General features: G+C 46.7%; 3 protein-coding genes across 7 annotated transcripts; 2 read left to right on the plus strand and 1 right to left on the minus strand.

The window, feature by feature from the left end:
- Nucleotides 1–8,305: 8,305 nt before the first annotated feature.
- On the minus strand, nt 8,306–20,883 carry DYDC1 (DPY30 domain containing 1). Of its 2 annotated transcripts, XM_047072598.1 has the most exons (6): nt 20,737–20,883; nt 19,974–20,075; nt 13,720–13,812; nt 11,533–11,589; nt 10,773–10,877; nt 8,306–8,373 (listed from the first exon to the last, which is right to left on the minus strand). In XM_047072598.1, the coding sequence occupies exons 1-6, from the start codon at nt 20,881–20,883 to the stop codon at nt 8,344–8,346; spliced, it is 534 nt and encodes a 177-aa protein (XP_046928554.1). In that variant the 3' UTR covers nt 8,306–8,343. The 2 variants fall into 2 exon arrangements, with proteins under 2 accessions (XP_046928554.1, XP_046928555.1); XM_047072599.1 differs by lacking the exon at nt 10,773–10,877 and having other exon boundaries at nt 8,344–8,373.
- A 2,950-nt stretch (nt 20,884–23,833) lies between these two features.
- On the plus strand, nt 23,834–32,544 carry DYDC2 (DPY30 domain containing 2). Its single transcript, XM_053722174.1, is given in 6 exon segments — nt 23,834–24,125; nt 24,791–24,913; nt 27,273–27,356; nt 28,066–28,222; nt 28,578–28,700; nt 32,036–32,544. Coding segments are annotated over 3 exon segments (528 nt in total). The 5' UTR covers nt 23,834–24,125; nt 24,791–24,913; nt 27,273–27,356; nt 28,066–28,075; the 3' UTR covers nt 32,294–32,544.
- An 892-nt stretch (nt 32,545–33,436) lies between these two features.
- Nucleotides 33,437–80,604, plus strand: PRXL2A (peroxiredoxin like 2A). 4 transcript variants are annotated; one of them, XM_047073053.1, is made up of 7 exons: nt 33,437–33,567; nt 62,355–62,460; nt 70,243–70,422; nt 72,167–72,258; nt 75,323–75,463; nt 76,110–76,274; nt 79,849–80,604. In XM_047073053.1, exons 3-7 carry the CDS (start codon nt 70,245–70,247, stop codon nt 79,960–79,962), a joined length of 690 nt encoding a protein of 229 aa, XP_046929009.1. In that variant the 5' UTR covers nt 33,437–33,567; nt 62,355–62,460; nt 70,243–70,244; the 3' UTR covers nt 79,963–80,604. The 4 variants fall into 4 exon arrangements, with proteins under 4 accessions (XP_046929009.1, XP_046929013.1, XP_046929010.1 ...); XM_047073057.1 differs by having other exon boundaries at nt 33,438–33,567; nt 70,260–70,422; XM_047073054.1 differs by lacking the exons at nt 33,437–33,567; nt 62,355–62,460 and adding an exon at nt 65,397–65,500.
- The last annotated feature ends 25,347 nt before the right edge of the window (nt 80,605–105,951 follow it).

The raw sequence follows: 105,951 nt of genomic DNA on the forward strand, positions 1-105,951 counted from the left end.
CCTGAGGGTATTCCCATCTTCACTGCTCTGCTCACATGTTCCTCCTGCCCACCCACCATCAATTCTGCACCTTTGTTCTTGTGTGGGTGTCGTTTGCTCTGAGTCTTTCACTTCCATGCAGCTCTAGGTGGTGTCTCTCCATGTAAAAAGTTAGTGGCACTACCTACCAAACTGGCCCTTTGGAGCTTGTGTCCTGATTTATCTGCTTGCTTGTGCCTTTGCCCGCCATCTGGAAGAGTGCATTTCAATGGTACTGACCGCCTCTCACACTGGTTTGTGTTCTCAGAAACTAGCACAGTCCTCAGAGGGAAGCCAGCTCAGAGGGATCTGTGGAAATGAGAAGAATTAGATAAAGGGTGAATGGCCATTGATTGCAATTGGGATAAGCCCTTACAATCTTTAATCTGGAGGTAGCTGGCACAGGACTCTGAACAATGTGTTATACAAGCTGATCTCTTATATTTTGGCTAAGAAACCGATCACCTGTGGCTGTGGAACATGAGAGAAAAAGGAGTCGGTATCAGGCTCCCTGTATTGGGCTCGAAGTATAAGAAGCACGGAGGGTCAAGGATGACTCCCACCTTCTAGATTGGGCACTTGGTTAGTAACAAAGCTACCTATCGTGCTGAAGAAATGAGGAAGGGAAAAAGCTACTAAGAAACTAGAGTCAACTCTATTTTAGACAAGGCTATTTTCTAACGCTCTTAGTATCCCACACACATTCAGTTGTTCTGTCAAACCGCATGGGGCAGCAAGGCCAGCTCCAAGGCTCAGTAGTGAACAACTCTGCGTAGTTACTTTCTGAAACTTCATTCCTCCACACATTCAAACACAAGCTCATACCCACAGTCCCACGAACTCCTGATAGAGCCTCTGGCATTAAGAAGTGCTCCCTGTGGGGCGCCTGGGTGGCGCAGTTGGTTACGCGTCCGACTTCAGCCAGGTCACGATCTCGCGGTCCGTGAGTTCAAGCCCCGCGTCGGGCTCTGGGCTGATGGCTCAGAGCCTGGAGCCTGTTTCCGATTCTGTGTCTCCCTCTCTCTCTGCCCCTCCCCCGTTCATGCTCTGTCTCTCTCTGTCCCAAAAATAAATAAAAAACGTTGAAAAAAAATTAAAAAAAAAAAAAAGAAGTGCTCCCTGTTAGTCCTCTCCCCTCTCCACCAATTTCAAGCCTTCCCACCCAGTCACAAGCCCCCTTCTGTCTTGCCCCAGTCCTTCCAGTTGGGATCAAAGCTGGACAATGGGCATTGACCCTGTTCCTAATTTATGGTCAAGTTCTTTGTAAGGGCCACAGCCTTCCTAAACACTGACTGCTTGGCTGGGCCAAACTCTTGCAGACGCCTCCCATGAGTTATGCCCCTTCTTGTCTCCTCGCCTACCTTGAGCACCGCCGCCCCCCATCACCACCTTTCCCTGGCTGGGAATCTGCTTTGAACAATGCCACTTACCTCCTGGCCTAGAGCCAAGTGCCGACACCCAGCTAACGGTGAACATGGTAGCCACACACTCCACTGCTGCTCGCACTTGACTTCAGATCCCGCCGGTCTTGTGACAGTCTGCCAATCCCCAATTCTAGCGTGCCTCCATTACCCATGGATGCTGTTCTACCCTTGAGTTTGTTATGGGGCACTGGGGAATAGGACTGAAGAGCTCTAATGCAGACTCCACTTACCTAGCACAGTACCTGGCAGGTAAGACAGCAGCAGCAACAACTTCACTACCTGTTGAGTGCTTACTAAGGGCTAGGCACCCCTATGAAAACTTCACATGAATTGAGTCACTTCATCTTCAGAGCAATACTAAGAGGCAGGCACTATTACTTATTATCCAGATGCGGAAACTGAGGCAGAGAGTAAGCATCTATTAAGTGCTTTTTTATTTATTTTTTTTAATGTTTATTTATTTTTGAGAGGGGCGGAGGGGCAGAGAGAGATTGGGAGACACAGAATCCAAAGCAGGCTCCAGGCTCTGAGCTCTCGGCACAGAGGCCGATACAGGGCTTGAACACACGGACCGCGAGATCATGAGTTGAGCCAAAGTCAGACGCTTAGCTGACTGAGCCACCCAGGCGCCCCTATCAAGTGTTTTTTGACTGAATGAACTTCCATTGGGCCCAAAGAGTTGTCCAACATTAATTCTGTGGTCCATTCCCCTGGCAGATGTTTTATTTATTTTTTTTAATTTATTTTTTTTAAGCATTAAACAATAGATACTCATTAAAGGCTAAAATATCAACTGTTCAGTTTATCCAAGGGTCATCAGGCCCTAGGATATATTAGGTCAAGATGCCCAAAAGGCAATGATACCAAAAGGCAATTATACAATTTACAATGAAAAGCACAACTATTAAGTAGGCTGGTCTTTGTATTGGCTGGGTGCCGCGTTATTGCCACAGGGAAGAAGCTTTCTAGGGGAAACAAGTTTAAAATTACAAGGTGTTTGCCCCCCACCCCCCAGCCAAAAGGCTTCTCCCCCATTACCTTTCCTCTTTTTCATTGCTAATTTTTTAAATATAGTCCAGCCTTTATTAAAACTGGGATGCCCTTTAAAATGCACATTTCTGGTTTTTGCTAAAACTAAGAACTTCTAAGACTGAGACCCAGAAATGTTTATATTTTAATAGCTTCACCACTCCATCCAAATGATTTTAACGCGCATTAGAGAATCTTTTTCATAAATCTGTACCCACTTCCTCACTTCATGCTGTTTATTCATTTCTCTTTCTTCCTTTTTACTTAAATTGAAATCCAAGTTAGTTAACATACAGGGTTATAATGATTTCAGGAATACAATGTAGTGATTCATCACTTACATATAACATCCAGTGCTCATCCCCCAAGTGCCCTCCTCAATGCCCATCATCCATTTAGCCCATCTCTCCAACGAACACCCCACCAGCAACCCCCAGTTTAAGTCTCTTATGGTTTGTCTCCCTCTCTGTTTTTATCTTATTTTTGCTTCCCTTCCCCTATGTTCATCTGCTTTGTTTCTTAATTCCCCATATGAATGAAATTATACGATATTTATATTTCTGACTTATTTTGCTTAGCATTAAATACACTCTAGTTCCATCCATGTTGTTGCAAATGGCAAGATGTCGCTCTTTTTGATAGCTGAGTAATATTCCTTTATATATATACACACACACCACATCTTTATCCATTCATCAGTTGATGGACATTTGGGCTCTTTCCACAATTTGGCTATTGTCGATAGTCCCCAGCACAGGTTTGTTGTTTTTTTTTAAATATTTTTAACATTTATTTATTTTTGAGACAGAGAGAGAGCATGAACAGGGGAGGGTCAGAGAAAGAGGGAGACACAGAATCTGAAACAGGCTCCAGGCTCTGAGCTGTCAGCACAGAGCCTGACGCAGGGCTCAAACCCACGGACCGCGAGATCATGACCTGAGCCGAAGTTGGATGCTTAACCGACTGAGCCACCCAGGCGCACCCCCCAGCACATGTTTTATTTATTTATTTATTTTTTTTAAATTTTTTTTTCAACGTTTATTTTTGGGAGAGAGAGAGACAGAGCATGAACGGGAGAGGGGCAGAGAGAGAGGGAGACACAGAATCGGAAACAGGCTCCAGGCTCTGAGCCATCAGCCCAGAGCCTGACGCGGGGCTCGAACTCCCGGACCGCGAGATCGCGACCTGGCTGAAGTCGGACGCTTAACTGACTGCGCCACCCAGGCGCCCCCCAGCACATGTTTTAAATGCATCCTCACTCATGTACCTGACCAGCCTCTGCCCTTCTCTCCTTCTTTACCAAAAGGATCAGAAGTAGAGAATCCTAGACTGTGTGCGCTGCTCCACTACCCTCAAATGTTCATCCCCTTCACTTAAAATGTCTCTGTCTACATTTTCCCCCTCCTGGGGGGAAAACATAATTTCAGAAGTGCTCTCCTCCCTCTTGCCAGTTTTGACCCACACTTAGTACTCCTGGATCCCTGCTCCAACCCTCCTGAGCCACACCTTCAGTCTCTACTTCTGGGCTCACCAACTTTCCTGTTTCCTATTGCCAGAGTACAAGCAAAGCCTCATTTCCAAGGAGAGCATCCCTGCTCAATCCTGCTACATTCTCCAGTCGCTCTCTCTTCGTCACCAAACTTCTCCAGAAGATCACCTCAGTCTTTTTCCTTTCCTTACCAAAATCCGTGCCCTTAGCCACACGATCCGAATTTCACTTCCACATCCTGAAAGGAAACTGTGGAAAGTCCTCAAAGGCCATCCTGGGTCTTCCCACACATCCCTCCCTGCTGTCAAGTGCAGACTTTGGAGGCTGGTGTTCAGACCCTCCCCGGTCAGGTTCCTGCCCATCTGTCTTTGGCCCAGTTTCCTTCTCATTTCCATGAATTTCACCCACTGAAAACTTACCTCTCCTTTAAGGTTCCTTTGGAAATGTTCTCGCTTTCATGAGGCTTGCTCCCATCTCATTCCCCTAAATTCTCAGCTTCTATTTGCACCAGGTACTTAGTTCCTATTATATGTGCACACAAGCTGTACTTGACCCAAAAGTGCTGTAGGGCAAAGGTCATGCCCTATTCTTATTCCCCATAGTAAATGGCAGAGCCAGGAGGAGGGCAAGGCAATCAGAGTTCCCCATAGCAAAATTTTAGAGGCGCTCATTCTCAGGTTCATGTTAACTGCACAGATGGCACTTAGATTTGGTTCTCTAGGGGCCACACTTATGCCACCCTGGTGACTACTTATGACCCTTTGACATAGATTGAAAATAAATGAATCTATAAACCAATGAATCAGTAAGACGACGGTGTAATGATTCCTTATCTTCCTTGTGAATGAAATTGGAGAGAGTAAATGTAGAATGCAATCATAATCAGTGAGACAGAAAGGCAAGTCTGCCGGAGAGTTTCTAGGAATATAAATAAAAACACCAGGAGGACTCTCCCCTCTTCTTCCAATGAGATGCTGTCATGGCTGAATATAGCACCTGGAATTACTGACGGCAGCCACACTGGGAAGAGCCCAAGGATGAGACCGGTGGAGACCAGAAAGGCGGAGCCAAGACAGAGGGTGCCGGAGCCCTGACCCATCGCGTCTGCGGCCGGCCCATTCTCTGGACTTCTCGTGGGAGACAAGAGATCATTTGATCCATTAAGCCACTTGCATCAAGGGTGTCAGCCTGTTTCCAAGTCAGGGTTTTTGGTCACTTACGTCAGGCAAAATAATACTGAGAAGTGTCATTTCCCAGGAGAGAAGCGTGTGGCAGAACAGGGAGCCAGGCAATTTCTGCACCCTCTTCTCTTCCTTCTTTCAGGAGATGGGTGAATGGGTCTGGGTAAAGGCCCCACGCTCAACCTGGCCTCTCGAGCTCTCGCTCCTGAAGGCCTCGGGGATCAGGACCGGCCACAGCCCCGCCGTGCTTCGGTCCTCCACGTGAGAAGCGGATCAGGCGGGCTCTTCAGCTGACACAGAGAGAACTATCATTCTTCAGCGGCTTCTCTTCCAACTAGCCAGGAGGAACAGGATACTCAGCTTTGGCCTGGTGTCCTGCACTCTCTGGTGGCCTTTTAGCATCTGTAAAGTTGATTCCTTGATTCCCGCTTGGCCCTTTCGGCCTGGTTCCAAGCAGGTTAAGAGACACAAGTCATTCGATACTTCCCAAACCCCCTAAATTCTTCTCAGAAAGTAACCACATTAAATTTCGCCAAATTAGGCAAGTTGAAGAAGCAAAGGAACAGGGATTTTCACGAGAAAACGTCTGTGGCATCTGAACTCTGGTTTCAGGCGAAGGTGGACCGACAGAGACAGGCCTTCCTTGCCCTCACCTGTGAAACGACGAAAAACCAGCACCGTTTGGTGCGAAACAACAGCTGTTGGGACAGTAAACCTGAGGCAACAGAGGACAAAGACCTCTGAGGAACGGGGAACAGTGTTCCCTGCAACCACATCAGCGCTCTGCCTTGTGGGTGAAGCCCAGTGGTCTCAGAGCCCGGAGTCCAGGGGTACCTCCAGAGGGTCCCCCTGAGTCTTCAGCTGAGCAATAAATGCATGGGGAGGAAGAAGTGATAAGAAGCCAAGGAAAGAAACTCTCAGATGACTGGAGGGCACACAAGCTCTCTCAAAGAGAGCTGGGAATAAGTTACCTTTCTGTCAACCATACCTCAGTAAAGTGGTCTAAAAATACAATGAAGATAGTGTCTCTTTCCACAGCCAAAGTGACAGTTCTCATAATTCACTCAACATGGGGCAGTGTCCCTAGAGTGTGTGGCCTTAATGGTGGGACAAAACTTGCCCTAGACTCAATTCTTCTCTGGTCCCACCTAACAAAGCTTCTTGAAAGCAAGACCAGAAAGGATCAAATTATTCCCGAGTACCTTAACGGCATCCAGAAACAAAGCTCACAAATATTTACAGGGATAAAAATATCCAACACCCAAGAAGATAGAATTCACATCTCATCCAAAATTACTCGGCGTAGAAGAAAGTTGAGCGAAAAAGCGTCATCTCCTTTTTCACCCCGTTCTACCTCCTCCCTCTTATGCTCAGATCTGGCTGGGGATGCTTCCAAGAGGGCTACCTTGTGTCCCAGAGCCACAGTGATTCACCCCGCGACTAGCCGGCACTCACAGACTCTTGCTGTCAAGCCCCAGCACCAGACTGCCTGGGCTGCGCTGAGGCCAAGGGCCCCCTGAGCCCGCCCTTCCACCCCCAGCCCTCCACGAGGGTGCCCTCACAGGTCCAGGCTGGGGGGCGGGGGGACATGTGCTCTCTCGCTGCCTTAGACACCTGCCTGGCAGACTGAGACAGGTCATCCATGCTGGGGACACAGTGCCTGGTGGCCCAACTGACCCGGAAACCATCTCTCCAGGGTACCTGGGACTTCTTTCTAAAGAATATACAGAACTGATACGACAAGATAACATTTCTTTTTAATGAAACCAGTACTTTCCCCATTATTTTTCCCCCTTTCTCTCTTCCCATTTAAGCAACTAGGCTGTTCTGTTCTCATTGCCTCAGGAAAGATATATGATGACCAAAAGCAGATCTTTTAAATTTTTAATTAATTTATTTTTTATATAATTGTTTTAATGTTTATTTATATTTGAGAGAGAGAGACAGAGTGCAAGGGGGGGGGGGGGCAGGCAGAGAGAGCCTGAAGCAGGCTCCAGGCTCTGAGCTGTCTGCACAGAGTCCGACACTGGGGCTTGAACTCACAAACCATGAGATCATGACCTGAGCTGAAGTCGGATGCTTAACTTACTGAGCCACCAGGGAGCCCCTAAAATTTTATTTAAGAATCCTCTTCCTGGCATTTATGTTTCCATGCCTATACCCTTCCTTAAATAACAGAAAGGATTCAGGATAAAGACTTAGATTTGGAAGAATTTTAAAAAAGAAGCAAAGTTCTCCCTAAAGTTCAAGGTTGGGTGTGAAACTTCCAAGGGGTCAGGAGAACGGTCAGGGCCCATGGACCACCCAGTGCCCACCCAAGGAAGCCCCCTGCATGGCCTGTGTCCAGCGAGAGCGTCTCTCCAACAGTATCACCAGGATGTCTGCCCACACTGGTTGATCCAGAAGAAATGCTGGGTCTTGGTACCCCAGAACTTGGCATCCTTCCCCATCCAGCCCTATCAGTAAGCGTGGATTAATGGTCCTACAAAGTATCACTGCCGAGCAAACTGGAGAAATCCTCACAGTCCACTTCCAGGGGGGAGCTCAGATCTAAGGCATGTCGAACACTCCCAAGTCCTGCACAGTGGCAGCCCCTTTCACTCTTCACAGACCGTAACCTTCACCTCGGGCAATCGTGTTCTCGCGTGCGCGCACGCGCGCACACACACACACACACACACACGCACGCACACAGTCTTTTCAGCTCATCTCCCATTTGCGCCTTCCGGTTGCTTGGGCAAACTCTCTCTCTTGCTCTCTGAGGAATCCTACAAACAACCAGTTGCATCGGAGAATCCAAAACAACCTGTTAAGGCTACCCTTGAAAGCCCATTTATAAAGCTGTCTTTAGAGAAAAAAAAAAAAAAAAGCAGAGTTCAGATTTGGAGGAAAAAAATACAGCTGGGAACCTCATGTTTTGAAACTTGAAACAAGCAGAAAACTGTATTGCTCTTGGGTTGGTTGATCTTACAAATCTTTTTTTTAATTTTTTTTTTCAACGTTTATTTATTTTTGGGACAGAGAGAGACAGAGCATGAACGGGGGAGGGGCAGAGAGAGAGGGAGACACAGAATCGGAAACAGGCTCCAAGCTCTGAGCCATCAGCCCAGAGCCCGACGCGGGGCTCGAACTCACGGACCGTGAGATCGTGACCTGGCTGAAGTCGACGCTTAACCAACTGCGCCACCCAGGCGCCCCGATCTTACAAATCTTGATCAATGTTTAATGCAACCTAAAAGCAGAATAAAAAGTAAATATACTTTAATACAATCAGAATTGTGAAAAGGTACAAGCCAAAGAAATCAGAGTTGGGGTCAATTCTATGTGACTATGTAAATGAACCTTTTCGATAGTTTTCGAATTAGTTCAAGTAAGATCCAAACTCAGCATGTTAACAACGGTGTTCTCAAGCACAGTGTTTATCAACCCATCCTTTCTTCTCCTTCTCTTGCTCCCCTCCCCCTTTCTTACTGTTATCCCTATCATTCTTGTAGGGGTCCTCCTCCTGTGTCCACCCCTTAAATGATGGAATGTGTAATGGATGTGCCTGAGCCCCGTCCTGCACATTCTCCTAGGTACCCAACTCCCTCTCCTAGCTTCACCTAGCTCATATGCCGATGACTGCTACGTTCCTATCTCCTGCCTGGACATCTCTCTTGTCCTCTGAACCTGTACCGCACGTCAACTGGTCTTTGGCCACTTACATCTACATATCTCAGGGTCACCTGAGACTCAGCATGTCCACAATGGAAGCCATCATTTTCACAAAACCTACTTCCTCTTCTTACGTTCCTCACCTCAACAAATGGCTAAGCTCCGAGTCCGGTTGGTTGCCCATGGCAGAAACCTGGGCATCACCTTGACTTTCTTCTGTCCCTTATCCTCCCAGCCAATATCAAATCCACTGGGTTCCTCCCATCTCTGCTGTCTACACCCTGATCCTAGCCCTGGTCATCTTGCATCTGGATAATTATAAAACCTCCTAAGTGGTCTCTCTTTTCCACGCGTGCCCACTCAAATCCTCTCTCTCCCCTCTAAAGCCACAGCTCCAGTCCTCACATAAACCCTTTCAGTGAATCCCACTGCACTTGCCATACAGAGCACAGTGTGATGTGGCCATTAGCCACTTCTCCAGCTTGGAGTTGCAACCCAGCCAGCGTCTGAGCTGGGCCATTCCGTTCTGTGGGAGTGTCTTGCTCTCCCTGTCTGCTGGGCTGAGCTCAGACTAACCCCTTAAGTTTCATCTCCTCAGGAAGACTCATCCAGGCTGGGTCTGTCCTCTTAGGTGCCCTTGGCCCACGCCGCCCCCCCCCCCACCCTGAGGGCAGGAGCCCCATCTGTTCTGTGCATTTGTCTTCGCTACTTCCCTGCGTGGTCCCAAAACACAGCAGACATTTAATGGAACATCTCTACTAACTGATTAGCACCAAGCCCTTCCAGTTCCCCCTTGTGAATAGGCCACCAATGCCATCTCTCTCTCGATTACTGCATTAGCCTCCTAATGGGTGTCCTCACCTCTCTCTCTCCATCCTCCCCTCCATGCTGCTGCCAGAGAGCTTTTCTAAAATGCAGGGCTGATAGCATCAGCCTCCATTGTCTTTAGGATAAAATCTACGGCATCTGGGCACAAATTACCAGGCCTTTCACGGCCTGCTTCCTGTTCCCTCCCCTGCGTGGTCTCTCCTCCTCCCTGCCTCACACCCCCGACTCTCCCCTGTCAGGTCTCTAGCTGTCTTGTACTCTCGCATCCTCCCCCTCGCACCCCCAGCAATCAGTCACCAACTTCCTTCAGGAAGCCTTCCCTGACAGGGCTCCTCCACTGGGCTGGCTGTCCCATTTTGTCAGTGCGCATGGTTAGGTCACTAAATACATCCTCTGCCAGGACAGTCCTGGTCTATACCCGCAGGACTGGCTTAGATTAATAGCTCCCTTGTTCATTGTCAAAGCCTACTGCTCTGGGCAATAAACCACTTGTTCCCTCTAACAATGACTATCAATTGCTTATCCAATCACCTATTTCCCCCCTAGACAAGGTAAAAAAAAGAAAAAAAAAACTGTTTTATTCACAACAACATCAGGCACAATGCCTGGTACCTAGAAAACACCATGTGTTTATTAAACAAGCATGGGTACTTATATACTGTAAAAGCACGCACTTTCGTTAGGATATTTATTTCGTTCTAGTGTTTGCTCCTGAGAAACAATAAGCTGGCCCCCAACATTTAACTTAAAGATTATGTATTTCACCAGATGATTTTAAATATATGTCTTGAAGAGATTTTGAGATTTTCAAAGCCTAACTCCAAAATATATATACATCACCCTCTGCATATGGCACACCATGACCTCAGCTCCAGCTTCCAGCTACTTTCCCATCAGTGCTGACACATTTGCAAGGAGCCAGACCTGCGCCCAGCCTGCCCCTGGTGGCCAGCAGCACAGGTCCACAAAAGGGCAGAAGGCCGATTAGGAATATGGTCAGCACTCGGGGAACTGGTTTCTTTCTATGACAGTAAGGGCCCATTTGCCATCCAACCCAGGACTCATAGGCACTAGGCTTTCCCAGAGTAAAACAAAGCAAACAAACAAACAAATCTGTTTTTCACAAAACACTTTCTTAAGGATACTTACATCAGATAGCATTGGCTCATCAAGCTCTTCCACTCTGCTCAGGTTAGGTGCCCCGTATCGATCGCTAATTTCAGCTAGCGTTTTGCCTGAGTCTGGTGTTATATCCTACAATCATTAAAATTCATTTCTAATATTAGATGAGTTCAAAACGAATACGTTAATTTTCTTTGATTTTGGTAGGAGATTTCTGAATTACAACATCCAAATTCAGTGTCATTAATTAATGGAATGAACCAACACCTGTTAATGGAGAGAGAATTCTAGAGATAAATGCTAAAACTTACTTAAATTTAAGAAATTTAATTTAATACAGAAAACTAACATGTATCATTGGAAGTAAACATATGGTCAATAAATATCTCACGACATTCTGGTTTTTAAAAATGGGTGATGGGCGTTGAGGAGGGCACTTGTTGGGATGAGCACTGGGTGTTGTACGTAAGACATAAATCATGGGAATCTACCCCCAAAACCAAGAGCACACTGCACACACTGTATGTTAGCCAATTTGACAATAAATTAGATTTAAAAAAAAATAAAAAATACAAACGCAAACCAAAAGTCTAATTTTTATCCATTTTGAGATTTTGCTCTAAAGAACACTGTACTTGTGAACTGTTGTTACTAGAACACATACTTGGACTATCAAGTTTGATAATTTCCTTATTAAAAAGTTTAGCTCCTAATGCATCAAAGTTAAGCTTTGCCCCCCAGGACACTCATTCATTTCACGTGACACAGAATAATGTTTCCTTCTCACCTCTGAATGTGAACTATCTTCACTCGTAGGTGTGTTTTCTATATTCATTCCCATCTCCTACAATATATAAAAATGAAGAAAAATATTTGAATATACTTTCCATTTTGATTCCATGTTTAATGTTCAAGAAGGTTTATTTTTACATAGTGCTATGATCAGTTTAACAGCAAACATGTCATCACTTTTAAAAGGGTGACCTGAATACATTTAGTACAAAACTGCAGCTCACAGTCTCATTTAACACTTGACACTAATAGAAAACCATGTTTTATTTATAATTGAACACGACTCTTTAAAAAATGAAATGATCTGAGACATCAAACCAAAAGCCAAATTATTAGGGTGACAAGTGACGAAACAAAAACTTTCCTTCCATTTGACATCACTGAATCCTCACCAGAGAGAAAGGGGATATACGTCCCCATGTATTTAAAAATTTTTTTTAACGTTTATTTATTTTTGAGACAGAGAGAGACAGAGCATGAATGGGGGAGGGGAAACAGGCTCCAGGGCTCTGAGCTGTCAGCACAGAGCCCGATGCGGGGCTTGAACTCACGGACCACGAGATTATGACCTGAGCTGAAGTCGGCCGCTCAACCGACTGAGCCACCCAGGCGCCCCAACGTCCCCATGTATTTATGTGTGTGTGTGCACATGCATGTATATCCACGTGCCCTCCAACATTCAGACTGAGATAACATCAGCATCTGTGTTTTTGTTAACTACGTGTGTTTTCAGACTATGTATAGGGTTTTGAATTTATCTTTTTTGTTTGTGTTTTATCTTAGTATTTTATTTTTTTAAGTAGGCTCCATGCCCAACGCATAGCCCAATGAGGAGCTTGAACTCACAGCCCTGAGAGCTGAGATCAAGTGCCTGACACTTAACTGACTAAGCCACCAGGTGCCCCTTAATTTATCTTTTTAAGAATCTCATTTTTGAGGGGCGCCTGGGTGGCGCAGTCGGTTAAGCGTCCGACTTCAGCCAGGTCACGATGTCGCGGTCCGGGAGTTCAAGCCCCGCGTCAGGCTCTGGGCTGATGGCTCGGAGCCTGGAGCCTGTTTCCGATTCTGTGTCTCCCTCTCTCTCTGCCCCTCCCCCGTTCATGCTCTGTCTCTCTCTGTCCCCCCAAAAATAAATAAACGTTGAAAAAAATATTTAAAAAAAAAAAAAAGAATCTCATTTTTGATTTCAATCCATTCTTCCACCTTTCAAAAAAGTGCTCTAAATAATGATGCTCTCATCTAAGCCATGAATAGACATATTCAATGAAACCTACTTCTATTTTTCATTTTAATTGTGGAATAAATCGAGGCTGGTTATAAACATAGAATATAAAATATCCAGTTGAAAGGTATAACTCAGTCCTTCAGAAGTTTGGTCTATGTGACACACACATTTTGGATCCCAGGGAACATTGGCCAAACTAGAGGTCTGACATTATATAGTCAATGGAAACAGACTTTTTTTTTAATTATTTTTTTAATGTTTTCATTTATTTTTGAGACAGAGACAGAGCGTGAGCAGGGGAGGGGCAGAGAGAGAGGGAGACACAGAATCCCAAGCAGGCTCCAGGCTCCGAGCTGTAAGCACAGAGCCCGACGCGGGGCTGGAACTCATGAACTGTGAGATCATGACCTGAGCTGAAGTCAGACGCCCAACCAACTGAGCCACCTAGGCGCCCCGAAACAGATTTTTTAGCATAAGTCCCTGCGTAATTGAATGAAAGACATGAAACAGCCATATAAAAATATTTTGAAACGTAAAAATATTGTTGATAACACATCTAACACGAGGAAGAAATATGCGACCGTCTCAGAGATCAGAACGCCCTCAACGTTACAAAGAACTTAACCTTCAACATCAGCTACCATAGTCAAGGACAACTGTGCCTTGACTAAAATGTTGCTAACATCCCCAAGAAAGAACTCTACTGCTCACAAAGCAGTTTCACATATACGGTCTTGGCTGATCCTCGTGACAAACCAGTAAGATAGTGCTAGTGATATCTTGTTATTCTTATTTTTCAAAAAGGCAAAAGGAGACTAACAGGTTATAGGACTTGTGTCAGTCACACAGCTAATGTGTAGCACGTCTATGAATCCCACGTTATAACAGCTGGAAGAAACAGTTTGAGGGTTCTAAGAGGTTTTAAATAAAGCAGGCAGGTATAAAACTTCAAATTACCTTCTCTAATTGTTCTTGAGCTCTGTGTAGTTCTTCTACTCTTTGTCTCTCTTTTTCTTGCATTTCCAACTCCAGCTGGAATGCCAGCTGTTGCTGAATATTCAGAAATAAATAAGTCATGTTAAAGTCAGATCAATTGCCAGGAATTAACTCTAATCACTCTGAAATGTCCCAGGATAATTAAGTTTATACCTACGTAAATTTCAGACGCTTACGAGAATAAATGATCACAGCCGCCTAATACTTTAGCTTTTACAAATATTTCCTGAAGTCTAACATAAAAAAGGAAGCTTCCTTAATTGCTAATTTGCAGAAAAGAACAATCTGCACAAAATCATGTTATTTTCTCTGTTCTTCTTAGAGCAACAAATGAGATTGTCGTACTTTTTTTCAGATAAAATCTCTTCATCCATAGATACGTCTTCAAACAGCCAAACCTTGGTTACAGAAGAGTGGATGAGAAAACCTTAAGTATATTATCTGAAACCACAGATAATCAACAGCATATTTGGTTCCAACTCAACAGACACGCCACACTAGAATAGGGGTCAGCAAACTAAATTCTGTGGGCCACATCTGAACCCAGTCCTGTATTGTACAGTCCATGAGCTAAGAAAGGTTTTACAGTTTTAAATGGCTGAAAAATACTGAAAGAATAATATTTCGCAACACATGGAAATTACAGAAAATTCAAGTTTCGGTGCCTATAAACAAAAGTTTTGTTGAAATACTGCCAGGTTCATTTGCTTACTTATGTCTGTGACTGGTTTTGCAGAACGGCGGTTGGGTAGTTGCAACAGGGACCATAGGTGGTACTCTCATCATTTTCTGCTCTGCTCAGCACACTACAAATCACAGTCATGCCATTTTACCTCAACAGTTCTTGGAGTGGCATGGTATCACCACACCATGACATTTTTTAAAACAGTGCACACCCATCATGTCAAAACAAGAAAAGATGTGGATTTGGAATGTTGCTCTCTGAAGATACAGTGGAGAGTGGATTATTTTATTATCAAATTAAATGGCAAAGTATGGTGTTTACGAAGCAATGATACTTTATTAAAAGAATGCAATACTCGGAATGCAAGCTGGTGCAGCCACTCTGGAAAACAGTATGGAGGTTCCTCAAAAAACTAAAAATAGAACTACCCTACGACCCAGCAATTGCACTACTAAGCATTTATCCAAGGGATACAGGTGTGCTGTTTCGAAGGGACATGTGCACCCCCATGTTTATAGCAGCACTATCAACAATAGCCAAAGTACGGAAGGAGCCCAAATGTCCATCAATGAATGAATGGATAAAGAAGATGTGGTATATCTATAGAATGGAGTACTACTCGGCAATCAAAAAGAATGAAATCTTGCCATCTGCAACTATGTGGATGGAACTGGAGGGTATCATGCTAAGTGAAATTAGTCAGAGAAAGACAAATATCGTATGACTTCACTCATATGAGGACTTTAAGAGACAGAACAGATGAACATAAGGGAAGGGAAGCAAAAATAATATAAAAGCAGGGAGGGGACAAAGCATAAGAGACTCATAAATATGGAGAACAAACAGAGGGTTACTGGAAGGTGTGTGGGAGGGGGGATGGGCTAAATGGGTAAGGGGCACTAAGGAATCTACTCCTGAAGTCATTGTTGCACTATATGCTAACTAATTTGGATGTAAATTTTAAAAAGTAAAATAAAAGGGCACATTTTGTAAAAAAAAAAAAAAAAAAAAAGAATGCAATACTACCAGACTAAGCATGTGTCATCACAATATTCTCAGCCCACATGAAAACAAAGGTCAGAAGTATTAGAAAATTTAAGCAGAATTACTTCATCACAGGATTTCTTCACAAAAATTAAAAATAGAAATGAGACTGCAATGGAAGCAAGTTCCCAAGTGGTTCCTTTGTTAGCGAAGCAAAGACGCTCACTTACCAATGATGATTTAATGATGCATTTGATTTCAGTGTCCTGGGGGCAGAGGGTGGGGGGGGGGGACTTACATTAAGATTTTGGTGAAACAGTTGCTCAAAGAGTTGATGGCTTTGGGAGCAACATCAACAGGCAATTAAAACAAGGCGAATTATTTTGAGCGATTTTCCTTGGCTCCTGATGGGTAGACTAATGTTCCCAACACTGCTCAGGGGTTACTGTTTACTGGAATCAAGGCTGAGGGTTTTTGTTTTGTTTTGTTTTTTGGAGAGAGAGACAGGTGAGAGGGAGAGAGAGAATCTTCAGCAGGCTCCATGCTCAGCGCAGAGCCTGACTTGGGCTTGATCCCACGACCCTGGGATCACGACCCGAGCTGGAACCAAGAGTAAGACGCTCAACCAACTGAGCCACCCAGGCGCCCCAGGGCTGAGTCTGAAGTGACTGAAAGATCAGCCTCTATGAACAGTCTTCATGGGACAACTACAGGCAAGAATATTTTCAAAGAAGTCGAGAAACATTAACTCAGTACAACCAGCAACGAAACCTGCTAAGATGTGTTACAACCAATGGTGAACGGAAAGAGGCTTAGTTGGACACGTTTACCAAGCTTGTGAAAACACAGCGTGGAGAGCCTATGAGTCGTGGCCATATTGCCCACCAGCAGGTGCTCTGCAGGAAGCGTCACGTGCTCTTGAGCCAGCGGGACCAGCAGCACCTTTCCTTCACCCTTACGAGCGTGCCCATCATCAGTTCTGTGAATTTGTGTCAGGAACGGAAACCGAATAAATCTAGGCTTGCCCTACCACACAGCAGTTCCACGGCTTCACCGTGAAGCCGAAATTTGAATTTTCTATACTGGCCATGTATCATGAAATGAAAACACGGTAACAGTTTAGTGTGAATTTTGGGGCTCAGGACCAAGATTGAAATTTTTCTGAATGAGAAGAATCATGTTCAGTCACTATTATCAAACCGTAAATGGCTTTGGAAATAAGCTTTTGCTACAGACCTAATAATGTTTTTAAATCAATTCAAACTAAACATACAAGGTGAAACAGCACTAATATGTAAAAATTTAGCCCTGCAGGACAGACATTTCAACAACACCTAATGTTTGAATCACCATGTCAAGCTGCCTCATTCACTTCCCATGCAGGCAAAATCTAAAACAAGAAACTAGACCCCCATCCCCACACAAATCTGCAGCAGGTATATTTCCCAATCTCAAACTATAGATCCAGAGTTTTGTTGGGTTTTTTTTTTGGCCTTGATTTAAGTGCAAATTAAATTTCCATATCCCCAAATCCATTTAACTGTGTGATTGAGAAGCTTTTACCAACCTTCAATTGGAAGTGATTAATCTACAAGGTAATGACATGCCAAAAGGCAAAACAAGATAAAAATCTAACAGAATTCTACAAATGCATTCCAGGAGATAAATATGGTCAAAATTATATGCACATGGACTGATAATCAGTATTTGGCAGGAAGCATCTCTAAGCTATTTTCAAAGATGGAATACTAAAATCTCATTACAGATCAGCATTCACAGATAAATACTTTCAATCAATTTTGATGACAAGGAACATTAACTCTGAACTCCAACTAAGTGAAATATTATCTTTAAAAAATAATTTAAGTCTTCCAAGTAGTAAGCCGGATTCCAAAAAAAAAGTTATATTTTGCAGTCAATTTTATTTTTTTTTAATTTTATTTCATTGACACAACATTTGTGGAAATTTGTTCTCTCTTGCTATGTCTACATAATACTCCATAATACATACATATCCCATTAAGAGCATTTAAAATTTTTTTTAAACATTTATTTATTTTTGAGACAGAGACAGAGCATGAACGGGAGAGGGTCAGAGAGAGAGGGAGACACAGAATCGGAAACAGGTTCCAGGCCCTGAGCTGTCAGTACAGAGCCCGACGCGGGGCTCGAACTCATGGACCGCGAGATCATGACTTGAGCCCAAGTCGGACGCTTAACCGACTGAGCCACCCAGGCGCCCCAAGAGCACTTTAAAGCTATGCTTTTAAAACACATCTTTTAAAAGTAATACATTTTGGCAAATAAAGAGATAATAAACAGGAGTTAATATTTATTTACAAAAGGTCGTTGAAGGGAATTTCTTGGTAATTTTGTATCATGCACACTAGGATAAAAGTGATGGGTAGGTAGCCAAAGTGCAAGAACACATCACTCAATCCACTTGCAGATATTCGCAGAGGAAGTGAGATAACTAATCTCTCAACAACAATGCAAAATGTACTTGGCAAATACCAACCACATTGGTCATCAGAACCAGTGTAACATTTTTGGGAAAATTTCAAAACCTAATTCCCTTCTTCACACATGAGTGAAACCATTAGAAAAGGTATTCAAAAAACAAAACAAACAAACAGACAGACCAGCTTTTATACCTCCTCAGTAAGCTCTTAAGTAGAAAATGGCAGTAAAAATACTTCCCAGTTCACAAGGGCCCGGGGTTTACTGGAGAGTGCTGAAAAATCAGTAGCACTAACTGTGGGAGCAGGGAAGTGACCAGAGTCCTGAAGCCCAAGCTCACTTGATCCAATGGACTCCGAGTGCCTCTATGTTTCTTTGCGTCTCGGTCTCACTCTCTCCCAAGCTCTTCTCTGGTGCTCCCTCCTCCCGACCCAGGTGCCCCTTTTCCTCGTCTCATCTATTTCTGCCCACCAAGCTATTTCTTTAACTGGTCATAAAATCTTCTGGAGACTATTACTGTTATCTTCCATTCCCCATACAATGCTCAGGGTTTAATGCACAGCGGATCACTTCACACTGGTCAACAGGATACCGCGAGAGGAGTGCTTGATTTCTAGTATTGCCAACTTGGATCTAAGTAAGACAAAGTGGATGAGTCAAAGAACGTTAAGTGCCTCTACATTTGTGACGTAACTGCCTTGGGGAAGGAGAACTGCTGAGAGGTTCTCCTTATTCTGATAGAAGGGGGCAGACACTGGTTGTAGAAGCTGAAGAACAAGGGCAGCTTCTCGAAAGTTGGGGCAACTACAGCAGACACTCACCCATTTGGATGATCGTTTGACATCCAACTCAATGCTTTGCCACCTCCTGATAGGAATTAGCCAAATGATTAGATAAAGAGAAGATTCAGAAGCAGTAAAGTTTTCAATAGCCATATCTGTCTAAGGTGCCTAGAATGTTCTACCCAAGTATCAGGTATGAGAGTTTAGGCAGAGAAACTATTTGCCATGTCTATACTCTCCTTCTTATCCACACACCCAAATCACGGGCTTCTTTCCCTTTCGCAAATGTGTAGCTGTGACTCGAGACTCTAGAGTTAAGTACTACGTGGTAGAATGGTAGGGATAACCTAAATTTAGTTCAGAGGCTCTTCATAAATTAAATCGGTCCAGAAGCCACTCTGGAACTTTCCCTCTCTTGTTTACACTCCAGGACTCATCCCTTAAACCGTTCTCTTACCAACATCTTCAGCTCCCTAATCCCATTGCCCCAAACCTACTTCAGTCAAGGGGTCTGCCCCTTCCACATCTTCACTCAAATATCTGGCCTAAGTGGAGAAAACCCATAATCATAAAACCAAACCAACTGGCAACATTATAAACGCCTGGTCTCTAACTCTAACAGGGTACTCCATGCCACCAAGCAATGCTAAGTTTCCTGGTCAACTCTAACATCCTCCAAAGCCACCATTTCAAACCCTCACCGCTCTTCCCACACCTCCCACTTCATCGCCCCATTCTTGGAAGATGATCATGGTCTCTACTTCATAAAGAAGAGTCATTCAGAAACTGCTTTCAACTTTGTGCCACAAAACCTATACACCCACGTGTACCCAGACTATCCTCTCCCCATTTCTTAACGTCAACCACTCCCTTCCCCGCTGCTCCTAAAAAAAAACCCAACCTCCCTCCTTGAAAATCCCCTTGAAAGCATTACCTCTGCTCACTGTCTCCCCCATTATCCTCCCCCCTCCCCAACACACTGCTCCTATCAAGGTCACCAGTGGCCTTGAACGAGCACTTCACAGTCTTGCTCTCGCTCAACCAGCAACTGACTCCTCGGGTCTCACTGAGACGCTCTCTCCCCTTGGCTTCCATGAGAACACACTCCCTGAGTTTCCTCCTACCCCAGCTGCTGCTGCTTCTCTAGCAAAGAAGGCGTAGATACAGAAACACAGAAACATGAAGACAGAAGAAAGCCATTCCTAACTGACTAGCGATGGGGAGTTTTTCGCCATTTGGGTCGCACCACACTGAGGCTGACCCCACTAATTCCAGTCACCCCTGAACCCCCACGCTTGTCTCACCTGCTGGATCAGGAGCTCCTCTGCTTTGAGCCTCTCCATCATTTCCTGCTCTATCAAAGCCAGTTCTCTCTCACGCTCCAGGCTGGCCATTTCTTTCTGTTTCTAGCAGTGTTCAAAAATAATATCAAGTGACTAAGTGGAGATAAAACAATTTGTGAAAACAATCTTGAAAGCATGTTAATCACCAACAATGGGGAAAGGGTAAGCAAATTTTACTTCACCCGTGTGGAAAATGTGTAACAATTTGGGGGAAATGTGTGTTTTATTTGAACAAAGAGCATAAAATTAAAATTATACAGTGGGTATGTTCACGATTATGTAAAAAGAAAAACTACAAATGTATAGAAAACGTATAGAAAAAAGACTAGAAGAAAGAGGTCTTCTCTGGGTATTTTTTTATGTTTTTGATATTGTCCAAGTTGTTCTATAATAAACATGCTATTTTTATAAACAGAAAGAAAGAACACTTGAACTTTTTAAAAAAGCAAATCGGACCAATTATTTGACTCTTCTACTGTTTTTTAATGCTTATTTATTTATTTTGAGAGACTGCACATGCAAGTGCGCATGTGAGCAGGAGCAGGAGAGGGGCAGAGAGAGAGAGGGAGAGAGAGAATCCCAAGCAGGCTCCACGCTGTCAGCTCAGAGCCCACCAGACGCAGGGCTAGATCTCAGGAATCATGAGATCGTGACCTAGTCGGACGCTCAACCAACTGGGGCCTCCCTCACTCTTCTAATTTTCTACAAGAAGGTCCCCACTTACCAGCTGCTCCATGCTCACATTTTCCTTGTATTTGTAAATCCACAATGCTAAATATTCTACTGGATCCACTGGGCGAATTCTCGCCACTTGTGCAAGACCTTGAGTTAGACACGTCCCGAGGCACGTTTGAAGATATGTCGACTCCATTTCTCACCCCTAACCTCTAAAAGGTAAATGTTTTTGCATTAATGCAGGAAATGTTCAGTAAGGCACAATAAAAGTAGAGTCCGGTGAGGCCAACAAAGCATTACATCCTGTCACCAGTCGTGGGCGCCCCCCCCCCCCCCCCCCGCCGGTCAGGGATGACACAAAAAAGCTGGCTCTGGGGAAACTTCTCACAGTTTCCAGAAAGCCTCCACAGATGTCACTACAACTAACACTAAGATGCGCTTTCAAAATCCTGAAGGGCTTTCGAGTCCAGGAGTCGGAGAAGAGCAACACACAAAACCCCCAACCAGCAAAAGGAAGGAAATAATAAAGATTAAAGCAGAAATAAATGATACAGAAACTAAACAACAACAACAACAAAACGACAAAAAAAGAAAAAGGGTTACTGTCGTTGGGAGCTGACCATACGCCAAGCAATGCATGTGTCACTTAATCCTCACAACATGGGTAAAAAATCGGTATTATCTATCCCCACTGTGTGGATGAGGAAGCCCAGACACAAGGAGTGTAAGTCCATATGGTGGAGATGGGATTCATACCCAAATCTTCATTCCAGAGCCATTACCTTCACGACTAAGATGTTCCTCCCAAGCCATGGGGGTCCGTTTTAGAAAACATCACAATACTCCACCTCAAGAGACCACAGAAGTCCATGAATCTCTAAGGACAAAGAATAAAAAGAATTCAACCTCCAAAGGATAGCATAAGAGGCTCCTCATGCTTTGGCCCCAATTTCTTCGCCCACTCACCTCCAGACATCTCCTCTGCCACCAGCACATCCTGGGCTCTGACTATACTGAACATTCTGCCATGCTGCCAGTCACACCTTGCACACTTCAGTCTCCAGGACTGTTGTGCATAATGATTCCTCACCATCTCCCAAGCTGGGAAATGTCTCTCCTCACCAGCAAGATGTAGGTCATCTCTCATTCCCTGAGCCTTCCAAGCACCGTAAAGAAATTCTTCCTTCTCCAAGCAACTCACACAGCACCTGTCATACAACCTGAGAATCATCTGTGTACGTGTATGTCCGTCCTCCCTCTAGAAGACAAACTCCTCCAGCTCCTCTAGGAGTGTGTTTTAATCACAGGGCAGACATGCTGGTTCCCCATGGAGCAAGTGAACGAGTTTCTCCATTCTCCCAATAATGTCCCAGTCTATTCAGTTATGAAGATGGACAGGAATAATCTTAGACCAGATTTAATTTTTTTTGAGAGAGAGACAGAGCATGAGCAGGGGAGGGAGAGAGGGAGACACCGAATTGGAAGCAGGCTCCAGGCTCTGAGCTATAAGTACAGAGCCCGATGCATACAGAACCCACGAACCGTGAGATCATGACCTGAGCCGAAGTCAGATGCATAACCGACTGAGCCACCCAGGTGCCCCAATCTTAGACCAGATTTAAAAGAGAGAAGAGAGAGAGAGAAAGAGAGAAGGAATGAAGGAGGAAGGAAGGAAGGAAGGAAGGAAGGAAGGAAGGAAGGAAGGAAGAAACAAGGGAAGGAAAGAAATGTAGCAACAACTGCATCTCAGGTGCTTTGAAAAAACTAATCACCCTCAAAGTACCCTCATGGCGTCCAGTCTCTTCTGAGAATCTAATGAGATGTAATTGTTGTTCAACAAATATATACTGTGTGCCTATATGTCAGACATGAGCAATTATAGAGCAGAGAATGCCAGCATGTCTGGTCCTGTCCCTGGACAGATGCACCTAACATTCCGCCTAAAATTTCAGAAACAACAACCTCCTGAGGTTCATCCATAAGCCCCACCTCTTCTCTCTCATTTGATGGTGGTGAGCGTACAAAATGGTATAGTCCCCATGGAGAGGAATTTAGCAATATCTAGAGAATTAAACAGATATTTACCCTTTGAACTATCAGTCTCACTTCTGGGGATCCTAGCTTGCAAAAATATGGAGTGATGATACATACACATAGTTATTTTGCACCGTTATTTAGAATAGTCAAACTGCAACTGTATCCAAAACTTCTTCATTAAGGGACTGACGAAATACAGCAACACAATGAATTACTGTGCATATAAAAGACACGAGGAAGGTCTCTAAAATAGGGAGTGACCTCCAGCACACTGGGAGAAAAAAAAAAAAGCAAGGTGCAAAAACTGTATATAGTATGTTTTGCATTAACAACTGCAGTGGAGAAAGGAATGTGTATATGCGTACATAAGTGCAGCCATAAAAACTTAAACTCTAAAAACTGGCACAAATGAGCCTAATTCCCTATCGAGCTGGCATGGGTGTCTTAACCATACAGAGAGAATGACAGTATTACAGACAGTTTGAGACACGGTATCTTCACTGTGCTTCTTCCGTGGGATATACTCTAAGGACAAAAATAACTACATTGACAGGTCAATGTCATCTGAAGTAGAGTAACACAAAACAGGCAACAGATTCCTGAAAATACATGGGAAAGGGACCATGTCCCCAAGGAAGAAACCTCTGGCCTAAGAGCGGCTCCCAATGGAGAGTCAGTCTCGGATCTATGGGCGTGGCTTAGCAGAACCCAGTAACATCTGCTACCTCGCTTGGCATGTTTCCTGTCCATGAAATGACAATACCCATACACAGGTTCTTGCAAGGAACGTTACTTATCATATACACCAACGGGCGCATCGGCGCAATAGAAGAAAGCTCTTTCCCACAGAAACAGCTACCTCAAGCCCGTAGAAGTTGTCACAAGAAGTACAAAGAAGTCCTTTTGCCCATGCTTAGGAGAAAGCCGGCCGGTCTAGTGAGAAAGGAGGGGCCCGGGTAGAGTTTCCAGTCCTCTCCACCGGGCGGCGCAGTGCCTCCAGCGGGGTTGAGGGGGAGGGGAGGGAAAGTAAGAGGCGGAGGAGGAGGCGGTAGCAACGGCGGCCGCTCCCAGGCGCTGCACTAACCTCGCTCTGCTCGGGGAGCCCAGGCGTCGCCTGAGCCCCACGCCACTCACAAGGTCCAACGGCCCGAACCACCGCGCGCGCGGGACCCCAGCCAAGCGCCAGCAACAGGTCTGGGCGGTGCCCGCAACAGGTCTGGGCGGTGCCCGCAACAGGTCTGGGCGGCGCCCGCGCGCTCAAAGTCGCTAGGCATCTCCCGTCGCTAGGCAACGAGTGCGCGCCTCGGGACGCGAGAAGGCGCGCTGCCGCGGGGAAGGGACCCCGGTGCGGGGCGCGGGGCGCGGGGCACGCGCGGCAGTGAGTGGGGGCTCCCGGGATGGGTGAGTCCGGGCGCCAGCGGGCTGGTGAGCGGGGGAGCGAGCTCGCGGCGGAGAGGAGCGTGCGCGAGACTGGGGCGCAGAAGGCGCGCGCGGGGTGTGGCGGGGGCGCCACGCAGAGGGGGGAGCGCCGCCGTAGGTGAGCCTAGACTTTGCAACCTGTAGGCTGGGAGGAGCGGGAGGCCGAGAGGAGGAGTGGAGCGGCGGACGGGCCCGCGCTCCCTGGGAGAGACCTGTCCCCCAAGGGCGGGAAACCCCTACAGCCCCCAGCCAGAGGAGACAATCGCGGTAGTTCGACGGCCCCGATGTTTTCACAGCTTCGCACCTTTGCGAGTGCCGGTGACCTCTGCTTGGTTCCTATCAGAACCAGCTCAGGCGCTCCCACCTCCGGGAAGCCTTCCGACCTACGCCATTGCGGAGCCATTGCAGTCTTCCCAGGCCTAGTGGTTTGGGCACAGCGCTCTGCTAGCGTCTCCCAGGTTCTGTTTTAATTTATGTTGGGCAGTGCTGGGCAGAGGAAGCCTCACCAAACGTTGGTTGAGGCAGTAAGTACCAGACTGGGCACTGACAGATGGACGGGAGCTTGGGCTCTTGCCTGAGCTAGCACGTGCCAGGGCCCTCACTGATTAAGTCAAGAAATATTTCCTGAGCACCTACTGTGTGCTTAGCACTGGGAAGAGTGTCAACAAAGCCCATCTCTATGCCGACTGAGTTGCAAGGCCGTGAGCAAGGAGGAGCAGTGTAAGCAGACCGTCAGAGGAGCTCTGGGGAAAAGAGCCCCCTCCCCCTTGGTAAGTGTGCCCTGAGTTTGTGGACAGAGGCCTGCGAAAGGCGTCCCTTTGGCCTCTCCCTCCCGAGGCCTCACACGGTGGTTCTGTTTTTCTGGCTCTACTGCCTTTGCAGCAAGGCCTTGTAACTGTCAGGTCTCCTATTTCATTGAGACCGTTGTTGAAAAGGTGCAGTGTCCAGCAGATGCTCACTCCAGAAAGGGTTTGCCCCTCCTTTCCTGCGGAGAGACTGGTCCCGGAATGCAGAGTTGGTGATTCTGGCAGCTCTCCAGTGGTGAAAGCCAAGTAGGGCTGTAACAGAACCACCTGGGGATTTTGTTAAAATGCAGACTCTGAATATGCAGGTAGGGGGTGGGACCTGAGAATCTGCGTTTCGACAAGCCTCCAGGTGACGCAGTCCTGCAGATCACGGACCGAACTTTGAGTAAAAGGGGTGTAGAAGACAGCTTATCCAGGTGCATTGGTTCAGGTGGGCCGCACATTAACAGAAGTAGAACGCCTCGTACCCCCACCCCCACCTTCCACTGTTATCCCAAACTTAGTAGCTTTAAACACACATTTATTCTCTTAGAGTTTTTGAAGCCAGAATCCAACATGAGTCTTAAGAGGGCTAAAACCCACACGTCCGCAGGGCTGGCTCCTTCTGCAGCCCCAGGGGAGAATCCGTTTCCTTGCCTTTTCCAGCTTCACAGGCTGCCCACACTCCTTGGCTCCTGAATGACGTCACATTTTTGCCCTCAACTTCTGCCATCACACCTTGTTCCCTGTCTGACCTTAGCGTGTTCCTGTTATAAAGACCCTTGGGATTACAGTGTGCCTATCTGGATAATCCAGTATCGTCTTCCCAAATCAAAATCCTTAACTTCATCACACCCGCAAAGCCCCTTTTGCCACAGAAGGTAACCTCTTCCATAGGTTCTGGTATTAGGACTTAGGCACTTTGGGGAGCCATTATTCAGACCTACTACACTGTGTAGTTCCTAAGAAAAAGCGCATTTTCTTACTCATATCTCAATGGCCAAAACCGGGAAATTTAACCTTGATACACTTCTATTATGCAACGTTCCAATTCCTATCTAGTTTCCCCAACAACATAATTCAAAAGAATTATGAAATTCTTTTTTTTTTTGGTTCAGATTCAATCCAGAATCATGTGTTCGGTGCAGTTGTTAGGTCTGTGTAGGCCTCTTTGCTCTGGAATGGTCCCTCCTCTTTTCTTTGTCTTTCAAGATCTTGACATTTATAAGAGTAAAGGCCAGTTGCAGACTGTCTCTCAACTTGGCTTTGTTTGTTATTTCCTCAGTTAGATTTGAGGTTTGCATTTTGGGCAGGATCCACAGAAATGTATTTTATCCCACTAAGAAGTGCATCACATCAGGAGACACATGATGTCACTTTATCCCTTTACTAGTGATGTTTACTTAGATCGCTTGATTAAAGTTGTATTGGGCAGGTCCCGTCACTGTAAAGTTCTTGTATTTCCTTTTGGAATACAAATTGTGAGGAGAAACTTTGAGACTATATGAATATTCTGTTTATCAAATATTCACTGAGTTTTAGCACTCACTGATGTTTCGGCTTGATGAAGTTATACTGTGATGGGTACAAAATGTTGATTTTTTTTAACGTTTATTCATTTTTGAGAGACAGAGTACAAGTGGAGGAGGGGCAGAGAGAGAGGGAGACACAGAATCCAAAGCAGGCTCCAGGCTCTGAGCTGTCAACACAGAACCCGACTCAGGGTTCTACCCCACAAACCATGAGATCATGACCTGAGGCGAAGTCGGACGCTTAACCGACCGAGTCACCCAGGTGCCCCCAAAATGTTGATTTTTAAATACTCCATTATTCCTTCTATGTTTATTAGTTGACATTCTACTTTTAGAACTTGCCCTATCTCAGGGCACCTGGGTGTCTCAGTTGGTTAAGCATCCAACTGTGGCTCAGGTCATGTCTCGTGGTTCACGAGTTCAAGCCCTATATCGGGCTCTGTGCTGCCAGCTCAGAGCCTGGAGCCTGCTTCAGATTCTGTGTCTCCCTCTCTCTGCCCCTCCCCTGCTCGTACTCTGTCTCTCTCTCTCTCTCTCAAAAATAAATAAAACATTAAAAAAATAAGATAAAAATATTATTCACTTTATTATTTGCTCTTTGGGACATAAGATATGTAAACTTCAGAAATACAGAGTTGGTCCGAAATAGGCCAGGTGTCAGTCTATCTACTTTTGTGTTATAGTCTTCCACTGTAATAGCTACTATTTATTAAACACTTCCTGTGTGCCAAGCTAAGTGCTTTACATGTATTTATTATCTCTTTTAATCCCCACAATTATGAGGCACATACGTTTATTATTCTGTTCTACAGATGAGAAAATTGAGGCTCAGAGAGACCGGGTGAATTGTTGAAGATCACACAGCTAATAAATAGCGGCACCAGGACCGGAACTTGGTCTGTCTGTTCCCGAAGCCTGTGTTCAGACTGCTACACTACACTGCCATCCCTAACTTATGATCTGACTCAGCCTACACGGCCCCCAGCTCTTGAAATCTGACTAATAGCAAATACCGGGGCATTAACTCAAGCTCATGCAGTTTCTTGCTTGAGCACTAGACAGCAGAATATTGTATTAAGTGCTGGCAGGGCCCTGACTATAGGTAGCTGTGGCACCTGCCATTTTCCCTTCCTCTCCTCCCCAGGGCTTCTCAGTGGTCCCTTATGAAATAAATAAGTCTGTCTTATCTGTGTCACAGATGACTGTAACTTCCAAGCTCACAATAGCACAGCTTGCTGGGTCCTTAGAGCCGCTCTTGGGGCCTCCTGCCTGCTCAGTTATTTCCTCCCTACTCAAGGGTAGAGACGTGGGGGTAAATGGAGACCTTAGCCTCCCCTAATCACCAATAAAGCAAGCTCCTCTCGGGCCTGATGACCCCCAGGATCTATTATTATCTGACTTAAGACACCTGGAGAGCTTTTAAAAAAGTCCATTTGAATATAAGAAAGATAGGCAAATATGTATTTATTGGCTCTTTTGGGAGGGGTGGCATCCCAAAGAATCTCAGAGTTATCCTGAAATGAATCCGAATTGATTAGAACGTGTCTATCTTTAAAATCAGATCAAATTCACAAAGTAGCGTGACTCTGCTTTGATGTTTCCCAGGCCCACAAGGATGGAAACAGACTACCTGAAGAGGTGCTTTGGAACCTGCCTGGGCCAGGCACTGGCAGAGGTGGCGAAGGTTCGGCCCAGTGACCCCATAGAGTACCTGGCTCACTGGCTTTATCATTACAGGAATACCTCTAGAGCAAAAGAAGAGGTGTGTGTGTGCACTGAGTCGTCTTGGGGACGGCTTCTCAGCTTCCTCACAGAAATTTGAAATCCAAAGCAGGATTCCAGAGCTAGCCCAAAAGGTTTCTTGGTTTATTCAACCTGGGAGATCGCTTAGGCCCAGATATTCTTGAAGTCTGGGGCATCTGGGGGCTGAAGAAGGAATCCAACTCAGAGGGGTTGTGGAATTGGTAGATTTGGAGGTACCAGCAGGCAAAAGCTAGTTACAGGAGCAAGTTTCAGAGGCCTACAGGACCCGAGTCTGTGGTCTATCCCAGCGAGGGCAGGCCTATTCGTACAGGCTTCCCAGGGACTGACCTGATTCAGCTCTCGTATCACCCCAGGATAGCCGAGAGAAGATCCGGCTGAAGGAAGAATATGATAATAGCCTCAAAGAAACCGAGATGACAGAAATGCTGAAGCAAGAAGAGTGTCAGATTCAACAGAAGTATGATAAGTGTCACCAGGTAGGGAGAAGGAACTCAGCAGTGGGGGTGTATGCATCCCAGTGATGGATATCTGGAAATCTGTAAGTCCTCTAGGCCCCAGTGCAAAGTGCATCACGGCTCCTGTAAGCCTACCTTTCCCTCCTTATTCATATGTTTATATATAAACCCGTCTTATTGGCAATCCTTGTCAACGAAAAAAGAAAATGTTTAAAGGCAATTCCATTTTAGATTTCAGGAAATACCTTAGATGTTACTGGTTTTAAAAAATCAGATTTAAAAACAAATCTGCTCTCACTTAGAACAAATATGTTTCCTTACAAGATCCTTTGAACCCTTTTCAAGTATTATTCAGCATTCCAGAAACCAAATATGGTTATCAGTATATACTTCAAGTACATTATTGTATTCATTATATACTGTTTACTTAAGTATTTTATTTGCTCTGAACTACCTATTTATGTATCAAACCACAGATGCCTTCTCTGTGATGCTTTAATACTGGTCATAAATTGTTACCTTCTTGTAGCTGAAAACAGCTGTATGTTCATTAGTCTGCCAAGCTTATCTTTTATCTCCCGAGATTTTTGCCATAATCTTCTGAAAAACATCTTGTGCCTGTTTTGCGCTTTCTTCAAAGTGCATGATAGCTGGATAGGAAATTGACTTACTGGGCTTGATATCTGACGTCTTTCCACCTCTCACCGTATCCTGTGTGTTAAAATCTTTAGTGCAGTTTTGTACAACCCACTAGCTTTTGCTGGTTTCCAAAGCCACCTTTGATGAAGAGACATGAAACTATTTAGCTTACGTACACTTAGGCTAATATGCTCAGCTCTCCTCATCATTAATAGGTTTATTTTTTTAAGTCTGGATGTTTTAAAGGTAAATCAAATCAAAAGAAAGGTGGGTTCATACTCCTGTTTGTCAATAGTCCAAAGGAACTCTCACTCAGGAACATTTCATTCTTTTTCTTTTTCTTTTTTTACCTTTTTAAAGCTTATTTATTTATTTTGACAGAGAACAGAGCACACGAGTGGGGAAGAGCAGAGAAAGAGAGAGAGAGAGAATCCCCAAGCAGGCTTTGCGTGCAGTCAGCACAGAGCCCCATATGGGGCTCGAACTCACAAACTGCGAGATCATGATCTGAGCCCAAGTCAAGAGCTGACACTTGACTGACTGAGCCACCCAGATGCCCCGGGGAACATTTCATTCTTTGAGCAGTTGCTGGGAGATGGTAGTAGGGAGGTTGTGAAGCCGAAGCTGTCATCCCCTTACCGCCCCCCTCATCCTTTTCTAACATCACGCTTCCCTGTTAATAGAAATATGAATATATAAGGCAGGGAAAGACTTCCAAAACTCCACCCTGGTTTTAGGATGCCTGTATTAAAGAAAACTTTGCTCACATGAATATTTTGAATCATCCCATTGTGTTGCGTGCAGGAGCTATGACACCCTGTAGCAATATTCCTTTGCAAGATTTAGAAGAGTAAAAGGTATGCTGTTCTTTTGCCAAGTGTGAGACAAAGGCGATTGTGAGGGAAGATGGGCGGGGGAGCCAGCATGATGCCAGGACTAAGTGCCAGGTTTTCAGTTTCAAGGAAGAATGCGTGTGTAAATCGTGATCATGGAAAGTGATGCCCTTTGTTAGAAGGAAGTAGAGAGACCCAACGATGATCGGGAAACAACGCTTCCCTTGAAGAGCCCCATCATCCACAAGCAAGTTGCTCTCAGAGTATGAATTGAAGGAGCTGGGTAGAGAGGGCAAAGAAGTGAAGATACCTCAAATAAGATGAAATTCTAAGTTCTTGTTTCTCACCGGCTCAAGGCAAATGGCAGACTATTCCTGGCTACTGGTCATTTTCAGATTTTGAATCACTAGTACTCTGAAATCTGGTCTTAACTAGGCCCAGGAGGAGTGGAATAAGATTTCAGCAGGCCTGCCAATGGGCTTTTGTGCACGTACTCAAAGCTTTGCTAAACTTACCTTACTATCTTACAACCATGATCGCTTGCATATACCTTAGAAAGCCTTTGAGTGCCCCAGATTGAATATTCCCGGTCCAGTCGATGCGTCAAAAAGAGGAGTACAGGGGCGCCTGGGTGGCGCAGTCGGTTAAGCGTCCGACTTCAGCCAGGTCACGATCTCGTGGTCCGTGAGTTCGAGCCCCGCGTCAGGCTCTGGGCTGATGGCTCAGAGCCTGGAGCCTGTTTCCGATTCTGTGTCTCCCTCTCTCTCTGCCCCTCCCCCGTTCATGCTCTGTCTCTCTCTGTCCCAAAAATAAATAAACGTTGAAAAAAAAAAAAAAGAGGAGTACAGACAGCACTGCGTGTGGTAGAGATCTTAGCCAATTATAGCCATCAAAAAGAGGTGGCAAGAGAAGGTAGTATTTGAGTCAGGCCTAAAGGAAAGCTAGCAAAAGTTGCCCTTGTATTTCTCTTTATTAAGCTGGGGTAGTTTTAAGTAACTAAACCATAATTCTGTTTCTATGTTGGAAAACAATCCCTTTGTATATAGAGATGTGGCCATACAAATGTTTTATAATTACATTTTTATGGAATCAATACATCGATTTGCAGGGCGCCTGGGTGGCTCAGTCGGTTGAGCCTGATTCTTGATTTTGGCTCAGGTCATGATCTCAGGGTTTGCGGGATGGAGCCCGGTGTCGGGCTGTGCGCTGCTTGGAATCCTTTTTCCCTCTCTCTCTGCCCCTCCCCTGCTCGTGCCCCTCTCTCTCTCAAAATAAATAAACATTAAAAAAAAAAAAAGATTCTTTCTCTCCCTCCCTCTGCTCCTCTCCCCACCCCATGTTTTCTGTCTTTAAAGACAAAAAAACAAAAAAAACATAGATTTGCTGTGTAGACGCATAGCACTTTGAAGTTGGAAGGGTCTTTTCGATCTCATGGGACTGCAGTCACATAGATGCCAGACTGTTTGATACTGTGTCATAGGTCACTGAGACTGAATTTATTTTTTCAATCTTGACAATATTTGTGATAAGTGTTTTAAGCCCTTTGTCATTTTAAGGGCTTTTTCTATTACATACTTTTTCCCTAGATTATGATATGTATGTCTAGTAATTATTACTTATGTGCTGAACATTGTAGATGATACTTAGTAGGGAGCCTAGATTATGTAGTTTTCCTTTAAATGGTGTTGAGTTTTGTTCTGGCAGGCAGTAAAATTATTGGTGAATCACCCTAATCCTATCTGATTTGTTTTATACTTTGTGAGAGCAGATCTGTTTAATTTTGTTATTAGTCTTGGGCGTGAAAATGGCAGTGTTGTGTTCTTGGCATATTGAGTGTGTTTTAATCTCTGCTAATGAACTCTTTTCCTTTTTTGTTTTGTTTAGCCACTGGTATCTGTAGCTAGCTCCACAATGAAGACTGTATTCATACAAGAGAACACAAAACCCGTTGAGAAGGATGGCTTGAGGCAAGAATCTTTGCCAGGTACTTCCAATATGGTTCCCGGAATGCCTCAATAGATTCCTTCTTGAGAGACATCTGGCCAGGCTGACTGCAGTGTTGAAACTCCACAAGAAATAAATTCCTAGGCTTTTCGGCATAAAATTGCTCCCAGAATGCATCCTGGCTCCAAATCTCCTTAAGTTATCAAAAGGTGGCTGATTCTCATGATGCTTCTCTCAAAGCTACAAGCTCAGAAAGGGGCCAGCTAGGGCTCTGACTGAAGATGGTAACTGTGTGAATTAAACCAAAATTTGAGGGACTGTGGAGGGGGGTGTCTGCAGGGACTCTCCAGCCAAAGTTCTGTTCTGATAGCCATGAAAACCCCCTAATCATGTAAACATTTCAACTACTGATAGGATAACATAAACTCATGAGGATTTCAAATAAGTAACCAAAAGACTTTTTTCTCTTGATTTATCTTTTTTTTTTTTTAGATTAGACAGTAAAAACATCCATTTCATCATGTGTTCGTGTCTTGACTTAAAATTTTTTTAATGTTTATTTTATTTTTGAGAGAAAGAGAGTACGAGCAGGGGAGGGGCAGAGAGAGAGAGAGAGCACAGAATCCAAAGCAGGCTCCAGGCTCTGAGCTGTCAGCACAGAGCCCAATGCGGGGCATGAACAAACGAGCCGTGAGATCATGACCTGAGCCAAAGTTGGACACTTAACCAACTGCGCCATGCAGGAGCCCCGTGTCTTGACTTTAGATGAATTTTGCAGTCAGGTCCCCGAGTGTTTACACATGTCCTAGAGCATACCCATGTCACTGACAACAGGTATTTTAAAACAGCTCCAACGACAGTAGAGCTCGGTGTGCCCACTTCCACGATGAGGCTTTTGGGGAAGAAGAGGACAGGCTTCCCATGCTCGCTTGAAAATGGCTTGAGATAACAAGGGGAGACTGGCTTGGGGTTTATAGTGTAGTTAGGGGTGGACCCATGTAGGAGTTCCGCCCTCAGGGAGAGGCTTGCGTGGCTTGAAACTCCCGCTGTACCAAAGTTGGGAACACCTGAGTTTATCAGTTTGCCCAGATGTGGGGCACAGTGGGGAAGGGGAAGAGTTGAAACCTAAAAGCTGTCGGCAGTCAGACGCCAAAAAGTGGAGTCAGACTTTATCACAGAGGGCAGACCTGGGAAACTTGGGAGTGGCCTTGACCCACTCAGTCTTTGAGTAAAGCAGGTGGTGAGGTCATTACTTCAAATTTGCACCTGGTGGGTAGATATGCAGCCACACTTTCCAGAGTAGCTGGGAAAAAGCCAGAGGATCCAAAAACCCACACACAGAAGCAAAGAGAGCTTTGTAGAGGACGCAGTGGAATCCTCGGTGGATGGGATGGTATCTGCAGCTCCCCAGTGGGAAGGTGAAGTCCTCTGCCTGGGAGTGGTTGTCCCTTGGACATCACAACCCATGTGAGGTGAGTTGTAACTTTTGTCTGCTTTAAGGGATTCCATACTTTTGCCTTTGACCGTTATTTAGCCCCAGTATGTGATCACGTTCCTGGCCCATGAAAGTGTAATCAATCCCTACTAATCTTTTTTTGCACTGTTTCCAAGTTTGGCTTTTTTTGTTGTTGTCATTTTGTTACCAGAAAGTTGTTACAATGAACTTTCCCATACACATATCTTAGAACATCTCTGCTGATAGATTTATAGATTGCTAAACTGAAAGATACTTGGGGGCGCCTGGGTGGCTCTGTCAGTTAAGCGTCCAACTTTGGCTCAGGTCATGATCTCATGGTTAGTGAATTCGAGCCCCTCATCGGGCTTCGTGCTGACAGAGCCTGGAGCCTGCTTCAGATTCTGTCTCCCTCTCTCTCTGCCCCTCCCCCACTTGCGCTCTCTCTCTCTCTCTCTCTCTCTCTCTCTCTCTCTCTCAAAAATAAATAAATAAACTTAAAAAAATCAATGATGCACCACCTCACGTTTGTCAGGATACCTAGAGTTAAAAAATAGTGACAACACTGAATACTAGTGAGGATGAGGAAAACCCAACTCACTCATACTTTGCTCCTGGAAATGTAACGTGGTACAATTACTCTGGAAGACAATGTAGCAATCTCTAATAGAACTCAACATGCAGTTGCTACATAAGCCAGGATTTGTACTCTTGGACACTTGTCCCAGAGGAACAAAAACTTACATTCATAGAGAAACCTGTATGTGAATGTTTATAAAAGCTTTATTCACAGTAGACAAAACCTGGAAATAACCCAGATGTTTTTCAATGGGTCAACAGTTAAACTGTAGTCCATCCGTATCTCAGAATACTACTCAGCAATAAAAAGGAATGAACTGGGGCGCCTGGGTGGCTCAGTCGGTTCAGTGTCCGGCTTCGGCTCAAGTCATGATCTCGAGGTTCGTGGGTTGAAGCCCCGCGTCGGGTTCTGTGCTGACAGCTCAGAGCCTGGAGCCTGCTTCGGATTCTGTGCCTCCCTCTCTCTCTGCCCCAACCCGCTCTCATTCTGTCTCTGTCTCTCTCAAAAATAAACCTTAAAAAAAAAAAATTAAAAAGGAGCGAACGAGTGATACCCGAACAACTTGGACGAATCTGAAGAGAAATCATGCCGAGCACAAAAGCTTGTAGGAAATTATGTCTAATCCCAAAAGGCAGCAGACTCTATGGTTTCATTTATAAATAACCCCACAAAGGTGGAGGCTAGATTAGCAGTTGCCATGGCTTAGGGCAGGGGTTTGGGAGGGATGATGTCGTTATAAAAAACAACAAGAGGGGTTTTTGTGCTGATGGAGCTGTTTTGTATTTTGATTGCGGTAGTAGATCCGCAAACCTGCACATCTGAAAAAAAAAAATTGCTTGGAATTAAACGCACCTACAGGCAAGTACAAGTCAACTGGAGAAATCTTGAATCTGATTGGTTGGTTGTATCAGTGTCAATATCATGGCTCAACAGTTTTGCAAGATGTTACTATTTGGGGAAACTAGGTAAAGAATCCATGGATCTCTATATTATTTCACACAACTGCATGCACATCTGTAAGTATCTCAAAATAAACCGTTTAATTTTTTAATAGTTGATACACTTCTCACCTACGCTCCATTTTCAAACATCCTAAATTATCCCAATAATGTACTTTGGTTTTTATTTATTTTAAAAAGAAAACGTTATCTTTTATGTTGAATTGCAATCAGTTTTGCCTAATTGCCACCTAGAAAGCTAGACTAACATACACTCCCATTTCAAAGTGGCCATTTCTTGGGGCACCTGGGTACTTGGTCTGTTAAGGGGCTGACTTTGTTTGGCTCAGGTCACGCATGATCTCGCAGGTCATGAGTTCAAGGCCCGTGTCGGGCTCTGTGCTGGCAGCTCGGAGCCTGGAGCCTGCTTCAGGTTCTGTGTCCCCCTCTCTCTGCCCCTCCACTACTCATGCTCTGTCTGTCTTTCTTTCCCAAAAATAAATAAACATTAAAAACATTTTTTTTCAAAGTGGCCATTTCTTCATACTCTTGCCACACTGAGCTGGTTATTTTAGTTTCATTTTCTGTCCATCTGATATGTGAAAAACAGTAGAGTTCTGTAGAGATATTCCAGATACTGACCCCTAATCAGATACGTGTTTTGCAAATACACACCATTATTATCCCCATTTTACCAACAAAGAAACGGAAGCACAGAGACAGTTAGCCTGCCTGAGTCCCTGTGGCTAGAAGTGGGAGAGCCAGTGTTCAAACCCCCCACGGTTTGGTTCCAGAGTGAGGGCCTGACCTCACTCATCAACACCGCCCTCAGAAGAGTAGCCTCAGAGCGGCCCCTCAGTGGCTCAGTCGGTTAAGTGTCTAACTCTTGATCTTGGCTCAGGTCATGATCTCATGGTTCACAGGTTTGAGTCCTGTGTCAGGCTCTGTGCTGACAACATGGATCCTCTTTGGGATTCTCTCTCTCTCTCTCTCTCTCTCTGCTGCTTCCTCACTATCTCTCTGTCTCAAAAATAAATAAACATGGCATTAAAAAAAAAAAAAAAAGCAGCCTTGGAAATCAACTGGTTAAGGGAACGGGCTTGCAACCTGACTTATCCCTCTCCCAACAGAGATGGCCCCAGTCCACAGCCCAGGACAAAGTCAAGACGGGTGACCAGAGTCTCACAGGCTTTACCAAAAGCTTGTTTTGCCCAGGGACTGAGTGGCAAAATAAAATGGCCAAGTCCCTTCCGTCTCCCCAGGGCAGTGCCTGGAGGTCACTGCCAATGCTTGTGCTGCCTCTCTCTGGTGGACACATTCTCTAGAGGAAGCTCGATGCCTTCACTGGGTGTATGGTCTTTCTCGCCTCTCTCATTAAGGTGACATTATGCATCCCACCTCTGACCAAGCTGGCTTTGCTTTTAGGGAGCAACTGAAGACTAACCTGAAGAGAGGCAGCCGTGCCTTCCTTGCCTCCTAGTTCTTGTGGTTGGCACCTCTCTTCACCTGTCCTGTCGCCCTCTTAGGGCAGCTATGGCCGGCAGCAGCATTAATTCAGGCAGAGGAGGCGTTCAATGACCACAGTAAGCCCAGTGCACGGAGAGATGGTGGCAGAAATGACAGTAGGTGAAAGACATGGAGATTGGGAGAAGGGCACGTGCAAAGACACAGGGGCAGGAGTGAGTACTCACTAGAGCGTCAGCAGGGTTTGTGTGGAGGAACTGCTGGAGGGGCTCAGGGTGCAGGAAAAGGGCTGGATTTGAGAGATGCTGGGGAGGAGGTATCCACAGTGAGTGGGAAGAAGTCTAGAATGGACCCCAGCTTTTATTTGCTTAGGGAGAAATTAAGAAATTAAGGGGCTGAGTAAATTTGCTCCAAAACAACGCTTGATTAAAAAAATTTTTTTTATGTTTATTTATTTTTGAGATATGGGGGGGGAGGGCACACAAGTGGGGGAAGGGCAGAGAGAGAGAGAGACAGAGGATCCGAAGTGGGCTCTGTGCTGACAACAACGAGCCTGACACGGGGTTCGAACTCTCGAACCGCGAGATCATGACCTGAGCCCAAGTCAGTTGCTTAACTGACTAAACCACCCAAGCACCCCGTAATGTTTGATTTTGAAGTGACTTTGAAATCAGAACCATTCCCAGGGAGCCTGGGTGGCTCAGTTGGTTAAGCATCCGACTTTGGCTCAGGTCATGATCTTAGGGTTTGTGGGTTTGAGCCCCGTGTTGGGCTCTGTGCCTGGACCCTGCTTTGGATTCTGTGTCCCTCTCTCTCTGCTCCTCCCCCACTCACACTCTGTCTCTCTCTTTCAAAAATAAATAAACATTAAAAAAAATTTTTTTAAATCAGAACCATTTTCAAAGAGTAAATGTTTAGGATGGAGTACTTCTTCCCCCAAAGGATACGTATTCAGTCAGACTTTCTATACTTGCTTTTTTTTTTTTTAAAGTTTAAGTTTTTATTTTAATTCTAGTGTGGCTCACATACAGTGTGATAGTGATTCAACAATTCCATACATCACCCTGTGCTCACCATCACAAGTGCCCTCCTTAATCCCCACCTAATTAACCCAAACCTCTGCCCACCTCCCCTCTGGTAACCATCAGTTTGTTCTCTATAGTTAAAGAGTCTGTTTCTTGGTTTCTCTCTCTCTCTCTCTCTCTCTCTCTCTCTCTCTCTCTTTCTCTCCTATATTTTCCCTTTGCTCATCTGTTTTGTTTCTTAAATTCCATATATGAGGAGATGAATGGGTAAAGAAGATGGGGTATAGATATATGCAATGGAATATTATTCAGCTATAAAAAAAAGAATGAGATCTGGCCACTTGCAACATGGATGGAGCCAGAAGAAAATGTTAAGCAAAAATAGAGAAAGACAAATGCCATATGATCTCACTCAGACTTTCTATACTTTCTAAAGGGAATATGCGAATTTCCACTTAACCCTTAAGTTTATTCCTTCACCTGTGTTTAAAGAAAGAAACATACTTTAAAAAGCATTATCTTGGTTCTCAAGAATACTATCTGACTTATGCTGGATATTTAATATGTGCCAGGCCCTATGCTAAGGGCTTGATTACATTATCTCATTCAACGCTCTCAGCAACCCCCTCCCCGAGTTGGGCACTTTAATAATCTCCATGTTATGGCTGAGGAAACAACTAAGGCTCAGAGATTAGTGGTTGACTCAAGGTCAGACAGCCAGGAGGTGGCATTCGGGTCTGTCTATCAGGAACTCACACACTTGACTGCCAGGCTGTGCTGCCTCACACCTACTGATAAAGGAAGTTTAATCCCCTGTCCGTGGACATTTTGCTCCAAGTCAATTACAGTCTTTTTCTTACCTCGTGGATGAAATGAAACCTTCAAAAAGCTTTCAAATGATCATTATCCAGAAGCATTTAAGCTCACTCATGTATATTTTATTGTCTTGATTATCACCCAAAATTAACCAACGCTCTAAGCATTTGCAATCCCAAACAGGATACTTCAAAAATCCAGGTTAGATCCTTTAAAGCCACTTATAACCATGAAAGTGATAAGGTCCATAAGTTAAAGCTTTTCCCAATGATAGAGTAACATCGTCCAGTGAAAACATTCTTTTGAGTAACTCGTACTTAGTGATATTCTTATATTTTTCCATAGATTGTAAATATTTTTCAAAAGGTGGAATAATATCCTATGGGGGAAATAAACACCCCTCTTCTCTCTTTGGAAAGAGAATGAGAAGAATGACTTTTGGAGAACAAACACAAAAGCTATGATGTCGCAACTAGATATGGTTGGAACATGAAAATGAAAATATAAGTATTAATATAAGTTAATATAAGTTTTAACTAACAATGTAGCTAGAAGAAGATGCTTGTCAACAAAGAAACACTGGTGAGTGATTTTCATAATAGGATTAAAATTTATGATTTGTATGAAGACAGTTTAATACTTGAGCCAACAGCTCCTCAGGGATAGCTTACAGCTGAGTCATATGAGTAGAGGGAAAGTCCTTCAGGTCTTTCTGCTTTCATGTTTGAGTTCTGTTTGTCAAGAAGAAACTTCTGAGGCCTTTCAGCAATAGGCAAGTCCGAATGTCACCGAAAGAAGAGAATCTCAGTTAGTGTTCCCAGAAAGTAGACCTTTGGATGCCATGGTCAAAAGTCATGCTGGCACCAGATGGGGTTTCTTGAGTCTTCTCTAGAATCATGGCCAAAAGATACCTCCTTCCAAAGAAATGGTTAGAAAAGAAAACAATTCTTTGGTTGCCATTGTCCAAAAAGGCAACTTTCAGGAATAAAACAGGATCCAAAGATATCATTGTCCGGAAATACCACACTTGCAGATAAGTTTAGGCAAAGTGAATTGGAACAATCAAAGAGAGTACAGTTCAGAGATAAGGGTTGTTGGCACAAAATTTGCTCCATAAGGGGCACCAGAAAAGAAAAATCCACATATAATGCCAAGAAGGGAGAAATTGATGACAAATCATGGCCCCTAATGGTAAAACCCATGGCTATTTTCAGCCAGACCACAATCGTTCCCCACCCCTCTCTGAAAAAGTCACCGCTGGGGACATATTCCAGAACCATAATGGGCCAGAATAAAATATCTTCAGATCATTTGAAACTACATGGATGCAAATAGCTGAGAAGAGACTTTGCAAGAATTATCACCAGGAGAGATGGTGATACACATGAGCCTGACCAAGGGAAAAAACTTCATGAATAATGACCAAAAGAAAGCAACTTTATGAGAAAAGTTAGCCAGGGAAAAATTCCTCAATATTCATCACTGTCACAATCAGTGCATAAAATCAGTGTTTATGAGACTCCTCAAAAATCAGTTGCTGAATAAAGAGATTCCTTGAATAAAATTAGCCACCAAATAAGTAGCCCAGGAGAGACCCTTGGAGGCCTGAGATCCTTGGATAAAGATACTCAAGACAAGCCTCTTCAAAAAGGAGTGTTTAGGTGGGGGGAGGCACCTGGCTGACTCAGTGGGTACAGCATGTGACCCTTGATCTCGGGTAATGAGTTCAAGCCCCATATTGGATGTGGAGCCTACTTAAAATAAAAAAGGAGAGAGAGAGAGAGAGAGAGAGAGGGAGTGTGTGTGTGTGTGTGTGTGTGTGTGTGTAGTTCATATTTTTTTAAAAAAGAGATGATTGAGGGCACCTGGGTGGCTCAGTTGGCTGAGTGTCTGACTTCAGCTCAAGTCACGATCTCATGGTTCGTGGATTCGAGCCCCGCATCGGGCTTGCTGCTGTCAGCACAGAGCCCACTTTGAGTCCTCTCTCGCCCTGTCTCTCTTCCCCTCCCCTACTCGCACTCTGTCTCAAAAATAAATAAAAACATTTTTAAAAATTAAAAAAATTTAAAAAGAGATGATTGGGGCACATCCTTCAAGTGACATCAGTGGGCATCTCATCAGAGGGCAAATGTGATTGAGACCCAGTTCCCCAAGCAGCTTCTTCAGGGAGGCAATCATGTAGAAAAGACCGTGACAAAGACATGATCTCTTACAAGTCTATTCAGGAGCAGCTGAATCCAATTAATAAAAATCCAGAAAGAAATCCACTTCCCTCCCCCAAATTCTGGTCTGGAAGAAGCATTCCCAGTGTCCCATTCAGGACGTAATTACAGAGAAAATGGCATAGGATTGTCCAGAAAAGAAGATATTCAGAAAGTTCATACAGAAAAATAACACCCAACGATCAAGATGTTTAGAACAAAACCTCAAAAGAGGCTTGCTTGAAAGATGGTTTGTTGAATCACTGAGAAATGATAAAACTAAGCAAATCTGGACATCAGGAGGAATTAAACCAATGTATAAGGGCAAAGTGTCTTGGGCTTACTCTTCAGGAGTAACAGGTTTACAGGTTCTGTAGCACAATATCCTGACATGAATTCAGACACGTTACTATTCATCTCTATATCCCTTTGGAACAAAATATCAAAAGAATTACCATCATCATGGGTCAAACTACTAAATAAACAATCCTAAATAAAGAACAAGTTCTTCAGAAATGTCACCACAAATATTAGTAGATAAGTCTGGTCAAATAATGCCATCTGGAGATTAAAAGTTTCAAGTATAAGATTAGTCAGGATAAAAATCTTTCAAGTAATTCTTTAGAAGAGGAACAAGTAATGAATATTTTGAGCCAGGACAATTCTCCCCAGCATATGCTGTCAGAAAATCTATGGAGAGGCTCCAACTCAGCGAAGTTCCCTGGAAAACATTAACCAAAGGAAAAAAATCTTTAGAGAAAGATAGCCAGGATCAAATGTCTTAGGAATAGGGAATAGTTTGAAGTAAGTCTGAGCTGACACTGAGCTCACAATGCTGTCTGCCTGAAACCCTTCAGGAGAAAGTGCTCAGCAAATTGCCTCTCCTACGAAAATTTCATGACGGGTGCTTGGTGGCTCAGTCAGCTCGGCATCCAACTCTTGATTTGGGCTCAGGTCATGATCTTGTAGTTTGTGAGTTTGAGCCCCACATCAGGCTCTTTGCTAACAGTGCAGAGCCTGCTTGGGATACTCTCTCACTCTCTCCTTCTCTCTCTCTGCCCCTCCCTGTCTCTCTCAAAATAAATAAATAAACATAAAAAAAAAGTTCCATGATCTCAATTAATCTTTTTTCAGGAAAATCAGGTAACCAAGGTAAAGGAAGTCCAGACCACATATTCCCACAGATGTCATCTTGAAGTGCAAACTCTGTAGAGTGTTACCCAAGCTAAAGCTGTAGAGGGAACTCTTCCTTCAGTTTTCTATGACCCTTTTCTAGAGAGCCATGAAGGCATGAAGAACTTTCGCCACTTCAAGGTTAATCCGCTTACCTTTAGTACTTCAAAAATAGTCTTTGTGAAAGTTCTCACAAGATCTACAACAGCCAAATTATGGCAACGGTCCAAGGGTCCAGCGACTGGTGAATGGATAAAGAAAATGTGGTGTATACCCACAGTGGAACATTACTCAGCCATAAAGAAAGAATGAAGTCTTGCTGTTTGCTAGGACATGGATGGAGAAAGACAAATACCATATGATTTCACTCATATGTGGAGTTTAAGAAACAACACAAATGGGCAAAGAGGGAAAAAAGAGGCAAACCAAGAAACACCCTCACCTATGGAGAACAAACTGATGGTTACCAGAGGAGAGGTGGGAGGGGGGGGTGGGAGGGTGAAAGAGGTGATGGGGATTAAGGAGCGCGCTGGTCATGATGAGTGCAGGGTGTTGCACGGCCGTGTTGAGTCACTATATTGTACATCCAAAACGAATATTATACTATATGTTAACTAACTGGAATTTAAATAAAAACTTTTAAAAAAAGGTTTTCAGAAGAGACAACTCCAGACTAAGATCAACCAAGACGATACCTCTCAGCCAACAAAAATGAAAGTCAGCGTCAAAGAACAAGGTCAATCAGGAGGCAGTACTGAAAGAATGATTCACAAAGACTTCCCTCTAAAAAGGGATGAAGTTCCCAAAATGTTTCTGCCTTCGGAAACAAGTCGGGAGCTGAGAGGGGATGTTACCAAATTGCCTCTTGGGAGAGGTGGGTGTTGGAGGTAACAGACATCAGCGAGAAGAGATAGAAAAATCCAGCCACACTTCACCAGGAGGTTCCATCACGAGAGCTACGTTCCCTGGAGGCTGTTCATGAAAACTGGACTGCTCGTCATATCCCCCCCACTCTGATTCAAATTCCTTCTCAAAAGCGGTTATTTTATAGGCAACCATCACTTTTCCACTGTGGTTAAGTGATACTCCTTAGACATGAAGAATGATGGTGAAATCATCTAAGAAACTGTTTCTCCCTAGATTATCAACAAAAAATGTAACAAAATATCAAGTCTAAAGGTGCATCAAATACTTCAGAAACTCCAGAAGAAAAAGTAAATGACTGGGCACCTGCCTGGGTAGCTCAGTGGGTTAAGCTTCCAACTTTGGCTCAGGTTATGATCTCATGGTTTGTGGGTTCGAGCCCCGTGTCGGGCCCTGTGCTGACAGCTCAGAGCCTGGAGCCTGCTTCAGATTCCCTGTGTGTGTCTCTCTCTGCCCCTCCCCAGCTCGTGCTCTCTCTCTCTCTCTGTCTCTCAAAATTAAATAAAAGGTAAAAAAAATTTTTTTTAAGGAAAAAGTAATAACTATATGGGTACCTAATAAGGAAATGAGCGGCGTATAGTCCCTTATCTCAATGAAGATTGGAAACAACAACAACAACAACAAATAGAGAATTGGTAATGAGATCGGTCCATTTCTACTTGATTTTCTCCTCAAGGAATTTTTTTTTTAATGGAAAGAAGCATAACATAATGATCAAGGGTCAGAATTTTGGGTTCAGTAAGACTTGGGTATAAATCCAAGCCCTGGCATGCATTTACTAGCTACATGGCCGTGAACAATTTACTTAATCTCTCTGTGCCCCAGATGCCTGACTCCCCTGGAATTAGGATGCTTGTAAGCTTTCCCATGTAAAGTCCTTTTGGGGTTTCCATGAGGCAACATACATAAGTGCTCAATAAACAGTACCTATGGGCCACGTTTCTCCAGCTCAATATGGCCTCTAAAAACTACTAATTAAAAGTGATTACCCATATTTTAATGGTCTCGCTTATTCCACTAATCAGTTCAGACCCTTCCCTAGATTTTGTCATCCCTAGTGATATGTCACGTCAGCATACGTACGCTGCCATGTAGTATCTCTCCTGCTCAGTGAATTTGCTCCCTCTGCTCTCTAAAGAATGGTTTGAAGGAACCTGCCACCAACCATTCCTCCCTTCCACCTCCATGGCCACCTCCAAGGGCTGAAACTTCACCAGAATCCCAAGGCAGAGCTCTGAGCCTTTGGGGAGTTCTGGTAGCAGTAGAGAAAAGAACTTCTTGCCACTTTATGCCTCCGGCAGTCCCTCTGCTCCTACAAAGGAAGTGAGGCATGAGAAAGAGCTTGTTAATGTATCAAGATGTGTAAAGATGTAGATACAAAGTTGTACAGCAAAATGTATTTATAATAATGAAAAACCTGAAGCAATGAGAATGCCCACCAATAGGGGGAATGAGGTAGCATGGTTAAATGCTCATATGGTGTGTGTGTGTGTGTGTGTGTGAGCGTGAGAGAGACAGAGCTGGGGTGGGGGGAGAGAAAGATGTGGGGTTTGAAAAGATGCTATAGGGGCGCCTGGGTGGCGCAGTCGGTTGAGCGTCCGACTTCAGCCAGGTCACGATCTCGCGGTCCGTGAGTTCAAGCCCCGCGTCGGGCTCTGGGCTGATGGCTCGGAGCCTGGAGCCTGTTTCCGATTCTGTGTCTCCCTCTCTCTCTGCCCCTCCCGCGTTCATGCTCTGTCTCTCTCTGTCCCAAAAATAAATAAACGTTGAAAAAAAAAATTAAAAAAAAAAAAAAAGAAAAGATGCTATAAAAGGATCGGGTTCTTCTACCTTATTCCAAAACTCATGAAATAAGGCTCAGAATCTACATAACTACAAATAAAGCTTCTCTCTCTTTTAGTATGTCTTGCTCCTGTCTGATTAGTGTCCTTCTAGTACCCAAGTGAAGGAAAAAAGGAGGAAAAGACAGACTAGACGTTGCCAGGCACAAGTTTGACTGCCCATCTGCACCACCAGGGGGCAGTATCAGATGATGGGGACGGGACAGAGGTGCAGGGGAGGGGCTCCAGGTTTAGGGAACTTTTCCAAGCCCTGCCTGCCCACCTTTCCCCTCTAAGGGTTTTGTTTTAGGTAACTGGCAGAACGCGGTATTGTGTCCCAGGTTCCACTATGCTTAGCATGCAACTTTTTCGTAAAACAAAGATAGGAACATTTCCTGAATAACTTCACAGAACAAAAGAGAACACATAGAAACATAGTCTGACAATTTTAAGAGAGGATCACAAAAAGAGGGCTTTGATTTGGTGTTTAATATCTTGTGTATTTCAAATAGGTAGATAGAAAGAACAAGTCGCATTACCGAATTCATCACGAAAACATTCCGCTATGACTCTAATTCAGCCATTAAAAGCAATCATGTAGAAACATATGTCATGACATAGCAAATGTATTATCTCAGGGCATATGTTTATGTGTCTGTGCAGGGAGAACTATATAGAAAGACGCTCATTTGAGCGATAGGATCGCTGCTGAATTTTTATGTTTTGAGTACTTTCCTGTATCACTTAAACTTCTTTATGAATGCTTTATAAAATTAAAAAGAAATAAAGCAATATTTCCACTGGGAAAATAAAATTTATTTTTTTTAAAAAGTGAAATTTATCCGTATGAATCTAGGCAGTTCAATTTCTTTACTTTTAGAGGTCTGAAATATACATTATTTTTTTTAATGTTTTTATTTTATTTTTGAGAGAGAGTGAGTGTGTGTGAGAGAGAGACGGAGACAGAGAGAGAGTGAGAGAGAGAGCAGGGGGAGAGGCTGGGGGAGGCCAGAGATTTAGAGAATCCCAAACAGGCTCCAAGCTCTGAGCTGTCAGCACAGAACCCGTGTGGGGCTTGAACTCACAAACTGCAAGATCATGACCTGAGCGGAAGTCGGACACTTAACTGACTGAGCCACCCAGGCATCCCTGAAACATGCATTTATAACCTTGGCCTTCTCCGTGACTGTTTGATGGGATGCTCCATTCTCCAGTCTTTGTGTTGCCACAGGATTCTTCTGCACCAACCTCCAGAATGGGACAGTAATTTTTCTGGCCACTTTCTCTACCAGTCCTTTCTCTGGGTGGAGAACTGACCTCTCTGGTTATTGAGATTTTCATGTGCCTGCTCGTTGTGGCGTCACATCTCTCTCCTGGGGAGACTGAATCCATCCAATGTCACACTGTTTGGTGTCCTCCCCCGTGGTCTTGTGAACCTGTCGGTACGTGTCAGAGGCTCAGCAGGCCTTCCTCCTCTCTGTTTCAGCTTCTCAACCTGCAACTTTGGGGAACGTCCATCTCTATGGACGGAGATTACCCCATTCTTCAGTTTAGCTGGTTACCTATTCCTCTGAACGTAATCAGGAGTGAACCATTACTCCACTGAAATACAGGCAGGACCCCCTGAAACTGTTCTCTTGTCATAACGCTGCCCTTCAGATTTGAATTATTATAACGGCCTTTGCAGTGGCCATTATCCATTGCCCATGGCTACTGTTATGGTCACTAATGTAACCACCATTAACTAAAGCTTCTCTTTCCTACGAGTCATAGTCCCTTCAGAGGTCTCATTGTCAAGAAGTCAGTCTCTGGTTATTCGACCTGCGAACATCCACCTCTGGCTTCCACTGGCCCCAGTGACACTGAAACGAGTTAATTCACATATAGCACACAGAGTAGTGTGCCTGGCGCATAAGAACTCCTGCATAATATATCAGCTGCTGTTGCCCTTACTGTTGTTGTTGTTATGCTAAACTCAGGTAATTTTAGACCTGTAGTTGTGGGGCGCCTGGGTGGTTGAGCTTCTGACGTTGGCTCAGGTCATGATCTCAGGGTTCTGTGAGTTCGATCTCCCCCTCCGGCTCACTGCTGTCCGCACAGAGCCCGCTTCAGATGCACTGTCTCTCTCTCTCTCCCTCTCTCTCTCTCTCTCTCTCTCTCTGCCCCTCCCCTGCTGATGTGAGCTTTCTCTAAAAAATTAATAAACATTACAAAAATAAAATCTAAAGACAAATCATAAATAAATAAATAAATAAATAATAAATGCATAAACCCGTAGTGGTGATATTACTGTCACTGCCACGCCCTCACCATTCTCCCCTTTGTGCTGACAAAAGCCCCGGCCTGTGTTTCCTCCCACAGCCGTGTGGTGTCAGAAGCACTTCACAAACTTTCGTCTGAAAGGTCTTTCGGCGGGGATTCTGAGCTGGCCCACGTGGCTGCTTATACAAAGCACCAGGCCTAGATGAACAGATCTTTGATGGACTGCAGACCGGTTTCCTTTTTGTATTTACTTCCATGGAGGTTTCTTTACCACTTAATTTTGTGTAAAATGTCCCTGCTTTAGCCTCTGTATTTCTCATTAAGAAATTATTAAGTAGGTGCCCCTGGATGTCTCAGTCGGTTAAGTGCGTCCGACTTCTGCTCAGGTCACGATCTCATGGATCGTGGGTTCGAGCCCCACGTGGGGCTCTGTGCTGACAGCTCAGAGCCTGGAACCTGCTTCGGATTCTGTGTGTCCCTTTTCCTCTGTGCACCCCCCCCCACTTGTGCCCCCTCTCTCTCTCTCAAAAATAAATAAACGCTAAAAAAAATAAAAAAATAAATTATAAGTAGAGGGGCACCTGGGCGGCTCAGTCAGTTAAGTGTCCGACTTCAGCTCAGGTCATGGTCTCTCAGTTCATGAGTTTGAGCCCCGCATTGGGCTCTGTGCTGACAGCTCAGAGCCTGGAGTCTGCTTCAGTTCTGTGTCTCCCTCTCTCTCTGCTCCTCCCCTGCTCACGCTTTCTCTCTCTCTCTCTCTCTCTTAAGAATAAACAAACATTAACAAAATGTTTTTAAGAAATTAGGAGTAGACCTTACTATAGAAGGGGCAACTTGTAAATAAGAGTGGCTATATATCGAACACCTCCCAGGTGCAGGCACTGTCCTAGGAGGGAAAGCCCTTGCTCTCCTGGAGTTTACAGAGTAAACCGAGGCCAACCATGAAGATGAAGCTGGAGAAGGCACCGAAGCCACTGTGCAGATCGTCTTGTACAGGGCAGTAGCTTATGAAATTAGCAGCCCCAGCCTGGACCTGGACCCATGGCAAACCCCACACAGGCAGACCACGTGAGGATGCTAGGCCAGGTCGTCTGGCAGAGGCCAGTTATCCTCAGGCTGCGTGGCTGGTTTCAGGCATGAGATGGAAATTTTGCAAAAGACATGATGTGTCTGCAAGTGTGTTTAATTTGGCCATCCATGCACCTATCCATGAATTCCAGAGGAGTTATAACCTTATCTCTATGTTTTCCTTGCACTGTGACCTTAACCAGATCACTTAACCTCTCTAAGATGATAGTAATGCTTGGGGCACCTGGGTGGCTCAGTTGGTTAAGATCTGACCTCGGCTCAGGTCACAATCTCACGGTTCACGAGTTCAAGCCCCATGCCGGCTCCGTGCTGACAGCTCAGAGCCTGGAGCCTGCTTCAGATTCTCTGTCTGTCTCTTTCTGCCTCTCCCCTGCTCATGCTCTGTCTCTCTCTCTCTCTCAAAAAATAAATAAACATGTAAAAAAAAAAAACCCTTTTAAAATAAAGAGGATAGTGATGCCTTCTTTTGTTTTTCCTGAAGTTTATTTATTTTGAGAAAGAGAGAGTAAGCATGCAAGCGGGGGGGGGGGGGGGGCGGGGAGGACAGAGGGAGAGAGAATCCCAAGCAGGCTCTGAGCTATCAGCGCAAGCCCCCCACCAGGGGACCGATCTGGAAACCGTTGAGACAAAGACCTGAGCCAAAAATCAAGAGTTGAACTCTTTTTTTTTTTTTTTAATTTTTTTTTTCAACGTTTATTTATTTTTTTGGGACAGAGAGAGACAGAGCATGAACGGGGGAGGGGCAGAGAGAGAGGGAGACACAGAATCGGAAACAGGCTCCAGGCTCTGAGCCATCAGCCCAGAGCCTGACGCAGGGCTCGAACTCACAGACCGCGAGATCGTGACCTGGCTGAAGTCGGACGCTTAACCGATTGCCCCACACAGGCGCCCCAAGAGTTGAACTCTTAACTGACTGAGCCCCCCAGGCACCCCCGTAAAGCTTTCTTGACAGAGCCGAGGTGAGGATTCCTGAGATGGTGTATGTAAAATGCGGCAGCTGGCCAGACAGGTCATGAGCGTACGGCGATTGGTAGTTACTGTCGCCACTGTGGTAACAGATGACACAAAACCATCCAATACCAGGCACAAGTCCGTACCATGCTTGGCTCTGCACACATAGAGAAATTGGTCCAACATAATCCTTGTCTCCAGGGAACTTCTAATCCAGTCACGGAGCAAATCATACGGCAAATAATAATTACTCAAAGCTGATTGGAAACACGTATCAGGAGAGGAACCGCAAGTCTCGAGAGAATCCAAAGCAAGAGAAGTTGCCGAGGAGGTAGGAAAGGGAAATTTACTGAGACTTTTGGATGTAAACACAGGCAGGGGATGGAGGGGCAGAGGTCAGGCCCATGTACCCAAGGTGGTGCAGACGGAAAGCCAAGCCCACCACCCAGGGTGCCATTTATTGGATAAATGAGAACACAGCCTGCAGCCCGCTAGAAAGGTCCATGCAACATCCCCCGGATAAGGCTCTTTCTTCTCTAAGGCTTGCCGTAGCTGACAAACTGAGTCACAAAGGTACCTCCCTGGGAAGAGGGGAACTGTGGCGTTTGCTCAGAGAACTTTCCAAAGTGCCTGGAGAAAGATGAAGCACTTATCTCAGGTCCTGGAGCCTCCTGCATTCCACCACCCCTGGGGACACATTTAGCAAGACCCTGTAACACAGGGCAACCCAGTTTCCTTATGGCTAATTATAGCCCAGAGCTACACAAGCCAACCACCAGTACAGGTACTTTCCTGCTGGGAAGGTCAGGGAAGGATTCAAGAAGGGGGTGACATTGACCTGGGCCTTGGTGGGATCCGGGGAAGAAGTTCTAGAAACGAAGAGCAAAGGAAGACAGAGGCAGAGGTTGGAATGCACGGACCTTGTCTGGATCTGGTAAATGAGCCAATTCTGCCGGAGCAGAGGAACCCTGTGCCACCGACAAGGGCTCCAGTTCCAGGTGCTTCCAGGGCTGCTGACATTGTGCAGGAGTCTGGGCGAAGGTTTGGAACGCCTTATCTCGTCATAATTTTACACACTAGATACTATCATCTCCGTTCTTCGTGAAGACAGTTTCAGGGAGATAAGTGACTACGGTTTCGGAGAGAAAGGCTGTTAAAACTGGAATGCGACCCTGACCCCAATTTCTAGCAAAAGTCATTATGCAATGTTAGCTTTCAGTGAGATATGACTGGAAAAGTACATTAAGGTCAGGTCAGAGATGGCCTCGAATACCTAGCAGAGTATCGTGTTCATTGACGCTAAATCTCTGTGGTGAGACCATTTTGGAGGTCTGGAAGGTTCTGGTGGTCTCCTTAAGCCTGAGTAGGAAGGTGCATGCAGACTCAAGCCAACGAACAACCAGGATGCAAGGCCAGAAAATCTCTGATTTGAGATAGGGTGGTGACTGCTGGGCTTGTGACTCCAGATCCAGGGCACGGGAAAAGGCTTCCCAGGTACTGGGCGTGCTCCCTCTGCCATTCTTTGGCAACACTCTGGGCTGTGTCATCTTCAGGACCCAAAGGGGCACTTGACTGGTTTCCATAGTTATGTATACTTAGGCCCAAGAAAAATGGGCCACTGGGAGGCTGATGATACGAGAAAAGATAGGGTGGTACTGATGAGAATTTAGGGCCTCACAGGCCCTCTCCTCACTACCCTGGGAGCACCCCAGGGCTTTGGGTTCCTCCTTTCCCCAATGGAGGAGGAAGGAAACTCAACAGACCTGCTGGAAAAGCAGGCTGCTAGAGCACGGGAAGTAGCCGGCTGTGAGTCAGGTCACCTTGAACAAATGGATGAAGAGCTTGGGCAAATGTGTGTGCCATCTGTAAAACAGTAGGACAGACCAGGTGATCCTGAAGAGCCTTCAGAGATTGATTTGTTGCTGTTGTCGTTCCATTTTTTATTGTGGTAAAAAAAAAAAATTGCAAAACATGTTACCACCTTAACCATCTTGAAGTTTATAGTTCAGTACATCAAGTATACTCACACCATTGTACAACTGATCTCCAGAACTTTTTCATCTTGCAGAAACGAAACTCCATACCCATTAAACAACTCCCCATGTCTGCCCCTCCCCTGCCCCACTGGTAACCACCATTTTACTTTTGGTTTCTAGGAGTTTGACTGCTTTGCATACCTCATATAAGTGGGATCGTACAATATGACCTTGTGACTGCCTTATTTCACTTAGCACAGGGTCCCCAAGGTTCATCCGTATGTTGTAGCCTGTGACCGGATTCCCTTCCATTTTAAGACCAAGTAACATTCCCGTGTATGTATGTATACCACATTTTGTTTACCCGGTCACTCGTTGGTGGACATTGGGTTGCTCCTTCCTCTAAGCTATTGCGAATAATGCTCCTATAAATGTGGCTGTGCAAATATCTTTTCTGAGACCCTGCTTGACTCACAGGTTTAAGATGCAATGAGTTTGGTTGCGTGTTTTATGACTGCTTTATTTAAAAAACAAAACAAACAAACAAACAAACAAAAACAAACCCAAAGAACAAAAACAAAAAACACGGAGCCTCTTGAAGAGTAAACAAATGGAAATTAACACTTCAGATACGCAGAGCGATGTTTATTTTAGGATATTTGGACACTCAAAACTAATATTTTGACATTCGACAAATTCCTAAAGCTGGGTCACTGGAAGGAACGAGAACAGTGCTAAATGTGGGCCTTGCAGAGAGAGTCCTGGCATTCTGTCGCATAATTATATGAACTTCAGTCACATTATCCAGGAAACCCTTTCAGCAGATCATGGGTATCTATTAATATAAATCACTTGTTGGATGAGCCATGCATTGACTTGTTGGAAAATATGGAAGATTTTATGCCAGAAAAAAACATCCTTCAAATTCAGTCATGTATACTGTACCCCCAGGGAAAAACATTTCGAATCCACACATTTTCCTTTGAAAGAAAAGTTTGCTTCTCTCTCCTGAGCAGCCTGGTTGAAAGGTCTGGCCAAGGATCAGGCTTGCAGGAATGTTCCTAAATATTGGAAGCTGCCCCTCCAGCACCGTGACTCAGTGGGGTGGTGGGTGTTTGTTAGATGATTAATTTTTTAGCAAAGGTGTGCCTGCTGGCAGTGGTGCAGAAGTAACTTCAATCACTAATCACAGAATCCTCTTTAGAGAAAACTGTAATGAAACTCGGCTGATCCACTGAACCTCTCCTTGCGGAGTTCATTTCCATAATCAGCGTATGCTGGTCCAGTGGGGAAGGCAGACAGAGTTGGGGGGGGGGGAGGGGGGGGTGGGGACTGTGCTAACAGAAGAAGGAACCAAGCATGGGAGCCCAGAAGAGCGGAACTAACTCCGGCAGACTGTGAGAAGGATCGTGCAGATAATACTTGAGTGGGCATTGAAGGATGAAGAGAAATATTGCAGCAGAAAACCACGAGGAAGGGCAGTCTAGGCTGGGGGAACAGCATGGGTGCAAAGATCTCCTCAGGTTTGGAAACATGTAAGAATGGAAGTATGGCTGAATAACACATGGCACGTGAGGTTAAGACATGTGAAGTCCTCTTAATGAAGTGTGGGCACTCCGGAACAGGGCCACGGTACCCGCAGGGACCCCTGTCAGGAGCCCTGTGCAGAGCCAGTCCCGTTCCTGGCCCCCCGGGTGCCCAAGCGTCTGACCAGAGAGCAGCCAAGGCTTTCTCTGGGGGCCTGAGTGCCTAGGGCCAAGGACAGAGAATAGGTATTGCCTCAAGGGTGACACAGGCACCACTGTGATGGCAATCTGCAGACAGGAGGCGCTGAATTACCAGTGCGAGGCAAAAGCTTTGAGCTGATGTTTCCATGGGCGAGGCTGAGGTGAGTGTGGCGAATGCCCACTGCCTTGCTCCTTCAGGCAGTAGCCATGGTCATTCCTGCCACTGACTGGAAGCTCACCAACATCCCTGGGATGCGGAAACAGCATCCAAATAGGTCCCTGGGTGTCCTGACAGTGTGCCAGTGAGAGGATGCTCTTGATACTTTGAGAGAGTAGCAAGAGTCCGTACGGCCAGGTAACTGGACGCAGGGAGGAGACTTTCATTTTCTCTCAGAAGGACCGACTGGCTAGTGGCACCATTTTATTGTCCAAAGAGGGTTACCTGTGGTTTGGGACACAATGCCTTTTGTTCGTCCCAAACACAGTTCTTCTGTCTGAGACACATACTATACTGAAGAGGACACAACGAAAAGAGACACAAATCTGGACTGTGTTAGGCAAACCTAGACTCTCTCTGGGATGCTCTTCCCTCTGAACATTTTTATAATGAAACCGAGACTGTCTTGGGAAGCCCCCCAATGAATGGAGCCACCTGTCTCCCTAGATAGGTCGGTCTCTCTGTGCCTGGGATCTCTGAGTGCCTCCCCATCCACACTGAAAATAGAGATGATTTTAAAAATAATAACTAATAATTAGGGGCGCCTGGGTGGCTCAGTCGGTTGAGCGTCTGACTTCAGCTCAGGTCATGATCTCGTGGTCCGGTCCGTGAGTTCGAGCCCCGCGTCGGGCTCTGTGCTGACAGCTCAGAGCCTGGAGCCTGCTTCAGATTCTGTGTCTCCCTCTCTCTCTGACCCTCCCCCGTTCATGCTTTGTCTCTCTCTGTCTCAAAAGTAAATAAGCGTTAAGAAAAAAATTTTTTTTAATAAAATAAAATAAAATAATAACTAATAATTAAATGAGAGGTAGGCCCGGCTGGGCCTTCAATACCCAGCTCAAATATTATCTGCACGATCCTTCTCACAGGGATAGAGACACGGATAGAAACCCTTCTCTGATGTCAGTGATTCCTTCCTGTTCACCCTAGACAGGGAATTTGAGGACGTAGGATCTTGGGAACAGAGAGTGAGGAGTAAAAGTTTTCTGTTTCCAGACAACCGAGGGGACCATACTCACCTACTGGAGTACCACCTTGGGAAGAAGATACAAGCCAGTACGAAAGGCTGGAGAAGCCCGATGCATAGGGATGTTGAAATTTCTAAGACTAACAGAACAGATGGGATTAGAGACACCCAACATGATGGAGGCTCTAAGTTCTCTCAGTCTCTGGATTCCTGCAGGATTTTCATAGAGATTGGACCCTATGCACTAAAGCACTGAGAGTGGCTTTAAGAGTCTAAAGTCAAGTGTACTGTCAGTGGAGGAAACCACAGACAACTGACAATACCAAATATTGGGGAGGGTGTGAAGCAGACGGAACTCTTACATGTTTCTGGCGGGAATGAGAATTGTAGAGCCACTTTGGAACACGGTTTGAGAGTGTCTTATAAAGTCGAGCATACATTTAGCATTTGACCATTCCTACATATCAATCTAAGAGAAATGACAGCATACGTCCAAGCAAAGGTTGTACACAAATGTTCACAACAGCTTTATTCACAACTGCCAAAAACCCTTGAAACAACCCAAATACATCCATCAACTGGTGAAGAGATAAATAAATGTTGGCCTATCTGTGCAACGGAATACTTCTTAGTGACAAAAAAGAACAACGTACTGAGGCACACTGCAACATAGCTGAATCTCAGAAACATTTTTCTAAGTGAAAGAACCCACATGCAAAATACTACATACTGCCTGATTCCATTTATATGAGATTCCACAAAAAGCAAAACTGAAGTGTAGAAAGCAGGTAAGTGGATCTGGGGAAGGGGATTGGCTACCAAGGGACATAAGAGAACTATAGGGGGAGATAGAAATGTTCTTTATGATGACTGAGGTGCTTGCTGATGGTACATGACTGTATATGTTTGTCACAACTCTTCAAATTGAACACTCAAAACTCGGTTTACCTCCACTATAGCTTGATAAAAATTTGTATTTTACTAAAGCTGAAAATGATTTTTGAATTCAAGAAAAAAAAAGTGATAAGAAAACTGATACCAGGATTGAGAAACAGGATGTAACTATACAAGGCAGAGTTTTCAGAAAATTATTAGGGAAAACTTTAAATAAGCATATCTTAAAATTTAGTTGGGGCGCCTGGGTGGCTCAGTCAGTTAAATGTCTGACTTCGACTCAGGTCATGATCTCGTGGTTTGTGGGTTTGAGCCCCGCCCGCATCGGGCTCTGTGCTGACAGCTCGGAGCCTGGAGCCTGTTTCAGATCCTGTGTCTCCCTCTCTCATGCCCTTCCCTCATGCTCTGTCTCTCAAAAATGAATAAACATTTTAAAAATTAAAAAAAAAAAACTTAGTTGATGGGGTGCCTGGGTGACTCAGTCGGTTGAACGTCCGACTCCTGATTTTGGCTCAGGTCATGATCTCACGGGTTTGTGAGTTCGAGCCCCATGTGGGCTCTGTGCTGACGTGGTGGAGCCTGCTTGAGATTCTCCCTCTTTCTCTGCCCCTCCCCTGCTCTCACTCTTTCTCGCTCTCTCTCTCTCTCTTTCAACATAAATAAACTTAAAAAACACTTAGTTGAAATGAGCAATGTTTCAGAAAAATATAATTTAATAAACACAATCAATAGAAAAGTTCTTGACTGCCAGCATAACCCAGATGACCCCAAACCTATCAAGGATGGTGAGTTTGAGAGAGCACAATCCACAAGTGACCTTGACTTCTGACACCAACTGCAAGTTCAGAGCCCCTGAGACCACACTTGGGTTTGGCAATTCACTAGAGGAACTCACAGAACTCATTGGAAGCTTTTACGTTCATGGTTATAGTCTTTAACCGGGAAAGGATACACAGTAAAATTAGCCTAAGAAAGAGATTCAGAGGGCAGAGTTTAAGAAAGTATCAGACTCGGACCTTCCAGATGCCCACTGTGGAGTCATGAACAGTGTTACTGGGTGATGGGTGACAATATACGCAGAGTATTGGCAACGGAAGCAGCTCCCCCCCGGCGTTGGTGTTCAGACTCTTTGTTGGGACTCAATCATGTGAACCTGATTGGCTGCCCATGCGACAAATCTCAGTCTCCCTACCCTAAATCCCCTTGTTACTATCTGGTTCTACCAATTTTTAAATTCCAGCAAAAAAAGGGAGAAGGAAATTCATACCAGGATTGAGAAATTGGCTATAACTATAGATAAAGCAGAGTTTTTAGACAAAACCATATTAATTTGAATTACAGTGACTTTATGGTATATTTTGATATTTGGTAAGGCAAATTTTGCCTCATTGTTCTTTCTATCTTTCATAACTGCTCTCAGACACTTATGTTTCCTTACAAAATTTGAATTCTGTATTAGCAAAGTTGCATTCAGTTACAAATGCACATTGTTTATGCCCCATGAGTTGAATTTAATTGCTGTATAAAAATCTTCTAAAAGATTACATTATGATTTGGCACTGAAATGAAAAAGTTATTGTGAATGCAGAAATTCATATGAACAGCAGTAGAACATAAATTCGATATTAGTAAAGGAAATTTGTCATCAGAGAAACGACTTCATTTCCGATTTTCTTGCAAAGCAACAATGAAGAGGTTTATAAAACTAAGAAAGAAAGCTGTCCCCACCCCCACCCCCCCCACACACAAGTAAAAATCTGTTATGTTTTGCTACCAAGATACGTGCAAAAGGATTGTAATGCAATGGAAAATTTGCCAAATCTTTTGAAATAGATAAATTCCAAAGCAATGAGAGGTGGTGTCATCAATTCATGTGTTTTGAAAGACTATCATTAAGATGTCAAACATCTATTAATCAAAACTTCTTGCCGACTTTGAGCAGGAGACAATAGTGGAGCACTCTTTTAGAAACGTCCCATCACCAGTGTTCCTAACAGCCAAATGATAATATTGTGGGACAAACGCAAACATCAGTGATTCTGAGTCCAAAAATGATAGAGAAGAGTAAGACTTTGTATATGATGCTGTCTTAGGAACACCTTAATACCTTTATTTCACTTCTATTTTCCCTGTTAAGTGTGCCCACAATCATTTACGAGATAGAAACTAACCCAGACTTAGACCAATCAGAGTGCAGGAGTACCCTGGCCGCAGTGATTGGCCAACCAGAGTGAGACTCTGGGCTTTGTTCACTCCTGGGTCTAACTGCCCTCTCTCCATACTGGATCTTGTGGGCATCCTATGACCACAAGAGGAACCAGCCTTAACATGAAGCCAACACATGGATAACAAAGCAGAGAAGCAAAAGAACCTGGATCATTGGTGTCATTATGGAACCCAAGATCACCTCAAGTCAGTTTGAGTTGGATTTTCTTTTTTTTTTTTTTTAATGTTTATTTACTTTTGAGGTGGGGGAGACAGAGAGAGAGAGCCGGGTAGGGGCAGAGAGAGAGGGAGACAGAGAACGTGAAGCAAGCTCCAGGCTCCAAGCTGTCAGCACAGAGCCCAACATGGGGCTCGAACTCATGAACTGTGAGATCATGACCTGAGCCAAAATCAGATGCTTAACCGATTGAGCCACCCAGGCACCCCTGAGTTTTCTGTTTCTTGCAAACTAAAGTTGCCTAGCCAAATGAAGTCTCATTAAATGTCAAAGGATAGACCGAATGATGATGTGTGAGGCAGTCTTACTTCCCCAACCTGGGAATGGAATGATCCCACCATTCAGCCCCTGGTCAGTCACCAATTCACCTGTTAAGCCATTGGTTATGTCTCTTGAGGACTTCATGTAGAAGATCCTAAAGGCTTTGCTGTGCAGCACACTGGGGAAGTAGGGCATCTTTAGATACTTTTTCGAAATGAGGAAGAGTGGAATTCAGGGATATTGGCAAGTAAAAAGATATTTGTAGGTGATACGTGCACATTTACGTGGTTCATACATTTCCAGATCTTGATCAGACTTTCACGTATTCACAGAATGGGAATTTAGGCCTGAGAAAGTCAATGAAGTCAAGCACCCATTTTTGCTTTATTTTCACTTTAATGCTACCTGCTTCGCAAGCTGTTCTCACTGAGCCCAGACACACTGCAGGACCAATCAACTTTAAAAATTGTGTTATACCGCAAGCATGGATCACTGCTGAGAGAACAGATGAAGCTAGCTGAATGTAGAAGTAGTTGTGATGCTGTAAGAATCCCAAGTCTTTATCCACATCTGCCTCCTGCTAGCAATGTTTTCTGCCTGGCCTATGAGATCAGGAAGGAGAAAACACTTTCCTAGCCCCTGTCAAGAGGATAACATACATAAGTTACAGAAGTTATCACAAAGCTCCTAGTCAACCTTAATTTCTACCTCCTTCAATTCAAAATCTAGGTTATTTCATGGTCTTTACAAAGCTAGAGTTACTTTTCTCCTTAAAACTTGGCAGATTCATGTTTTTGTTTTTAATCCTTGAGCTTTATAAGTTTTTCTTTCCTGTCCCTACTTGCCCATAGCTTATTCTTCTGGTCTGATGACTGCTTTTTAATGAGTTCAGCCTGTGCTTTCTTGGACAAATTGGGAGTGTGAGGAGTGTGTTAATTAGCTATCAGATCTAGCCCGACTTTTGAAGTTCAGAGCTTTGGAATGTTACAGAAGTGTAAATACAATCATGGTTTTTTGCATTTGGTAACTATATCTCAGCTGAGACCTCAGGGAGCCTCCCACCTCAGGATTCTGTGACCCCTGACCCCTGAATGGTTCTGTCATTAATGGCCAGTCTCTGGGGACCCATACCCAAAGGAAATGGCTTCCTGTTTTGTTTAAGTGGCCCTTCTTTCTTGCAGCCTTCCTGTTAATCAAACATCCAATTTCAGGATGGAGAAAATGAGCCTCCTTCTCCTCCCCTCCCCATAGGGTAAGGAGGAATGAGGCAGGAGTGAGAAAGTTCCTCTGGGGGTGGGGGTGGGGGGTAAACTGCCTTCTTATGACTCTACCCATATTGTAACAAATTATACCAAGTATTTCTGGGCCTTCAAATCAGATCAAATACCTGCCTACTCCTGCAAGAAGCCTGCATGATCACGCAAACTGATCCTTCTCACCCCCAATCTAGAAACATCCTCTTTTTCAAAATGCTTCCCAGGCATGTCTTGGTGCCGGCCCTGGGCCAGACTCTGGGTCCCATGGTTGAGTAAAAGAACTCACAGTCTGGTTAAGGAGAGGCCTCTTGAATAGACTCTATAGGCCCATAAGTTTACAAAGAACCTGGAGACTGAGTGGGAGGTCAGGGAGGTAAATCAGGAAAGCCTTTGGACTTTGTACCCCGATAGATGGTTCCTAGGTGACCTGGGGTGGTTACTGCAGGCAGATGGCCACCTCTGACAGCTCTGACAGATGGGCGTGGCAGCCCTGCTTTGCGGCTCCATTGCACACTGCCCTGTGACCCATCACCCCTTTGTCCCGGTGATATTTTAAGTGTATTGTGAGTCAGTTCTTCCTGTCTCTAAAAAGGTGTTCTCCCAACCACACTTTCATAAAACAGCGTGGACACAATATATGAGTAAAAGAATGAGTGAATGAATGGATGAGTAAGTGTGGGCCCAACTAGACCATGTGACTCAGACTCCGTGAGGAGCCGGGCAACATCCCAGGAGCCAGTGCGCAGGCCACACACTCCACCCCTCGCTATCCTCTGTCCAATGGCTGGGATTGTGAGGTGAAAGAGAATGTGTGCCCCACGGGGTCAGAGGCTAGCAGTGCTGAATTTGTCCTAAAGCGTGAAGGGACACGCATTGTAAATCGTAGAGATTGCTCAACCCTATACCAAAAGGGAAACAAAAAGTTCATTTAAAAAACTGCTCAAAAACTCGCTGAGCTGAAAGGTGTCCTCGGTCCTCGGCTATAGGGCAGGTGCTTTCAGATCCAACTAAGGCAGTCCAGAGCCTCCTTTTGCTCCAGGCAGTGCCCCTAACGATTCGGGCGTCAAGGGTCACCACTCGCGAAGAATTGAACTAGGCTAGCGCGGTGACAAGGGACCGAGAAGGAGCGGCCTGAAAGCCGCACAGGGTCAAAGGTGAGCTCCGCGCAAGGGGGGGGGGGGGGGGGCCAGCGCCAGAGCCTTAAGAGATGGGACCACAGCATTGCCGGGGCTCCGCCCACAGGGGGCGGGGCTCCGTGGGAGAGGCGGAGCCCGTGCTCCTCCCAGAGGAGCAGGGCTGGTCACGTGGGAGAGGGAGGCGGCGCAGGCGCCGAGGAGCGCAGGCGCGGGGGCCAACGCTCGGACGCCTGGGCTGGGGAGGGTTTGGCCCGCCAGCCTCCAGGCGTCGGGCCTGGGAGCAGGTGGGCGGGGGAATGTGGTGCGAGCTGCACGCGCGCACGTGACATCCGCGGGGGCAGGCCCCGCCACGGCGCAGGTGAGGAAACTGAGGCAGGGCCGGGGAAGCGAGGCTCGGTCGGCGGCGCGCGGGTGGATCAGACACCGGCTGTATTAGGCCTGCCCCTCGGGCGGCCCCAGAGTCCGCGGGAAGCTCCCGCCGAGCCGGCCGAGCGCGGCCTCACCTGCCGGGCCGAGGCAGCCCCCACCCCCTCTCGCTCCCGCGACGGATGCTGTTCCCGCCCGGCCCGGTTTGCAGCGGTCAGCGGAAAAAACCGCGTGTTGGAGGTCCGAAGACCCGGGGCCAGGACTGGCGCTGGTCTGACTGGCAGACTCCCCCACCCCCTTCCCAGCCCCTGGCTTGGCGTAAGGCTGATGACACAGACCTGCCTGAATTGTTGGGACAGAGACCTGAAAAAAAGGACTCTGCCCTGGCGCTCTTGCCCCTCGGGGGGGGCGGACCTGGGGGCTGTCCGGGGGTAGGGGGCGGAACAGCTGAAGGTGAGCGACCCCGGCTCTGCCCTTGCCTTCGGGTGTGTGCTTTCATAGGGTCGTGTGTTTTATGGGGCCACGGTTTTCTTCGGAATCTCAGAGACACCTGCTCTCTCCTTCCCCTAAAGGTTACACACTCCTGACAGAGTTGGAAAGAGTCCAAAGTGTACATTTAAGATCCCTGTGCTGAAGTCTAGGAATGAAAAGACCAACAAGGCACCGATCTGACAGTCTCAAGATTGTTGCAGGGGTGGGGAGGTGAGGGAGATGGAGAAAAGATGGTTAAGGTCCAGCCTGACAAGGGCTCTGGGGAGGGACCACCCCCCGGGAGTCCAGAAGCTGGATTGGGGTTCAGACCCAGCAGACTCTGGGCCTTTTTTCCTTATGAATGATGTTTCTGCAGCTCTTACCTAGACTTCAGTTTTGTTTATTTTAATCTATTTTCCTTTGAGCTTGGCAGATGATTTTAAAAAAAAAAGAAAGAAAAGAATCACTTAGGATTTATTTTGAAAAACATTGTCCAGGAGCCAGCTTGGATGCTAGTTTGCATGCTTCTGCTCCAGCCCAGTCCTGGAGCCCGAGAATGGGGATGTAGAGTGCAAACCCTGACTCCTTGGAACATACCCAGTCATCGGAAGCCCTCCATTTCGTTCATGTACAAACAACATTTTTGGGGCGATGATTGACTAATCTAGAAATGAGTAAGAGTTATACATCATATGTACGTCACTCTTTGTAAGATAGCTTACAAAGCGCCATCCGGACATTTAATCTTTGGATTCTTACAACCCTGTAGAAGGTAATTCGGGAAATCATTCCCGTTTTATTGTTGCGAAAACAATGCCTTGTTCAGGTTCTCCAACCTGTAGGAATTTGATTTAGATTTCAGTTCCTCTTGGTGTGGCTCTTGCCATATCCCCTGCCTGTTTAAGGGTATGCCCTTTCATTGAGATCTTATGCATTGTTCCCTAGGGGTACGGAAGACATTTCTGATGATTGTCTGATCAGCTTGTGTCCCTTAATTGGTTCTCAGAAAATTTGGTTAGGACTAGAATTCTGGATCTTGAAACTGCAAGCTGAGTTCTTGTCTCATTGTGAAATGTTGAGCTGAGACACTCCAGGTCTCGCTCTGCTGAGGCTGGTGTGGCAATAACTGTCCAGAGGCCGAGGGACCCAGCCTCATCTCTGATTTCAGTGGCCTCTGGCACAGGACAGTAACACGTGGACAGTGCCCTTTGCCTTCTCTGGTGCTGTTAGTGCAGACAGGCTGCAGGAGGGGCACAGCACTGTAGAGTGGGCAGTTAGGCCAAAGGGGCCTGAGACACACCAGGTTTCCCTCCAGACCTAGAACTTTTCCCCGGAGGCAGGTCTGTACTGACACAGCTGGGGGAGCACAGCTGGAGAAGTCCTTCAGTGTTTTGTGTTCTTCAAATGATCTGCCCTCAGACCCAAGTGAATCTGAGCCTTGCAAAGAAGAGAAAGATAATACGTTAAATTCTGCGGTACTTTATTGTGTAGATATGTGTGTGTGTGTGTGTGTGTGTGTGTGTGTGTGTGTGTATTCTTCCTGATAACTCTTTAAAAGTTCCCTTGTTTAGGAAAGAGATGCTGAGGGACAAGGTGACCTCTCAAAGAATGAAAACCCAGGATTTTTGTCCAAAAGCCCAGGGTCTTTTGTGGTATCATCCTTGCCCTTCCAGCCACCCCCATATGACTTGATAGAGCTAGTGTCCTGAGCCCAGTTAGGAGGCCGTGCAAGCAAGGGGCAGAATGGCCACACTTTTGGGGGCACCTCTGTAGCTTCAGTCACTGATTAGAGGATTTGTCTTTGTCTCAAAGTTTCCCAGTAACTGATTTTATCCTCTTCTTCTGCTTTCAGCATCTATTCAGAACTTCCTGACTCTGGCATCTGTGAGGACGCCTGGGCCACAGCTGGGCAGACAGTCACCCCGAGGAGCCCAGCGGGAAGTTGGAGACTGAGGCAGGTAGGTGAGAGCTCACTGCAGGTGGCTAGGTCCGTGGTCCTTGATGACAAGGGTGGGTGGGAGCGCATCCCCTACTGCTCATGGGGCCCTGCGGTACCCATGTCACCAGGCTGCTAAACTGGTATTTTCAAGCCTGTGCCTGTGTCATCCAGAATTGACAGGACCTTGTTACTGTGGGGAGGAGAGGTGCACAGTGGCCACTCAGCTGAGAATGAGCTGTGTGACCCTTATAGAAACATTTGGCTTTGGATTATAAGCTGCTTGCAAAGCACTGGGCCTGGGAAGGATAGGTATACTCTCTAGCCACAGATTTCCCGGGCCCTGTTCAGTTGCAATTTGGCTTTCAGCCTTCTTCAGGCCAGCAAGCAGATTCAGGAACCTTACCGCTCCCCTGCCTTCCTGAACCCTGACCCCCCTCCCCACCCTCCACTGTTCCAGCTTTGCAGGGGTGTCCAATGGAGGATAAATAATCATGGATTGGGAGTTAGAAGACCCAGACCCAGCACAGCCACTGACTAGCCCTCCCCCATGTGACCTCCGACTAGCTAGCCCCTTCTCTGGGCCTTAGTTTCCTCATTTGCTCAGTGAAGGAGGGGCTGAACCAGAGCTCTAAGGGAAGGAGAGGGGACGGGAAAGCAAAGAAGGAAGATGAAGCATCCTTTCTAGCCTCGTTCACTGAGAGCTGGAGGCAAGGAGACCCATGTGCACTATTAGTTTCCTTTGTCTTCCTCAGCAGCCCTTTCTTCCTTCTGGCCTATCTCAGACCAGCTCATTCTGGGGAGGAAGGATTCCCTGGGTGGGGCTGGGCTGGGCAGGTGTACCCTCTCCATATAGAATATGTTGTCTCTACTTGTTTCAGGCATGAATTATCCCACCCAATGCTGATACTTTGTTTTATGAAGACTTTATCAGTTCCTGCCCAGAGGCGGCTCCTTGAACAGGCAGGAATTAGGCCTGGGGAAGCAGAGAGTGAGAATGTGCACGCCCAGCAGGAGAGCGGTAGCAGCAGGTGCCTCCATGGCTTTCTGGACATCAGAGCTCTGGAGTTGCAACTGTGCGGTTACTTTAGCGTCTTCGGACTTCCGAACTGGGGCAACCTCATAGATTTGCTAGTTCCTTCCTCTGTCTGTACACAGAGTCTTTATAGCTTACGTCAGATCGCCTTGCCGTTGAGCGGCAGAACTATGACCCAACCTAAGATCACCTAAACCCCAGGCTTGAGTGTTTTATTTAAGGTCAAGCCAGCCCTGTCCAAAATTACTTTCTGGTACGGAGCTGAAATTGGGTGACTCCAAATCAGTTCCAACGTGGAGTTTAAAAAATAGCGTTCAGGGGCGCCTGGGTGGCGCAGTCGGTTAAGCGTCCGACTTCAGCCAGGTCACGATCTCGCGGTCCGTGAGTTTGAGCCCCGCGTCAGGCTCTGGGCTGATGGCTCGGAGCCTGGAGCCTGTTTCCGATTCTGTGTCTCCCTCTCTCTCTGCCCCTCCCCCGTTCATGCTCTGTTTCTCTCTGTCCCAAAAATAAATAAAAACGTTGAAAAAAAAATTAAAAAAAAAAATAGCGTTCAGATAATTTCATTAGACATTGAATACCTACTGATTACCAGGAATTGTGTTAAATGTCGGGGATGTGGGAGTGAATGAGACAACAGCCCTGCCCTCAGATTGCTCCAGCATATTGTGTAAACAGACATGCCAATAGCTAAAATACACTAAGTCCGTTTGCTTGTGCAGTGTGCAAAGGTCTGTATGTGTCTCCACGAGCATGCATGCTATATAGTCAGAGGTGAGGGAACAGTTGATTGTTGGGGCATTCAGGAAGACGCTTTGGGACAGAGTGTTATTTGTGCTAGGCCTTTACATAGTTGGCACAGGGCGGGGGAGGGTCATTCTGGGCAAAGGAAACAACACGAGCCACAGTTTGGAGGCCTAACAAGACATGTTATCGTTCTTGCACAGGGAGTGGTCAGCATGGTGGACCACAGCTAAGCTGTGAAGGGTCCCGTCAGCTGTGCCGAGGAGTTGTGAGAGCCCAGAAGCAAGGCAGGGATGCGAGCAGGTCAAGGTGTTTTATAGTCACTCTGGTTGCAGCATGGAGAGGAAGCGGTAGGGGACCTAGCTCGAGCCAAGCCTGTTCTGTGCTGTGGTTACTGAGGGAGGCCAGCACAGGGTAACAGGGTCCTGAGCACAGAGAGGCTGAGGAGAGGATGAGTGTCAGACACGTTGCACAGGCCAGATTAGATGCGGGTGACAAGAGAGAATGAGTGTGGCTCTCAGCTTCTGGCTTGAGCAGTCGGCTGGGTGCCTGTCATTCACTGAGCTAGGGAACTCCAGAAGAAAAACGGACTGTAGTGGATGTCAGTTTTGGACGTGGTATAACAGAGATGACCTATGGAACCCCCAAGTGCAAACTTTAAGTCGGGAACAGCAATAGGAACCTGGAAGTCAATACCAAGGGGTGGGGGTGAAGCGCTGGGAGTAGGTGAGGTCGCCCGGGAACAGGTGGGGGTTAGAGGAGTCACCTACGCAGAGGAACAAGAAGGGAAGTCTAGGAGGCCTAGAGGACAGATAGCTAGTGAGGGGCCTCAGTGGTGCCGGCTGACCGCCTGGGTGTAGGGTGAAGAACGGGGCGAGTGGAAAAGGGGACGTCTCCCTTGGATTTCAGTTAGTGTGAGGCATGGGCCGCGTTGAGGGCTTCACCTCCTTAGTCTGCACCGGATAGTAGGGAGGGTCTGCTGGCACTTGATAAATGTTACGGTCTGCATGACTGCAAGTGACTCAAAGTTTGTTCAGCTATTTGAAGGGCTGGGGGCCTTGGCAGCTCTCCATGATGTTTTCTGGAGATTGAGTATTAACAGCTGAAGGAGCCCCAGGGTTTCTGGGTGGCCTGGTCCTGCCTGTCGTGTGAGTGAGCGAGCTTGGGGCCATAGGCGGGACTCCAGAGCCCCGCCTCCGGCCCTCCCCTGCAGCCTGATTCCTGCCTGCTCCTGCTGGGTCAGCCTCTTTGTCGGCAGGAGCCTGGAGTGTGCAAGCTGCAGATGGTGAGTGCCCCGCTCCCAGGTTTGCACTACGGAGGCTGGGGAGAAGGGGCCATGGGCAGGGAGTGGCTTGTGGAGTCCTGGGCTGCAGGGAAGAAACACTCTAGAAGCTGAAATGGGGGAGCAGGGGATAGAGTTCTGATACAGACCCAAGATATGTGCAGACTCCAAAGTGAGCTGTTTTTGTAGACCCACATGATGGCACTGGAGTGCTATAAGGAGCCTCAGCACCCACCTTGGCAAACCACCCCCACCTCATTTTGGGATAAGGAAAATGGGGCCAAGGGAGGGATCGCCCCAGTTTGGCCTCGGGAGCCCAGCTGGGTCTTGTCCCCTGACCGCCGTGCTTTTTCCCTCACCAGAGCTGCTGCTCTGGGCTGCCACAGCTGTTGTTTGTCTGTGGGCTTATCACTCTTCACCTTCTTCTTTGGGAGAGGACTGGACGAGATAAGTCCCGCAGTAGGAGAGGAGTACTGAAGCCGGGGCAGGTGGGGGCTGGGGCAGGTTGGGGCTGGCTTCTGTAAACAACCTTGCTATTACCTCTTAGGGAAACTGACTTTTCCCTTAATGGATGGGGGTAGGACGGGGAGGACAGAGAAGGGACATCTGTCATGTGGTAAATTTCCTTTAATGGTTTGGCTGCATTTGAAGACTGAAACAAAAAAGTCCATCTTTTTTAATGCTCTTTAAGACAAAGGGGATCCTGCCCCTTGACCCTCAGAAACGCACAAATGAATGTGTGGGGAGGCAGCGTACGCAGCTCGAGAGACCCAGCGGTCTGGGTCCAGGTCCCAGTACTGCTGCCTGCCGGCTCTGTGACACTGCAGAGTGTCCTGAGCTTCTCTGAATTCAGTGTTGTCAGCCATAAAACAGGGTAATGTCTGCATCATAAGACTGTTGAGTGAGTGGAATTAGGCCATGAGTGTCAAGTGACACTAAATAAAGGCTGGTTTACGGGCTTTCCCATCTCTCGCACTGGCCTTAGAGGCCCATGTGAAAATGCTTTGTTCTGTTTGGAGAGTAAGGTCCCCCGCCCCCTCCCCTCTTTTTGTCGTGGGAATCGCTGTGGTTCAGGATTCCCAGTCAGTCTCGCTCGGCAGAGAGTTGGAGTGCTACCTGCTCCAAGACGTGCCGGGATGGGGATTGCTTTGTAGCTCAGGGGGCTTGGCCGAGGGGCTGGGCCTGCACATTCTCTAGGTGTTTCCGGGAGCCAATTTTCACCCCTTCCTCCAGCACAACCCCACCCCCACCGCCCACCCCCCCTCGCAGAAGAGCCTGCTGCCAGAGGCCCACTGGGGGCGGATGTTCGTGGAGAGGCCCGACTCCCCTCTGGAGTTACTGCTGCTCTCACATCTTAGTGCTGGAAGGCCTGAGAGTGAGGTCCATGCTCCTCAAAGGGACAGTTCTCTGCTCAGACTTCCTGGGTGGGGGCCTGACGTGGAGGTGGGGTGGTAAACCATACTCCTGGGGGTTTTGAATCCCACATCTTGTATTCCAGCTCTTGAACTGGAGGTAGGGGGGTCGGGGGCCTTTGGTTCATGGAAGTTTGCCTTCTTGGTGTGCCTTGAGCACTGAGAGCCACCGCTAGCCTGCCTGGTCTCTCCCAGGCTTATTCAGCCCAGACGGGGCCCAGCCCTTCCATCCTGCCCCCCCCGCCCCGAGTCCTACGCCAGCTCCAAAGCCACTTCCTTCTGGGTGCTTCTCTGGCTTCCCAGATCGGATGGAGCTGGCTTTCATTCCCCATCGCTTCATGTTCACACCTTGCCCAAGCTGCCTCACCTTGCCGCTTGAATTTCTGTTGTCTGCATGCTAGGCCTGTGTGTCCTCGAGGACTGGGTATCTTTTAGTTGTGTGTCCTCCCAAATTGCCATTTATCAAACAGGTCGGTGCTGAATAAATGTTTGGAAATAGATGTTGAGTCTCATTGAGTCCTGTTCCCTTGCAGTCGCAAGCAAACAGGCTGACTGGCTGTGGGTGGGAAGATGGAGCCCGTTGGCCTCTAAGAGCAGCAGGGGTGTGTTGGGGGGAGGTAGAGCTGAACGTAAGGATCCCTGGACTTCCTGCAGCGCACTGAAGTGTTTCAAGAGTTGAAGCGAGTCCCTTGCAGGGGGGATGTAAGCTGGTGGTTGTGAACTGTTCAGAACTGGTATCAGATCTGTGATCAGAAACCATGCCATATGCTCCCGAGTCATCCACATATGTCAGAAATCCAGGGATGTTTGGGATGCACGTAAAGGTGCAGAAATTGTTCCAGGCTCTGGGGAGTCTCCTGTTTACAGCAGGCAGGCGAGAGCTGTGGTTGTTCCGTGAATTCCCCCAATTGTTCTGCGAATTATAATCGAGTAATGTGTAACTTTGCTTCATAAAAGAATTGGAAGCCGGCCTGTGGAAGGTTCTTTCCTGCTTGGCCCAAGAACTTGGGTTTTCCATAAGTCGCTGTCGTCATCATTTGGTTCCGTTGAGTTCATCCGAGCGCACAATTATGGAGAGCCCGCTGTGTACCAAGCAGGCACCGTGCTGGGCATGGCATTTCAGACACAAGCTGAGGGACAGAGTCAAAGGTACATAGGTCCATATCTTGGGTGGAGCACATCGGAAGTGTCACAGAGGCGAGGTGAGGGGGACCGAGCATCTCTTGCGGGTGGCAGCCAGGGTAGGCAGAGCATCCAGGAAGCCTTCTTGAGGAGGCGTCCAAGTCCTGAGGGGCAGAACAGATGAGGGAGGACATTCCAGGCAGAGGCATGGACTTGTGCTCACCGGTGAGCCCCTCTGTCCCCCACAGTGAGCTGAGAGACCAGAGGGCGCAGCTCTCCCAAGCCAGCCTGCCCTTGTCACTGTTCTTTATTCCATGGCTTCCTGCCAACCAAGTGCAAAACCATGAATTCTTTGCTCTGAGACAGTGCTCCTCAGACTTTCGTGTGCATGTGAACACTGCCTGGTCTGATGAAAATGCGCTTGATGACTCCTTAGTTCTGAACTAAGGGGTGAGGTCTGCATTGCAGTGTGACGCCAGTGCTTCCAGCCAGGGGGCCACAGTGAGTGGTGAAGCGGGAAGAAACTCCTCTCTCTGGGCTCCTGTCCCTCGTGAGAGAGGTGCCTCAGCAGCCCCCCTCCCCCAGCACACACACCAGCCTCCCCTTCTTTTTCCCCTTCCAAATTCCTCTTTCGGAAATGCTGTTTTCATTTGGTCATTCCTCCTCGCCACCCTCCACCCCCACCCCCTGCCTGGAAGTTCCCTTTTGTTTTTTAACTCAAATCTGAACTTTTCACATTGGCCTAACACAAGCCTGGCCTACCCTGTCTTCCCAGTCATCACCACCAAATGACTCCCAACCCCACCTCATGGCAGTGGACCCCTCAGAGCCTGCCCCTGGGCGGTGGCATGTGGATTTCTGGGACTCCGCTCAGTCCTTTGGAGAAATCTCCTCCCCAGCCAAGCACTGTAGGGAAGACGCAAGTCTTTGGTTAGGTGGGCCGCACGCACACCACCGGTCTATACCCGGTGATCTCGGCACACATCATGGGGGCACTTTGGGAGGAAGGCCCCAGTATAAGACCCTGGGTTGGCAGGAGGACCATGAGAACACGTGTTTTAAGCAGTTGTCGGGAGAAGGGAGGCCAGCTGGGGTACCTGCTACCCAAGGGGTGGGCTGCTTCCAGGGGCTCCCGTACAGAAGCACAGGGCTCCCCAACCGGAGGAAGCCGTAGGGAGGCACCCGGGACTGAGCTGGGAACAAGGCTGGGTTCTACAGGACCCGAGCGGAACTCCCATTTCAGTCGCAGAGCCCCGTGCCCCACGCAGACATCTTTTGGCAGCCCCTCTGAAGCAGACGCCCGGCGCCATGCCCTTTCTTACACGACGCCCGCTCTCTCGGTCCACTCCCCTTCCTTCAGCAGACATCCGTGTAGCTCTGTTCACAGGGTGGAGAACGTCAGGCTGGACACGGGTGTTCAGCAGTGGCCCTCTCCGTTGAACTGTGTCGTTTCATAGCTGGTAGATATTCAGGGGATATTTACTTTGCTGCCGACTATGGTTTTATGTATTCTTTTTTGATTTCTGTTTTATTTTCACCGTGAGCCTGTTTTATCTGTTTAATGGAGGAAATATAAAGCTGTTTGCCGTTGAGAGAAATGCACTGAGATCGCCTGCCTACCAGGAGTGAGGCCCTGCTGGGCACTGTCTGGCTGGTGGAATAGTATGGTCTCTGTTTCTGAGGGAGTCACAAACCAAAGGGGGAGAAGGATAAGATAACAAAACAGTGTGATTGGTGTACTGAGTATCCTTTGATCAAGGAAGAGAAGGCTGCCCCTCCCCAGGGAGATAGGAGCCCAGATTCCCAGACTGTGAGGGAAAAGCAGGCACCGACACAGAGGGGAATGAGGAAGGAGGCTGCCGCCAGGGGACCCAGCACGGACACACCACACAGTCGGGAGGCTGCAGCCTTGGGCCTGGGAGAAGCAACAGCCAGAGAGGCATCTTAGAGGGCTGTCCTATCTCTGTTCTCGTGCCTGACCCACCAGCCAGCTCCCTGCGGCAGGGACCTCCGTGTGTCCCTTGTATCCCACAAGCTCTTGCGCCAGCAGGTGCCCCGCAGCCCTGGTCTGGTCCCGACTCTGACACGGCTGCACCCCTCTCCCTGCTTCAGGCCTCCTGGTTGGCTGCCCGAGGGAGGCTTGTCCGGAAAGCAGGTTCCAGCTCTCTCTCGACGTGAGAGCAGTAACATCTCCTTCCTCTCAATCTCCAGAAATGTCTTTCCTCCAGGATCCGAGCTTCTTCACCATGGGGATGTGGTCCATTGGCGCCGGGGCCCTGGGGGCGGCTGCCTTGGCACTGTTCCTGGCCAACACGGACGTGTTTCTGCCCAAGTCCCGGAGAGCGACTCTGGAGTATCTGGAGGACATAGACCTGAAAACGCTGGAGAAGGGTGAGCCCTGACCCCACTGGCCTCAGTACTTTTCCAAGGTGCTGGGATGCAGGCTTCCTCATTTTTTTCTCATAAAAGGGCCCTGGCTCTCTCTCACTTTTTTTTTTTTGTTTTGTTTTAATTGAAAAGGCACTATAACAACATTAGGAAAAATCTAAAGCATTCTAAAGCATTTTAAAATTTACCAATAATCCCATTGCCCCCACACAGTAATCGTTTTTACTTTTGCACATCCCTTCCCCTGTGTACACAGTATGCCGTTGTGATCTTGTTGGACATGATATTTTACATTTTAGCTTTTTCTTACCAAGAGTGTTTTTCGCTTTCTCTTGTAGTCTCTTGGAGCTTCACAAAAAAAGGAGTTCCTGGGTCAAACACATTTGAAAAACACTGTGTATGCAGTTCCTTGTTCTGATGCTCAGCACAGGACTTGCTTATTGAAATGCGGCGTCTGGACTGTCACTGATGCGGGCACGGTCAGCCCTCACCTGCGGTGCAGACGTACATGGAGGGGTGGGAAGTACATGGAGGGGTGGGAAGCACAAGGTCGCACCTTTAGAAGGGACCCACCCATCCCCCTCTCCTTGGGAAGCCCACGTGGAGTGCCCGGTGGACAGCTGAGAGCCATGGCTCCTGTGCTGCCTCACCGTGTGCTCGTGGCACTGGATGGGGAGCCCAGCGGGATTTCGGTGATGCCGACCGTGTGGGTGCAGTTGGCCTGAGTTTGGTGAAATTTGGGTCTCACGGAGCGGGTGGTCTCCAGGTTGGCCCTTCAAAGGGAGGCCATCGTCAACCCGCTCAGCAAGTGAGGAAGATAGTCGCGGGGGGGATCGCCTCTGAGGAGGGCTGAGAAGCCCTGCAGAGGGACACCCGTTTGCTGCGTTCAACTCGAGGCTTCCCAGTCTCACTTGACTGCAGACCCACCCCGCTCCTTTTCCTCACATAACATCCCAGAGGCACGTGGTTCCCTCTGAGGTTTCTCGGAGCCCCTGCAACAGGGGCTACTGCTTGCTGAGCCCTCACTAACGCTGTCAGCAGACACGACGGTGGGCACTTTTCTACCCACCTTCTGATGCCCCCTGCAGCCTCCATGTAGCCGCTAAGTGTCCACACTTATGAGGAGACGGGGTTTCGGGAGGAGCTGGTGCGTGCCTGAGGCCACACGGCCAGATGCAGGCCCTGTCTGACCACGGACCAGCCAGAGCCGCAGAACCATGCTGCCCTGGGGCTTTTCCTCGTTGGTCATCTTCTGCCCTGTCCTGTGAATAATACTGCAGTTAACATATTTAGGTCAAACAGTTTTTTCGTTAAAAAAAAAAAAAAAAGTTTTTCTTGTAGAAGTTTCTGTTGACTTAATCCCTTTGAATACTTTTTTTTTTTTTTTTTAAAGAGTTAGGGTTTTTTCGATCAAAGTGCAAGATTTCTTTCAGGTTTTGGTCATGTATCTGTCCTAAAGGATCATGACAGCGTCTACTGATACCAGCAAAGGAATTTGCCGGTATTCCAGAAATGTTCCTGTCTGGAATGTTCAAGTGTGCAAACAGATTTTTACGAGGGAGGGCCCTTTTGGGGGTATAGTAGGACCCTTACACTGTATTAATTTTCCTCTGAAGGGTGAGTATTTCCTCCGTTTCCTGTTTGGTATTTCCAAGTCATCTGCTGGGCTGGTACCATTTATGAGCTGGCCTCCGGTTGGGGCCGGGCTGGGAGGTGATGGTGCTGAAGCGCCTTTTCTTCTCCTCAGAACCAAGGACTTTCAAAGCAAAGGAGCTCTGGGAAAAGAACGGAGCGGTGATTATGGCTGTACGCAGGCCAGGCTGCTTCCTCTGTCGAGAGGTGAGTACGCGGAGGCCCTGTGCGGAGAAAAGCACCCTAGCCAGCGGGACCAGCACATTCCCAGACAGGACCAAGGGCCAGTAGGCCCACTCTGACCTTCGATCAGCACTGTTATTTGCTCTAGGTATTTCTTTTGACTTATTCCCTGTTTGTGTTCATTTGAAAATTCACCATATCTTGGGGTTGGCAAACACACTTGAGTCTCTTTTGTCTCTCTCAAGCCTTTATGGACAATCTGTGTCCGGGACCATCTTCTCATTTAATCAGGGATGGGGACCGGGTCCAGTTGTGTGTTCCCAGTGCTCAGCACAGGACTTGCTTATTGAAATGCGGCATCTGGACTGTCACTGATACGGGCACGGTCAGCCCTCACCTGCAGTGGGAAGCACAAGGTCGCACTTTTAGAAGGGACCCACCCATCCCCCTCTCCTTGGGAAGCCCACGTGGAGTGCCCGGTGGACAGCTGAGAGCCATGGCTCCTGTGCTGCCTCACCGTGTGCTCGTGGCACTGGATGGGGAGCCGAGCGGGATTTCGGTGATGCCGACGGTGTGGGTGCAGTTGGCCTGAGTTTGGTGAAATTTGGGTCTCACGGAGCGGGTGGTCTCCAGGTTGGCCCTTCAAAGGGAGGCCATCGTCAACCCGCTCAGTAAGTGAGGAAGCTTGATGTGGGGAGGTAGGGCCCAGCTTTGTCACTTCACAGGTAGGTAAACCAAGGGCCAGAGTGCTTTGGTGACCTGTCCTGGTCACACAGTGATAGAAGACCCAGGTTCTGAGGCCAGCCCTGCCTGGGGGAGAACTGGGAATGAGACAGCATCGCTTCTCACGTGGTGGCCGTGGCCCTGTCCACGTCGCCATCCTCCATCCAGTTGTTCTCCCCGAGCCTGAGGCTTTCCTTTCAGCCTTGCGATCTCTGTCCTGCTCGTGTGGCTGGGCTGACAGAGAATCTCCTCCCATTCGGGGCACTTCAGTGTGTCCTCCAGGTATCCCTGGAAAATACAGCTTGTTTCCCAGAGGAAGAAAGTAAGGGACAGAGGTTGTGACAAAGTCACGCTGCTGCGTGAGGCGTGTCCATTTCCTGTTGCTGCTGTAACAAATTATCACAGACTTGGTGGCTTTAAACAACACAAATCTATTAGCTCACCGTTCTAGAGGTCAGAATTCTGAAATTGGTCTCCTTGGGCCAAAATGAAGGTGTCAGCAGGGCTGCATTCCTTCTGGAGGCTCTAGGGGAGAAGTCCTTTCCTTTCCTTTTCCAGCTTCTAGTGGCCATCTACATTCCTTGGCTCCCGGCCCCTTCTTCCGTTTTATAGCCAGTGATGACTCAACCAGGCTTTCTCGCATTGCGACACCGTGACACTGACCTCTGCTTTCCTCTAACACGTTTTGAGGACTGGTTGGGGCCACCCAGAAAACACAAGATCGTCTCCTTTAAGATCAGCTGGTTAGCAACCATCTGCTGCCCTAACCCCCTGGCCATGTCACAAAACAGATTTACAGCTTCCTGAGATTAGGATGTGGACATCCTGAGAGGGTATTATTCCTCCTACCATGGGAAGTGAAACCCAAAGTCAGGGCTTTTGGTTCAAAATACCAGCATGGTACCAACATGGAGACCTGTTGTGACTTGATTTCCCAAGGCAAGTTAAACCCAAAAGATGCCAAGAGCCAGTGCCCTCCCTAATTAGCACCTGCTTGCCTGTGCCCCGGTCTCCGCCTGGCAGAGCACTTTGTGGAAAACATGTGGTGGGTGGCAGCCTGGGTTCTTTTGAGTGGCCCAGAGCGGAGGTGTGGAAGGTGTGTGACTGAGTTTCCACATCCTGGCTCCATGCAGTGACACGCCGGAGTAAAGGACCCAGGAAGAAGGAGTAAACCCTTGCGTCTCACACACAGGTGGTCTTTGACCACAGCAGACCTGTAGTCCTCTCTACTGTAGGGCAAGGTTTGCAGAAAATACTCACTGAAGCTCTTGATAAATCATGGTGAATTCTGCTTCATTAGCTATCTTTGTGTGTGTGTGTGTGTGTGTGTGTGTGTGTGTGTGTTCTAGAAAACAAAAGATTAAAGGTAGTTGCCACCATACGGCACCGCATTTGTATTGGAGGCAAGTGGGCTGCTAGTTCTTTAATTCTGACACCAAATGGGAAGGATTTGTTGTTAACAGTGAAGATTTTCCATGATGCACGTGGTTTCCTTTCTTCATCCAGCATGTAATTCGCGAGAATCAGGATGTCTGTGCTTACCAGTTCAGCTGTGTTCTCCCACTATCCGCCTTCCCTGTCGGATCTTTCCACCTGGTTCCTAGTACCTTCCGCGTCTTCAGCCATGTGCTGGGCACGGAGGGCTACAAGAAACGGAAGATGTAGTTTCTAACTATGAGACACAGTGAGGAACTTAAGTGACAGTGCCCAACTTGGCGGTATATACACAGACTCAGTTCTGAAGAAGTCCGCAAGCAGGAGAGATTGGGTACCCACAGAGAGCTGGGGCTCTAGTCCAGGCTCCACTAGCCAGGGAGAACTTTCAGTGCAGGGATGGCTTTCTGGGGGTGGTGATTGGAGCAGGAGAAAAAGGAAGGGTGTTGCAGTCGGGGGAGCCCGTTGAGCGACGGTACGGAGACAGCTGTTCCCCCGGACGGAGGGGAGTTTCTGTCAGGCCCCTGCGCTAGTTTGGTCTAGTGCAGGGGAGGGGCTGGGAGATGAGGTGGGGGAGAAGCATTGTTGCTGCTACAAGCGGAGGACCGTGTCTGGGTGCAATCTCTTAGCTATCGGCTGCTCCCCAGGCCATGGTTAGGACGCCTGTAACAGGAGCCTTGCCTCTCCTTCCCACCGTGGAGAAAACCAGAAGCTTGGGCTGAGGAGGGGACCTAACACCCTACAATGGAGGCCTCGTGCCCAGCTGGGACAGGCTTACGCTGGGCTACACAGGCCGCAATTGTTTTGGGCATTGTTGCTTTTGTTCTTCTGCATTCAGTGCCAGCCACGCTCTGGGCCTGTAGGGAAGTGGGTGTCGGTTGGCTGCAGAGCCACCCGAATTTGTGCCCCTGACGTTCCCTGTCTTCTGCAGGAGGCTGCTGACCTGTCCTCCCTGAAGCCCAAGTTGGACGAGCTGGGAGTCCCCCTGTACGCAGTGGTGAAGGAGCAGATCAGGACTGAAGTGAAGGACTTCCAGCCTTACTTCAAAGGAGAAATCTTCCTGGACGAAAAGGTCCGTGTGCTGTGGGTCTGTGGACACGGACTGGTGGGGCTTGTGCTCAGGTGTGGGGAGTTCATCGGCCCAGGGTATGTCTGGCCTGGAGCTGGAAGCTGGCCTCCCTTCCGGCCGCCCTGAACTCAGAGAGGCTCGCCCAGCCCTCTGGGCAGAGCATGATGGGACACTTGACGGGTGTCCTCTCGGGTGTTACTTGAGCCCTTCCTGAATTGTGGCCTGGGCATGGAAGCCTAGGAGATCGCCGCAGCCCTGCTGGGCTCTCGCACCGTGCAGGTGAGGGCCGGCACGAGCCCCTTAATTCACTGCAGCCATGTTTCCCCCCTCTCTGCTCTCACCCATGCAGGATGTCGGACTGTTCCCACCCTATGGACACAAGAGCCCTCCACATGTCTAGCAAGGGGTCAGAGTCAGAGCGGGCTCGAGTTTGTCGAGTGTGGGTCCACCCCACAGCTGGAAGCTGGCCCTGGCAGGGTTGTCTTTCCCTGGGCAGCCAGGCAGGAGCCGCGTGTGTGTTAGGGTCGGGGAGGGGACGTGAAGCAGCAGACTTTGCGCCTTTGAGAACGTCCTGTCGGGAAGCTTTTCTCCTGGGGGGCGGCAGGCATACGGGCTGCTCACAGGGGCTCTGTCTTTCTCGCTCTTGCAGAAAAAGTTCTACGGTCCCCAAAAGCGGAAGATGGTGTTCATGGGATTTGTCCGTCTGGGTGTCTGGTACAACTTCTTCCGGGCCTGGAACGGAGGCTTCTCTGGAAACCTGGAAGGCGAAGGCTTCATCCTTGGGGGAGTTTTTGTGGTGGGGCCAGGAAAGCAGGTAAATTCCTTGCGTTCACGTGTGGATCTGTGGGTGTCTGTGTCTGTGGGAACCAGACCCTGATGGGGGTGGTGACTTCCTGTACTTGGAATCTTGTGGTTTTCCGTCCAGAAAACCGGGGAGCATGGGAGGGGAGAGGGAGGGGAATTAGCATTTGTCACCCATCTGTTCTTGAGTCACCTCACCCTCGAATCTCCTCACTCATCACAGTGATTTCCTGAGATGGTCCGGAACTTTCGCAGGCAAGTAACTTGGCCTGAGAGGGGCGGGTGAGCACCCGCAGGAGCACAGCTCATCAGCACTGCCAGGGCCTGCACCCGGCTTTTCTGATGTCAAGTTCTATCGTCTGCACTTGAACAGAAGCAGAGTTTTTATTCTGTCAAGAATGTATTAGCTTGCAGTTTTCCCAGGCCATCGGGGATGGACAGTAGAGAAAAGTAAGAGAAGGAATAGAAACCGGCCTAATTAGGGGGAGTAGCAAAATGTGGGAGGCGACAGCACTTTTCCCTGTGGAGCGCCGCCCCGGAGACGTAACAGGCTTCTCTGCAGACAGGCTGCTCTGGGCCCTGGCTCCGAGGATCCAGAGGCAGCACGGGGACCCTGTGCACCCAGGAGGCAGGTGGTTGGGTGCTCCGCAGAGACTACGGGCAGCCTCGAGCTCTGGTGACCCCCTGTGCTGGGAGGCAGTGCCAGCAGGTGCCTGCCAGATGCAGAGCAGGGGTGGGGTGAGGTGAGTGCAGCTTCAGGGCCCTGACTGGTGGCCCGACCTCAAGTCCTGTCTCTGCCAACTTTGGGCATGACATTAACACTTGGCCTTATCTGTAAAAAGATGGCATTGTCTGCATTGGTGAATCTCACTACTAACATTAATAATTGCGTACCCTTCAGGGCACCCGGGTGGCTCAGTTGGTTTAGCCTCCAGCTCTTGGTTTCGGCTCAGGTCATGATCTCACAGTTTGAGAGTTTGAGCCCCGCGTCAGGGTCTCCCCTGATGGTGTGGAGCCTGCTTGAGAGTCTCTCTCTCTCCCTCTTTGTCTCTCTGTGCCTCTCAAATAAATAAATAAACTTAAAGAAAAATAAGAAATAATTTCTGGGCACCTGGGTGGCTCAGTCAGTCGAACTTCCGACTTTGACTCAGGTCATGACCTCACAGTTGGTGAGTTCGAGCCCTGCATCGGGCTCTGAGCCTGGAGCCTGCTTCAGATTCTGTGTCTCCCTCTCTCTGTCCCTCTCCCAGTTGCACGCGCCCCCCCCCCCCCAGATAAACATTAAAAAAATGTTTTTTTAATAATTTCTTATTTTTCTCAATATGGGAGGAATAAAAGCTAGTGGGAATAGAAATCCTTAATTTTTAAGCTTTACTTCTAATCTCTTTCTTTTAAACCTTGGTAACTGCTATTGCTTGTCTGTATTAGAATCTAGCATGGGTTGATGTCTGATTTAACATGAACCTATTTGCTTCCTTTCTGGTAAATATATTAAAGTGTCTTAGTGATCATGGCTGCCAGCAAGTGCCTCCTAGTTCTGGGTCCTCGTGTACATGATCTCATATCTTCCTCACAAGCAGTCTGGGATGTTAGGTATTTTTATTCCCATCTACACGTAAGGAAGTGAAATATGAATGATCTGAAATAACTCAGCCGAGAGCTACACAGCTGCTTAGTGGTACAATGGAAATGGAACTCGGGAACTCAGATACGTCCTGCTCCAGAGACCCCACTGGTCCCCTGCCCATAGCCTCTCTTCAGAGGTGGCTCCAAAGACCCCTTCCAGATGCCCTTGCACTCAGGCCACCTGCTGAGAGGCTCAGTGGCTCAGCTTCTTCCAGCTCTGGCGCTCTGGGATTCTTTCCTCCTCCTTGCCTCTACCTTCCCTCAGCCTGCAGGGCAGGGCTTAGGTCACCTGGAAGCCTTCTCTTGCCTGGCAGTGACTCATCTGGTGCTCACAGGCTCCCCAAGCCTGGCCGGCACATTCCCTGTGTTGCTAGGTGTGTTGTTTGACTTTGTTGGTGCTTCCCGAGGTCCTGCCTTCTTCCTTCCTGGTGGAAGGTGGCCTGGGCGGGCGGAGCTTCAGGACTTGCCTCCGTGTTTCTTTCTTCTTCCTTCTTTTTCTTTTTTGTTCAAGTAGGCTTCACGCCCAGCACGGAGCCCAATGCGGGGCTTGAACTCACGACCCTGAGATCAAGACCTGAGCTGAGATCAAGAGTCAGACACTTAACTGACTGAGCCACCCGGGCGCCCCTACCTCTGTGTTTCTTGAGGGCAGAGTTTTTGCGGTCCCACTGAGCCAGCAGCCACTCAGTGGGGATTTCCTTTGGAATAATAGTCTTTAAAGCACACTTACTTTAAAGAAGTAATGTGTTTTCAACATAGCAAATTTGAAAACCCCACAGAAAGTGAGGAGAGCCATTCTGTCAGCTCAGCCACCATGCACAACCCATTAGAACAGCACAGAGCTGAGCTGAGAGGCCTTTTATTCTGTTTAGTTTAGAAAATGGTGTCTTACTAAACGAGGTACTCTTTTTTTCATTTAATGGTGTATCATGAACATTTTCCACGTCATCACATATTCTTCCTCAGTATTTGTAGTGTCTGCATATACCGCTTTATTAAACATGTAAATAGAGCTTCCCGATCTGTTTCCCTGTGGTCACCACAGTGTGGTGGGACTTTCTGTTTTTTTAAAAAGTTTGTACCAGGGCGCCTGGGTGGCTCAGTCGGTTGAGCATCCGACTTCAGCCCGGGTCACGATCTCACGGTTTGGGAGTTTGAGCCTCACGTCGGGCTCTGTGCTGACAGCTCAGAGCCTGGAGCCTGCTTCAGATTCTGTGTCTCCCTCTCTCTCTGCCCCTCTCCCCCTCATGCTCTGTCCCTTTCTCTCAAAAATAAATAAACGTTAAAAAAAATTTTTTAATAAAATTAAAAAGTCTGTATGAATAATGGTACAGCAAACATATTTGTTTGTTTATTTATTTATTGTTTTGGTTGAGTTCCCTGATGTCATGGGTCAAAGAACTTGTTAACAAGGATTCCTCGATACTGATCTCAAACACGCTGTTTTATGTTTTTTACCACTTTAGGGTACCTTGGTATACTCTGTCTCAGAGCATTTTGCTTCACAGTATCAGGAGCGGCCTCTGGTTTCTTAGGAAAACTGAAAAGAGGGTCTGTCTCCCTTTTCAGATGCTCATTCAACCCCTGCCAAAGCCTGACCTCAGAGCTCCACCTCCACACCTTGAGGCTTTTTGTTTCTCTGGAAGCTCATCCTGTGGAAACTCTCTTTTTCTGGCATGTTCGTTTACTTCACTTCTGTCTGTAGAGCCTTCCCTGGTCACCCCACTCTGTTTAATCACTCCTGACTCCCTCCTTCACTCCTGACTGTGCTGCTTGTACAGTCCAGCCGTTGTGAGGTAGCCTTCCCTGGTCTGTCTTCGCCCCCAAAATGGAACCCTTCAAGAACAGAGCCAGGCCTGATTTGGATCTCTAGTCCCTGCCGCCCAAGCTGCCGCTCATTGTCTGTGTCATGAACGAGTGACTCACAGTGAGGACTGATGTTTCCTCTTGTTTCTTTTCAGGGCCTTCTTCTTGAGCACCGAGAAAAAGAATTTGGAGACAAAGTAAACCTGGCTTCTGTTCTGGAAGCTGCTAGGAAGATCCAACCACAGACTTCGGCCTCAGAGACAAAGTGATTGTATGAAATTGCCCAGCTCAGGGATAACTAGGGGCACTCACCTGTGTCATGGGATGTGTTATGGCTCTACTCACGTCCCTAGAGAGTTAGAAACCCACTCATGCCATGTTCTCAGTAGAGATCATTAATGTATTTTACTATTGTGCTCCGTTTAGGCCCAATAAGGCAAAACAGCCCCCAAACAGGATTGATAAAAATCCAAGAAACCAGTGAGAGTTACTTCAGCTGAAACCTGGAAAATATGAGGCTTACTGTTGACTGCTGCCCCTCCTCACAAATGTACCTGGCATGTGAGTGCTATTTACAGTGGTTTTTATTTTCATGTCTTCAAAATTCTAAGAAAAGTTGATTGACTGAAAGATTCAGGATATAAAGGCTTCAGGCTTGTGTGTTCTCCATTAATGACCTGTTATACGCCATTAAAGTAATACTCATATAAAAGAATTGAAGTGCTCTGGGTGGCTTGATAAAAGTAAATTATAAAGTGAAATCTATGTTTTTCATTGTCTTCCGTTCTAACCTCAGAGGTTTGTTTTTCTAGAAGAAATGATCATCTCTGGCTCTAATAAAATTACCTATCAGAAATTGCCTGTAATACAAGTCTTTCTGATAAACCTAACAATAAAATTATTCACTGTCATGATGGCTGATTTAAATTATTGGTGCCAAGTGGAACATGGAACATGAAAAATCAGCATTCTCCATGTATACGGGGGTAAAGGTGGTGGGGGGGGAGCTCCTCTAGTTCTGGTGCTCTTAAGAGGTTTGCAGACCACCAGAGAAATTCATTCTGTCCTTCGTGTTAGTGATTTTGCTGTCCTTCGGGGAATGACTTTGGTATTTAAAATTGGTAGCTGCTTTCCTACTGATAGTCTTTCAGCCTAATTTGGTGAGTGAAGAGGAGAAGGGCCAGAGAGGATGAAATCTAATTAATTTTATTTTATTTTATTTTTAATGTTTGTATTTATTTTTGAGACGAGAGAGAGCATGAGCAGGGGAGGGGCAGAGAGAGAGGGAGACACAGAATCCGAAACAGGCTCCAGGCTCCGAGCTGTCAGCACAGAGCCCGGTGCGGGGCTCGAACTCACGGAGTGTGAGATCATGACCTGAGCTGAAGTTGGACACTCAACCGACTGAGCCACCCAGGCGCCCCGAAATATAATTTAATTCATTACTTTGTTACGTAAGTATGAGGTCAGCAAGAGCCCGGAGGGGGGCTCTGCCCTGGGTGGCTGCTCAAGGCACCAAGTCTGCCCTGGAGTAGGAAGGTGGGGATGGGAATCCAGAGAAGAAGGGACCAGGGAGCAGACCGGCCAGGAGGGGGGGAGTCAGTGTTTACCCAGGAGAGCAAGAACGGAGACAGGGTCGGAGATGCGGCTGGGAAGTAGGAGGGCATCAGCAGTGAGTGCAGAGTAGGTAGTGGGTTCGAGACTGAGGCCGTGCCTGGGTCTGACTTCACGCAGCAGCGGCAGCACGGTGTGCACACGGCCTGCGAAGGGCTGGGCTCCTGCAGACTTTGAGATAACACCTTCAGTACTTGACCAGGGTCCGCATAGTGACTCAGTCCCCAGAAGCCGTGCTCCTGGGACCCCAGCCACAGACTTGTCACTCAGACGAGAATTCCCCGGTGTCTAGAAAACACAGGATTCTGACACAGTTCTCTTGCAACTGAAGAAGAGTAGAACCCGCAAGGACACGGCGGGGATGGGCGCACGAGGACAAACCTTACTCCTTCACCCAACTGTTCGCTGCCGGGTGTTCCTGTACAGTGTGCTCTTCTCTCGAACCGGCGCGACTTTATGACTGAGTCACAAAGTCGGCTCCCGTTCTGCTAGACCTTGGTGACTGAGCAGAGCTCTGACCTTTGGCCCCCTCACTAGTGCAGTGGGCATCATGTCTCCTGCCTGCCATTAAGGGCTGTTTCTAGAAGTCATTGAGGGGATGATGTGTGCAAAACGATGCTTCTCCAACTCTAATGTACACGGAGATCACCTAAGAGTCTTGTTAGAATGAAGACAAAGAAAAGCCGGATGCTAGTTAAAGGCAGGAAAGACAGGTTTATTCAGTGACCACTGCAGTAGGGGAGAGGCCTCCACGTAGGACTGAGCTCCACTGGGCTCTGTGCAGAGGTAGAGCAGAGACTGGAATTTTATTTTATTTTATTATTAAAAAAAATTTTTTTTAACGTTTATTTTTGAGAGAGAGCACAAGCAAGGGAGGGGCAAAGAGAGGGAGACACGGAATCTGAAGGAGGCTCTGGGCTCTGAGCTGTCAGTGCAGAGCCTGACGTGGGGCTCGAACTCACAATCCACGAGATCGTGACCTGAGCCTCAGTCAGATGCTTAACCAACTGAACCACCCAGGCACCCAAGACTGGAATTTTAAAGGGGGATGTAGTGGGGGGGGGGGCGAGGCAGGAAACAAACAATGGCTTGAGCAGAGTCAGAGAAGTGGAAAGCTACTGAAAGTGGGTGGTGGGGATTGGTCAATGTGATTAGGCTATCTGTGTCTGCTGACTTGCTAGCTTATCGTCAAGTTAGACTTCTGCTCTCCCACAGAGACTGGGAGACGGAGCCTTATCTGTGTTGATGGTTATGTTTCAAAGAGATGAAGCTCGGGTCCTTGAAACAGACACTCCTGGGTTTCAGGAGATGCACAGACATCTCAAAGCGACAGAGAAAGGATTTACAGTTGTAAATTTTTTTAAGTGAAGGTTTTAAGAAAAGGGAGGGCAGAGGGCTATGGTCAGGTGTTTGGCTGAAACAAATGGTATATTCTTTTGTCAGCCTTCAACATTTCTAGGCAGGGACTCAAGGGAGGGCTGGGTTGTCCCAGGGAAACAGTCTTCTGCTGCTAGAAACTACACTAGTGTTTGTTCAAGTCTCCTAGTGGGGGAGGCGGGTGGACAAAATCGTTTGTGCTCTAAGTTTTACAGTTCTCAAGACTGGGCTGAGGCTGGAGTTCCTGTATTTCTTTCTTTTTCTTTTAAAGTTTATTTTGAGAGAGAGGGACAGAGCGAGCGCATGAGCGTACAAGTGGGGGAGGGTCAGTGAGAAGGAGAGACAGAATCCAGAGCAGGCACAGCCACATCAGTGCAGAGCCTGATGGGGGGCTTGAACTCGCTAACCATGAGATCATGACCTGAGCTGAGATCAAGAATTGGACGCTTAACCGAGTGCGCCACCCAGGTGCCCCTGGAGTTTCTGCATTTCTAACAAGCTCCTGATGGTTTTGGTGTTCTCTGAGTCCATGGCTCACACTCTGAGAAGCAAGAATCTAAAAATCCCTACAAATCAAAGGTTATTAATATCCAGGGCTTTGGGCTTTGAAGCTTCAGCAGCCTTTGGCAAGCGTTAATTAGCAAGTTCCCTTTCCATTATTTGAAAAGGAATTGACAGTCCGTAATCAAACTACCCAAGAGAATCCAAGAAACTACCCAAGAGAATCCAAATCTACCCAGCTAGAAAGCTGATAGTTCTCAATATGGATACACAGTAAAGCCACTTGGGGAGGTTTAAAAAAAGTCTGATGCCTGTTCACACCCCCCAGGTCCATTACATCAGAATCTCTGTGCTAGGACCCAGGCAACAATATTTCTTTTTGTTTTTTTTTAATGTTTATTTATTTTTGAAGGAGGGGGACAGAGCGTGAGCAAGGGAGGGGCAGAGAGAGAATGGGAGACAGAATCCAAAGTAGGCTCCGGGCACCGGGCTCTGGGCTCCGGGCTGTCAGCATAGAGCCCGATGCGGGGCTCCTACTCACAAGCTGTGAGATCATGACCTGAGCCGAAGTCTGATGCCCAACCGACTGAGCCACCCAGGCGCCCCCAGGCAACAATATTTCTTAAAGGTACAGGATGATTCTGTGGTAGGGTCCCCTCCCTAAGGAAAGGAAAACAAAAACTCACGGCAACCTGGCTATAAGTGACAACATCCCTCACGATCTTGTAACATGAGACCACTTAATCAGACTACATGTTTGTGTGTTACCATATATGGGAGACAAAGTCGAAAATATATATAAAAAAAAAAACTACGCCACGTGGTGTTTGGGGCTCAGTTCTTTGGGGCTCAGTTCTTTGGGTACGAACCCAACTGAGTGGTGCCAGCAGGAATAAAGTTGCTTCCTGGAAAGAAAAGCCTCGGTGTCACGACTCTCTGTGCGAGAATCCGGCTACAGTTCCAAATGGTAGTCAAGGTTGAGAACCATCCTCAAAGAGCTCAGTGTCAAGTTTGAAAGACCAGCACTCACACCTTTAGGAGAACTTCCCAGAACTAGGCTGCTCTTGATAATCTCTGATGAGTTCGGAAAGTAGACTTCAGGTGGCAAGGATCAGGGACTCTTTGGCCGTGGATGTGGGAGGTTCTGGCTCCCCCCACACACAAGGTGGGAATTTGGATAAAGAGGTCATTTCAGGGAGGATCAAGTCTCTGAACCAAGATGTAACCAGAGGAAAGGTGAATATAGTAGGTGTGGGAGGACAGGGAGGCGTCTGATCTGTTTTGCTCACCTGATTCAATGTCTTCTTGCCCAATACACTGATTTCTCAAAAGCACTGCTCTTTTTACATGGATGACTATTTTAAAATTAAACTATTTCACTGGGGGTTGAGGGGCACGTGGAAAGCAGTGCCTGTTTTCCCAGAACCAGGCATAACTGGGGTGATGGATGGCTGGGGGGGGGGGGGGGCTGGTAGGGAAGGTGAGCTGCAAGGAAAAGGCTGTAGGGGGTTGTGAGTGTAGTGCGTAGATTGAATCAGAAAGTCCAGACTGAACAGCACTTCTCAGCCCTGGCTACCTTCCCTCCATTTTCATTTGCTTATGTCCCATGGGGCAAGCAGGCAGGTATATATTTGTGAGTTTATGTTTGGGAGGGGAGGGGAAGGATAAGTTGTCTTGTTCTGTGTGATTTTTTTTTTTTAATGTTTATTTTTGAGACAGAGTGGAAGCAGGGGAGAGGTAGAGAGAGAGAAGGAGACACAGAATCCGAAGCAGGCTCCAGGGTCTAAGCCGTCAGCACAGAGCCCGATGCAGGGTTCAAACTTATGAACTGTGAGATCATGACATGAGCTGAAGTCGGATGTTTAACTGACTGAGCCACCCAGGCACCCCTGTCTTGTTCTGGTTTGATCCCTCAAATCTTTTTCTAGGTTTAAATGAGAAGGGTCTCTTTTGAGGTTAGTCTGTATTTAAAGCAGTGACCATAAAGGATGATCGTGGGAGGCATCCTTGGATTTGTGGGGGGGGGAGGGGTGGAATCCTTTCAAGGTCATGCTTTGTCCCTGGTATACCTGGGTTATGTAATGATGGTCCAGGGCAACCCAACAAACTCCTTGAAAGTATGAGTCAGTTCTCATAATTCAGTATGAGCGCAAGGAGTGGTGGGATGGGTGCAGTACTGGGGACAGCTGGCCAGAAGGGCCTCTTTCATAAAGTGACATCTGGGCAGACACCTGGGAGAAGTAAGAAAGTAGGCCTTGTTAACCTTTAAAATAAGTTTTTATCAGCAAAAATGGATTTGTTCGGGAATAGTAGAGACTTGCAACTCATGACACACAAGTGGTGGCAAAGCCATAGGCAAGCCCAACAAACAAGAGAAAGGAATGTTATTTTATGGAGAAGAAGGAGGAAGTTAGGAGGGGTTGTTCTGAAGTAAAATCCCTTGGAGAAAAGCAAGGGCTCAGAGTGACCATGTTTCTCATTGGCTGAGTTGCAAGAAGTAGTCAATTTCTTGTAGGAGATGCAGTATACATCTTTTCCTGTTGGGGACTGAAATTGATGATTCTTTCCTCTTGTGGATTCTGTTGCGAGTCTGTAATTGACCATTTTTCCTGTAATTGATGTTGAGCGGTCCGCCCCTCCTTCTAGCCTGCTAACTCTACTTAGTGAGGTTTCCTTTTATTAATTTTCACAGTCTTATGAATATTGGAGGAAGGACATTCCAGGCAGAGGAAACAGCAACTACATACAAAGGCCCAGCAGTGGGGATGGGATTGTTATGTTCAAGGGACAATAAGAAAGCAGGTGTGGCTAGAGCAACACGAGTAAGTGCGGAGAGGTAGGCGGAGAGATGATAGAAATGCACGCCACATCGTTCTGGCAGGTCACGGTGAGAATTTGTGAATTCTACCAAGAGAGATGGGAATCCATTGGAGGGTTTTGAGAAGTGGAGTAACGTGATCTGATTTATATTGTCCTGACTGCTTTGAGACAATAGGTTGCAGAAGACCCAAGGTTCCACCAGGGAGACTGGGATGCTATTCACAAAAATCCAGGCGAGATAATGGTGGGTAGAGCCAGGTGGTAGCCGTAGAGGGGTGAGAAATTGCCACACATCAGATATATTTGAAGGCAGAGCTAAGAGGATGTCGGGAACACCTGGATGTGGGATGGAAGAGACAGTCAAAGATGACTCCACGATGTGGGGCCTGAACAACTAACTGCATGTGAATTTTGCAGTAGAGGGGACAGAAAATGATGGGGTAGAGGAAAGGCTTTCATGTGCTACAACAGTTACAGTGAATGAACCAGAGGTATAAATCAACTCGGGATGCATCAAAACAACGCTAGGGTGAAAACCAGGCTTCCAAATGGTACACTCAAAAGGATGCAATTTTCATAAATTTTTAAGACATGTTCAACAGTATTGTTTTGAGCTCCATACATATGTAGTAAAGTGTGAAAACACACATGGAATGATTAAAGAGTGTGCAGTCAGGGTTGAGCACCATCTGGTTGCTTTACCCTTTAAAAAATCCTATTGCTCGGGACCAATCCTCGGCCAGTTAAACCAGAATCTCTGGGGATGGACCCAGGGCATTTTTTTTTTTTTTTTTTAAGCTCCCTGGGGATTCCGCTGTGGTGGTAAGGTGGAAAACCACTGCCTTAAACTGAGCAACAATTGTGAAATCTGAGAAGCACAAGGAATTTCTTTTTTTATGCCTAAGCCTTGGACAGAGTATCTGTTTTATTTATTTTATTTTATTTTATTTTATTTTATTTTATTTTATTTTATTTCATTTTATAAAAGTTTAGGAGTGCCTGGGTGGCTCAGTCGGTTGAGCGTCTGACTTCAGCTCAGGTCATGACCTCACAGTTTGTGAGTTCGAGCCCTGTGCTGGGCTGTGTGCTGACAGCTGGGAGCCTGGGGCCTGCTTTGGATTCTGTGTCGTGTCTCCCTCTCTTTCTGCCTTTTCACCACTCACACACACACACACACACTCTCTCTCTCTCTCTCTCTCTCCAAAATAAACATTAAGAAAAAATTAAAAAAAAAAAAAAAGTAACCAAAGCTTTGATGAGAAATGTTTCTCGTTTTGGAAGTACTTGCTCAGGGCTGGTCCAGCCCTAATTAGAATGGGAGTGGGAGAGACCAAGTCCCTGGAAAGGCCTCTCTGGATGTGTCTGTAGGAGAGCTGTCTGCAGAGCTTTGCCCCAGCACACGATGCTTCTACCCACACTCTTCATCCAGCAAGGTGTCCTGGTTCTGCTTCCTACTCCAAATGCTCCTTAGCACAGATCAAATCAGTTAAATTCTTGATCCTACCCCTCACTTTATAGGAGGAAACCAGAGTTCTTGGGAGATTGTAATACAAGACTCAACACTGGTCAGGGGCAGCTTTCTTACAGAAAAGAGCTCTAAGTTAAGCCTCCAGAGCTGGACCACTACTTTGCCACAAAACCTTGGGCGGGTCTCTTCCTTCTGTGGGCCTGTTTCTCCAATTGTACCATGTAGAGACTATTCTAGACTCGGTAGCCACAGGCCCTATAGCTCCATCATCAGGACCAAACCCACTGCCCAGATCTCTGTATTATTCCATCCTCCATCAGATCAATGAATTGCACATTCCAGGAAAGCAGAGAAACGTTGGTCTCATTCACTCTGGTTTCCTCAGCAGCTAGGACAATGCCTGGCACTCAAAAATAATAGACCTTGGGGCACCTGGGTGGCTCAATCGGTTGAACATCTGACTTCGGCTCAGGTCATGAACTCATGGTTCATGAGTTCGAGCCCCATGTCAGGCTCTGTGCTGACATCTCAGAGCCTGCTTCGGCTTCTGTGTCTCCCTCTCTCTGTTCTTCCCCATTTCACACTCTGTCTCTCTCTCTCAAAAATAAATATTTTTTTTTAAATTAAAAAAAAATAATAGACCTTGGGTGGCATGACAACTGTAAGCAAAGTTAAAAGACCAACAAACTGGGGTGCCTGGGTGGCTCAGTCAGTTAAGCGTCCAACTTCGGCTCAGGTCATGATCTCGCGGTTCGTGAGTTCAAGCCCCGCGTCAGGCTCTGTGCTGATGGCTCAGACCCTGGAGCCTGTTTCAGATTCTGTGTCTCCCTCTCTCTCTGACCCTCCCCCATTCATTCTCTGTCTCTCTCTGTCTCAAAGATAAATAAACGTTAAAAAAAAAAAATTAAAAAAAAAAAAAAGACCAACAAACTACTGGGGAGCCTAACCCGATGCAGTTTTATCAGAGCCTAACTGACACAGGAGAAGAGAAATACAGTAGTCCCCCTTATCTGTGGTTTTGCTTTCTGCAGTTTCATTTACCAATGGTCAACCACAATCCAGGAGCGGATGATCCTCCTGAAATGTCATCAGATAGTCAAGAGAAAACCTCACGCTACATCACTGACCTCACTTCATCCCATCATAGGTATTTTGTCATCCTACGTCATCAGAAGCAGAAGGGTGAGTACAGTGCAGTAAGATATTTTGAAAGAAAGAGACCACATTCATAGCATTTTTATTACAGTATGGTGTTATAATCATCCTATTTTGTTATTAGTCATTATTGTTCATCTCTTACAGTGCCTAATTTATAAATTAGACTTTATCATAAGTATGTATGTGTTGGAAAAAACACAGTATATATAGAGTTCAGTATTACCCATGGTTTCAGGTATCCACCAGGGGTCTTGGAACATATCTCCTGCCAAAAAGGAGGGACTACCTTACCTAACTCCAGCAGGCTCTAAGTTTCCATGTGGGAGAAGGGAAATGCCTCACTGCGACCCACTGTCGCCATCCTGTGCCACCTACAGGGGTCGGGGAGGGTTGGGATGTGCTAAGAAGCACGTGTGAAGTCCACAGTCCAGAGGCACAGGCTCAATAAAAGAATCATACTTAATCATAGGACTATAGAACACTGTCCCCTGCCAACACACACACATTACTGAATTTTACTACCACCATTTACTAAAGGACTGTTCCAGCAATTCCTTTTACCCAGTACATCATGTCCAGCCATCAGGAAAAAATGACAAGGTCTGCTAAATGGGAAAAGTCCAAGTTTGAAGAGACAAAATGAGCATGAGGATCAGACTCAGATATGGTAGGGATGTTGGAATTATCAGATTGGGAATTTAAAACGACGACGATTGATATGCTAAGGACCCTAATGGATAAAGTAGACTGCATGCAAGAACAGACAGACAGTGGAAGCAGAGAAATAGAAACTCTAGGAAAGTATAAAAAAGGAAAACTGGAGAGAAAAAACATTGTAATAGAAATGGAGACTGCTTCTGATGAGCTCACTGGGAGACTGGACACAGCCGGGGAAAGAACCTCTGAGCGTGAAGATTCCTCAGGAGAAACTTTCCAAACTGAAAAGCAAAGAAAAGAGACTGAAAACAGTGGAACAGAAGATCCACGAACTGTGTGACCACAAAAAATGAGGTATAACACAGGCATAATGCGAATACAAGGAGAAGAAAGAAACAAGCTGAATATTTGAAACTCTAATGACTGAGAATTTCCCCCAGATTAATGTCAGGCACCAAACCACAGAACTAGGAAACCCAGGGAACACCATGCAGGATAAATGGAAAACAAAAACAAACAAAAACCACACACAACAAAACAACAACAATAAAAACCCTACACCTGGGTATATCATATTAAAATTGCAGAAAGGGAAAAGTAAAGAAAAAAATCTTGGTACATCACAGGAAAAATACCTTACCTATCAAAGACCAAAGATAAGAATTACACCTGACTTCTCCTCAGAAACCATGCAACAAGAGAGTGGAGTATAGTTTTTCAAGTGTTGGGGGGGAGAAAACCACCACCAGCATAAAATTCTGGATCCTGTGAATTATCCTTCAAAAATGAAGGAGAAATTAAGATTTTCTAAGACAAACATAAATTGAGGGACTTTTCGCAAGTATATCTGCTCTAGAGAGAAGGAAAATGATATAGATCAGAAACCCAGATTTATATGAAGAAAGGAAGAACATCAAAGGAATAAGTGAAGTTAAAATAAAAACATTTTTCTTATTCTTAATTGGTCTAATAGATAGGTTTGTTCAAAAAAAATGGTAACATTACATTCAGTTATATATGCTCATGTATAAGTAAAATGAATGACCCCAATCATGTAGTAGATGGGAGGGAAGAATTAGGATTATTTTGTTATTATAAGGAACTCACGCTGCTCATGAAGTAGTAAAGAATTATTTGAAACTGGACTTGTATTAGTTGCAATTGTATACTTCAAACTCTAAGACAATCATTAAAAAAAGTAAAAAAGGAAGGATAACTCATCTACTAAGAAAGAGAAAATGGAATCATAAAATGCTCAGTTAAAACCACAAAAGGCAAAAACAAGTGGAAGACAAAAATAGGAACAATAACAAAAAAGGCAACAAATATAATAGATATTAATCCAACCATATCAATAGCCACTTTAAATACAATGGTCAAAATACGCCAAGAAAAGATATTGTCACAGGGGCGCCTGGGTGGCTCGGTTGGTTGGGCGTCCAACTTTGGCTCAGGTCATGATCTCACAGTTTGTGGGTTTGAGCTCCACGTTGGGCTCTGTGCTGACAGCTCAGAGCCTGGAACCTGCTTCTGATTCTGTGTCTCCCTCTCTCTCTGGCCCTCCCCAGCTCGCTCTCTGTCTCTGTCTCTCTCAAAAATTTAATTTAAACAATTAAACAGATATTGTCACAGTGGATTAAAAGGCAAGACCCAATCATATGTTACCTACAAGACACCCACTTTATATATAAAGACATGTATACATTAAAAGTAAATAGGTGGAGAAAGCTATACCAGGCTAACATGAATCCAAAGAAAACAAAAGTAGCTGTTTACTTTCAGACAGAGCCAACCTCAGAGCAAGGAAAGTTATCAGAGATCCATCAACTGGATACAATGGACATCTATAGACTGCTTCATCCAACAGCAGCAAATACACATTTCCCCCCAGCTCACACAGAGCAGTCACCAAGACAAACAGCCAAGGGCATAAAACACAACTTCACAAATTTAAGAGAATAGAAATTATACAATGTCTGCCCTCAGACCATAGTGGAATTAAACTAGAAATCAACAACACAAAGCTGGAAATCCCACAATGCTTGGAGATTAAACAGTGCTTTTCTAATTAACATATGGGTCAACGAAGAAGTCTCAAGAGAAATATGAAAATATTTTTAGTTAAGTGAAAGTGAAAACAAAACTGAGCAAAATTAGTGGGATGCAGTGAAAGCAGTGATTAGAGGAAATTTCTAGCATTGAATGTATATATTAGAAAAGAAGAAAGATCTAAAATCAATAATCCAGGCTTCTATTTTAGGAAACTAGAAAAAGAAGAACAAATTAAATCCAAAGTAAGCAGAAGAAAAGAAATGAAAATTAGAGTGTAAATCAGGAAATTGAAAACAGAAAATGAATAGAGAAAATCAACTAAACCAACAAGGTGAATCACTAAAGCTGGTAAGCTTCTAGTCAGGCTAACTAAGAAGAAAAGAGAGAGGACACAAATTAGTAACATCAGAAATGAAAGACTGGACATCAATACTGGCCCCTCAGACGTGAAGAGGATAATAAGGGAATACTGTGAACAACTCTGTACCTGCAAATGTGATAACCTACACAAAATGAACAATTTCCATAAGAGACACACGAGAAAAAAATAGACCATTTGAATAGGCCTATGTCTATTACAGAAACTGATTTGATAGTTAATAGTCTTCTAAAACACACAAGGTTCAGATGGGTTCACTGGTGATTTTTACCAAACATTTAAAGAAGAAATATACCAACTCTAAAATCTCTTTCAGAAGATAGAAACAGAGTGAATACTTCCTAACTCGTTCTATGAGGCCAGCGTTATCCTAATACCAAAACCAGGTAAATACAGTACAAGAAAAGGATAAATGGGGGCACCTGGGTGGCTCAGTTGGTTAAGCGTCCGACTTTGGCTCAGGTCATGGTCTCGCGGTCCGTGAGTTCGAGCCCCGCGTCGGGCTTTGTGCTGACCGCTCAGAGCCTGGAGACTGTTTCAGTTTCTGTGTCTCCCTCTCTCTCTGACCCTCCCCCGTTCATGCTCTGTCTCTCTCTGTCTCAAAAATAAATAAACGTTAAATAAATAAATAAATAAAAGAAAAGGATAAATGAATATCTCTCATGAACATAAATGCAAAAATGCTTAAAAATGAGCAAATTCAATCCAACAATGTATACAAAGAAGTATACACCACAGACAAGTGGGATTTATCCTGGGTATATAAGGTGGTTCAACATTCAAAAATCAGTTCCTGTAATCCATCACAACAGGTTAAAGAAAAAAAGTTACATAATCCCATCAATAGATAGAGAAAAGGCACTCAACAAAATCCAAAACCCACTCATGATAAAAACCCTCAGTAAATAGTCATAGAAGGGAACTTCCTCAATTTGACAGGAAAAAAAAATCTATTAAAAAAAACTCCCAAATAGATCAGCATGTCATATGCTCTCCATTCTGTTATACTTGTCTATATGCCTGTTTTTCATGTCAGTACTATCCTATTTTGATCACTATATCTTTGTAATATAGCTTGAAATCAAGAAGTGTGATGCCTCCAGCTTTGTTCTTTTTCCTTAGGATTGCTTTGGCTATTCAGGGTCTTTTGTGGTTTCATACACGTTTTAGGATAGTTTTATCTATATCTGTGAAAAATATCATTGGAGTTTTGGTAGGGATTTCGATGAACCTGTAGATCACTTTGGGTAGCATGGACATTTTCACAATATTTATTCTCCCAATATAAGAACATGGGATACCTTTCCATTTATTTGTGTCTTCAATCTTTCATCAGTGTCTTATAGTTTTCAGTGTACAGGTCTTTTGCCTCCTTGGTTAAATTTATTCTTAAATATTTTATTGTTTTTTGATGCCACTATAAATGGGATTGCTTTCTTTTTTCTATTATCATCCCTTTATGTCTGAGAAGTTTATAATAATGGCTCTTATTTTATTCATGATTCTGATAATCTGAGTGGTTTTTTTTCCCCCTTTTCTGCATGATATTGTATCTACGGTGTTACTAAATTCATTTATTAGTCCTTGTAGTTTTTGGTGGAGTCTTCATGTTTTTTTATATCACGTCATCTGCAAAGATAATTTTACTTCTTCCTTTCTGATTTGGATGTGTTTTATTTCTTTTTCTTACCTAATTGCTATGGCTAGGGCTTCCAGTACTATGCTGAATAGAAATGGTCAGGGGCGCCTGGGTGGCTCAGTCGGTTAAGCCTCCGACTTCAGCTCAGGTCACGATCGCGCGGTCCGTGAGTTCGAGCCCCGCGTCAGGCTCTGGGCTGATGGCTTAGAGCCTGGAGCCTGCTTCCGATTCTGTGTCTCCCTCTCTCTCTGCCCCTCCCCCATTCACGCTCTGTCTCTCTCTGTCTCAAAAATAAATAAACGTTAAAAAAAATTTTTTTTAAATAAATAAAAAAAAGAAATGGTGAGAGTGGCATCCTTGTCTTGTTCCTGATCTTAGAGGAAAGGCCTTTAACTTTACACCATTGAGTATGACGTTAGCTGTAAGCTTGTCATATATGGCCTTTATTACGTTGAGGAACAGTCCTTCTAAACCTAATTTGTTGAGAGTTTTTATCATGAAGGAATGTTGAATTTTGTCAAATGCTAAACATACTTCTTTCCAATAAGATATAATCTGGAAGGGGGCGCCTGGCTGGCTCATTCAGAGGAACATGAAAATCTCGACCTTGGGGTCATGAGTTCGAGCCCCATGTTGGGTACAGAGATTACTTAAATACATAAAACTTAAAAAAAAAAAGATATAACCTGCACATCACTTTTGCTTACATCCCATTGGCCAGGTCTTAGGGCCACACATAACTACAAGGGTGGCTGGAAAATGTAGCCTTTCTCATGGATGGCTTTATACCCTGTTAAACATTGGTGATTCTCGATCTCGCGGTCCGTGAGTTCGAGCCCCGCGTCGGGCTCTGGGCTGATGGCTCAGAGCCTGGAGCCTGCTTCCGATTCTGTGTCTCCCTCTCTCTCTCTGCCCCTCCCCCGTTCATGCTCTGTCTCTCTCTGTCCCAAAAATAAATAAACATTGAAAAAAAAAATTGTTTAAAAAAAACATTGGTGATTCTATCTCTAAAAAAAGAAAACGTAATGGATTTGAGGGTTCAACTAGCAGTGTCTGCCGTAACATATTGACAGGAAAAGACTTGAAAAACTGGTAAGAGTATTTCTCTAGGAACAGGGTACTGGTGGCTGGGGATACAGATGGCAGGAAAATATCCCCTTTAAACACTGATTTGTTCCATGTAAATGCATGTAAACATTTTAAACAAAGTACTCAAAACAGCACTACCCTATGTACTTGGTAAATCTCAACAGCTGGCTCAGTGACCAGAAGTTTTTGCACCCTCACCCTCACCCACTCAGAGAGGGTTCTAGATGTGGTGTGAAACTCGGGCCACATCAAACTGTACAGAATTTGTATGGTTTGAGGAGCAGGGGAAGCCCATTGGTTTGCATGGGCAGAGGCCTGGGGAGGAATGCAAATTCAGATAAACACGTGTGAGAGCTGCTCTTTTGGAACCAGCAGACCCAGTTGGCATCAAGCCTTCCTTATGATGCTGCTAGGCTTGCTTGGGGGAGAGAAGGCCAATTCTGCTGCCAAGCTCTTCCCCAGAGCTGCTCTTACACAGAAGGAGAAGGAGACAAGCACCCTTTGAACTGGAGGGGTTGGGGAGCTGGGCCCAGAGACACAGCCAGCTTCTAGGGTAGGCGGGGCCACTTGCCCTTTGAAGCAAGGAACTTTTGAACCTTCTGCCAGGCACAGGTCACAGCTGCCTTCATCTGGCTCTCATCTCCCTCTCAGCCTTCATGACTCAAGAGAACATTGGAACAAACTTCAGGCTTGCATGGGGTGAGGGCTGCAGGGGCGGTCAACCCCTCCACCAAGTGCGTGGGGCCACCCCCTCCCACTGGCCCCAGCTGGACCAGGTGGCACAGCACAGGGCAGACACCCTCCCATCCCCTGGTGCACAGACAGTGCAGGTCTGGCTCCCTTGACTGGGTCCCAGCACCCCCTGGGGCTCCCCACAGTGGTTCTTTAATGCCCAAGGGGCTCTGTGCACAAAGAGAAACATGTCTAACTCTACACCTGTCTAATGTGCAATGTAGGAAAATTGCAACAGCGTTTCTCTAAATGCTCACATGTAGGCTCAGCTCGGAGATGCTGTGGGTTTGGTTCCATACTACTGCAGTAAAGCTAACATCACAACAAAGCAAGTCAAAAGAATTTTTTGGTTTCCCATATAAAAGTTACATTTACACTATAGTCTATTATTTAAGTCTATTAGGGGTGTAATAACATTACGTCTAAAAAAAACAATGTATGTACTTTAATCAAAAAATACTTTATGGTGTGCCTGGGTGGCTCAGTCAGTTAAGCTTCTGACTCTTCGTTTCAGTTCGGGTCATGATCTCACGGCTTTGTGGGTTCGAGCCCCACGTTGGGCTCTGCACTGGCAGGGTGGAGTCTGCTTGGGATTCTCTCTCCTCTCTCTCTGTCCCTCTTTGACTTGCACTGTCTCTCTCTCTCTCTCTCTCTCTCTCAAAATAAATAAATAAACATAAAAACAAAGAATGCATGGAATTGAAAAGATCCTCATTTTATTGAGAATTAAAACAATTATTTTAAAAAATACTTTATTATCATTTGAGCTTTCAGCTAGTTGTAATCTGGCTGGTTGAGGGCCGCCTCTGTGTTAATGGCTCAGCTGATTAGGGTGGTGGTTGCTGAAGCCTGGGGCGATGGCGATTTCTTTTTTTTTTTTTTTTTTTGCCCCAATCTTTTTTTTTTTTTAATGTTTATTTATATTTGAGAGAGAAAGAAAGAGAGAGAGAGAGAGAGAGTAGGGGAGGAGCAGAGAGAGCCAGAGACAGAATCCGAAGCAGGCTCCAGACTCCGAGCTGTCAGCACAGAGCCCGACTCAGGGCTCAAACTCCCCAACTGTGAGATCATGACCTGAGCCGAAGTCAGTCCCTTAACTGACTGAGCCACCCAGGTGCCCCTGTGGCGATTTCTTAAAATAAAACAACAATGCAATTTGTTGCATCGAGGAACCCTTCCTTTCATTTGAACAGGTAGGGGCCACTGTAGGGTTATTAATTGGCCTAATTTCAGTATTGTTGTGTCTCAGGGAACAGGGAGACCTGAGGAGAGGGAGAAAGACGGGGGGACGTCCAGTCAGTGGAGCAGTTAGAAGCCACACAACGTGTATCAACTGATTTCGTGGTCGTGTATGGGCTTGCTTCGTGGCGCCCCACACAATTACATTGGGATGTCGAAGATCGCTGAACACAGATCCGTATAACAAATAGGATAATAATGGAAAAGTCTGAAATACTGTGAGAATTACCAAATGTAACACAGAGACCCGAGGGCACAAAGGCTGTCGGAAAATGGCAGTGACAGACTTGCTCGGTGCAGGGCTGATGCAAACCTTCAGTCTGTAAAAAGTGCGACATCTACAAAACATCACAGAGCAAAGCCCGAGCCGAGGTATGCCTGTATTCGCCCTACAATTAATACGCTGAATTTTTATCACTTCAACAAGATAGATTTCCCCGAACACTTAAACATTGCATGTAATCAATTATATACCCTTCCTAATTCTAACGATTCAGAGTCTCATAAATGTTTCAACTGCCTTTAAATATCAACGAGTAAGGATACAGCAGTCACAAAAACCGGATCTGCATACTCATACTAAGACTGGTTACAAAATGCTAATGCACGGATCTAAATTTGTTTTACTTTATTATCTGTAGTCAGCACTCCCAGCAGCAGACGGAGTAGACATCCTGTGTGCCACCCATCACTGCCCTCTCCTGGGCATCTCAGAGAGCTGGCATGCTACCCTCCCGTGGGAGGCGCCTCGCCACATCTCTGTGCCACAAACCGTCCATCCTGGGCACACTGACTGGACCTGGGGTGGGTCCCAGACTCTAAGTCAGGACCTCACGGGCCGGCCAGGCATATCTACCCCAGGCACAAAAGTTCTGCCCAAGGAAGGTTGTGGGTGGTGGCATCTGAGCCAAGCGATCAGCAACGCGCCGGGGCACCCGAATGTGGGGGCAAACACCAAAGACTCACAGAGGAGGCAGAGGGCAGAAGCCGGGCAGGAGCCCTGAGCAAGTTGGGGACCAGCTGGCCAGAAGCAGCTGCAGCAGTGGAAACGAGGTGGGACAGCAGTGTCAGAGTGGGAATGATGCTCTGGGAGTCGGTGATGTGGATACACCCGCAGGCCTGTCCTGAAGAACCTGGCTAGGGGACTGGCCCGAGTGGTTTTCTCCTCCCCCCACCCCCACCCCCGCCCCCCCACATGTTCTTCACACAGGTGAAGGGAATGGGCGGAAGATCTCCTGAGCTGACGTGATGGCATGTGTGGAGGCCAAGCACACAGGACACAGAAGTGGATTCAGAGATTTGTGTGCAGAAAGTGAGGGGAAGCAGGATGGGGTGCCGGGAGAAAACGAACTGTGAGGCCATTCCAAGGGAGGCCTCAATGGACCCCATGGGGAGGCAGGGGCTGGAGTCACTCATCAGTTGTCCGGAAATGAGGCAAGGGGACTTTGGAGAGCCTTGGGTCCTAGATCCCCCCGTGAGGCAGCTTCCTTGTGCCAGGGGCAATTCCTTCCTGAGCTCTCAGATTTCAACACCTGATCCTGAAGGGTGGCCTGTGTGGCCACCATTATACTAGAGGTGGCAGGCTGGTCAATGAGCGTGAGGTTGGCCTGTGGTCTGAGATGTGGTCTGGTCAGTGACCAGACCTGGCCAGCCTCTGTAGAACATTCAGTGAAAAGAACCTCTCATGGTTTAGGGGAGAGAGCTGACAGGATCAGATTTTCATTCTAGATTGCTGTGGGAGCTCAGGAGAGAGAGCAAGACTGACGAGAAACATGAAGTGTGGCCAGTGCACAGAAGATGTCTAAAGACACAGGAGTGGCTAGGACCTCACAGAGCCTGGGGAGGTAAGGGGGGGGGGCGGAGCTTAGCACAGAGTCTGGGGAGAGCGGCGACACTTACAGGGCGGGGAGATCAGGATACTCCAAGGAGTTGGGTGTGCAATAGTGCAATACATGGTCTTTCCTGGGTGGGTAAATTGGAGAGCCAAGAGAACGAAAGCTCCAGGGAGGAAGGTGACATCACAGACCGAAAAGCCCTCCTTTCCTCCCCCAACACATGCACACTCAAGCAGTGGCTTGGTAAACTGAGTTCAGCCGGCTGCCCCTAGATGGCAGTGTACGCACATAGCAGGAGCTGCCCAGCAAAACTCCCCAGGGACAGCAAGGGTCTCCCATGGGACCAGCAGAAGCTCACCAGGGCTGTGAGAGGGACCAGGAGAGGCACCCATGATGCCTGCTGCATCCACCTATGCTCTGCTTTGCTGCAGGTGTGTGTGGGTGGGTGCCTCTCTCTCCCTGTCCTCTGTGGGGAGCAGGGTGGGCAGGGCCTGAGCACAGCCCCCCCCCCCAAATCCCCATGTTTATGACTCTCCAGGGGCACAGTCTTGGGTGGAAGATTGGACATAAAGCCAGTGGTTCTGGTTCGACCACTTACGGGCTGAAGTGACTCGCTGAGACTACTTCGCACATTCGTTTTATAAATGTGCACCTTCATGAAGCCCAGTTCACGTGAGATTATTCCAGAAGGAACGCTTCTACACCGTCAGGTGACTTTCACTTCTGTGTCTATCCCTTATTTCCATGCTTTCAGGGACAGAGCTGCGGGTTGAGCCAAGGCAGTCTTACGGGTCCTTGTCTTAACCTCTCGGATCTGTCTCTCCCCCCCCCCCCCCCCCCCCCCGCCGATGTCTCATCTGGCCACATCTGGGGACTTCCTCTTTGGCAAAATTATCTTCTCCCATCTGAAGTAATTACAGTATGGGTGGCACACAGGCAGGGCTGGAAGGGCACTGGGAGGTCATCTACTGAACAACCTTCCCCTCTTTCCTACCCTCAGTTTATGGATGGGATGAACGAGGTGAGAAAGCCAATCACCAGCACAGATAACATGGCCTCAGCCTCAATCATTAAAGTGTGCTCCACCACACAAGTCAGACCCTCATGTTCACACGTGAGTTCCTACCACAAATCTCTACAATCTTGTAGGAGACACAATCGGAGGGTAGGGGGCCCATGGCTGAGGCTGCAGATGCAAATAGAAGCAAGAGGCCCTTGGAAGTTTGCAGATTCTTTAAAATAGACTGTTCTGGAACCAACACAGCAGGCATTGGGTGACAGGCCAACCACTTGAAACTGGGGATCCCTCCTTCCTTCCTGAAACATTCGTTTCCCTTGACTTCCACACACCACCCCTTCTTTTTTTTTTTTTTAACTTTTTTAATGTTTATTTATTTTTGAGAGAAACAGACAGAGTGCAAGCAGGGGAGGGGCAGAGAGAGAGGGAGACACAGAACCCGAAGCAGGCTCCAGGCTCTGAGCTGTCGGCACAGAGCTGGATGTGGTGCTCAGACTCTGGGACGGTGAGATCATGACCTGAGCTGAAGTCTGGCACTTAACCGACTGAGCCACCCAGGCGCCCCATACACACACCACCCTTCTGACACTGCTCTTTCCCCACCGGCCGCTCTTTCAGTCTCCTTGATCCCTGTCCTCTTCCTCTTAATCTCTTCCAAATTTGTGTTCATGGGGATTCTGCCTTGGTCTTTTCCCTTCTCATCTCCCAGTCCCAGGATAATTTCCTCTACCGCCATGGTTTTAGCCACCATCCCTGTGCTGCTTTGTCACTACCCATTCTCCTCTCCTTTCTTTCAAACAGGCTTGGGAGCTTAATTTTTAAAAATTACATTTCTCCGCCTCCCTTGGAGCTGAGGCTTGCCATGTGACCAGACTTGGTCAAGGAGCCATCACATCAGCAGGGGTCTGTGGGGATTTCTGGGAAAGTTTTGCTTTTCTAACAAGGTGCTGTAACTTCTGCCTGTCTGGAATGCGTGTGGGGAGTAGAGCTGGAACAGCCAACGCGTGACCACAAGCTGCGGATGATGGCTTCCTCAGGAAGGCGAGCTAGCGCAGACCTACAGAGAGGACCTGGGACCTGAAGGCACTGTGGAACTCTGAACGGCCTCGCCCTGCTTCCCTTTAGACTTTTCATTACGTTTTTCAACAAGTACAGCACCAAACATCAACAAAACCCACTCAGTTAAAGCAATGTAATTGGGTTGCTGTTACAGGAGCTGAACACAGGCTCTAATTAAAACAGTGCCCAGGGGCGCCTGGGTGGCGCAGTCGGTTAAGCGTCCGACTTCAGCCAGGTCACGATCTCGCCCCGCGTCGGGCTCTGGGCTGACGGCTCGGAGCCTGGAGCCTGTTTCTGATTCTGTGTCTCCCTCTCTCTCTGCCCCTCCCCCATTCATGCTCTGTCTCTCTCTGTCCCAAAAATAAATAAACGTTGAAAAAAAAATTTAAAAAAAAAAGTAAAAAAAAAATAAAAAAAATAAAACAGTGCCCAAGGGGTGCCTGGGTGGCTCAGTCAGTTGAGCGTCTTGCTCTTGGTTTTTAGCTCAGGTCGTGATCTCATGACCCATGTCATAAGATCAGCCGTGGTTCGTGAGTTCAAGCACTGCATCGGGCTCTGTACTAACGGCACAAAGCCTGCTTGGGATTCTCTCTCTCTCTGCCCCTCTCCTGCTTGTGTGCTCTCTCTCTCTCTCTCTCTCTCAAAATAAATAAACAATTAAAAAAAGTGTTAAAAAACACCCCAAGGGGCGCCTGGGTGGCTCAGTCCGTTAAGCATCTGACTTCGGCTCAGGTCACGATCTCACTGTCCGTGAGTTCGAGCCCCGCGTCGGGCTCTGTGCTTACTGCTCAGAACCTGGAGCCTGTTTCAGATTCTGTGTCTCCCTCTCTCTCTGACCCTCCCCCGTTCATGCTCTGTCTCTCCCTGTCTCAAAAATAAATAAAACGTTAAAAACAAAACAAAACAAAACAAAAAACACCCCAAAACAGTGCCCACATTTACAGCTTCTGCTTAGATGTCTCTCCTAAACCCTAAACAGCAAATTGGACCTCTTGCCTCTGTCCTGGGACACTTCAAGGGAAGACGTCCAGGTCGTCACCTGTCACCACACACACGCAGGGTCACCCAGATTCCTTCTCAGTGAACAGCATGCCTATCTATGAAGCCAGAAGACGATGTCTGTTTCTCATCTTCTCATCCAGTCACCCCTCAGTTCTACCTCCTGCACGTACTTTCAACCTGGTCACCTCTTCCCATTACCACATTGTCAACTTCCTGAACCACTGTAATAGTGTCCTTCCTGTCTGTTCTTTGCTCCAATCTTGCTCTCTCCAACACCTACCTTCGGAGGGACCCTCCTAAAGCTCAGATATAACAATGTTACTATTCTGCGTAAAACCTGGGGGGACTGCTTATGGCCTAAGGAATACCAGCCACACAAAACTCCGCCAGGCATTGTGTGAGGTACGTCTCACACACACCATCTTTTCTTTGGCATATAGATGTTGCTTCACGGACCACAGGGATGTGCATTTGACCCAGACCTGGTCCAAGTATGGAATCTTCCCTCCTTCACTACACTGATGGGTCCAGGAGTGGGCATATGACCAGAACTGGACTAGTTAAAGTTTCTTGGGATTAGTTCATACCAACCTCTAGGTGTAGAGTCGTGTTGGAGATGTGTAAACTGAGCACTAGGAGAAACAGACTGGGTTGGAGGGGCTCCCAGTCTGCACAACCCACAGGATCAGCCTCCAGTTTCCAGAGTCACTCTGGTTTCAAGTTCTGTTTTTGATTCTGTGAGCGACCTGAGTATCCTTCCAGTAATCTCTCCTCCTTAGGCCTAAGCTAGTTCGAGTGGGATTTTCTTCTTTCCATCAAAAACATGCTAACGTGAAGATTCTCAGTAGTCTGGCCTTAATAACACATCATTTTCAGCTAGCAGAGTTCCTTACAGCTGACAGATGTTTTATAAACATTATTTCACTTGATTCTTACTATAAGCTCATGAGGTGGGTTTTACAATTCTCTTGACTTTACAAAAAAGAAATCTAAGGTTTGGAGATGCATTTTGCTCAACATCAAGAGGCTGAGAATAGGGAGAGCTCAAACACCAAGCCCTTCTTTTTTTAAAGTTTTAAAAAATGTTTAAATGTTTATTTATTTTTGAGAGAGAGAGAGAGAGAGTGAGAGTGAGCTTACGTAGGGGAGGGGCAGAGAGAGAGAGGAAGACACAGAATCTGAAGCAGGCTCCAGGCTGTCAGCTCAGAGCCTGACATGGGGCTCAAACCAACAAACCGTGGCTCATCACCTGAGCCAAAGTCAGACCTTTAACCAACTGAGCCATCCAGATGCCCCACCAAGTCCCTCTTCTATTCGAGCTCCTTCCTTCCTCCCTATTACCCACCCTTTGGCCCGTACACAGAGGTATGGCAGCGTGGAGCCCAGGATGAGCAAAAACGCAGCACTGGGACCGAAATCGGAACTGGACCAAACAGAAGGGTAAGGAAGACATCAGAGGACAATAGAGACCACGCTCTGCCATTGAAAATTTTACTTACAGCCAACTACAGCTCCAGGAAAAGGGGAAGAAACTCTCAGCTTCTTTTTCTAACCACCCCCTTCGCCCCGTACTGGTTTTTGTTCCCATAATCCATACCCCAGGCTTGCAGTCTGCACTATAATTCAGCTGTATACTTGGTAATTACAGCTGCAGGGATTGGCCTAGAAACGAAGTCACTGGCTACAATACAGCCAGTCCTTTTACGAGTTGGGGCTGTCCATCTCTTTATTTTTTATTTTGTTTTATTTTTTAAAAGACTTTTTAAAAATGTTTATTTTTGAGCGACAGAATGCAAGTGGGGGAGGGGCAGAGAGAGAGGGGGCAGAGGATCCGAAGCGGGCTCTGTGCTGACAGCAGAAAGTCCGATGAGGGGCTCGAACTCATGAACCGTGAGATCAAGACCTGAGCTGAAGTCAGACGTTCAACCGACTGAACCATCCAAGTGCCCCTTCTTTTTATTTTTTAAAAAAGGACGATAAAATGGGCCTGCTCTGCTTTGAGTATCCCTGATGCGCTGAAGCTACCCATATTGCTAAAAAAATGGGTCAGGTAAAGCTCGGTGGGTCTCACGTGGCAGCTGGGAATGGCATATGTAACTGTCAAGCGAGGCCCAGTGGGGGTTGGTGGAGGCCACGGTGGCTCTGTGGACATGTCCTTCACCCTCTTCATACATACCCTGCTGCAGTGTGACCAACTGGTCCCCAAGAGAGCAGTCTCCCGGAGGCTGCTTGGGCTGGCAGGACCCCCACCAGTCCGTGGTACATAATGGTAGCTTTGCCCTCCCCTTCTCCTCGTTCTAAGCTCACGCCTCCTTCACGTCCAGAACTCGGCAGGTATCATCAGTGTGAATGACTATCTTTCCAATACCAACTTTACTGGAAACATCTCTGCCTCCAGCCCCCACTCAATAATGGTGGAGGTATCCCTCCATCAGGGGTGTCCTCTCCATCAGTGCCCACATCCCATCTCCCTTTCTTCAGAATCCTCGCGCCTGCCTTCTGTCCTGGATCACTCCTATCCCTCTGTAAATGTGCTCTGGTAACTTCTACATTTCAACAAACCCCTCTGTATTCTAATAAAAGTTAAAACCAGACATGGCTACAAGCATCCGGAAACACAGGATTAAGCAGGACAGAAATTTCTTTCTTTGATAGACAAAGTCAAGAGGCAGGTATTCCAGAGAAAGTAGGGTGGCTCCATAAACATGAGGAACCCAGATTTATTCTATCTTGTTGCACTAACATCCTCGACACGTGCCTTCCACTCCAAAGTCTGGCATGGTTGCTTGAGCTCCAGCGGGATATTTAGGTATTCCACCGAGCAGGAAAGAACAAGGGCTGAGGAGGGAGCACGACTTCCTTTTAAAGCCGGTTCTCAGGTGTTGCATATGGATGCCTCCACTCACTGACTGTGGGCCGGAACTAAGTCATGTGGCCATACCTAGCTGCAAAGGAGTCCGAGAAACTTGCTTTTATTCTGGGGAGCCATGTAGCCAGGGGGAGAATGGCTCTTCGGGTCATCTAGCAATCTCTGCCAAAGCCTCCTGTGATTCCACACCCGTTTCGAGACCCCTCCTCGGTCTCTTGTTCCCTGTTAGACAAGCTGCCCAAACATGATAGTGGTTTGGCTCCCATCCCACCATTCCATGAACACTCCCCTTATCACATTTACCAATAACCTTTGTGTTGCCAGAGTCAATGGATCCTTCCCTGTCCTCATCTTATCTGAGTTCTAGGTAGCGTCTAACATAGCTGACCGGTCTGTTCTAGAAACTCTTTCCTTTCTTCGTCTCTGGGCTGTAGCAGTCTCCTGGTTCTCCTCTGGCCTCCTCAGCCTCTCTTTGTCTTCTTTCCTGCTCTGGCTCTTTCGACTCTTCTGGGTGCCTCTTGAACCCTCTCTTCTGCAATTACCTGTTCACTCTAGGTGACTTCCTCAGATCCCACAGCCTTTATCGACTTTAAGATGATGCCTCCCAAACCCCACCTCCGGCCCAGGCCTCCCTCCGAATGACTTGACCAGTGAATTGATCTCTGACCGGCATCTCAAACCCAGCATGGCTAAAACAGAATTCTTGATGCTTCTCCCTGAGCCGTAGTCCTTTCCTTCAGGCTACCTCCAATCAATGAGACACTGTCCACTGGCTTACTCCAGCCATAAACTTAAAAGTCATCTTTGGTTTCTCCCTTTCCTCCCCTGCCCCCGGCCCCCATCAGTCCTACCAACGTATCCTGTTGAGTCCACGTCCAAAATAGCTTCTCTCAACTACTCATCTTAGTGTGGCCACAATTCGGTCCAAACCACCATTATCTTTGGCCTGGGCTGCCACAACAGTCTCATTGTCTCCGCGCTTTTATTTCTGCCTGCCACCCACCCAATGTATTCTTCATGCAGCTGTAAATCAGACCGTGTTAGTCTTCCGCATAAAACCCTTCAATGGTTTAATAAAAGGCCTCCATCCCTAGACACAGCCTCACATGCCCTGCCCACCTCCCGACTTGGGGGTGAAGGAAAACCATATGGCCAGAATAGCAAGCCTGGGAAGGAGGTTTTCTGTCCGTTCCTTCACATGTCCAGAGCTTACTTTTGTCCACAGTTTACCTTTTTCAGGGCCTCAGTACATACTGCTCTTAACCTGGAATGTGTCAGCCTGGCTTTTCCCCAGGCTGTCCCCTCACTCATTTGACTTCAACAACTCTTCCTCAAGGACACAAAGTGACTCCTATTCTCTATCCCAGCTCCTTGCTTTTGTTTCAGCATTTATCTCAACTTGCAATTGTCCTTCCCACTAAAAGTAAGCTTTATGGAGCAGGAGGCCTCAGCTGTCTCTTTACTGCTGTACCCTCAGCATCAAAATAGGGCCTGCACAGGTACTCGATTAGGCACTCACTATCTGCTTAAAGGTGACTGAATGGACAGATTCCCCAAAGATGTCCCTGAGCTGCCTGGGATGTCACAAGCAGGCTTGTCTCCCCCTTGATAAAAAAAACCTGGAATGGACTGAACCGTCTCCGTTGCAAGACCTCCTCCTTAAATAGGACTCAACCTGTTGATTTGCTTGTATTAAAATGTGGTTTACCTAGTTCCCTGGCCCAGTTTTGAGAGATGTGACTTTCCTGTTGCC

The sequence above is a fragment of the Lynx rufus genome, unplaced genomic scaffold (assembly GCF_022079265.1).
Source record: "Lynx rufus isolate CCGP_SWC_20201006 ecotype Redwood Valley unplaced genomic scaffold, mLynRuf1.p SCAF_11, whole genome shotgun sequence".
Taxonomy (NCBI): Eukaryota; Metazoa; Chordata; class Mammalia; order Carnivora; family Felidae; genus Lynx; species Lynx rufus.

What these genes read in the sequence shown, in the direction of transcription:
- DYDC1 (XM_047072598.1), bottom strand. Translation starts at nt 20,883, where the DNA reads ATGGAGTCGACATATCTTCAAACGTGCCTCGGGACGTGTCTAACTCAA. An exon ending in AGGAGCTCCTGATCCAGCAG is followed by an intron (nt 13,813 to 19,973) that starts GTGAGACAAGCG and finishes CTGAATATTCAG; the next exon opens with CAACAGCTGGCATTCCAGCT. An exon ending in AAGATAGTTCACATTCAGAG is followed by an intron (nt 10,878 to 11,532) that starts GTGAGAAGGAAA and finishes TAATGATTGTAG; the next exon opens with GATATAACACCAGACTCAGG.
- PRXL2A (XM_047073053.1), top strand. Translation starts at nt 70,245, where the DNA reads ATGTCTTTCCTCCAGGATCCGAGCTTCTTCACCATGGGGATGTGGTCC. An exon ending in CCTGAAAACGCTGGAGAAGG is followed by an intron (nt 70,423 to 72,166) that starts GTGAGCCCTGAC and finishes TCTTCTCCTCAG; the next exon opens with AACCAAGGACTTTCAAAGCA. An exon ending in GCTGCTTCCTCTGTCGAGAG is followed by an intron (nt 72,259 to 75,322) that starts GTGAGTACGCGG and finishes TGTCTTCTGCAG; the next exon opens with GAGGCTGCTGACCTGTCCTC.